The sequence below is a fragment of the Nuphar pumila genome, chromosome 4 (assembly GCF_984573655.1).
Source record: "Nuphar pumila chromosome 4, dmNupPumi1.hap1.1, whole genome shotgun sequence".
Taxonomy (NCBI): domain Eukaryota; kingdom Viridiplantae; phylum Streptophyta; class Magnoliopsida; order Nymphaeales; family Nymphaeaceae; genus Nuphar; species Nuphar pumila.
This window is the reverse complement of record NC_143252.1, coordinates 111,800,460-111,944,638: the sequence shown is the minus strand read 5'-3', so window position 1 is coordinate 111,944,638 and position 144,179 is coordinate 111,800,460. Positions and strand designations below refer to the sequence as shown.

General features: G+C 36.9%; 5 protein-coding genes and 1 long non-coding RNA gene across 13 annotated transcripts in view; 3 read left to right on the top strand and 3 right to left on the bottom strand.

The window, feature by feature from the left end:
• LOC149840596 (uncharacterized) overlaps positions 1–4,078 on the bottom strand; it is a 5,781-nt gene extending 1,703 nt beyond the window's left edge. Inside the window, exon 1 of the mRNA XM_090004487.1 lies at positions 3,790–4,078. Coding sequence (XP_089860613.1) covers positions 3,790–4,078 — 289 coding nt within the window. The remainder of the gene's footprint in view (positions 1–3,789) is intronic.
• Positions 4,079–9,213: 5,135 nt separating this feature from the next.
• On the bottom strand, positions 9,214–10,449 carry LOC149840595 (uncharacterized). Its single transcript, XM_090005096.1, has 2 exons — positions 10,228–10,449; positions 9,214–9,405 (listed from the first exon to the last, which is right to left on the bottom strand). Exons 1-2 carry the CDS (start codon positions 10,447–10,449, stop codon positions 9,319–9,321), a joined length of 309 nt encoding a protein of 102 aa, XP_089861222.1. The 3' UTR covers positions 9,214–9,318.
• Positions 10,450–10,995: 546 nt separating this feature from the next.
• On the bottom strand, positions 10,996–11,515 carry LOC149840594 (uncharacterized). Its single transcript, XR_016431572.1, has 3 exons — positions 11,487–11,515; positions 11,278–11,407; positions 10,996–11,193 (listed from the first exon to the last, which is right to left on the bottom strand). It is a non-coding gene; the product is annotated as an uncharacterized LOC149840594 (long non-coding RNA).
• A 22,132-nt stretch (positions 11,516–33,647) lies between these two features.
• Positions 33,648–53,019, top strand: LOC149840593 (S-adenosyl-L-methionine-dependent methyltransferases superfamily protein). 4 transcript variants are annotated; one of them, XR_016431571.1, is made up of 18 exons: positions 33,648–34,062; positions 36,794–36,895; positions 37,041–37,107; positions 37,214–37,389; positions 37,528–37,791; positions 38,252–38,335; positions 38,444–38,491; positions 38,642–38,706; positions 39,151–39,199; positions 41,695–41,941; positions 47,533–47,654; positions 48,241–48,321; positions 48,411–48,485; positions 50,263–50,474; positions 50,658–50,808; positions 50,883–51,133; positions 52,587–52,687; positions 52,807–53,019. XR_016431571.1 is itself a non-coding variant. In XM_090004486.1 (16 exons), exons 1-16 carry the CDS (start codon positions 33,694–33,696, stop codon positions 51,072–51,074), a joined length of 2,304 nt encoding a protein of 767 aa, XP_089860612.1. In that variant the 5' UTR covers positions 33,648–33,693; the 3' UTR covers positions 51,075–51,558. The 4 variants fall into 4 exon arrangements, 1 of the variants encoding a protein (XP_089860612.1); XR_016431569.1 differs by having other exon boundaries at positions 52,587–53,019; XR_016431570.1 differs by lacking the exons at positions 52,587–52,687; positions 52,807–53,019 and adding an exon at positions 51,215–51,558.
• A 24,528-nt stretch (positions 53,020–77,547) lies between these two features.
• Positions 77,548–118,690, top strand: LOC149840592 (RPM1-interacting protein 4-like). Its single transcript, XM_090003220.1, has 4 exons — positions 77,548–77,920; positions 117,385–118,005; positions 118,101–118,292; positions 118,377–118,690. The coding sequence occupies exons 1-4, from the start codon at positions 77,915–77,917 to the stop codon at positions 118,401–118,403; spliced, it is 846 nt and encodes a 281-aa protein (XP_089859346.1). The 5' UTR covers positions 77,548–77,914; the 3' UTR covers positions 118,404–118,690.
• Positions 118,691–120,520: 1,830 nt separating this feature from the next.
• On the top strand, positions 120,521–143,276 carry LOC149840591 (uncharacterized). 5 transcript variants are annotated; one of them, XM_090004484.1, is made up of 6 exons: positions 120,521–120,663; positions 121,908–122,174; positions 122,854–122,932; positions 135,834–135,946; positions 136,264–136,505; positions 143,049–143,276. In XM_090004484.1, the coding sequence occupies exons 2-6, from the start codon at positions 121,941–121,943 to the stop codon at positions 143,113–143,115; spliced, it is 735 nt and encodes a 244-aa protein (XP_089860610.1). In that variant the 5' UTR covers positions 120,521–120,663; positions 121,908–121,940; the 3' UTR covers positions 143,116–143,276. The 5 variants fall into 5 exon arrangements, with proteins under 5 accessions (XP_089860610.1, XP_089860607.1, XP_089860608.1 ...); XM_090004481.1 differs by lacking the exon at positions 143,049–143,276 and adding an exon at positions 137,410–137,899; XM_090004482.1 differs by lacking the exon at positions 143,049–143,276 and adding an exon at positions 137,410–137,899 and having other exon boundaries at positions 121,896–122,174.
• Positions 143,277–144,179: the final 903 nt, after the last annotated feature.

Here is a 144,179-nt window from a genome sequence, read left to right as displayed (position 1 = left end):
ACTGATAAGCTTCCCCCATCTAAGAACCTAATTTCCCTAACTTAAGATTAATTTTTCTCCTAAATTGTTAAGGAAAGATGTTTCACTCATTACTCAGCCCTTGCAGTACATTTTTCACTCATCCAACCATTGTCAAGCATCCGTGTCTAAGCTCTTACCTGATGGTTCTATTATAGTTCTAAAGACTATTTTGAGATATCAATAAGCTTCCCCCGTCTAAGAACTGCATTTTCTCTGGTTTATGAGCAATATGAATAAAACAGGGAGAAATTTTGCTTCAGAACAGCTCAAAAAAAAGTCAGGTAACTATTTGTTCATCTGCCTGCAACTCAGGATAAACGTTTCACTGACTACTCGGTGCTTTAAATATTTCTTTCAGGTAAATGGTTCAAAGGGAGAATACAGAACAATTTCTACGGGATCCTCCTCCGACAATTGATTATTGATTACCTTCAGGTAAATGGTTCAGCCAGTTCACATTCAATATCAGTAAAGTACTAAAAACTTGTCCCTGTGATTGAGCTTGTATGCATTTTATGTGTTCGATGTAAATTTGTGAAGCCAACATGATGGTTTTTCAAAATTTAAATAAGATTGTTCTGATCAAATCCTTCACACACTGGCAATGTTTTTGGTGCAAGTGGTGTCCAACAGGATGCATGATTTGATTTCGTGGGTTGGGTAATGAGTAAAAAAAATAATGTAACTTAAAAAGGCCATTTCCATATTTAAGTTAAGCTATGACCACAGTCATGTTGCCAGAATAATATGTGAATAAAGACTGCCAGCAACATAAGATAAATGAGAACGGAAGCAAGGATTTTGAAATTTTGCAAACAGGTTGTATATATTTTACACAAAGAAATGTTGGTTCCAATGCAAAGCAAGGATTCTAATCATTTATATCAATGACACAACAGCACCACCAAAAGTGTAACTGTATGAGCCAATGTACTTTTGATTATTTGTTTGTTTGTTTGTTTATTTCACAAGTCAAATCCAGCATGCCTTGAGGAGTTGTGGGTAGTAATCTAGCCAAATGAGATATGTTTGGCTGGGTATCTAACAGAGAGGTCTGCCCTGATCAAATGTCAAATTAAAATGTAAAAATTATTTAATCTATTCTTATCTGTTCTTACTTTGGTTCAGGGTGACCACCCATCACCAAAAGCTTCCTTTGTATCTTCTCATTTTTCTCAATAAAATTTTATTTTCTTTGGCTCTCAATGATTAAATGATAAGAAACTCAAGTTAGTGGCCAGCCGCCAAACTATGACTTGGTGTACATTATATGTTTAAATCAATGTAACCGATATCGCCGATATGTTGAAAATATCGTGATAATATTGGCTATTTAAGGTCAGCCAATATTATCAGCAATATATTGCAATAGTATCGCGATAATTTTGAGGAAAACTCATTTTCTTAAGTTTTAAGCTTACATTTTATATTTTTTATATTTTAAAACATTTTCAAACATGTTTCTTTATATTTTTGCAAGAAAAATAATGCAATAATATTATTTTCTTATCTTTTTTTATTATTATTTATATTTTTTTCAATTTTTTAAAATCCTAAGATTTTCCCGAGAGAAAACAACTTTTGAAAATCTCTCCAAGAAAATACCTTGAACGATATAGGTGACTATGGTTTAAATGAGTGTATTTGTTCATGCTTTCTTTGATCCGTGTCTGCATGTCAAAACTTTCATCCACTAACAATGTGATTGACTTAAATGCTTATGCATGTGCATAAAAACTACGAGAAGAACTACTTGAAACATCCACCAAATTTGCACTGTTGTTGACAGGACAGACATACAATAAGCATGAAAAGAATATTGCAGCGTTCATGTGACATAGTTGCACTATAAGCAGTCGTCTGCCTAATAGCACCCTCACAGAATGGTACAACACCTGCTCAATGTGTAACCCAAAGCCAACAAATTTTTTGTATTCATGAACATTAACAAATTTCGAAAAGAAAAAGAAAAATACTTGCTCTTATACAGATTTGAAAAATAAAAAGAAAATACTTGGACTCAAATAGATCAATGAAGCCTCAAATCAGGAAAATAAAACAAAAGATATTCAACTGACATGGTTTCTTGCTTCATAAGCCTTTATTGTTCTTCATAGTAACAATTTAAATAATCTCAATCTGATTCATGTGCCCTCTTGATCTATCCACTCAGTTGGCTTTGGTGAACTATGCCTTCTCCTAAGGATGCATAAACCTGAAACAGGTCATTACGGCAATTAATTCTTTAGCATTATTGTCCTCTCACATATATTTTGGACTCAAAATTTGCCACTATCCCTTCTTAACATAACTGGAAACTTTTGTTAGTTACACAAATTTAGAGTGATTTTTTAGAACATCGCGAAGTCATTGTCACACTTATTTGCCACCGCCATATCATCCATACAGTCCACTCTTAACATTCTGAATTTTGAACACAAAAATGCAAACATTGACGGTCATTAAATAGAAAATTTGCTTGGAAAACATGTTGAGTCTGACATTTGAAAGTTCAAATCAAAGTTTTAGATTTGGAATTGAAGTCAAAATTAAGTTTGAACTTTTAAATCAGAATTGAATTTGAAATGTGAAATTGGACTTTGAAATTCAAACTTAGAATTTGAATTTTCAATCAAGATTGAAATCTTGAATTTAAAAATTATAATTGAATTGTCAATTGGAATTAGAATTAAAGTTTGAAAAATTGAATTTGAAATTTAGAATTGAAGTTGGAATTTAATGTTGAACTGAAATAAATCAATGAAACACAATGTATTTGGCAGTCTATCAATGTTTGAAAATTTAAGAAATTAATGAATAACTCTTGACTTTGATTTTGAAACAAGGTTAAAGTGTTCAACTTAAGATGCAGGATTCAATTTCATACAAACGGTTAGGGAGGAAAGAAGACACAAGAAGGTAAAGTCCTATGTGAAAAATCCTTTCTAGGACCTGACTAAAATGGACCTCTAGCCTCCAACACCCCCACCAGAAGATGCTGCCGCTTCCTCGCTTCTCCTCTAATCAGCTACATTCTTCAAAACAGAAGAGCACATTCCTCCAACTCAGCGTCGCCCTCTACCACAAAATCTGACTCCCTACTTGACTGCTTGCTCCATGAAACTACCAAAATCACTTGCAATCTCTCACACGCGTGATATAACTGTTAAATTATGTCCAAGTGAGCTGGTTACCAACTCACTGCTTGATAACTGAAACAATTTACCAATGCACCTAACAGCTACACCCACCATGTCTACACTAAATCCATTCACCAAGCGCTTATGACGGAATTGATGGATACACACGACACCACTCTACGTTCCGCCGAATCAATCCCAGTCCGAAAAACAATCCTAGGAGACCATATACCAGAACAATTTCAATGTGAAGCCTTAGTGATATAGATCCCATCAATGCCAATATTCCCCATCTCCTGACTCCTAAGGGTTGAGCTTTGTGTTTACATCATTTTCACTGGGCAAAATTTCATTTCCACCATATCCAATTATGTGTTCTTGTAATTTCTACCTCATACATAAATGAAAACAAACATCCCAACGGATGGGGGAAAAACACCAACCCATCAAAGAAAAAGACCATGACAATGCAATAATGTTTTTTTTACTAAGACAAAACTACCAAAAATGATGCAACCACAAACCAAAACAACCCCACATGGTAAAAGCATATCAAAACTTAAGCAAGATGAAGAATGGTAAATCAAAAAGAAGATGAGTAAGGAGAAGGGGTGGAAAGGTGAATTACCCATGAGAGAAGCTTCTAGAAGGTGGGTGCTCCAGAGGACCTGATCCATTGGGGTTGTGGTGCCAACCTTGATGCCCTTTTTCCCAATCTTGGCCATGCTCATGAGGCTGGACAGCAGGATGAGAGACATGGTGATGGCCAGGGTTTTGATGATGGTGGTAGCTCCCCTGCCCGTCTGGAGCTGATCCAGACTCCTCATTGCCAACTCCCTCAGTGGCCCTGCATTGAACATAAGCAGCAATGCCACCACCACCTCGACAAATAGTACCAGAACCAGCAGAGGGATCATCCTCAATAGAGAGAGAGAGAGAGAGAAGACTTTGAGTGAGAACTTAGAAGGGAGGGCGTTCTCTGGACTCGAGCACTTTCCCATTTGAGGATTTGAGGGCTTGTTTGGGAGAAGGGAAACGTACAAGTCACGAAATCGAATCCGAAGTTAAACTCGAGCTTGGATCAAAATTCGGATCCGGTTAAAGCCTTTATAATACATTGGTCTGGATCATGATTCGTTTTGAACTTTAGGCTGGGAAACCAGATGAGCTGCTTATGGTTCAGCCAGTAAAGAGCTTGTTTAAACTCATAAAATTGGCTCAATGTGTCAAACATGAAAAATAGGGGCTCGAGGAAATATCAGGTGCAATCTGATTGCATACTTTTGGTATGCTGCTGAACCTGATCACATTCCATCCATTCTTGGGCCCCACAGCTAACAGGCTGTATCACAAGAATGAAAGTAGGGGTGGCAATTTCTGACACGAAACGCCAACCCGCCTCTTAGGCGGGTTCGGGTTGGGCTTAAGCCAACCCGTTTAATAAACCGGTCGACCCGGGTAACCCGTTTATTAAACAGGTTGGGTTCGGGTTGGGGGTATGCCAACCCGCCAACCCGGCTGACCCGTTTAATAAACGGGTTAGGCGGGTGGGTCAACCCGCCAACCCGACCCGTCAACCCGACCCGCCAACCTGCCTACCTGCCAACCCGATCCGTCAACCCGCCAACCTGACCCGCGAACCTGAAAACCCGTTTACCCGACCCAACCCATTTATTAAATGGGTTGGTGGGTCGTGTCGGGTTACCCATTTATTAAACGGGTCGGGTTCTTGTTTGCCACAGCCGACCCGTTTAATAAACGGGTCGGGTTCGGGTTGAGGTATGCTGACCCGCCAACCCGACCCGCCAACCCGACCTGATTGCCACCCCTAAATGGAAGGTGATCAGATGCAGCAACATGCTAAAAGTATACAATCACATTGCACCTGATCCTTCCTGGTTGGCACAGCTCATATGAACTCCTTAAGTAGTAAATAAATATATTTTTAATATATTTTAGCTTATATTGTATAAAATAAGTGGTTCAAATGTTTGGACTGCAAGTAGCAGTTTAAATCTTCTTGGTCAATAACAAGTGATCAAAGCATAACTTTTGACAAATTGCAAGCAAAATTTTAATAACTCCAAAGGGGTTTGGCACAACTAGATGGGGCCGAGGCTGCTGGACCGGTGGTCGAGGTTTTATTCTCATTTTCACCACCCTTTAATAATCCAAAGCAAGATGACTCTTAGGGAGCGAGGGGTGTGAAACGGTTTTACACCATTGAAGAAGCGACAGTAAGTTGACAGACATTGACCAGTGCAACCAAGTCTCTTACTTTGAAGGTGGTTTCAAGAATGTACAAATGTATTAAGGTTATTCAATAATTTGGAGAACATTATATATGCTCTAGTAAGATGACACTATGGATCTTTACTATCTTTAGCTTAAGATGTGTTTGGCGTAGTGAGTTGGGGCCTAGATTGTTAGATAGGTTCATATCCCATGAGGTGTCATCTCCATGTGTAAGCTGAAGCTTGGTGACTCTCGGGGTTCGAGGGGTAAGTCCTCGAAGTTTTTACGCCAACATGGATAGAGACCGTAGTACAGCTGAGCCAGTGCAACTAGGTCTTTGTGCCTAAGGTGGTTTCTTGGAGTTAAAAAAAAAAAGAGATGTGTTTAGACACCAGCCAGTGGAGACAACTTTCACAAGAAGTTGCATATAGGCAGGAAATTCATTCTCCAAGGCGGGTGGTGTGACCCTATTCTCATATGAAAATGGATGAGCCTGTTGAGTGTGTGAATAAACAGAGTATGGAGGTGTACCTGAAGAAGCCATTGAGAACCGACAACGGTTGATGGTGTTTTGCAGAAAAGAAGTAGGGGAAAACTTTCTCTCCTCAGTCGGATTGCAGCCCTTCAATTAGCACAACTACCTTCAACAATCGGAGCAGGATTCTTCTTCCCTCTCTTTATGACAAATGCTCAGAAAAGATAATTTCTACCTTAACCCTTTTTTTGTGTTTTTCTCTTGATCTCACTTGATTGGGTTTCTCATTAACACCCGTTTTATAGTCTTTAGTTAGGGAACAGTTATCTTAATTATTTTCACTAATCCCTTATGTTTATCGGAAGGGACACCTCTTAAAGAGTCCTAAAACATGGGTAACTACCACGTAAAAAGTAGGTTATTCCAACATTCCCCCACTTGTCCCAACGATAAACCCTTAACTAGAAAACTTTATGAGAATAACTTGATGAATAGATTGGTCTTTACAAATCTATTATATAGATCCTTAGTTGAATCTCTAATCCTTATGAGATTAACAACAAACAACCATAAAGAGAATAAATAAGTTGAATGTGATAACTTTATTCATATGCATATGTCAAAAAGAGTTTAACAAGCTCATCCTTAATATATGTTCAGAATACAATCTCGGTGTTAACCCTTTAATAAGAGGATCAACAATCATCTATTTAGTACCAATATTAACAACATGCACTAGATGATTCTCTGTCATTTCTTTAACAATAAAATACTTTAATTTCATATGCTTACATAACGTAATACTTTTATTGTTATTTGAAAAAGACACCACAACTTCATTATCACAGTAGACCTTCAGTGGTTTCTCGATGAAATCGATCACCTTTAATTGTGATATGAAGTTCTTCAACCATATGGCTCGCGAAGTAGACTCATACAATGCTATGAATTCTGTTTCCATGGTGTGAGCAGCAGTGGTCCTCTGCTTCCCACTCCTCCAAGAGATCGTGCCCCCAACAAGTAAGAAGACATACCCAGCAGTAGACTTTCTACTATCAAGGCATCATCCTAAGTCCGCATTTGAGTAGTCAGTGACCTCGAGGTGATCAATTTTATGATACGTCAATATATAGTCTTTTATCCCTTACAAATACCACAATATTTTTTTAGCAGCCTTCCAATAGGATATGTCTGGGTTAGACTTTAATCTACCAAGCATCCTTACTACGAAGAAAATATCTGGATGTGCACAACTATGCATGTATTGCAAGCTGCCTACAATTGATGCATATGGATAAACACTCATTTGTGCTTTGCCAATTTTGTTTTATGGAAAATTCTTTAGGCTCAAATTTTCACCTTTTGATATAGGTGTTGTACCAGGAGAACAATTCTTCATCCTATATCACTTTAATACCTTATTTATGTAGGATCTTTGGGAGAGACCTAGAAAGCTTTTTGCTATGTCTCGATGGATCTCTATGTCAAGTATATAAGCAGTCTCACACATATCTTTCATATCAAAATGTGATGCAAAAAACAATTTTGTCTATGTAAGTAACTTTATATCGTTGGTTGTCAGCAAAATGTCATCCACATACAACATTAATATAATGAACTTACTCCCACTTTCCTTAAGGTATATACATTGATCAATAATATTTTATGTAGACTCGAAAGTCATAATGACTTGGAAAAATTTAATATATCATTGTCGGAGAGGCATATTTAAGTTCATATATTGATTTTTTAAGCTTGCAAACCAAACGATCATCTTCAGATAAACCAAGAGGTTGTTCTATGTATACCTCTTTATTCATATCCCCGTTGAGGAATGTTGTTTTCACATCCATCTGATGTAGCTTTAAGTCATAATGAGCTACGAGGGCTAAAATTATCCTCATTAACTCTTTAGTTGAGACATGAGAAAATATCTCATTATAGTCAATACCCTTCATCTGGGTGAACCCTTTAACAACCAATCTTGTCTTATGTCTTTCTATATTACCTTTGGAGTCTTTTTTTGTCTTAAAAACCCATTTACACCTTACGGGTTTTACTCCCTTAGGTAACTCAACAAGATTTCATACTTTATTCTTAGCCATAGAACCCTTCTTTTATGGCTTTTATCTAGTGCGAAGATTGTTTCCTTTCAACAACTTCCATAAAAGTCAACAGATCATCATCTATATCTATGAAATCATGAGGCTCCTGAAGGTACACCACATAATCATGATATATAGCAGATTTTTTAACTCTTATGAATCTCCAAACAGGTCATTCTTCAGGCTCAGGTTAAACATGTCCATCATGTTCGTGCTCTTCTGCATTGTCCATAATAGGTTCACTTTGGATTTGTGCATCAACAACCGGGTAATCAACCACATCATCATTAGGGATAACAATGTGGTATCTTTCATTGTTTTCCTTAACAGGTGGCGAGACTGGATCATATATTTCCTCAAAACCAAGGTTTTGAAGTGCACTTAATCCTACTGAACCATCTTCAAGAAATTTTGCCTTATCCATTTCAACAATCTGTGGTGAATGAGATGGGCAATAAAACATGTATCCTTTTGATCTCTCTAGATAACCAATGAAATATCCATTGGTTGTTCTTGGATTAAAAGCTTTAATGTGGGGGTTATACAACTTAGCTTTTGTAGGACATCCTCATATGTGCATATAAGACAGTGATGATTTTCTACCTGTCCACAACTCGTAGGGAGTTTTATGCACAAATTTCGTAGAAACCTTATTCAAAATATGCACAACAATCCTCTAGGCTTCAGCCCACAACTTCACGAAAAGTATTGAATAATTCAACATGGCTCTGATCATTTCTTTAAGCGTACGATTTCTTCTTTCAGCTATACCTGTAAAACCCACAAACACTACAACAGAGCAGTAGATTAGCGACGACCACCTTCCGTCGCTAATCCGTCGCTAACCATGTTAGCGACGGATTAGCGACAACGCGGCGACAGTATGCTTACGTCGCGAATATTTCGACGCTAACTGGCGACGGAATAATTCCGTCGCCAAGTCCGTCGCTAATTGCGACGGAATAACGAGCGCTATATTCCGTCGCCAATCCGCCGGTACTAAACGGCGACCACGGCGTGGCGACGGATTTAATTCCGTCGCTAAGCCGTCGCTAGATTAATATGAATAGCGACAGAATCATCCGTCGCTAATCCGTCGCAAAAACGAAAAAAAATCAAAAAAAATTTATTTAAAAATTAATTACGGAGAACTGTACAATTTATATTTCCTGTACAATTTATATTTCCTGTAAATAAAAAACAAACCACACAAAAAAATTCATATAACAAGTATCTATAATAATTAATCGTTCCACCTTAAAACTAAGAAGTTTAATTATTTACAATTCAACAATTACAATTAGGAAAAATAAAAAAAATAGAACTTCTTCAACACAGTCCTCTAATCATCGCCAAGATTTTGTGCGTCTTCTTGTTCATTGTCTTTATCTGTCCCTTCAGCTCCACTACTCTGATTATCGCTAGCAGCCTACACAAGAAAAGAACAGTCAGTATTGATAAACAAAATATAATGAAATAAATTACACACTATATGTGATTCTATCATGTGCTCATGTGTGATCTAAGGCAATAAAAAAACTCTATATGTGATTCTATCATGCTCATATGTGTGCTAAGGCAGTCAAAAAATTGAATATGTGATTATAGCATGTTCATATGTGTTCTAAGGCATATAAAAAAACTCTATATGTGATTCTACCATGCTCAGATGTGCTTTAAGGCAAGCAAAAAACTATATATGTGATTCGATCATGCTCGTATGTGTGCTAAGGCAGTAAAAAAATTGAATATGTGAATATAGCATGCTCATATGTGCTCTAAGGCAGGCAAAGCCAAAAATTTTATATGTGATTCTATCATAAATGATATATAACATGTTCATATGTGTTCTAAGGCAGTTAAAAAACTCTATATGTTATTATAGCATGTTCATATGTGTGCTAAGGCAGTCAAAAAACAGAATATGTGATTATAATATGCTCATATGTGTTCTTAGGCAGTAAAAAAACTGAATATGTGATTATAGCATGCTTATGTGTTCTAATGCAATCAAAAAAACTTTATATGTGATTCTATCATGCTCATATGTGCTCTAAGACAGACAAAAAGTTAAATATATATATATGTGATTCTATCATGCTCATATGTGTGCTAAGGCAGTAAAAAAATTGAATATGTGATTATAGCATGTTCATATGTGTTCTAAGGCATCTAGAAAAACTCTATATGTGATTCTACCATGCTCAGATGTGCTTTAAGATAGTCAAAAAAACTATATATGTGATTATACCTGAGAGGGACCTGGAATCGAAGATCCCCTATCCTGAACAGCGGCCTTGATCTCATTTCGGAGAAAGGGGGCGACGGTGTATTGGAAGTAGTTATTCAGTGATTCATTAATGATCTCGCGTACATCATCACCGGAAAGAATAGTCGGCTGCTTGGAGCTTATGTCGGCGCAAGAAGTTGGTGAGCCGTAACTGGAAGAACCAATAACTGGTGAAGTGTTCATATTACTCCCAAACCCGAACACGCGACCTTTTTTGGGTTCACCTGCTGCAGTCACCCATGCTGTAGGATCAAATGATGGATGCTGAGTAGCGTCTTCACCATATCGCTCTACCATTTGTTGCTCATATGCCTCCTACAAAATAATGTTTAAAGTATTCATTAATAATTAATGATAACATTATGATGACTTGCATATATATTGCAATGATTATTAATAGAATTAATACATACCGTTGTCGTTCTCGCCTTCTCTGATACGAAGACTCCCGTGGTCTTCCGTTTATGTGTTTCTACAAACACATCCTTATATGGTACACTGCCTCCTTTTTCTGCTTCCTGCGAAGTTAACTGACAAAAGATTTAGTACACAAATTTGCAACTATACTTATAAAATTAATATTATATATTGATGAGTTACCATTTTCTTTAGGTGGCTCCCAAATGTCTTAGATCCACCTGTGTGTAGATGGGCTTCGGGCATCTTCGATCGATTTTGTGAAGCCTTCGCAGAGCGATTTTTAAATGCATCTCTCGCCCACATATCGCACATTTCATCCCAGTAATCTCTCCTGATAGTAATAGGACCATGGCCCTTCCACAGTAATGGATCATCTACTACGCCAGATGCTTTTTTTGCTGCAGTCTTCATAGTGTGCAGCATGTCTGCAAATCGATTGGCAGTCACCTTCTGCCACACCTTCCTTGCATCATTTTCTTCCACCGTAGTTGCAAAGCGATTCGAAGCCTACAAATATTTTCAGAAAGTTAGTAGACATTGCTTAAATAAATTAAATATGAAACACATTAACTATGAGGAACAACTGTATACCATGAATGAGGACCACAATCTGTCTAATACCTCCTTTGGGTACTCTTTCCATTGAGCAACTGGTTCTGGTAGATGTTGAAGAAGTGAATTCCTAATCTCCCGTACTACTTCTTGTGGCTCAAACCTCGTGCTGCACATGAATTGTTACACAGTAAATATCAATATAAAATATTTAAAAGATATGCAATAATTGAAAACAAAATACTTACGGTCGATTATCGATATACACTATTCGAATGAGTCTTCTTGTGCCAGCCTGTGAAGACCCTGTTTCCTGTGTTGGCTGTTGACTTGTGCGATCAACTGGTGTAGGTGGGTCGTATACAGGCGCAACATCATCTGTAAAAAAATACACACCAAGTTCTCAGAATGTGCATTTGAACTAATCAAGCATCTAATTAGTTATATGATATACCTATCACAGGAGCCCGTGAAGATGAAGGTTGAGCCTGGCTACTACTGGATGAGCGACCACTATAACCTCCACGAACCATATTCTAACAAATAACATATGTCATACAATACATTCAAATAATTCACATCAAGTATTACAATGCATTCAAGTCATTCACATCAAGCATTGCAATGCATTCAAATAATTCAAATCATTGACATCAAGTATTGCACTAATTCAAATCATTCGTTAATTGCATAAATTATAATACATTCAGATAAATTACAATGCATTCGAATCATTCGTATCAAGTATTACAATACATTGAAATAAAATTTTTAATCATTCACACCAAGTATTGCAATACAACTCACATCAAGTATTACAATGCATTTAAATAGAGGTTTGTAGTATAAGATTTTTTTCACTAGCTTGAGAATTCTTCCTCGTCACTAGTTTGACTTTCTTCTTCTTCTTCTTCTTCTTCTTCATTGTTTGCCCATCCACTTGGTACATCATTTGGATCACATTCCTCTATGAATGTTTCATCAGCTAATGGAGATATGACATGCATATCATGCGCAACATCGTGACCATAAGCGAGGTCACAGACATCATCTGATTGATAGTAATCACTGTCTTCAGCTAACTCATCTTCTTGTAACTGATCATACTCGGGGTATAGTTTGGATTTCACCTTGCAAACTGCCCACCATTCATTTCTATCTGACTTTTTTATACTCGGATATGAAGTATAATAAACTTGTTGAGCTTGCGAGGCTAATATGAATGGTTCATATGTTCCAAACCTGGATTTATGATTCACCTCCACAATGCCTGAAGCTTTGTCGAGTCTTGTTGCAGTTGGATCAAACCAATGACACTTGAATACCGTAACCCTGTTATTCATGCCTAAGTAAGTCAACTCCATTATTTTCTCTATAACACCGTAGTAATCATGTTCATTTTCACCGTAGTTGCTACCCTTGACACACACGCCACTATTTATCGTTGATTTGTTTATACCGTAGTCTTTTGTATGGAATCGATAACCATTTACGATATACCCGTTGTAGCATTGCACAACTTTGGTCGGACCATTTTCTAAATCACATATTCCTTAATCTTTAACATCACCATGGCGAACCTACGCACAGACATAAACAATTATTGTGATCACGATCAATTAAGTAACTTAGTGTTGTTTATAAGTACAAAATTTATGTTAGCTTCTTTACCAACTGTTTCAACCACTCCACAAACTTAGTTTCACGTTCTTTTTGTACTTCTGCATTAGTGAGATGTGAAACTTTGCTTTGCAACTCCAGATCAAATCGTCTGCAAACCACAAATACTTATATTACCGAGCCATGTATCCACATATAGAACATAAAAGGATTTATAATTGAGTTGCATATACATATACTTACTCGATGTATGGGTCGATCGCTGAACAATTAAAAAGAATATAGATGTGTGCTGCATCTTGCTCTCGATCTGTCAATAGCCTTGATCGGCAACTACCAAATGCATGCCCAAGTCGTTGAAATATCGACAGCTTGTCAGCTACAGTTACTTGTTCTCCATCATCGTTACGGGGCGGGCATGTGTAACGTGTTGAAATATGAGGTTCGAAGTACATAGATGAGAAATTTAAAATCTCTTCTAAAGTGTACGCCTCACAAATAGCGCCTTCTACTCTTGCTTTATTACGAACCTTTTTTTTTAGGTCGAACATGCATCTGACAAGAATATACATTTCAAATTTTAAATATCTGTCATTAAAGAGACAAATATAAAAAAACATATACCTTTCAAATGGGTACATCCATCGATATTGCACAGGGCCACCAACCCTTAGTTCATATGGCAAATGTATGATCAAATGTTCCATAACATCGAAAAATGCTGGCGTAAATATCTTTTCTAACAGACAAACAGTGGTGATGACAGAGTCCTCGAGATTCTTTACATCTGATACAATGACCTCCGATGCGCACAATGTTCTGAAAAATCCGCTCAACTCAGACAATACCCCCCATATAGGTTTGTCTAACATATCATGGAATGCTAGGGGTATCAATCGTTGCATAAAGATATGACAATCATGGCTCTTCAACCCATATAACTGTCCATCGTCAATCTTCACAGCCCGAGCAATGTTAGAGACATATCCATCTGGAAATCTCAGTTGTCTCAACCATTGACATACATGTTTTATTTGATCAGGTCCGAGCACGTACTTCGCCTTTGGTTTCAGTACTTTGCCATTATACTCTTTGAGTTCCAATTCTGGTCTTTTACATATTAATTTTAAATCCATACGGGCCTTCGGATTATCCTTCGTTTTTCCTTTAATATTCATTACTGTATTGAACACATTATCAAACACATTTTTCTCTACATGCATCACATCCAAATTATGTCGTATCAATAGGGTCGGCCAATACGGTAGTTCCCAAAAAATAGATTTTTTCGTCCAATTGTGTTCCTTCACAAATCCACGGAAGGGTGTAGGACTGCGGGCATCTGTTAATACATCTGGAAAGTATCGCAATCTTCTTAAAATCTCTATGCCAGACAATCTTGAGGATGGACCTTCCATTTCAGTTGTGCCTGCTGTAAATGCATTCTTTTGACGTCGGAACGGATGATCGCTGGGTAGAAATCGACGATGGCAATCAAACCAGCAAGGCTTCCTTCCATGCCTCAATCTAAAAGCTTTGGAATCCTCCATGCAGTACGGACAAGCCAACCTCCCATGTGTGCTCCAACCAGATAACATACCATATGCAGGGAAGTCACTGATTGTCCATAGAACAACGGCCTTCATGTTGAAATTTTGTTTTTTGTGGGCATCATACGTGGTAACACCGTCATCCCACAGTACTTTTAATTCATCAATCAATGGCCTTAGATATACATCAAGATTTTGGCCAGGTGAGGTCGGACCAGGGATCAACAGAGACAAGAAAAGATTTGGACGTTTCATACACAAGCTTGGTGGAAGGTTGTATGGAGTTACAAATACTGGCCAGCATGAGTATGGAGTTGATCTACCCCCAAATGGATTAAATCCATCTGTACATAGACCGAGTCTAACATTTCGCACTTCCATTGCGAAGTTCTGATGAGTACGATCAAAGTGCTTCCAAGCTTCAGCGTCAACAGGATGCGTGATCTTGTTTTCATCGTGTTGAACTTTATTTGCATGCCATCTCATGTGTTTAGCTGTCTTTGAAGACATATACAATCGCTGCAATCTAGGAGTGATAGGAAAGTAGCGGAGCGACTTGTATAAAACTTCCTTTGATCTCGTGCTACCATTGCCTCTTGTCTTTGGCTTGAACCGAGGATGCCCACATGACGGGCATGATATGTCATTTTCCTGCTCCTTGAAATACAACATGCAGTGATTTGGACAAGCATCAATCTTTTTGTAACCCATACCTAGAGCGTTGACCATAACTTTCGCACGATAGAAATTTTGTGGCAATTTCTCATCTTTAGGCAACATACTCTTCACAATCATGCACAAACGGTCAAAACATGATTGACTCAAATTATACTCGGACTTCAAATTCATTAGTTGAAGAACTGCAGACAAGATAGTGTGACTCTCACAACCGTTCCAAAGTGGCTCATCAGCATCTTTAACTAAATCATAAAATCTACTAGCTGCATCGTTTGGTGATTCTTCATCTACGGCAGTTCTTACATCACTAGAACTCATAGCAGAACCCAGTTCTGTTCCTGCAGCATCAAATATCAAATCCGTATATGGATTATCGTGCACCACATTCACCCGTGCATCAAAATCGTTTCTAAATTCTTCTCCATGAAACGTCCAGTTCTGATAATCACTCACAAAACCCTTCCTGTATAGGTGATGTCTAACGCCATGAGGTTCTACAAATCGATTATTCTTACAAATCTTGCAGGGACACCTAATCCGACCTGTGGGATCTACCGTACTGACACTTGCCGTTGCAAATTCAATAAAACTGTCGACACCATCCATATATTCATGCGATAACTCATTGTCCACTATCCTACGGTACATCCATTCACGGTTTGCAGTCATTCTGTCGTATGATGTTACGAATAGTATCCTAACCAGTTAAAAGAGAACCATCAAAATGCTATGATGAAGAAAATATCAAATTTATCATGCAATATATGATGTCATACAATCACAAGAATTATGATGCATGCATTGATAACTTAATATTTTCATGTGCAAACTATTCATGACACGATACATTCATTTGAAGCATGCTTTCAGTATACAATTTCACATGGAAGACATAATCAAATTGAAAGTAACTACATGTAAGCATGGATACAATCACATCAAACATTGCAATACATCGAAATAATTCATATCAAACAAATGTCAAACATGTACCTGCAGCAAACACACTTCAATACCCCACTAACTACTACCACGCATAGCATGGACTCTGTACTCCAAAAATAAGAACACTTGCATATTCATACATTAAAATTATGCTCAGCATGATCTCCGAACTCCAACAAAGCAGTCCTAGATATCAACAACTAAGTGAGTGTGTGAACAATAAAGTGTTACATTCAATAAATTAAATAACATGTGATGCGCTTGCCTCACTTACTCACCACGGGTATTTACCCGATTTGCATTGTTTTTGTCACTTACTTACCACGGGTGGCGGGGCACAAGCGAGTTCCGTTGAGAAATCTGCACAAAAAAACAATTTTTTAAAATGAAGTCACCACGGAAAAAAAACTGTTCTGACAAGGGGTCGACTCCCCTGCTGTTCCGACAGGGGGTCGACCCCCTGCCCGGGTCGACCCCCTACCGGAAAGGCAAGGGGCAAGGGTCCTCTGCCGAAAAATGCAGGGGGTTAACCCCCTTCCGGAAAACGCGGGGGTTAACCCTCTGTCGGAAAACGCGGGGGTTAACCCCCTCCGTTTTCCGGAAGGGGGTTAACCCCCTGCCGGAAACGGGAGGGGGTTAACCCCCTGTGAACCGGGAGGGGGTTAACCCCCTGCCGGAAATGGCAGGGGGTTAACCCCCTGCGTGAAAATGGGGGTTAACCCCCTGCGTGAACCGGAAGGGGGTTAACCCCCTGCCGAAAACGGCAGGGGGTTAACCCCTTACGTCAAAACGGGGGTTAACCCCCTGCCGGAAACGACAGGGGGTTAACCCCCTGTGTGAACCGGGAGGGGGTTAACCCCCTGCCGTTTCTGGCAGGGGGTTAACCCCCTGCGTGAAAATGGGGGTTAACCCCCTGCCGGAAACGGCAGGGGGTTAACCCCCTATGTGAACCGGGAGGGGGTTAACCCCCTGCCAGAAACGGTAGGGGGTTAACCCCCTGTGTGAAAACGGGGGTTAACCCCCTGCCGGAAACGGCAGGGGGTTAACCCCTGTGTGAACCGGGAGGGGGTTAACCCCCTGCGTGAACCGGGAGGGGGTTAACCCCCTGCCGTTTCCGGCAGGGGGTTAACCCCTTGCCGGAAACGGGAGGGGGAGGGCGTTACCTTTCTCCGGGCGGCGAACGGTGGGACCAGCGGACGGTGGGACCGGCGGACGGTAGGACCGGCGAACGGCGGGACCGGCGAACGGCGGGAGCGGGACCGGCGCAGGAGCAGCGAAAGAAGAAAAGGAAAACCTGGTTGGGATTAGGGTTATTCGAAAGTTAGCGACGGCTTAGCGACGGATTAATTCCGTCGCTAAGCCAACGTAAAATCAAATTCGCGAAAATAGCGACGGATTATATTCTGTCGCCACATCCGTCGCTAGTTAGCGACTGACTAGTTTCCGTCGCTAACGTCGTCGGTAAATGGTGCGATCGTACCGACAAAACAATCTGTCGCAACATCCGTCGCTAATTAGCAACGGACTAGGCGACGGACTATCTTCCGTCGCTACTTTCATAAGATTCAGTGATAATAGCGACGAATATTTGTCGCTCGCCAATCCGTCGCTAACTAGCGACGGAAAGATTCCGTCGCTAACGTCCGTCGCTAACAACCTATTTTCTTGTAGTGAAAATTTTCGACAATTTTCAAATTTAATAAAGGTTATAATTATTGGAATGGATACGATAAAAGGATGAAGAGTCGATCCAAATGGATCAAGCGGAACCAACAATCAGATTCAAATAGTATATAGGGATTTGGATCTTGGATGGAGTCGAAACCCACTTAAAAATCCAGTTTCAAATTTCAACTACGTTCGCAAAGCACATCTCGAAAGTATCATCTCTTGCGAATATCGCCATCGTCAGGACCATACCCGAATTATATATGCTTTCCAGTAATTCACATGAAATAACAAGGTTTTTTCCTCGTTAGGGTCCCAAATTCGAGGATTTACTAGTCATATGTATTTTGAATTTGATTTATAATTCTCGGGACTTGGTTCTTCATGAACAGTGCGCTCGCCACTTTGTATGTCATACTTACGCGATTTAAAACATCGCCCATCACTGAAGTAGTTTTTAATCACAAAGAAGTACAACCAAGTAAGAGTTAACGCACTGGGATGGTGGGTTGCCTCAACAAGAAGAGAGTATGGTTCGAAACTTCGTGGACACCCGATTTTTTTTTTTAGAAAGCGCCATTTTTTTAAAATGCGTCAAAAGGGGACAAAAGGGTTATTGTTGCAAGGTATTGCAACGAAACATAACCTGGTGCACTGGTGGGGCTCGTTACCCCTTGGGATGGAGACCTCAGTTCAAATCCCCAGGGCATAAATAATTAAGAGCATTTTTTAAAAGATTAACGATAAATTTTTTTCTAAATGGGCGTTTCACCTTCCCATTTAAGATGACTTAAATGGGGAAAGGGTGACGCCTAGAGGAAAGAACGGCTGGGCGTTTTTCCCAACTGGGAAGCCCAACCAAGTAACAAATAACAAAAGAAAAAAAAATCAAAGTGTCAATAAATGAGAATTTAATCAAGATGAAGGGGCGATTTTTTTTAAGAGGGACTGAACGTTGGGCCACCTTGGAAGCCCAATAGTCCAGCATTTGGGAAGGGGTTTCAAGAAAAGGAAAATAATGGCAGCCATTTTCGGAAGGCTGCAATGAAAGACAAAATTAATATTACATTTTTTTTTTTTTAAATCCTACAACAACTAACGAGGTGCCTTGGAACCCAAGCCCTCTTGCTCTCTCTCATGCCTCCCCCTTCAGCCCAACTGTATGGTCCTCCTTCTCTCTCTCCAGTTTTTCCCTTGTCCCTCTCAAGGCTCCAGCTAGCTAGACGATTTCCCACATTCATTACCTCCCACCATTGATTCCGGCAAGGAGTTGGTGCAAGGCTACCGAACGTCCACGAGGAAGGCGAGCATTTTTCTGGTGGATTCACGCTCTCACGAGGTAGGGGATACACAACTAAATACATATTTGTAATGTAATGTGTTCCTAAATCGTGAAATGGATTTGCTTATTCGGTAGTTCAAACCCTCCTCTGAAATTGAGTAACCATTAGACCTAAAAAAAAATCTAGAAAATAAAAAGGGGAATATTTCTCGTATAGTTTGGTTTAAACGGGTTACATGTATGATCTAAGCATGGATTTAAACATTAGTGTTGAATTTCTCATTTTCAAGTAATCTGAAATTAAAATGCGTCAAAGAAGGGCCATTTGCAATGTAGACGTCAGGGCATCCTCACTATTATCCGACAATGGAGCAGAGTTCAAACTTTAGAACCCAGTTGCGGATGGGGTTATGTGTGTCGCAACCCCGTTAGTGAGCAAACAGACCCTGAGTGACTAGTTCCAATTGTGGGACTTAATATGATTTACTGAAAAATCTGGTAGGCTTATTAGCCTTACTCTTTTTATTCCATATCTTGCTCACACTTCATTGAGAGCTGCAAGTAAATTAATGTTGTAAGAGGTCTAGAAACTCAATTTGGATGATGATATGAATTAATAGAAGAGATTTTTTTCTGGATCGGTTTATGGTGAAGTTTTTTTTTTAGTTCCAAGTGCAGCATAGTGTGTATCACTCAATGTATACAGAACACAATTCTCACTAATCGTGATATCCCTGTATTTGAGTTATACCATCAAACTACCAGATTGTATAAGGTTGGTTTATGTAGTTAGTAATGGAATTGGCCTTTGGACTTTTACCGTATAATGGATGGTGTTAAGTAAATCAGATTCCAACGTAAATATATATATATATAGAGAGAGAGAGAGAGAAAGAGAAAAAGAAAGAAAAAAAATATTCAGATCACCAACTGGTTGGTTTTAGTTGAGTGTCTAGTGTGTACATGGGGAATTGAACTAATCCATACACTTACTGAGTATATGAAATAGTGTTAAGAGGAAATTTTCAAGTGACCTTATGTCCAGACAGGGTGTCTCAACGATTACCTGTTCAAATGGTAATATTTAGTTACCATCCTAATGATAATAACACACGTAGGAGTTAGGTTGACTACATACAACAACCAGATGGATATACACACACGTTGGGCTTTTTTTTTTCTACTTTCTCTTCTTTCTGTTGGAACTTAAGACGCGGTTGTGGTTCGCTTAATGACATAACGGGATTTTAATTTGAAACCAGTTGCTATTGCAGCCAGCAATAGGTCAATTAGATGGCACGTTGTTGGGCCATGACAGTTGGAGTCCAGTTCGATTGGTCTGGACTGATAGTGGTGGCTGGTGTGTTTAGGTTCAGCAGAACCGAATTCTACTGTGGCCAATGTCTTGTGTTAACAAACTCACAGTGGTGAGTCAGCAGACCGAAACCACTGCTTTCCGTGGTACCACATCAATCTGGTTGCAGAGTCATACCGGGTACAGTGGCTTTAATAAAGTGGACGGGTAGAATGTTAGATAACCAGTAACTGCTGAAATAAATAAATAAATAAATATACATATATGGACCCTCTTTTCCATAGTATATCGCGTAAGTATATAATCATTATTGTATTATGCAGAAGGGCTGTTGTGGCCACTTCCTTAATGTGAACCATTCATGTGGGCGAACCATGGTGGTAGGCACATGGTTGTGAGAACCAAAGGAGTTGGAATGCTCGTTCATCCGAAAGGGGTCGTAGAGCATGACCTGAGGATGGTATAACTCGAGATAGAATTATATGTCAGGAGAGTCATGTGAATCCGGTAAGCTAACTGGCATAAGAAGACTTCATCAAATTAGACATACATAATAAATATTATAATACAAAGAAGACAAGTTACGAAAATTGGGTATACCGAAATAGGGTACATGTTACTGGTTTCTCTTTGGGTTTCTGGGTACACCATGACAGTGTATGTTACTGGATTCCCGAATTCTGGGTACATTGTATCACAGTGTATGTTACCGGATCCATGATCCACTTTAGAGAGAGTGGTTGGTACACACTCCGTGGGACATTCTTGTGTTGTGAGAGCGAGGCGTCTCACCCGGTCCCCAGTCCTCGAAGTTAGGGAACCAGGACCACCAGTGAGTCCTAGGTGGTGGGTCTGAGTCTTTTGCAGAAGAGTTATTGGTGCATTCAATGCTAGTTCTTGCCAATTGGGGATCTCTCTTGGTCAAGCATCGTGCCCCTTTTGGGTATCCGTACGACTAGTTATACGGGCCTCCCGTATAATCTCGGTCCGCTACGATGTCGAATGTTTGTGCGTACCCACATGGTAAGAATGAATTGAAGATTCAAACTAATAAATGTGGTAATAACTAATGAGACCGATAGGGGTTCCAGTGGAACAAAACCTGAAAAGTTGAAATCATAGAATTTCTTACTCAGAAATCACATTAGACATGATGGTCTAAACAAAAAAAGAAAAGTATGGTTGCATAAGTACTGAATTTCGGTTAAAACATAATTCATACATACTTGTTCACATGACACTGCACATATGTATTTTGAATTGTATCACTTACTCAGACAGTGGTAGTCTGATTCCTTTGTGGTTTACTGTTTTCAGGTGAAGAAATAAATGAACAGTCAGAGTGAGGGAAGGCGGTATCGTCAGGCGGTCATGGCACTACTACATTTCTATTTAATGTTTTTGGACAATTGAACTTGATGTAGTAATCTTTGTTATGATGGAATAAGATTGAAGTTCTTGGTGACTCCTCATTTGTTTAGTTGAATGTAAATAAAATAAAAAATAAAAAAAATTTGTTTGAATTTTCATTAAAAATAAATGGGGTGTTATAAATATAAATTTGAAACTGGGTTTTTAAGTGGGTTTCGACTCCATCCAAGATCCAAATCCCTATATACTATTCTAATCTGATTGTTGGTTCTGCTTGATCCATTTGGATCGACTCTTCATCCTTTTATCGTGTCCATTTCAATAATTATAACCTTTATTAAATTTGAAAATTGTCGAAAATTTTGCGGGTTTTACAATACCATTATGGTAGGCAGTATCAGGCATGGTATATTGAGGCACAATGCCTTTCTCTTTAAGAAATTGCGCTAATGGTCATTCTCTTTGCCCCAACTCAGTAAACCTACCATAATATTCATCACCTCTATCAAACCTGACTATCTTAATAATTTTATTGATTTGTTTCTCTACTTCTTTCTTAAATTTTTTAAACATCTGAAAAATATCAGATTTTTCATAAATCAAGTAGAGATGCATATACCGTGAATAGTCATCAATAAACGTGACAAAATATTTTTTGCCAGTATAACAGGGGGGTAAAAGGTTTACATACATCAATATGGACTATCTCCAATATATCACTACTATGTTTGACACCTTCTTTATATGTGTTTGTTTGCTTAGCCTTTATGCAATCAACACACAAGTCATTATCTGTAAATTCTAGAGATTTCAAGATCCCTTCATTTACAAGTCTTTTTATTCTCTTTTCAAAGATATAACCCAACCTTCGATGCCAAAGCATATAGGATTTATTATTAATCATGCTACATTTATTTCCAACCAATGCGTATTCAGAAGTCAAAGACTTCTAAATTTGGATCTTCAAGTTTAATTTGTACAAACCATCATAAACTAATGCAAAATCAATTTCAATGGAATTTTTGTAAATGAATAACTTGAAAATTTTAAATTTAAAGTAATATCCAAATTTATTCAATATTGAAATTGAAATTAAGTTTCTACTATATGATGGAATATAAAAGACATCATGAAGATCCAAATCTACGCCTGTATCTAAAGTGATCCTGCAGGTCCCAACACTCTTCACATGTGAACACATCTTGTTCCTCAAATAGATGCTCTTCTCATGCATTGTTGATTTTCTTTTGTTCATGAAGAACTGTAGACAGTTGAAAATATGAACAGTAGCACAAGAGTCAATCCACTAGCTATTTTCAGAAATTTGTAATAAATTTCATTCATGAGAAACAAATTTTAAATTACCTTTATTTTCTAACCATTTATTGTACTTTATGCAATCTGCTTTCTTGTGTCCTCTCTTCTTGCAAAAGAAGCACTTTATGGGAGCATAGTCGGATTGCTTGCTCTAAGAAGACTTGTCTTCTGTTGACTTTTTTCTAACATTTTCTTGAATGTATTCTTCTTTGGTCCTACCTTGAAGACATGAGAAGTCATATGTGTACTTTGTATCTTTTCTTCTTTCAATCTTTTTTCTTCTCCAACACACTTGGACATAAGTTCATTGAATGTTCATTCATCATTACGTGTGTTGTAAGAGATTTTGAAAGGTCCATACTCCAAAGGTAAGGACGTCAAAATCAAATGCACTAGGAATGAGTAAAAAATGGTCAGTTTCATGTCATTTACATGAGACACTATGTTTCTCGTTTTCAAAATATGCTGACGAATATTACCCCCTTCAGAATATTTCATAGATATAAGTTTTGACATTAGGGTACTGGCTCTGGCCTTATTTAAACTGATAAATTGTGCTTCAATAACACTCATAAATTCTCTCACTGTCCTGCATTGTAGGATAACTCTGCGAATATTCTTAGCCACTTTAGATGGTAAAAGCAACAATCTATGTCTATTCGAGTGCTCCCACTTCTCAAAAGTACTCTTTTGTTCAGCAGTGCTTTGATCAGCTAGGGCAGCAGACTCATACATCCTTAGGGTCAGATCTAAATCTATATACCCTAATATGAAAAGAACATTTTCTTTCTAGTCACTAAAATTAGATCTATCAAGAAAAAGAATAGAACTTGAGCTATCTAGAATCACATAACTAAAAACTGCATGACAAAAGATATGTATAAAAAAGAATTCATGTGAGACAAACTTGATGAAAAAAAGCAATAAATAAAAGGCCCTTGATATGCTCATATCCGGGCGAGTGCAGGGAGTCATTGAAGTCTTACTTTGGTAAGAACTCCAACACGCGTAATCACTTTGCCTACTGACCATAGTTGGTAAAACTAAGGCTTATGTGAAGATAGACCATCAACACATGGTACCTTGGGATACACATGTACGATATATCTTAACACATTTGCCTCATTTTACCCTACCTAAATTCCAAACACGACAAAACTACATTTGGGTCGTTTATCGTTTCATGAATCTAAGTACAACAGTAATATTGGCTAAAGCTATATGATAGAACAAAAATAAGACAACATACATGTATTCAGTCACTTTAGTGACATGAATTCACTAAGTCATCTAGTTATCCTTAATGTCAATATTATACATTCATTTATGCATGCATAATTATAAATAAAATGCATGAACATAACAAAATAAAGCTCTTAACATGCTATAACTTAATGTTTATGCTCATAATCCGAAGAAAAAGCAATAATATATATAATGAACCATTATATAAAGGCTTGAACCAGTCATTAATTAATTATATTAGTTCTTGATCCTTATAAAGCGGTTATAAAAAACCCTAAACCGGTTCTAAAACCTCACGACTAGGTGATAAAACCCCTTGAACCGGTTATAAAACCTTGAACCAGTCCTAAAACATATGAACCAGTTATAAAACCCCTAAACCGGTCCTAAAACTGTATGGACCAGTTATTAAACCTCTGAATAAGTTCAAAAACACACTATATCAGGGCTGTAACAGTTTAAACTGGTCCCTGTAGCAACTTACCCGAATCTGATCTAGAGACTCAGAGGAATTCAGATTCGGGTTTTGAGACCCACAACCCCATATTCGGATCCAACTCGGTAGACGTTATGGGTTGGTACGGGTCGACAGATTCATATCCAAACAATAACCCGATTAGGGATGGCAGTGGACCGGGGGAAAGCGGGGCCCCGCCTCGCCCCGTTTGGACCGATGAAGGGTATGAAACGGGGATGGAGGCGAGGACGAAGGTTAAATCCATCCCAGTTCGGGGATGGAGGCGGGGATGGACGTACCCTTTTCCCCGCCCCGTCCCCACATCATCCCGTCCTCGCCTCATCTCCGCCTGCCCCGCCTCATCCCCGTTTGAACTGGGGATGGAGGACATGAAACGGGGATGAAGGCTGGGGTGGAGGTTAAAATCCATCCCCGTCGGGGATGGAGGTTCTAATCTTGAGGGGGGGCGGGGGTGGAGACCTTGTCCTCCGCCCCGGCTCACTGCCATCCCTAAACCCGATCCAAAAGAACTCAGTGGATCGGATATGGATCCAGAATCCATAATAGGTTTCATAAACCCGATCCGAATCCAAAACCAAAACGGGTCAGGGTCGCAAGGGTCATGGGTCTCTTACCCGAGAACCGAATCTGATCCAAAGAATCTTTGTGGATTGGTACGGGTAAGGTGGATTCAGATCCAATTATGGATTCGATCTTGATTCGATGCTACATGGGTCTGGGTTTCTGAAAATACTGGATCCCTTACCCAAACATAGACTCGATCCAATTTAACCTTATGGATCAGTATGGGTGGGGCGGGTCCAGATCCAAATATAGATATGACTTGAAACTATAAAACCCTCTTTTACTAATTAGAGTTTCAGAAACCCTGAATCCCCCTTTCAATTTTCTCTCTCCCCTTTCTCAAAGAGCGTCGCTACCATCTTCGACGATTCAGCAACTGAAAGATCGCCGACGACTTCGTTGTCAAACGATGTAGTAGCCTCTGCCACCTTGACTATAGCCAACGACCATGACTGACGACGGTGGGGAGGCGATATCTTCGACAACCCAACACGCTGCAGAAGTGTCGACGACTGCCATGGCCGATGACACCATCAGCAAGACGGTGTGGCAAATCCACAGTGCTCGCAAGGGAGGAAAAAACACGAAAGGTCCAACGGACGACAACCTCGATCAACGCCCAACACAGGAGGTAATTTTTTTATTATTTGGGGCATTTTTGGGAAATAGCCAACTCAACTTCCAGCGCTCCCGAAACTTGCAAGGGATCGCCCGTCTGAGTCCCAGATGTGGCAATTGCATCTCCCTTCTTTAAGAAATCGGCCCTAATGAGGTCGAGAAATGGAGGGTGAGGTCGTCGCCACTCAGACGATGATCCCACCAAGAATACCTTAATCAGTAATGGCATAAACTCAGCATGTGTAGGTAAGTGAGGGCCCATAACCCATTGTTGAGCCTGCGAATAAACAGAGTATGGAGGTGTACCTGGAGAAGCCATTGAGAACCCGCAATGGCTGATGGTGTTTTGCAAAGCAGAAGAATCAGGATAAAACTTTCTCTCAATCAGATTGCAACCCTTCAATGAGCGTAGGCACCTTCAGCAATCCGTGAGCTGGATCTTCCTTCCTTCTCTTTACGAGAAACGCTCACAAAAGGTAATTTCTAACTTAACCCTTTTTCTGTATCTTTTCTCTTGATCTCACTTGATTTGGGTTTCTCATTAACACCGGTTTTATAATCTTTAGTTATGAAGCAGTTATCTTAACTATTCTCCCTAATCCCTTATATTTACCGGAAGAAACACCTCTTGAGGAGTCCTGAAACGTGGGTAACTACCACGTAAAAGTGGGTTACTCCAACAGAGCCACCTTTTTTTTTGGTATTTACACCAAACAAATGCCCTAAGGATCAGAGACCTTACCACAATGGATCTGCTTGCCGTACTTACCATCGCTGTCATTTCAACATAAAACTCCGTGTAGTTCCCGCACCAGTTTCCCGTGCGGGCATTCATTTCAACCCTCGTGAGAAACTGATCCCGTTTCATATGAAAGATGGGCTTTTTTTGTATGTAACGGGCTAGGGATGGCAGTGGGGCGGGGCGGGGGACAAGGTTTCCATCCCCGCCCCGCCTCAAAATTTTATCCTCCACCCCCGCCCCGCCTCCGCGGCGGGGATGAATTTTATCCTCCACCCCCGCCTCCATCCCCGTTTCATACCCTTCATCCCCGGTCCAAACGGGGATGAGGCAGAGCGGGGCGGGGATTAGGCGGGGAAAAGTGGTCGGGCGGGGTTGGGGCGGGGATTAGGCGGGGATCGTGGCGGGGACGGGGCAGGGCGGGGAAAAGTGCACGTCCACCCCCGCCCCGCCTACGCGGCGGGGATGGATTTTATCCTCCACCCCCGCCTCCATCCCCGTTTCATACCCTTCATCCCCGGTCCAAACGGGGCGGGGCCCCGCTTTCCCCCGGTCCACTGCCATCCCTATAACGGGCTATATAGATATGGCATTCTCGCTGACTTATGCTACTGGATCGAGTTACGTGGATCTGTTAAATTAACGCATACTTTTGAGGACACTTTGTGTAACCCAAGTTGGATTAACATTTTCGTATGGCCAGTTGTACGTACGAATAGTGACAAAAGTTTAAAACGACAAAATCTAAGTAGGCACATAACTCAGGAGATTTTGAAAATTTTCATAAATCTTGTGTTTTTTTGGGAAAAATCTTGTATTTTTTTTTGGAAAAATCTTGTATTTTTTTGGAAAAATCTCATGAATAAAAAATACATTAAAAATATAGAAAATAATTTATATAAGAAAATATAAATAAAATATATTTAAAAATAAAGATCTTGGAGATTTTCATGATAAATAACATTTAAAAATATAAATATCTAGATATTTGTCACAATTTGAAATTCTTGCAAGAAATTGCCTCTTTAAATTTTTTATAAATCTGGAAGTAGGCGATGGATGGAAAAGGGTTACGTAATGAACAACATGGTAAGTAAAAAGCAAAAATAAAAAAAGAGAAAAGGGGGAATCCATGACATAAAAAGAAAAAGAAAAAAGTATTGTAGATAAAATGGACCATTCCTCATAAAGTTTCTCCTAGTTTTTTACTTATTGTTTAGTGTAACTTGCAATACAACAGTGTAGGTAACTTCCAACTATATTTGTTTTTAAACTATATCACAAATAAACAGACGCTAACCAGAGCTTGATGTATTAAATTTCAAAATGAGAAGTTTTATAAAAAATTAAGATGTTAATATATATGTGTGTGTGAAAAGTATTTGGTACCCTAGTGTGTAAAGACCCCTAGTTGAAACTCATAGTGGAAAGATGATTTGAACAAATCTAACCCCATGGATGCATTAGCATAGTCAAAATAGCAGGAATCAACTCTTAGATCATATTCTTTTAATATAACAATATGATTTTACGAGAGTTGTAAAATTGTGGCCTATTGATTTTTCAATCCCCACAAAATCTTACATCCAATTGAAATAACATGATCTAAGCACTATTTTTTATTAATACACCTAAATCACATTTTGGGGGGTCACATGTGTAAAAAGTATTAAAGCACGTTTGAAAGCTAGAAAAGTTCTCATAGGAAAATAAAATTTTGCCTGAGAAGCTTTGAAATTATAGATTTTTTAAATTAAAAATTGTCACTTGTTTGGGTAGTATGAGATAAATGAAATGTAACAGGGCTCCGCTTGTTTGGTAGGAGCAGCCGGTGCACCTAACCTTGTATTTGGGATGTTGCAGGTTCAAAACCCAATGATATAATTGTATAGCTAGCAGGGGTCTGCCTAATCTCATCCATTGTGACAAAAGTTAAAAAATGCATTTTCTTCGGCAGTCAAAAAAACTCTCAAGATTTTTTTTAAGTCTTGCATTTTTTGGCAAAATCTCAGCAACAAAAATAAATTAAACATACACAAGATTATTATATATATATATATATATATATATATATATATATATATATATATATATATATATATATATAACATAAAAACCACATAGTTTAAATCATGATATTTATCTTTTGTCGAAAAATCATGATATTTTTAATATATGGGGAGAAATTACTGTTTACAATGCTCAAGTAATTTATCAAGATATTATCAGGAGATTTTCATAAATCTCAAGATATTATCACAAGATTTTCATAAATCTCATGATATTTGTCACAATGACCCCCAGCTTGCATTAAAAAAAAGAAAAGAATAAATGAAAAGAAAATTGTTAGAAAAATGAGATAGAGGGTGGTGTAGCAGTTTCGTCAAAGAATGAACCCTGGTTCCAAAACTAATGCACATCAATGAAGGCTTTCGATCTTCATAATGTTGCAAGCGTGCACCCTCAATTTGTCGGGCACGATGAGTAAAATTTGAAAACCCAATGCGAATTGAATAACAATTGCATCAAGATTGAAACTCAAAAACAATTCAAAAGAAGGGCACCAACAACCAAAATCACAAAGAATTTATTATTCTAAAGCCAGGTTTACGAACCATCAATCGACAATCATCAAAGTTATTGTAAATTCCCAGGGTTGCTCCCTTCATGATTACATAGAATGCCTCTTCCTCCTGGTCAATCGATGGCAGACAATCTTCATCTCACGGTTTCTTTCGATGAGTAGCCTTGCTCGTTGGCCTCGAATTATGCCATTATGTTGAATGCTGTCAGCATTGATTCGACCAATGTTATAAAAAACGTGCCTTGAGGCACAAAAAGGCATGCCTCGCCTTGAGGCGCGACCCTCTATGCTTCAAGACGCAAACCTGAGGCGCAATGTTTTTTTTTTACAACAAGACTTCTAAGACATAATAAAAAAGATTATTGTAGGTTAATCTCATATATTTTCCAATTGTTTCAGTTATGTAATAAGTTTCTTAGTATATTACTATATTTGAACTTTTGTTGGTTAATCTCATATATTTTTTAGTTATTTCAGTCATGTAATTAGTTTCTTAATATATTTGAACTTTTGTTGGTTAATCTCATATATTTTTCAGTTATGTAATTGTTTTTTTAGTTACTTTTACATGTTAATCTCATATTTTTTAGAATAATCTTATATATTTTAACTTTTGTAGGTTAATCTCATATATATTTTCAATTATTTCAGTTATGTAATCAGTTTCTTAGTATATTTTAACTTTTGTTGGTTAATCTCATATATTTTTCAGTTATATAATCAGTTTTTAGTTACTTTTATATGTTAAACTCATATTTTTTAGAATAATCCTATATATTTTAACTTTTGTAGGTTAATCTCATATATTTTCCAGTTATTTTGGTTATGTAATCAGTTTCTTAGTATATTTTAACTTTTGTTGGTTAATCTCTTATATTTTCTAGTTATGTAATTAGTTTTTTAGTTACTTTTATATGTTAATCTCATATTTTTTAGAATAATCTTATGTATTTTAACTTTTGTTGGATAATCTCAAATATTTTATAGTTATGTAAACGGTTTATTAGTATATTTTTTCTTTTATTGGTTAATCTCATATATTTTTCAGTTATGTAATCATTTTTTTAGTTACTTTTACATGTCAATCTCATGTTTTTTAGAATAATCTCATATATTTTAACTTTTGTAGGTTAATCTCATATATTTTCCAGTTATTTCAGTTATATAATAAGTTTTTTAGTACATTTTAACTTTTTTTTGTTAATCTCATATATTTTCCAATTATATAATCAATTTTTATATGTTAATCTCATATTTTTAGTACTTATTTGAGGATTTATATTTCTTATTTGGTTGTTACTTCATCAATAAAGTAAATTTTTTATATTTTTAGATATTTTTTTATAATTTTTTTTAAGTTTTCAATTTTTTTGAGGCTTACGCTTTACGCCTCGCTACGCCTCAACGCTTTTTCACAACACTGGATCCAATGATATTGAAGTCTAGCATGGATCATGACCCTAGTGATGTTTATCGACACCAACACATCACTCTTTAATGCTGAGAGGTAGAACCCCGATGAGAGCATCAGGCCATCGACGTCAAAGACAAAGGTGATGTACAACAAGGCGAATAAGAGCAAGACGATGGCATTGGATGGGGTGAAGGGCCCCGATGACCAAACAGTGATGTTTTTGGTGATCGGATAGTGGGTGAGGTCCATGGTTCCGCTGTATAACTGCGCGAATGATGGGTGGGTGAAAGGAAGAAGAAGAGAGAGACCCAAACACATTTTTTTTTGTTTGGGTAAGAAACATTCCTCCACTCCTACCTATGGGTGGTTTAGAGGAAGGAGAAGAAGAGAGAAAGACCCTAATGCAGTTTTTTTCTTTTGATATGAAACATTACTTCACCTCTAGATGGGGAGTAATGTTTTTATTAAAAATTTTACTTTCTAAAATATTTTTCTTGAGATTTTTTTTTTAAAAAGTATACTTTTTGATAAATTTTTTTTTTTCATGAGAGACGTGAAGAAATGTTTTCTACAAATAAAAAAGTTATTTTTACACTCACCACCACCCATCTCACCGTATCTCACTACCACCACCACCCACCATCTCACCACCACCCTCTTCCTCCACTTTGGTCTCATTTTTTCATATTTTTTTACTATGTTTTATTCATGCTACAAAATGAGCAAAAAATTATCTTTTGAAAAACTTCTCGTATAAAAACTCTCGTAGGCAAAACTTTGTTTTTTTTGAGACAGTTTTTATCTCTTTCAAACCAGCTTTTTAAAAAATATATATTTTATTTGAAACGGCTAAAAAATTTGTATGTTTTTTTCCCTTTCTCCACTTTTTCTACCTTTTTGTCACTTCCAAACATGCCCTTCTAGTATTTTTAATAAGGGGTTCTTGCCCACAAACATTAACAGTAAATACCAGTATTTTTTTTGTCATTTTGGTGGAGCTGATTAGACCTATCAAGGAAAGAATGTCTCAAAAGAAGGTGTAAGTGGGCAACAACTGTTTTTTTGAGAACATTCTCAGTGTCAGTTCAGTTGTTGTCATCATGAAAATAATAAAAGGGCACAATTTTTTTTTAAAATCCTGCCAGCTCAACCTTTGGTGAGAAAGATTTCATGTGAAGAAAGGATTCATACATAAAAAGTACTAAATGGTGGGAAAAAATGAGATCCACTTGTACCATCATGACACTTTCTCACCACGATAATTTGCCGTTTCATTCATTCAAAGTGGGAAAGGAAAAGTAAAATATTGCTAGCTCAACACTTTCTTATGAAAGTTACATGTCCTAAGTTGTATGGAAAACATAAAAGTTTGGTATGTCCACAGATTTTTTGATTTCATGTGAGGAAAGGATTCATACATAAAAAGTACTAAATGGTGGGAAAAAATGAGATCCACTTGTACCATCATGACACTTTCTCACCATGATAATTTGCCGTTTCATTCATTCAAAGTGGGAAAGGAAAAGTAAAAGATTGCTAGCTCAACACTTTCTTATGAAAGTTACATATCCTAAGTTGTATGGAAAACATAAAAGTTTGGTATGTCACCGAGGTGGTATCACATGTGGTCCTGTGCCAAGCTGAAGGCTGAGGTTTGAATCCTCTACCTAATGGGGGTTTAAGAGACATATGGTAGGGTTATGCCTAACAATTTTTTTTTTGTTTGGTATGTATAAAATATATCATTTCTAATATAGTAGAAATCCAATATGATTCATTTTCATTTATTATTTTTCAAAATTTTATTGCCTTTTCACACACACATCACTTTTAGAGATGCATTAGGTTACACTATTAGATAGGGACCGATTTGATAAATACTGATAACTATGTTTAATATTAGATATGGAAGGATTTGATAAATACTGATAACTCTGCTTAATATAATATAGTATTTGGCCACGTCCAATTTAAATATGAACTATATAGTATGAAAATCAATGGCCAGAATATTTCATATTTTCATAAAATGGATCACCCGATTGGGTAGGTTTATATAGTATGAAAATCAATGGCCAGAATATTTCATAAATATTTAAGTCCCTAAAAAATCATATTTTCTCGTGGCAGGACATGATATATTTTTTTACTTACATGGACTAACCACCCCTAGGATAAAAAACCTAAGTATTTTTTTTTGTTAAATTTTTATATTTCTTACGTTAAAATTTGAGACCTATGAAGTGATTTTTTTTATGACATCGAAAAATTTCTTACGCTCTGCGTGTTTGGTAGGAACTGTCAGTGCACGTTTCCTTGTGGTCGGACATTACAGGTTCAAAACCCAATGGTACTTTGGATAACTGGCGGGGTTCTGCATAAGCCCAACTTGCCTTTAAAAAAAAAATGCTGACGAAAGGAGAGTCGAACTTGGGCATGGCATGAAATTTAGCATACCATACCGGTATATCCATATACTGCTCGAATTCCACTGGTCAGATCCGGATATTTAATCGGATCTGTTTCACTAAAACCAAATCCTAATTCTATCATGCCTGATCTGGGTAACAATCATGACATGCATAGGGATGTAAACGATTTGGATTGGATGTGACCAATACCATAATCAATGACTCGGATTAAATTTCAAATTCAGAATTGGATGGTGAAAAGCTCATACCAGATCCATTTTCTTACCTGGAAAAGGGTTTGAATATCTATCAAATTTGGATAATTTTCGGATTCAAAAACGAAAAATCAAAACCATATTTGCATCCAATTATATTCGGATATACTTGTGGCTTACCAAATGCAACAAAACCGAATCCAATTCGGCCGGATATTGGATATAATCTGATTCATCGATGTCCTTGGTCACGCCTCGACGGAGCCTTCCAAGCAAGTGGTTCCTTTCATTCACCACCCAAGTCCCTTCAAACATCGGGTCCGGATCCGATCCAATTGGTGCATAATAAAACCCCAGCAAAACCCCGCGAGCAGGTTTCCCCCCCACAAAATTAGGGTTTCCAACGGTAGAGAAGAAGGAGAAGAAGAAGAAGGCAGAGAGATGGACGAGGAGTTGCTGAAGACGCTGGGGGATTTCACGAGCAGAGAGAATTGGGACAAGTTCTTCACCATAAAGGGTATGCACGACCCCTTCGAGTGGTACTCCGATTGGTCCGACCTCCGCGAACCTCTCCTCCGCGAGCTCCGCTCCCTCGCGCCCCCCTCCCCCGATGAAGGCGCCACCGCCGCCTGCCGGATCTTGGTGCCCGGGTGCGGGAACTCCCGTCTGTCGGAGGCACTCTATGACGCTGGCTTCCCCGACATCACCAACATTGACTTCTCGAGGATCGTCATTTCGGACATGCTCCGCCTGCACATCCGCTCGCGGCCGGCCATGCGCTGGCGCGTCATGGACATGACCGATCTTCAGGTATTCTCGCCGCCTCTCCTCGATCGTTTTCCGATTGGAATTAGAGCTCTGTTGAATCTTTCTCTTGCCACATCGAGATTGATCGGCACAATGGATGCACAATGTTTTATGTTTTGAATGAATTTGTTTGTTTTTTTTTTTCTTGGACTCCTTTTGTGAATTTGAGTGATAAATTTGGTTACAGGCACGCTTTTTTATCGCCTCCTCTTCTGAGTTAGAGTTTGGTTTCTGTTATTTTTTTTATCCTGTATTGAGATCGAATTGTGTGCCACCGGTGCAAAGTGTGTTCAATGATTCTTCGTCTTCTAAATTGTATTTGTGCGATTCTTTTTGCTGGAGTCGTGTTAGTGAATTTGAGTGATTTCGTTACAGCCCTTAAGCCCTAATCCATTGGCGTATTTGTAGGGATTTATCATGACACATGGCTCCAAGATTAAAATTTTGTTTTCTGGCATTTCTTGTTTGGTGCTCTAAGTGTGCTTGATTGGCCCCGAATGCTCTGGCATTGGTTTACTTATTGGTTCAATTTCATGAAACATGCTATTGACTTTGATGGTCATCAAAAGGGAAGAAAGAAGAAATATTGTAAAAAATAAAAGGGACAATGAAATCTGAATGCAACCATTAAACCCGGAGCATAAATCTGAGACCTTTAAATTTTAAGTAGTTATGTTTTTGTTTTGGTATGTATTTTCTTTTGAGATTGATGTACGGCCTATTTTTTATTCACCTGTATGTTAAAGACTCAATGGAAATGCTAGTGAATTTGAGGGATGGAATGGAATGCTATCCTCAAATCCTTAACTCACTGTAACTCGTTGTGGTTTAGACCAGAGTTACCAAAAGCTTCTTAGGTAGGTGGGAAGCTCGCTTCGGAAGCGTGATACTCTTCGCTTCCGAAACTTCATGGGAAGCTCGATTCCCCCACGCTTCTTCTATGCTTCTCATACACATGGTCTATGCATACTATATACTTTTCTCACGTTTCTTTTCATCTTTTTCATGTATTTTCTCTCACGCTTTCACTCACTTTCCATGTACTTTCTTTAAATTGGTAACCATCATTATTAAATTTTAACAAAATTTTAACTCTTTTACAGAAAAACCATGAAATATAAGAATGATCAATTTTATTTTAGTTTTTATTTGTTTCTTGCTTGATTCCATATTGCTTCATTTTTTATTCATATTTCACTTTTAAATTGAAACTTCGCTTCCCGCTTTGGATAAATTTTAAAATGCCTCGCTTCTCGCTTCCGCTTCCCGTATCGTTTCCCGCTTCCGCTTCCTAGTTTGGCAATCTTGGTTTAGACATGTCTCCCCTTTTTTGTTTAATCCCCTTTTCTGTATGATTGTTATTTTTATTTGTTTCAAATTGTTTGTGTAATAATTGACATGAAATCATCGTTCTTACCATGGTGACCACTACCACTACTAGTAGGCCTGTCAATCGGTCGGGTTTGTACCTGGGTACCTGACCCAAACCCGAATTCTTAGGTGTGAGCATGAAAAGTGCTGACACAAATAATATTCTGGTTGATCTGAACGCGACCCGAGCAGTACGTGGGCCAGGTATAGGTTATGATTTTTGCCGGGTACCCAATCTGACCTGAACTTTTTTGCTGGGTGCTCGACCTGACCCGAGTATTTTATATGTATTTCTCAGTAAAAATAAATTTCTGAAATTATGTGGGTCTGGATTTGGGATTCTATTTTCGTAACCCGGCAAAACCCGAAACCGAACCCAGTCATTAATTATATGGGTTTGTTTGCGTCGACCTTGACCCAGCCCTGACCCAACCTGTTGGCAGCCGTAACTACTTGTACCATTTAGCTTTAGAGCATGTGGAAGCCGTGATCGTTGAACTGCTGTTGTTCCTGTTTGATTCGTTGGTTAAAGATTATTTTTCGTTGTCAAGGGTCAGAATGAAATTCTCGAAGTTGAATACATAAAATGTGCTTTGGCCTGTTTTTTTTTTCTGTTTTATTCCTTGGTGAATGAGAAGGGTCTCACTTTATTTGAAATGTCATCAATTAACCACCATTATTATGAGTTCTTGATGTATGGGCCATGTATGACATTTGCATCGATCAAAGCTGATTGATGGTTTAACCTTTTCTTTGTTGTGGTTCGTTGTAGTTCCTATCGAGGTAAATTCTCATTTATATGAAAAATATGTTGCAGTTGCCATGCTCACTTACCTGCATATGTTGTGCGTCTCTCTCTCTCTCTCACACACACACACACTATATATATATATATATATATATATATATATATATATATATATATATATATATATATATGGGTTAAGATTTGCTATAGTCGTTTGTATGTGCAAACAGCCTAGCAAATGGGGTGGAACCCCCTTTTTTGTTTTTTTCTCTCACATCTAACATTACAGATGTGATCTACAGGTTTTGTTTAGTGGGAACTGACTTTTGGATCGCCAAAATTCGACCTGTATATAGCTTTTTCTGGCGATCCAAAAATCAATGGCTATGAAGACATCAACTTTTCTAGATTCATAAAAATATGTTTTTTGTCGAAAAAACATGACCCGAGAGTTGATTCCTACTAAATCGATCATGCTGAACACATCTATGAGGTTAGATTGTGTCAAAACAACTCTCATTGTGAGGTTCAAACTAGATTGTAGGTACAATTGGTTGTACCAAATATAAACCCTATATATATTCCACTTTATTTTACCCAATCTTTGGATACTAGTTTGCAGATGGATCTTTCAATGCTGTTGTTGACAAAGGGGGGCTTGATGCGCTGATGGAACCCGAACATGGTCCAGAGCTTGGGAATCAATATCTCTCAGAGGTCTTTGGGACTCCAATTTGAGCCTTGGAATTTGAGTAATGAGTTTCATTCATTTCATGTATGCTTTCACACTTGGTGCTTAAAATGTGGTTACATTCGAAGGCATTAACATTGGATTTTCGTGGGATGGGTTGCATGATCTCAGGTGAAGAGAGTGCTCAGCTCTGGAGGGAAATTTATTTGCCTCACACTCGCTGAGTCTCATGTTATAGGTATGATGTCACTATTCTATGGTCATTGCCGTGCCATATCAATGGTGAGAAGAACAATCTTATTGCTGGCATTCCTTGACTGACAAATTTAAACCTGATTTTGCAGAATTGCTTTTCTCCAAGTTCAGGTTTGGATGGAAGATTGATATACATGCAATAACTCAGAAAGCCAACCATGGATTTCAAACCTTTCTTTTGGTTGCAACAAGAGAAAATTCCAGTACATTGGAATTGATTGTGCCATCTTTGGATAGTTTTATTCTTGATCATGGAGGAAGTCAGGCAAGTTATGGCCATGCCTCTGGTTATTCACTTTTTATTCATCATTACTGGTTTCATCCATCCTTGTCCTGGATGGAGTTGAATCTCAGACTCAGATTTTGGAGTCTTAACACAAGATAAGTTAATGCATTTCCACAGGTTCGTGGTCTGTTGGAAATAATTGAGACAGAGAACAAAATAAGGAGTGGAAGCTTGTCAGGTGGCAGTGATATTATTTATTCGTTGGAAGATCTTAAGCTGGGGCCGAAAGGAGATCTGGAACAACTTATTCCTGGTCGCCGATTCCATCTCACGTTGGGCGGCAAAAGGGTGTCTCGTTTTAGTTACATGGCTGTAGTAATGGACTCCAAGGAGGCATCTGATCCTCGATTGTATCATTGTGGAGTCTTTTTGGTTCCAAAGGTGAGGCATGCTTTTCATCACAAAAGCATGACTTTGTGTTTGGACTTTGGTGATGTTGTTTATATTCTTCCATATAGGTGCTCATTGTAATTTGCATTCCTTTCATGGCTGTAACTCATACTAGTTAGCAGAATTTGGTGGTGAAGAAAGTATATGAGAACTGTTCTGTTCTAAAGTTTTTGAGTGATCACATCATGTGTGCAAATTCATACAACAAGATAATGGCACTCTATGTCATTGGGGCCCTAATGCTAACTTGCAAAGAAAGAGAAAATTAGCCCTTCTGAGTATGTGAAAGAGGAAATATTGAATGATATCCTTGTTCTTGGAGTCAAAACTGGAAATATGTCATCTGTACTGTGTTTAAATTGCCTGTATTCTTTTGTTTGTTACTGCACTGTGTTGAAATTGCTTGTGGCTTGCTTTTGTTGAGATGTACAGCTGACATAATTTCCCTCAGATGAGGGCACATGAATGGCTCTTTTCTTCAGAAGAAGGCCAATGGTTAATAGTTGAAAATGCCAAAGCGGATCGCCTGATCATGGTGAGTTTGATTCATCATTCAACTTTGACATTTAGGTGATTCTTCAGTTCTCTTCATGGATGGTAGTATCTAACTAGGTTTTATTGGCGTGAACTCTTTATAATTCAGGTCTTCTTAGACTCTGAACATAACATTGTGGGTATGGATGATATCCAGGTATTGCCTTATACTGGATTGCCATTATAGTCAATGTACTTGCTGCTTTCTCTCCCCCAACCACTCTAAAAGAAAGTCAACCCCAAAAAAGAGTGCATGATATTGCTGTTTTTTATGTGCTGAATTAGTTTTATGTTTTTAATTGTCCAGAAAGATCTTTCTCCGCTAGTTAAAAATTTGGCTCCTGGGAAACTTGACAACGACACTCAAATACCGTATGTCATGTCTCTCCTTTTTCCTTTTGACTTTTTTTGTTCCTTTGGGTATGGTGTCTGTTTGTGGTGTTATGCAACAATATGTTTATTCATGCTCTTAGGCTTGTGCTTTTCTGAACACTATACATAGGGTGGAAATTCTGTATTCTCTTGATCTCAAGTGCAAGATGGACTCAATCACAAAGAACTAGTATTAACTTGTCTACATAAACATGCACTTTGGATCATTTTTTGACTATTTAGACTCATATAGGACACATGAACCATTAAAATGAACATGTATGAATTCTAAAGAATTGATTTTTCTCTATTGATGTTTTCTGATGTAGTTTACATATCGCTTGTTCTGTGTTTATATATATTTTTGTCACATTTTATTTACGTGTTACACTGATTATAAATGTTTTTGCACTTGTATACTTACTTGATTATGGTATGCTTCAGTTTCATGATGGCCGATGATGGTGTCAAGCATCGAAATATTGTTCATCAGGTTTGTTTCCTTGTTACTGTGTGTTGCTAGAAATTTGACATCTTTATTTCTCTTTGTTTTTGCATTTATTGTTTTGTTCTTGATCCAATTTTTTCTTGGATATAAGTTTTTGATATATTCAATGCTATGTAACATTGGTACTTCAAAGTTCAAAATGCCCAGCAAACTCACGTCCAATCTAGTACTTTTGGGTGCTGCTACATATCAACATGCTAAATTTTTTATCTCTCCACTTGCTCTGCATGTGTATGTGTGCAAACATACATACATATATTTTGCATGTGTGTGTGGTGGTGGTGGGGGAGGTGCACATTTCTGTGATTGTGTGGTGTGCTTGTCTGCACATGTTTTCATGCATGTGTGGGACACAACTGTTAGGGATTTGCAATTATTGATAGATAAAAATCCAAAATAAATTCGTGTCGATGCTGGCATTTAGGGTGATTGCTTGTCTTGTCTGTATGTCTGTTCACTTGTTTATAGTTGTCATCTATATACCTAAAACATTTGGCTTTGAAAGACATATAGCTACAGTTTATTTCTTAATGTGACCTATATCTATGGTACTCTTTTTTATATTGTAATGTTACAACTATAGTGTTGTGATAAATTTGTATTTTGCATTTGTTTTTCAAGATATCACAATGTCATGTGTTTTTTTCTTATGAAAAATCTTTTAGTATGTGTCTGATTGGATTTTAGATTTGAGGACTAAGGATGCATGTATCTCTGGCACAACCCCCTTTCCATCTTTGAGCCAATCATATGCGAATCTCAAATGAAATATGAATCTCAAATGCCTTTCTTTTTTGGGACGTGTCTGAGGTCTGAGATTCAGTGTTTATTCACCTTTATTCTTGGTGTGGGATGCCAAAGTCATTTCACATATCTAAGATCCGTGGCCTTCAAACACAATAAAGTAAAAGTTGTAATGAAGTGCCAAATGAAAATGGAAAAGTCTCCAAGCGAAAGCACGGAAGCACGCACATACACAAGAGGCCACAAAAGGGCAAAATAAACCACAAAAGTGGTCAAGCACAAAAAAGAGGTAAAAATTATATTTCACTTCATAGAATGCTTCACAAGAAGCTTAAGAAATACATGGGGCAGTGCCCCTTATTTATACACAGCAAGGGACCCAAGGAGGGGCTCCCATAGAGTCATTGGAGCCCCTCCAACGGTCATATTTATGACCGTTGGAGGGGTCCAACGACTCTATGTGGACCCCTCTCAAATGAATAAAAAAGAAAAACTAAAAAAACAAAAAAGGAAAAAGAATAAAGGAAAAAGAAAGAAAAGAAAGCATATCAAAGATATGCGTGAACAGGTGAAATGACAGAAATACCCCTATCGGGTTTTACAATATATATATATATATATATATTTATATATATAAATAGACACATAGACATATATATTATATATATATGTATGTGTCGTAATCTATATATATAGATATATATATATATATACATCATATTTTAACAAAAGTAACAGCAGGTATTTGTGGCTGCAATATATGGTAACAGTTCATTGTGTATAGTGAAATGTACATTTAACATAAAGAAAATAATACTCTATTTGGACTCAATGTGGTATTTAAGAGTCCAAGGCTATAATATTTGTCAGAAAATAATGCTCTGTGAACTCAATTTGGTATTTAAAAGTATAAGGTTATAATACTTGTCTGTCGTGTTTGCACATACCAAACAGAAACCATTTTTGTTTTGGCTCAAATGTTTTGAGGGTTTCCACATGTTTCCCAGGTGGGGGAATCTGCACCTTTCATTGCTGGAATATTGATTTTCCGATTAAATTCAGTGAGGTACAAGTGGATGAACTTGATTGCCAAACTTTTTCATGGTTTCTGGGTCCCTCTGGTAGGGAAGGACTTTGCTGGAAGTCTGATAAATCGGATTTGGTTTGCCTGAAAGCTCATGCAGCTTGCTGGAAAACTTTATGGGTGGTTGCGGCCTCCCCCTCTACCATGAGGCCCTTCCTTTTAGTCATTTTAATCTTTTCAGCATTGGCTTTTGATGTCTAAAATTAATAAATGATTCAATGAGGCTGTTATCCTTGTTGACTATGGTTTTACAAGCAATGTATGACTTTTATGAGGCATGCCACAAGTTCAGAAGTGTGCGTTAACTGGATCAGGTGTTTGCTTTTCTCCAACATGCTTTTTCATGTGCCTTAAGGCACAAAGACAGTTTCATATGCAAGCATGACTTTTGCACCTTGAGGGTTGGGTTCAGCAATGTTGCTTGCAGTCTCACTTTTGCTGTTTTCTTATTGTTTTTGGTCATTCATCCGTTGTTTTCTTTGATGGCCCTGTTATTATGTGTGTATGTTTTCTCATATTGCTTTGTTGTGTGGCCTCTTTTTTTTGTTTCAGGCTCATGGATGCTTTGCTCAAATAAGATGTTTAAGCTTTAAACATGCAATCTTCCTCGTTATGATTTTTGAAATTTTCTTGACTTTTTTAAGTATCTTAGGTCACATCTGCCATGACTGGTGAAATAATTGTTGAAGATGTTGTCTATGAAGAAAATAAATCTCATAGTGCTGATCACATTGCATCAAATGATTCAACATTTCGGCGTCTTAGCTTTAAAAGAAGCTTAGGTTTGGTGCAGTCAGAAGCTTTGCTCATAAGGAAGGATACTGCTGGAAACATTTATGAAGCAGGGCGAAAGAAGAAAAGTTTTGGTTCTAGAATCACAAAAAAATCTCCACGAAAAGGTCAGCTGGGTGTTCCATTAACTGATGATGGCTGTTTGCTCATTACCATCTTTATACACCCACAGAATGCACATACATGCACACACTGTCATTTCATTGTATGGCAATGGATCAGGCTTTCAGAGAAAGATGGCAAGAAGAAGTAGTATATCATTGTTGGATGACTTAAAGAAGATTTAAAAAACATAACTGCCAAAAGTTCTCGTTTTCTTGTGGATTCTAGAAAATGTTTTCAAACATTTTATCACCTTGGAACGTAGACTACTGTTTCCCAGGCGAGGAAGTGTTTTTTAGATTTAGCAAATCTGCATATCATTTTCCCAGGGGAAATTGCTTGAACTTACACTTTTCCTGTCAAATTTTTTCTTTTGGCTCCTGTGGTGTAAATGTTTCTCAGGCTGCTTTCCCAGGTGAGTGAGTGATTCAAAGGTTTGCAAACGTCCCTGAGAGATGATGATGGTCTTCCATATTTCCGTGAGAATTTTTTTTAGTAAGACAGGTAAGAAAGAAAAAATCAAGATAAAAAGATTATGGAAACTTGGAAAAGAACATTTTTATAATACTGTGTGTTGCTTGATTTGTTTGGTGGGGGAATGCAATCTATCATATTTTCAAACTCTACAAGGCACTTGCAAGTGGATGTATCTTTTAACCAAAATAATAAGTGAAAAAAAAGAACAAATGAAAAATTCATATTAGACAAAAGAGCGATACAAACTTGCTTTTATATCTATTTATGATCCAATCTTTTCTCTGTTACCTATTGAATCTTTTGAATGTTCACCTTCTTAATAATTCATCTGCTATCAGTTTATAGCAAGGCTGTACACTCAGGCGTATATTTGTAACATTCTTCATGATAAATATCAATGTGCAAATTGGGTTCCTCATCTTTCATAGTGTAACTGCATCTTTATGTTAAAAGGAGGATGCTGTCTATGATTATCACTAGTAGTCTTAAAATATGCCATTTTACCTGCAATAAATGTTAGAAGAAAGAAGGGAACTAATTCTATCAATAAAAGAGCTTCAAGGTCTTATGAAATTCTTTATTCTGATGTTTGGGGACCTGCTCCCATTTGCTCTATTTTTGGCAACCGATACTATGTTATTTTCATTGATAGTTATTCTCGTTATACTTGGATATTTTTTATGAAACACAATTCTGAAGTTTTCCGCCTATTTCACAATTTTCATGCTTTTGTTCAAAACCACTTTTCTACCAATATCTTGCATTTTCAATGTGATGGCGGTGGTGAGTTCGTTTCAAAGGACTTTATTGATTTTCTCCAAAGTAATGGAATACAACGTAGAGTGTCTTATCCATATACGCCTCAACAAAATGGGATTACTGAGAGAAAACATTGACATATTGTTGAAATTGCCATGAGTATGATGCATGACAACAATCTTCCTATTAGCTTGTGGATAGAAGCGTTTCATTCGGTGGTTTACATTATAAATCGTCTACCCATAACAGTTTTACAAAATAATTCTCCATATTTCTTACTTTTTGGAATTCATCCTGATTATAATGCTCTGCCTGTTTTTTGATGCACTTGTTACGTCCATATTGATTAATCCTTTAGAAATAAATTGCAGTCAAAAGCTTCTAAGTGCAGGTTTGTAGGAGGGTATGCCGATGATTATAAAGGGTATCAATGTTATGACCCTGTGACTAGGCATGTTAAAATTTCAAAAAACGTTGTTTTTGATGAGAATGATTTTGGTGATATATTTTTCAATCTCCGCTAACGAATTCCCAGAGCAAAAGTTTATCATCCATGGCTGGATGTAGATTTACTTGCGAGTATCAATGTGATTGCTCATCCTAGTGTATTCAGGAGGCACTGTCTCTTGATAAGGATAATATCAACCCAGGTCAAGTAGGCCTATCTTCGTCTGGCGTTCAAGAGGATGAAGCTTCACGTGTTAAAGAAGGTGCAGCCCCACAACCTTCTCATATTGATAAATTCAAAGTGTATATCTATGTGAGAAGAGGAAAAGGTTCTCCTCCTGTTCAGAATGTAGAACAAGATAATCATGTGACTGAAAGCAACGTGAGAAGGTCAACCAGATTCAGACATCCTATTGAGAGGTGGGTTAGCTATGGAAAAGTTTTCTATGAATTTTCAGCTATTTTTATCTCAGATTGAGAAGCATGATGACCCCGTGGCATTTTATCAAGCTATGCAATCACATAAATGGATTGAAGACATGAATGAAGAAATGAGAAAGCCCTACGTGAATGTCAAACATGAGAAATTGTTCCCAGACCCACTGATAAAAATGTTGTTGGTTCGAAATGGGTCTACAAAATTAAGTACAAACTTGATGGCACCATAGAACAATACAAAGCCAAACTTGTTGCAAAGGGTTTCACTCAAGAATATGGTCAGGACAGGATTATGATGAAACCTTCAGTCCTGTTGTTAAGATGGGGACAATAAGAATTATATTATCTTTAGCTGTTGATCATGGGTGGAGATTGAATCAATTGGATGTGAAGAATGCATTCCTTCATGGAGATTTGAAGGAAGAAGTCTACATGGAGAAACCCCCAGGGTATGTTGAAAGAGATTCAGGAACACATGTCTAAGAAGAGACATCTACGGTTTGAAACAGGCTTCACGCTCGTGGTTTGAAAGTTTCTTCTTGGAAATACAAAAGCATGGGTTTTCTCGATCTCCCTTGGATGATTCACTATTTATTTTAAAAGGTGAAGGTACAATTACCTTGTTGTTGATATATATCGATGATATCATTGCTACATGAAACTCAAAGAATCACATTGAAGAAATAAGGAGACTCTTGAGTCAGAGGTTTAAGATGAAAGATCTTGAGAATTTGCGATATTTTCTTGGAGTTGAAGTGGACAGAAAGGATGATTACTTGACCCTAATGCATCACAAGTATACATTAGATTTGTTGAGAAAGTCTGGCATGAAGGATTGCAAGCCTTTATCTACTCCAAGCGTTTTATACCTAAAACTTAGTTCACAGGATAGAGAGTTCTATATGGATCCTACAAGATATCGAAGTATAGTCGACATGCTTCAATATCTTACTTTTACTTGTCCTGACATCGTTTATTTAGTCAACCAAGTGTCATAGTTCATGCATAAACCATGAACATGGCACATGGATGCAGTCAAGAGAATATTGAGGTATTTGAAGGGTACAGTTGGAGATGGGCTTCTCTATAAGAACTGGAAAAATAAAAGTATGCATGACATTACTGTTTACAGTGATGCGGATTGCGGAGGCGGCCCTGATGAAAGGTCTGTATCGGGATATTGCATTTTTCTTGAAAAAAATTTGGTGTCTTGGAGTAGCGGAAAACTAAAAGAAGTGGCTAGATCAAGTATCGAGGCTGAATATCGATCGATGGCTGCGGCAACTGCTGAAGTTACTTAGACAAGGCACTTGTTGAATGAGTTGTGGGAACCGATCTCAAAATCTACTTTACTATGTGATAATCAGAGTGTCATCAAAATATCGTTTAATCCTATTTATCACAGTAGGACAAAACATATCGAGATAGATCAACACTTCATTCGGCAAGAGGTTGAAGACAAAGAGATTGAACCTCACTTTATTTCTACACAAAATCAAGTGGCAGATTTATTTACAAAAGGACTGACTATGAATAGATTTTGGTTTTTAAAGGACAAATTGTCCATGGTACAGAACCATGCACAAATTGAGGGAGGCTATTAAAGTCCATGTGAGTTGGATCAGTTTGGATCTGGACAAGATCCAAACTGTATATTGTATGCACGTGTTTATTGGGGCATACTTATAATATTGTTTATGTTGTAGGTTTATCACATCCATTAAAATTATTGTATCATCTATATAAATGAAAGAGAAATAGGTCACGATTCTTAATGAAAAAGTCGTGACTGGTTCAGCCCCAAATTCCGCGTTCTCTTCTTCTCCTCTGCTTATCTGTTTGGTGATATCTCAAAATCTGACACAGCTCTTCCCATAATATTCAATTTTACATGCTCAAATTCACCATCTAGGCCACTCAAGAACTCCATTACCTTTTTTTCTTCTTCTTGATGCTCCTTCACACATTGCACACACTTGTGGCATCCTGTACGTAGAATCTTTGCTTGGTTTTTTTACTTGTGTAAATGCTTTGATCTAGTATTAGTTTGCAATAGTGTGCCTTTGTTGTTATAACCTTATTGTTGCAAGCTAGCAAGCAATTAGATTGGGAAAAATAAAACCATTGGGGACTTGAATCTTTTCTAAACAAGCCACGATTTGGAAACCAAGTATTTTTTGCAACTTGAAGGACCATACCATTTTTAGGAGGATCATATTCTTGGGGGACAAATTCAAGGTTAATATATGAGCATCAGCAGAAGGAACACATGGAGAGTGAATTGCTTTGATGTCCTTGTAAATAATGGAGAACGAATTACTTCTTGTCCTTGTAAATTGCTATAACTTGCCCATGACAAGGAAAATTGAATATTATTAACATTTGCCACCAAGGCAATGAGGGCTTGCTATGTTATGAAGCTGATGGTCTGGAAATAGTGGAAACAGCATGTTCCCTGTGCCTTCTACCAGGGTTATGTGGGTAAATTTTGATGTTTTAAGTTTATGAGAACAAGATCTGAGTACTGTTCTCACACTACCATAATGCACCTAAATGACCTTGTTTTAACTAGGAATTCCAAAGGGCGTGCGATCCTTTGTTGATGTATCCATTGTTTGAATCTAGACAGAGATTGTGTTATTTCAGAATCTCCACATTGTTAGTAGTAATTATTGTTATGCTGGCGCCAATTGATTAATGTATTGGATGGTTATATTGGAACATTATATATTTAGAATATGTTATTCCTTATATTGGAATATTATATATTTAGAATATATCATTCCATTTAAGTATGATATTTATGATTTTTCATATTTCTAGAACACATAAATTATATATTTTTATAATTAAAGAAATAATAATATGTTTTATGATTTCTGTCCTGCTTTGGGTTCAACTCCGTTTTGCTTCTGGTTTGCTTTCGATTTCGTTTTTGGTTTGCCTTCCACTCTAGCACCTTTAACCTAAACCCATGGTGTGGTAACATCTAAGGCTTTGGGATTCAACCTAAGGTCTCCTTTGGCAGTATAATTTCCATATTATTTGTTCTGGAATGTGTCTTTTAGTGGATATCTATGTGATTTGGTCAAATCAGTTTCTTGTTTTGGCAGGAATGACCTTTAGGTGCTTATCTTGCATTTATGATTATATATTTTTGAAAGATTATTATAATGATTATTGTTATAAATTGGATTTTGAAAGGATCTTATTATAAATTGTTATTCTGATTACTTTTACACGTGTACCTTGTGGTGATCCTTCTGGTTATGACTTTTATGTGGTCTTTGCTTGTGGATAGCTGCATAAAGTTTATCTAGGTTGTCTTCTCTTTTTCTTTTTTTACTATTATATTATGGCTAGAGAAAGATTTATATATCAGTAACTTTTCATTTGAAGTTACAAACTCAAAAGGAGAACAAAAAAAAGAATAGGAAATTCAAGTTATCAATTCCCATTTCATTTGTTTTGGCAGGGTTGAGGGATTATTTGGAAGTTGACCATAGCTACCTGGCCAGTTCCTATCATACTGCAATAATCGCGGGGCTGTCATTGATTGCACCTAATATGGAAGACTTGGTGGCATCTGGAGAAAAAGTAACCATTCTGCTTCATGTATTGGAAAAATAAGATTGCAGTCAAAATGTTTTCCAAAACACTTACATCAAAAGCTTTATGGTTTTATGAAATTAACAGTTGCAAATATTTCAATGGGACTTTTCAATCATTACTTACTCATAGTTCATTGATTACATGTTTTCCGTTTTGTGCTAGTTTTTGCTAGTACAATGTTGTTAAAGCCCATGGCCTTTAATGAATGTTGATGTGTACACCAAATCCTTTTGCCTTTAACATATTTAAAATTACCAAGGCGGTTTTGTGCATTGATTGTCACCTGAAGGAGTATTTAAATAGTGGGAAAAAGCACATTTCTTAGTTGTATACTTGTTTGTAAGTGCAAAGCATCCTTTATCATATGTACTCTACAAATTTAATGCCATTGGTGTGGTGGCATTGTGGCAATTGATGCATGAAACTACCATGGTAGTTTTAAGTGTGTTAGAAGTAACAAATGTGGTGAGCTTGTTAATGACTTCTGGGTGTTGTGGATGTTAACAATGCCCTTGTTAGTGTGCTTATTTTGTAACATAAGATGATAGACTTGCAAGCTTACTGGTTGCAGATCAATATAATTATTGTTGGCCTAGGAGGTGGTCTTCTTCCAATGTTTCTTCGCCGATACATTCCAATTTTGGACATTGAGGTGCATTACAAATTTTTTAGTCATGTAAACTTCTATTATTCAGAAATCTAATCACACTGGTTGTTCTAAGTTCTCTGATGTTCATGCAGGTCGTAGAGCTGGACCCTGTTGTTGTTGATCTGGCTAGAGATTGTTTTGGCTTTATAGAGGATAGCCAGATGAAGGTCACTTATATTCTTAAACCAAATATATAAACTAATATAGGTTTGTTGTTATTATATTTGGGGTGAAGATTTGTACTTGTGTGTATGTTAGGACCTGTAGGTGGTTTTTTCCTGGAGTGGGGAGGTAAGAAAGGGGTGAGTATTGTTAATATTGTATTATCCCTTTTCCTTCACTGATATTAACATAAGGCAGCATAATACGTGTTTACGGGGAAACAACTGTTATCTGAATAGGTCAATGTAGTGCTTGTAGGATCACTTATTCACATTGTCATCTTTTTTCCCTACTCCCTTTTCTTAACAAAGATGGCACAGGAGCAGCTTTTGTTAGCATGTATTTTTGGAAGCAGGTTTGAAGGCTCACTTTATCCATTTTCCTTTTTCTCTTTTCGAAATCTTCCAAATCTTACTGATTTTCTGTTGTTTTAACTGGAGGCATTATGCTTTCAAGCTTTATTCCTTGCACTGGTAGTTTTTAATAATGGTCTTGACCTCGTTATTCTCGTTCAGGCTAAAGGGTATGCATAGTTTCATCTAACTGAATGTTGTAGCCAACTTAATATGACTACGCTTCAAAACCCAGTTTGAAATAGAAGGGATGGGGTAAATCTTAACTTTATATGATTGGTGCCATCAACATAATGCAGTTCTATTTGAGATTCGCTGGTTCAATTATCTAAGTTGGAAATATCTGGTCACCAGCTCCATGAATTGGATCGTAAGTACATGATCATGTTGAGGGGTCCTCTTCTCCTAAATTTGTCTGTAAGGAAGTGCTTGCTTCGTAGCACTTACCAATGCAGTTGTACAATCTATGGAACAGATCCTGTTCAAATAAGGTCGTAAGAAAGCATTTGCTGAAAAAGTGTATGATAGAATATATTTCAGCCTCCTACATTGAAAAATTGGATCTTGAAGGATCAATGCTATATGTTGAATATGTTTCATTCTTTCAACTAAAATTTTTTACTCGCTATTGGTTTGCCTTCTATAGATGATTTTTGAAAAATGCTTCTCCAGTCATATTTATGGGAGTTAGTGACCTAATGGCACTCATTATGCTTAGTCACATTGAACTGTGAGTAAACTTTATGTAAGTGTTTTAATTGTGCATGCGTTATCACTGGCATTAGTGAAAACATGTGCAACAAAGATACTAGGGCATTCCCCAACACCCCCTCTTTTTTAATACTACGTCGAGTTGCTTTGCAGAAATTCACTAAACAAATTTCATCGTTTTCACTGGATTTTCTTTCAGCGGGCAGTGCAACTGGTGCTAGGGCAAGATGTGCAGCTAACATTTCATTTAAAATTTTGCTGAATAATTGTTCTTGTCTGCACACAAAGGCACATGCTCTAGAGAAGTTTGAAACATATTACCTGTGCTTATCTACTAAGTGCTAAAATTTGTTTAAACCGGTGTTGTTTAAATGGATATGAATCTGCTGATTCATCGAAATTGGCCCTTTGTCAAAATGATTTGGAGGTCAATTTGCCCCCCCTTAAAAAATTGGCTGATTTTTGGTCGAACACCCTGAATCAAGGCACTTACATATTTTAAAAAACAAAAATTATAAAAAATAAGATTTGAAATGGGCCAATTAAATAATGATCAGATTTAAAACAAATTCAGAATGATTTATTGTTTTTCTGAAAAACCTATTCACTTAGACGATTTTACCAACTGTGGTCAAAATATGTCAGTTTCTATTGTAGTAGATAAAAAATCAAGCAGCCACTTGTGATTTGTAATTGTTAAAGGTTGTGTGTTCTTTAGGTGCGGATTGGTGATGGCATCCAGTATGTGAGTAAATTAGCACATGCTCCTAAACCTGAACAAATAGATGGTGTACCTGGAACACAGACTGATCCTAAAGAAATGAAAGTTGTGTCCAGCAAGGATAGCTCATTCTCTAGCCATGCTGCTGCAAGATGGAACAGTTTCAGGACTCGTGTACTGGTTATTGATGCAGATTCTGCTGATTTAAGGTTAGTGCGGTAGTTGTGCTTTAAATATTTTTGTTGTTAAATAGCAAATTATGCATATCTGGGTTGAACAAGATTGCTGGACTGGGAGAGTTGGACTATCCCGAAGGGTCTTGGTTAAACTACCAGCTTCACTAAAAAAGATGGATATGCATATTTATTTGTCTGGGTTATTTTTGTGAGCAGCACAGGGTTAACCTGTCCTCCTGAATATTTTGTGGAGGAATCCTTTCTCGTGACTGTGAAGGAATCACTTGGAGACTTTGGACTTTTTATCATTAATATGGTGTCACGATCCCCTAGCATCCGTGAGAAGATTGTTCGACGAATGCAAGAGGTGAGACCAAGCAAGACTTGAACCTGTATCATGATATATAGCAGCTTGAACTGATCATGGTGTAATATCTACAGGCTTTTCCTCATATATTCTGTCTTAAGATTGAGGAAGATGTCAATGAGGTTCTTTTTGCACTTCCTACTGGTCAGTGTGTTGAGGATAATTTTCTAGAGTCAACAGTACAATTTCAGAAGCTCTTCACCTTGAGTCAACCAAGGATATCAACTTTCATAGAGACTGCAAAGATGATCAAACGCTTGAAATAGGATGCTGCTTTGGAGTATTCTTTTCACTATGTTGCTGTGAGCTGCAAAGCATTTGCGAGGTACTCCTTGTGACTTTTCACAAATTTGCTCTATAAATTTTGGTATGGATCTGTTACAGCTCCCTTCAACCAAATGGTTAGGTTGGGGGATTCTGCTTTCCCTTTCCAATAGAATGTTTGCACGCTAGTGGATGCTTATAAAGCTGGACGAAAGTATTGAACAAAAGCTGCTACTGCAGAACCATTGGAATTTGTTTTAGTAAACCCGTGCAAGTTGTATCTATAGGTTAAATGCTATATGCCATTGTTAACATGACAGTTGTTGATCCATTGGTTTTCTCTGTCAGGACACTGGATTGTGTTTGTTTCTTAATTCTGCTATTATTCTTAGTTCTGCTCCATTTAATGCAATGAGAATAAACATTTGATGTTTTCCCTTCTTCGAAATGGAGTTTGAGAAATGAATTTGATAAGATTGGCAAAAACTGTGGTATTTGATATTGATGACAGCTGTTTCATGTTCTGCTGGAGGTTCTCAGATCAAACTTTTATGTCAACATCTCTTATCTTGAGAGGTCGATTTGTATTGTTTTGTGAGGCATTTGAGAAATTAGCTTTAGAAATTAAAATCTTTCTCAAATTTACTGGTTTCAATTTGTATTTTAAACTTAAGAGCGTGTGTGGAGTGCAACCACATGCATCTCCCATATCATCTCAAGGTTACTGTACTTTTGTTTGGGTCTGTAACTGTGGTTTTACGTTATCAAACCCATTAGCGAGCAGCTCCTGTGCTATGGTATCTGGATACTAGATTTTGCCCTTCGTACCCGTGTCAACAAGCTTGTACCCTTGTGAGGATGTAGTTGAAAATAACCCATCTCCACTCTCAACACCATTCTCATCTTACCAAAAGAAGTTCCCAAACACCCTTTGGTTAAATACCACCTCCCCTCTCATCTGCTCCCAAACAGAGCCTAAATTTCTCTGATGTAGCCTGGTGCTGGTCCCTCAATAAGGCAGGTCATGGTCTCTTAGTATAAAGTCAAAGAATTGGGGGACGTCTCTCTCAAATTTAAAAGTTAAAAATGAACAAAATTCCATGGTGTTACATTCTACTCTCTTAAAGAAATTGTGTGTGAAATTTAGTATTTACTCGAATAAGTGAGAGTTTTCATATACATTCCTCAATACCGCGTTATAGAATTTGGGTTGATCCTACTTACAAAATTCTTTACTAATTTATAATTTTTTTTACCTATTTTTATGTTTTTGTCTAGTGAATAGGTTACCAATATCTAGATATAACTTAAGAGGGTTATAAATGAATTAGAGGGTTATGAATGAATGTGTTAAAACACGTTTAAAGGTTTTTAGAGTATGTATGATGGTTAGTCTGTCAGCTTCAAATTTAATGAATTCTGAAAATGACAGATACCTGATGTCACAAAATGACGTGATAATTTTTCAAGTTAGTTAATGCCAGATTAAAAAAGCCAAATGTTTTTTTTTATAGGCCAAGAGAAAAGCCCCATCAACCACGGCGGGCAGTCAAGGTTCGATTCTTATGGGCGTCGCCCTTCTGCGCAAGCCGAACAATGTGATCTTCGGAACGAGGTTAGTCAATTTTGGAAAGACACTGGGACTATTGCTTTCTTTAGGCTTTATGAGAGGTCTTGTGAAACTCATCCAGCCACTGATATATCCCTCTGTGTTTCCTGGCTCATCTGACAAAGCCATGTGGTGGTCCTCTAGTAGGTGCCCTTTCAGTTGTGGTGGTGTCACTAATTGTGAAGCTGACATTTGTAATGAGACTGTGATGGTTGGTTCCTCATTTATACTCGTTAAAAGGTCAGTTTCCAATTATAGAAAACCGTTGCTCTTCAAGAAAATTTTCATCTTTTTCAACACTTTGATTCTTTCTTTTAAGGCACATTTGAAAGCAACAAAATGACAGGAAAAATGTAAGTTGGGAAGAAAAAAAACTTTTTCAACCATTTCAAACCAGAAAAAAAAAATTAAAAAGAAAGTTTTCTAAAAAGTTTACTTTTTCAATTAGAAAAGTTTTCATATCAAAACTTCTCATAAGCAATTTTTTTTTGCTGTGAGATTTTTTCTTGCTTCCAAACATGCCCTTCCACACTGTTTGGCAGATGGTAACTGGGATAGGAAATAAGCAATCCGCGGATTTGTAAAGACTGCAGTTGAACTTTCTGCAATTAGTAATTCCACTTGCTTGTTTGGGAGTGCTCTCAATAACCCAGCAACACGATTGCCATTTCTTATACTAAGTTGTTTGGGTGCACACATTTGAAAAGTCACAAGGACACCTAGCTTAGACTTTGTGACAAGGGATAGGTACCTGCTGATTTCAAACTTGTCCATTCAGCTTGGTGATGTTCAAGAACTGACCCTACCGGATGAGCTGAGTCCTTGTGGGCAATGTTGTCAGTATTGGTATCGGCCCTGAATCATTTGGCCAACGAATTAGTTGTATCAGCCAATACCGATACTCAAGTGAATCGTTTTGTATCAGCAAAAAAAAAGTGTCAATCAGAATGTGACACATGTTAAAACTATTAAAATAATATTAAAAAATAAATTTTAATATTTTTTACATTTATTAAAAAATAGCTGATTCAGGGGTGATGCACATTGATTTTCTGCCAATACGATATGTCGGCCGATACAGGCCGAGATGCACTGATACAGGCCGAGACACACCAATACTGACATCATTCAAATGCCTACTAGGGATAGTTTCATATGGAGTGAGATAAGAAAGCCTAAAAAGACCAAGAGCCCGTTTTGTTGCACTGGATTTCTCTGGACACTTTTGATTTGTAACTTTCATATGCACACTAGCAGTGCATAAATTCTCATTATGTTATCGTCAGTGAGTTTCTAAGTATATAATACCAAACATGTTCTTTACTAAATCAGTTATGTTGATCATATTTGTATTTGTAGGGCTTGATTCATAAATGATTAAAAAATGGTAACAAACTAATGGGGGTATACTAGCAAGTACAGTAGTATACTACCAATGGGGGATCCGCTTTGTCTGGTAGGAGCAGCTAGTGCACGTCACCTTGTGTTGGGACGTTGCAGGTTCAAAACCCAATGGTATAGTTATATAACTGGTAGGGGTCTGCTTAATCTCAGCTTGCCTTTCGAAAAAACAGTACAGTACTTACGATACTGGCCAATATGCTTTCAGTTTTTCTATGCTAACTTGGTGACATTCACTAGTCACCCTCCTAGCTGACTAGCCCTTGTGAGCACTTAAATTGCATGTGTTTTGCTAACAAAGTGAAACTTTATGTTAGTAACCATCTAAACGGCTAGCCCATAAGGGCTGCACTCATCTGATAGGGGCGACTTGTGAATGTCACCAAAGTTGACGGGATGGCACAAGTTCGAAATCCACGAGTGGCGTCTCTTGCTACAAGGTCGAAGCTGGGTGTACTTGCCGGTGGGCAGGAGGGACCTTAAGGTTTTTACCAACCAGAGGCCAGCCAAGGTGGGGTCAGTGATGGGTTTTTTTCCCTTGGATTATCCAAAAAAAGAAACATAAGAAACCCCTTAGTGATTTTTATCTAACCCTCCAAATGTGATAATGTTTGATTTGGCAGAAACTGACTTTTTATCATGTTTTTCTGACATGTATGTTTGATTTACCGGAGGTTGAAAAAACCATTAGCCTACAATGTATCAAATTTTCAATCCTCAAAAAGATTAGAATTTTAAGTAAAAAAAATCAAGAGTTGATTCTTATTATTTTTTACCATGTTGAACACATCCATGGGTTAGATTTGGTAAAATACCCTTCTGTTATGAGTTTTAACTAGAGGGCTTCTTACTATGAGGTAGCAAATATTATTTCCATCTAAAGTAGAAACTAGTTCAAACACTAGTTGAAAAAACCTCCCATGGGTTTCGAATTCGTGACATCCCATCAACTTGACGACGCTCACAAGTTGCCCGTAGGAGCTGAGCAATGCGTTTATGACCGGTTTGGCAAGGTCTTAATTTATCATTACTAGATGAAGCCAATGGATTTTGTTATCTACAGGAATTTGGTGTACCAGTGTCAATCCGAAATCCAATCCTGGCATCCACATTCTCTGTTGTTTGTACATTGATCATAAACATCTAGATGCATTCAGTGCTAGGATCAACATATGATGTGTATCATAATATATCATAGGGCACTATCCTTTCTCCCCTATTTTTCCTTTGAAACTGAGAAAGTGCCATGAGGTTGGTACACTTTGGGCATGTTTGCATGTCACGGAAGGATGAGCCCAACAAATTGGGCTATGTGGAGATAGACTCATTAAATCTGCCAAGCACCAATGTGACATGTTTCTTTACCCTATCAAACTGTTCATTTCATATCACCAACATTAAACCAAAGGCCCAATTGATGACCACGTTTGTAATGGGTTGGATCCTCACATGTGACCGACAATCTTTAGTGGGTCCAGTATCCTATTTTGCTTGTGTGGGCCCTGTAGCATGCTTGGGATAAACATTGATTAGGGTATTTAATACCTTGGTCTACATCCAACCGAGGACTTACATGGTCAATAATGTGAAAAAGAAAAAAAGCATGCAACCCAGGCGTGAAAAATTGATTGGATTTGGACAAGCCTTTTATCCATATTCACTAATTTATTCTTGGATAGCAAACTTAGAATAATATTACAAATTGCATTGAAATTGGATCCAGACTTGTATGACCAGGTCTTCGGATGGGGTTTGATCTTTGGCTTTTTAATGTCAGGCGAACTCTCATATCTCAAGCAAATGTTTGAGGCGAAACTGTCTCTTCTATCCACTCTCCACAATCGGGACCTTCTCTTTTTGTTGAGGATTATCAATATCATTCACCATCTCAACATCTCTACCTCACAACTTCTTTCAAATCTTTTTCACCTCAGTCACGACTTTCTCCCCTTGTTGTTCCAATATCTTCTTCATTGACACCTTTTAAAGGTGAAAACAAACCCTAAAATGTGAATCACTGTTTTTTTAATATCGAAGCATCATTTTAAATATCGAAGTGTCACAATTAATGTGGTTCGGAGAAATTAGCATGCCCAAAATTGCGCCATTGCCATGTATTTGCGGGTCTTCTTGGAGAAAATTCGCATATTTGGGAGGACCTTCGCATATTGGTGAGAATTTTTCTATATTTGTGAGGAACTTCACTTATTTAGGAGGATATATATGCAAACTTAGTCTAAGTAATTGTGAAGTTTTGAGTATATAATTATGCAAACTTCACGATGTCCAAAAAAAAAATGTGTGAACTTTCTTTGTGATACCTGATGAGCGAAGCAATATATCACACAAACTTTATGGGTTAAACACAACCCATTGACACCCGTAGTGATAATGGTGATGGTGGCAATAATTTGTTAAGTTATGAGGTGGTTATAATGGTGATCTTAGTGGTAGTGGGGATAGTTGCAGTCAAAGGGCCGGATTTGGTTCGGTCTCAGGTAGAACTAGATCCTTGATCCATATTTTTGGGTATGGTATCAGGTTTGAACCCGGGTCTAATCGGGTCCACTATAAGAAAAACCATACCCAGACCCAATAAGAACTACATGAACCAATTCTGGACCATTTACAGTTGGCTATTTATGATTTTGGACATCGACGAATTTTTGCAAATTTTAGGGCATTTGGGCAAACACATCATTTTTGTCGTAAAGTATGATCATTTTTCGTTTATTAAAATCCAAATCCGAGTATGGATCTACCAGGAGCTAACTTGTTCTAATCAAATTCAAGCAATTATGTAAGTGTGGGGCATGCTTTGTTGGATTTGGACAGGGTCAGTGGGAATTGGGCAGAAACCAGTCTAAGTTGGACCCATTCCAGCTCTCATCACATCCATGCTCCACTGAGCCCTAACTCACAACACATCTCTATTTTCTAGTTGATGGTATGATAAGGAATCCCTTTTTAATATGAAAAAGATAATGATTTGACTGCTGATTCTTTAAAATAATGCAACAAATCCATTCTCCCAAAAGAGAGAAACCACCTCTAGGGAGTAGGGCTGGTAAACCAGAGCTGCCAAATGAGCAGAGCTTAAACTATTCAAGTTTGGCTCATTCTTGTGGCAAGTCAAGCTGAGTTTGAGTTCATAATGAGCCTGAGTTAAATGAGTTCGAGTTGGCTTATATATATACATAGTTTTATAGCTGAAAGAAATAGAATTAAAAAAAGTGTACTTCAAAGGTAAAAGTAATAAGATTTAGAAAAGATTGTACCACTAAACTTATTTTTGCAAACCAATAGTTCAATGATATATATTCTACATATATTATATGATGTGAAATATATCTAAAATATATTTGTTACTATTTAACGAGTTCATACAAGTTGAGCCAAGTTGAGTATCTATTATCTAGGTCTAGCTTGCCAAGTCTATTTTATGAGTTTGATTGAGTTTTTTATGAGCCTAACATGAGCTACACCACGAGTGGCTGAGCTTGTTTCCCAGCCCTACTACGAAGTCAAAATACCAAGAGGTTTCTAAAATGTAGCCTTTAAGTTCAAACACCAATATGAGTGTTCAAAATTTGTTTCTCAATCTTAGAAAAAAAATTTATTTTGTATTTATTTGCTGCTTATTGATTATTATGATATTACTTGACAATGATTTTTGTTGACGACATCTATATCAATTTTTGTTTTATATCTTTATATCTACTACACGTAAGAAATTCATTTTCTAATCGTGTAATTGAAAATTTGTTTTAATTTACATGTGTTTTTAAAGGCAAATAATTAGTCAGACTTTGATATGCCTTTTCACACACATATACATACACACACTTGCAGACATACACGTACGTGTGTGCATACGTGCAAATATATACATGTAGGCATGCGAACATATATATATATTGTATCATAATTGGATGATTCAAGAGTCGATTTCTACAAAATCAAGCATGTAAAAAATTTGTATGGTCAGTTTCAAGAAAAAACGTGAAAAAAACCTTCAAAAGCCTGGTTAGATAAAAAAAGTGGTTAAAAGCTATTACCTCTTTATATATATATATATATATATATATATATATATATATATATATATATATATATATATATATATATATATGTTCCAAAGCATTTATCTCTCATACCATCGTCCTTTTGAAAACATGTGTTTAATGGTTAACCCAAACTTGTAGATGCATTTATCATTGCTTATTTACTAAGAACCGTGCTTTGAATTGAATCAATTTAACACAAATACTTGTTTTTTAGTTAATCAAGTTTTGATATAATATGAACTATTGATTTTTTTTGTTGAGTTAAAAACACATCTAAACATAAAAAAATGTTTAAACAAATACATCTTTTCCTCTAAATAAAACATAGAGATGAGATCTATACATGTAGATTAAATAAATAATACATATAAATATGTTTTTTAAAGGAGCCTGAGACAGTTTGGAAGATAAATAGTTTGAGACTTACAAATTACTCTCTCTCTCTCTCTCTCTCTCTCACACACACACACACACACACACACACACATATATATATATATATGTGTGTGTGTGTGTGTGTGTGTGTGTGTGTGCTTTTATAGTGGTTTCGTACTACTTTAGCTTATGGTGGTCCACACTTGATTTACATATATCAAAGTTTTTTCTTAATATTTACATGAAGAAATCGTCCCCAGAATCATAGACCTAGCCGCGTTGACTCTGCCTATAGTATTTACAATCACTGCAGACAACGTAAAACTCCATGAGTTTACCCTTTGCCCTCAAAGAATTGGCATGCTTCAGCTTGTGCAGAAGGTGACACCCATGAGCTTTGAACCTAGACCACCTAGCTGCCTAGGTCTCATCCCACTGTGCCAAACCCCTTTGTTGCTACATAGATCAAAGCTTCAAAAGCAAAATGTAACCGTTGGATCGTGTTTAGCATATTTTGTTTATTATGTGTTAAAGTTTGACTCAAATATGAAGTTTTATACCATTTTTAAGCTACCCTTGTTTTTCATGAATTGTAAGTTGTTCTTTTACACCTCTCAAAAATGAAATCTTATGGTGTATTAAACATGATAAAACCTTCCAATATACTGCATAAACCATGTTAAATCCAACTTTATAGTTAGTTTTGCCATTTGGAAGCAAACAAGAGCGTGTACAATGGTATGGTATCACAGTATGAAACCACAACATATTTTTCATATATATATGGGAAAATATTTGCTACTAATGAGCTAAAAATCATAGGTGCTAGACCCAACCTAAACACATAGATGTGTTCAGCAAGGTTTGTTTGCTACGGATCAAACCCTTGGATGGTGCTTTTTTTGATGTAAAAATGTGATATTTTGAGTTATGAGATTTTGGCACATTGTGGGCCATTGATTTTTTTGTTTGTTTAAAAACCTAATTACTTGTCATAATCACATGATTTAAAACAAGTTTCCTACTAAGCCAATATTTACTCTCTCTCTCTCTCTCTCTCTCTATATATATATATATATATATATATATATATATATATATATATATACTGGCTACCAATTAGTAAAAATCATTTTTTCTTTAATTCTTTTTTATTTTTTGTAAAACAAATGTTATGGATGTTATCTACATGGTTTGTTTAGTAGGAAACTTGTTTTGAATCATGTGATTATGATCAATAATTAGGTTTTTAAAGAAGTTAAAAAATCAACGGCCTACAATGTGCCAAGATTCCATAACTCAAAAGATTACATTTTTATATAAAGAGGGAGCACTATCTAAGGCCTGATTCTTAGCAAACAAAACATGCTGAGTTAAATTTAGTCTATACAACTTGCACCTATGATTTTTAGCTCATTAGTTTTTACCTTCGTTAGTAGCAATTCTTATTATTTTGATCATGATGAACACATGGATGGGGTTAGATTAGGTCAAAACAACTAACTACTATGAGTGTAGCCAATACTATCCTTTTATATATATATATATATATATATATCTATATATATATCTATATATATATATATATATATATAGAGAGAGAGAGAGAGAGAGAGAGAGAGAGAGAGAGAGAGAGGCGCACACGGAAAAGTAAGGCTCGATTGAATCCAACCTATTCTTTTAGACATCATTGCCATCCTATCAAGTTGTGAACCAGAACCCAGGCCATGTACTTGGATGCACCATTACCATCCATTCATTCTAATCGAGGCCAAGGCAGGAACCAATCCAACTGGCCGTTAAGAATTAGAAGCTGGAACCCATTCAATTTTTTAAAAATTAAAATTAAAAGTTGGTATCAGGCTTTTCTGGATCTAAGCCTAAATGCAACCTCTATCAAGCGAAAAAACTTTTTTTTGAAAGGCAAGCTGGGGTTAAGCGGACCCTACCGGAACAACAGGCGCTTCATGTGGCAGAGGGATTCGATCCTGGGCCTTGAGCTTGATACAGGACCCCTTACCGCATGGGATCCCACAAGCTTGTGCTTCTTATGCCGTAGTTCCGGCAGGAGGTCACTGGAGTTTCTCTGCTGGTCTCATCAAAAGCTAGATCCTGCCAACAGGGCTTGCATCACACGCTCAGTACGAGCACTTTACTAGAGCAAGGATACAAGGATAGCTTAAGTGCCGGCCTATGTGATACATGGGAATGACATGACAGCATTCACATGACTGTGTCGTGATTGCCCTGTGTTGCATAAGCAATCACTTAAGCAAGATCGGGATCTCGTTCAACTTTGCCACGGCACCAAACGACACCTCGACCTGTATAGACCAAAACAAATCCAAATTTATTTGGAATGTTAGGTCGAATTTAGTCAGTGTCAACTTCACGATCTAGTTCTACCATATTTTGACTACGGATACAGGCATAGGTTATCCTGTGATACATTGGAGTGTCAGGTCTTCTTCGTCCATAGGTTATCCTGTGATACTCCCACCAACAGGGCTCTGCTTGTCTGGTAGGAGCAGCTAGTGCACGCCAACATGTGTTGGGATGTTGCAGGTTCAAAACCCAATTGTATAGTTGCATGACTGGTAGAGGTCTGCCTAACTCGAGCTTGCCATTAAAAAAAAAAGGACACTCTATTTTGGTCTTAAGGCAAAAGGCTCACATCATAGGTTTTGAGCTTGTGATGTCCCATCACTTTGACAACTTTTACTAGCCATTTTCTATCCAGCTGTGTAATGCTCTAGAATTTTGAACTTGTGTAGGAAAAATTTAAATTTTATAGTTAATCATTTTCAAAGTTAATAGTAGTTTGAAAAGACCAAGTTAGTGAACCCTAGACAGGTTACATGTGAAATTTTCAGCAAATGGATTAGGTCTTCAAATGTCTTGAATTTGGGCTTGCATTTTGGCTTGCATTTTCACATAATTATTTAAAAACATGAAGATTCAAACCAATGATTTATATATAAATAGTTCTATACAAAAGTCCTTATACTAAATATTAAGGATATACAATTCGAGACTCTCAACGATAGTTCAATAAAACAGGATGGATAATTGATCACTCAAACCTGAAAGACAAAGATTTGACAGCTTGAGAAAAGGTTTTGAGCAACATTTCAGTCAATCAGTGCATTATGATCGATGCTTCCCAGAAGGACCAAGGAAATCAAATTAATAATCCTCTATTAGACGGTTTAGTATCTCATCTTTTCTACTTTTCAAGAGTTGTTAGATTTGTTTCCAGAGACTTGAATGGGTTAGCTCAGTTTCTCGCTAGAATCGCCACCACTTAAAATGATCAACAGTGGTTATTGGATTCCCCCATGTAAATATGTTCCTTTTGGTTTTCAATTAATAAACAGGTAGGGGTCAACCAAACTCCAGTTTTCTTGGTTGAAAAAAAAAAACACTTCGAGTCACACATCAATGTTTCCTACTCTCTTCTTTAAGATTTGTGAAGAGAAACAAGCAATGGCATCAAATGAACCAAATTTTAATTCACAATTTGTGAAATTAAAAAAGCAAGGAGACCCCTAAAAAAAGCAAGAAGAACATTTTGATAATGCAATCACGAACTTAACTTCTCTGATGTGGGATTTATCATCTTAATCAAAGTAGAAGTATGCAAAATTATGAACTTTAAATAAATGTTCACATAATTTAAAGTAAGCACAAATACGCAAAATTGTGTACTTTAAGTAAATCGTACGTATATATGTATATATATTTTACACATATAATAAAATAGTGTTTGCCTAAAGGCTATCGTAAATAATGCAGAAATATACAAAACTATGTATTTTAAATAAATACATGTATAATTTAAATAAAACATGAGTATTGCAAATTTGCATACTTTAAATAAATCATATGTATATATGTTTACACATATAACGAAGCAGCATCCATCAAAAGGTCATCATAAATCAAACAAAAGTTCACAAAACTTCATACTTTAAATAAGTGCATGTGAATATTTAAATAAAGCATGAGTATCACAAAATTGTGTACTCTAAATAAGTCATATACATGTATATATACATATAATAATAATATATATATTTTGACATAAATATAAATACATATATTAGAAGTGCACAACCACCATCATTGCATATATTTTTCTCTATCTCAAAGATAGTCTGAAGTTTTGACGATTCCGAGCGTAGGTGCTAGCTTGCTCGTGCCTCGGTATTCATGCCTGATGTACAAAATCTTGTAAGTCACACGGATTTGATGTGTTCAAAAGATTTTATCGATTTGTGGAAAAAATGAAGATTAAAACTTATTTTTGGTGAAAGATTGAACCAAGACAGGCTTATCAAGGCTTAACTCGAGTTGGCTCGGTTGTGTTATTCGAGTTGAGATCGGCTAGGTTAAGTCGAGCTAGAATGGGCTTATGCTAGCAAGCAAAAAAGGGTGAGTGGCTTGGCTTGGGCTCAACCGAGCTTGGATCAGATGAGCTTTAGCCGAGCCCGACACTCATGGTTCTGAGAGGAGCCTTAGCCAGAGCAAGGAGAAAAAGATGAAGGCTTTGACCAAGTTGGGCTCATTGTGAAGGAAATGAGTTGGGCTATGTTTTAGTTGAGCTCAGCCTGACTGAGCCATAATCAAGTTGGCTCAGTCAACTGAGCCAACTCGATTTAAAAGGGTCCTAGCTAGGCTTAGTTTTAGTCGAGCTCATCTCGGTTATGCCATGCAAGAGGCAATAGGGTATAAGGTCTACTGACTGAGCCAAGCTTGGTTTTAAAAGAGGCTAAGATGGGCTCAATTTTAGCCGAGCTCAGCTAGGCTATGCCATGCCAAAGGCAACAACAACATGCATTGTTGTTGTTGCCAAGAATATCTGAGAGCAACGATGGTGCAAATGGCGCCACCCTTTTGGAGCAGGGCCCCTACCCAATGTAGGTGGTGCTATAGGGAGCTAGGCCACTAAGTTGTTGCTGCCATGGGCAGTCGATCAAATAGAAGAAGGAGGAGGGGGTGATGGCTATGTAGGCAGCGTCACTATGCCCTCAAGAGGTGTTGGCTCTGGTGAGGGAGGGAAGAAGAGCCCATATCGTACTTGCAGGTGGCATGGCAGGGGACCCGAGCCCTGCTCGGGTCAGTAGCCAATGATAGTAGCCATGGTTGTTGCTGTGTGGCTACTAGAAAAATCAAAGAGTGAAGGAAGAAGAAGAAATGGGGGCAGCGGAGGAGGCAAGCGCAGGTGGCGCTTGCCCTATGGCTGATTAGAGGGGGAAAAGAAGAGGAGTATGATAAGAGGAATGTTACAGCTAAGTATCTAGCCTTGGTGGCCTCAATAAAGGATCACAATAGTCTGAACGAGGATCACGGTATGGACGATAAGAGAAGGCATATATAAGGATAATGTAAGGTAACAATATCACGATAAGAATAAAAAGCGTTTAGATATGGTAAAACTCTTGACACTTGATTGTAACAAAAATCCTAACAAAATTTATCCTATCAATAAGGAAAACTATCTGTTAAGGAAACCTCCTAAGAAGGAGTATATAAAAAACATTGATAATGGAACCTACTCATATTGTATGAGTGAGTAGTGAGTTTGACCTATGGATGTAGGTGATCCCAACACTGAACCACGTATTATCGTATATGAATTTTTTTATTTTCTATCAAGTTCTATTTATTTTCATGGTATCAGAGTTGATTTTTTGGTGAGGGTGTTTTGATCAAAATTGCTCACGACCTCTTCATCATGGTTGTTGTCTCAACTAAATCGACTTCCTTAGTTAAATACCTCTACCCCTTTAACCTTAATATCACAATTTTTTTGACAGTTAAACTTAACCATAAAAACATTTTGTTGTGGCAAACTCAATTCTTTGGTCTGGTAGAAAGTAAAGATATGATAGACTTTCTTGATGGAGAATACCCTATGCCATCTCACTTTACATAGACTCTAGCGAGTGCAACTATGAATCTAGAGTACATGGCATGAAGGAAATCATATTGTTTACTGCGAGGGTGGATAACTAAGATTCTTGCTGAAGAAGTCCTTAGAATTGTTGTTGGATTTCAAACTTCCCGAGAGGTATAAAATGCTTTGATAACCTCTTTTGCTCACGTATCTAAAGAATGTAAATTTTTATTAGTTCAAAAGTTTCAATTACATCGGGAAAATGAGATGTCTATAGTCAACTATATAAAGAGCTTTAAGAATATATGTAATGAATTTGCAGCCATAGGCAAGCCAATGGATGATGATACTAAGGTGTTTTGGTTATTGAATGATCTTAGAGTTAGTTAGGAATCATTTGTTACAACAATACTAAAACCACCAAACCCATCATATAAACAAGCCGTTGGTTTGTTACAAAGCCATCAAACCAGATGCGACCTTTATGAAGGTGTGAACAACCACTCAACGTTATTAAGCCAAAGAACTGGAAACCAAAAATATTGATATTCTAACAAAAAACAGCAAATTTCTTCAAAAAAGCATGAGTTTACTCAAGTAGGATAAACCACAAATCGAGAAAATAGTTCAGCCCTAAAGAAGCAGTTCAATGGTCAAGCAAGAAATCAAAACCAAACAAAAAATAAAGAGAAAGGCATGATCTATCAAATTTGCTTCAAGGCAAATCATAGCGCTATCAATTGTTGGCATCGTTGTAATCAGACATTTCAATCAAAAGATGTCCCTCAAGCGCTTGCAGCACTAAAGCTCTCGAATGGTCAAGACAATGCTTGGTTTCAAGATACAAGAGTGATTGATCATGTGATTTCAGATGTAAGTAAATTGGACAATCTTAATAAGTATTATGGTATGAAAAAAATCATTATTGGTGATGGATCTAAACTTCCTATTACCCACAATGGGATGACAAATTTAAAAGTTGGAAGTAAAAATTTGATATTAGAGAATGCTCTTGTTGTCCCTGAGATTAAGAAAAATTTGATTTTAGTTATAGCCAGTTAACATCTGACATGCCTTGTTTCTCTGTGTTTTCTAATGGTTTTTTGGTGAAGGATCAAGCCAACAACAAGGTGGTGGTGATGGGCAATAAAATCAATAGCCTATATAGAGTAATGTCAAAGAATAAGCAAGTCTAATATTCTCCACGATTCATATATGTTCTCAACGATGTCTGGCATGCCAGACTGGGTCATCCCAACATGCAACTGGTTCATTTTCTAGTTAGAAATAATTCTATTGAGGTAACTGTCAGTTTGCCTAAGTTGTCAAATACGCAAAATATGTAGGTTACCATTTCTTTATGTTGATTAACATTGTTTAAGACTGTTTGATAAGATTCATTGTGATTTATGGGGGTCGACACCCACATCTTCTTTTTAAAAAATTAGGCTTTATGCTATATTTATTGATGAATATTCAAGATTCACATGGTTTTATCCATTAAAAACCAAATTTGAGTTCACAAAAATATTTATTGAATTTTACAATATGGCGATCACTCAGTTTGAGAAAAGAATCAAGGTTTTTCAAATTGATGAAGGAAGAGAATTCAATAGCCACACATTGAATTTTTTTTTGAAAGAAAGAGGCGTTAAACATGTTAAAGCTTGCCCGAAAATGCTCGAGCAAAATGGCATGGTAGATTATAAACATTGCTCTATTACTGAATTGGGATTAACTATGATTTTTCATAGTAATATTCAAACACATTTTTTAGTGGAAGCCTTCTCCATCACTCTGTGGTTGATTAATAGACTTTCTTCTCCAAACTTTCATATGAAATCGCCTTTTGAGTTGTTATAAAAGAAACAATTAAACTATTATTGCCTTAGATCCTTTGGCTGCAAATGTTTTTCATATATTTGAGATTACAATAAAAGTAAGTTTAAACCATGATCCTTACCATATATTTTTGGGGTATAGTGAGTTTCACAAGAGATACAGATGCCTTTATCCATCTACCGATCGTGTATTCATATCGAGACATGTGTTTGATGAGCATGTTTTTTCATTTAGAGCTCCTGGTAAATTGTTTTCCTCTATAACAGATAATGAAGAGTTAGTGAGTTTTATTGATTCGAGTTATTGTCATCAAGTTAACAATGTTATACAGAGAAGTTGCATTAATGATGGCTGCAAAAATAGTGCTTTTCAAAACAATTCTTCCAGTTTTCCTAATGAGATTCAAAATGATCATCAAAGCCTTGATGATCAAGGGAATCATGAAAATCTTATCTCTCTTGAACTAGAAGCTCAAAATGAAGAAAATGTTCTTCAATCTGAAAATTCAGATGTTGTTGAGTCAGATGCCCAAAACATTCATCATATAGTCACACGGTCAAAAGAAGGCATATTAAAACCAAACCCAAAATATTTTTTAGCTCTAACTGTGCCACTGGAACAAAAAACCGTTAATGAAGCATTGAAAAATTCTATCTGGCATCAGGCAATGAAGGAAATATTGTTAGCATTAGAACAACATAGTACATGGGTTTTGGTTCCTTGAACGCCTAATATGAATGTCATTAGGAGTAGATGGGTTTTTAAGACAAAAGTTAAAAGTGATGGGAACTTAGAATGCCTTAAAGCTTGCTTGTTGGCTAAAGAGTTCAACCAAATACCTAGAGTTGATTTTGCAAAAACCTTCTCTCTTGTTATAAAACCTGCATCAATTAGAATTGTTTTAATAGTTGCTCTTACCTACAATTGGGATATCAGACAATTACATGTAAAAATTACTTTTTTAGATGGGATCATAAATCAAGATGTCTATATTGATCAACCATTTGGGTACAGAGATAAGTATAAACCAAAATTTTGTGTGCAAATTGAATAGAACCCTATATGGTTTAAAACAGGCTCCACAAGCCTAGTATGACAGATTTGATACATTTTTATTCTATGTGGGATTTTATTCTAGTGTTGTTGATTTATCTTTGTATTTTTGCCAAAGTAATCAAGGGATAATGATTCTTTTGCTTTATATAGATGATATAATTCTCATAGGGAATAATCACTCTATGATAAATAATTTTATTACCGAAGTTTGTAATGAGTTTGCTATGAAAGATTTGAGCTATCTGCACTATTTTCTGGGAATAGAGGTTCATCGCTTCTCCTAAGGCTTATTTTTTTACCAAAAACGGTATGCTTATGCCTTACTGGATTGGGCTCAGATGCTAGGAGCCAAACCGGTCTCCACTCCTATGGCATCCAATTTGCGCCTCACAGAAGAAAGTGAAAATTTGTTTTATGATTGCACTTTGAATTGAAGTCTGGTAGGCGGATTACAATAGTTGACATTCACTAGACCAGACATCTCATACAGTGTAAAATATATTAGTCAATTCATTCAAAGTTCCACTAAGTTCCATTTTTTAAATGGTCAAAGCAATTTTACGATATGTTCATGAAACTATCGAGTATGAAAATCGGTTAATGGCTAACACTCCACTTCAATTATAAACTTTTTTATGCGAACTGGGCATGATGCCTTCTTACTAGAAGATCTACCACAGGTTTTTGAATATTCTTAGGCGCCAACTGCATATCATGGAGTGCTATAAAGCAACATACAGTGGATCGTTCAAGTGTTGAAGCCGAATACAAAGCAATGGCATCAACAACAACTTAACTTACATAGTTGTCATTTATTCTTCGAGATATTGGGATATATTTATCTGAACCACCTATCATATTTTGTGATAAATCGACATTTCACTCTCGCATGAAGCATGTTGAAATCGACTTCTACTTTGTTTGAAAAAAGGTAGCTCATGAAAGTCTCATCACCAAATTTGTCCCTTCTTCCCAACCGATAGCTGAGATATTAAACAAAGTGCTTCCTCATATTGATTTTGATAAGTTACAAAGCAAACTCAGGTTATGGATTTACCCCAACTTGAGTTTGAGGGGGCATGATAAGATGAATGTTACCGCTAAACCTCCAACCTTGGTGGCCTCAACAAAGGATCACGATAGTCTGAATGAGGATCACAATTTGGACGATAAGAGAAGGCAGAAAGATAATGCAAGGCAACAATCTCATAATAAGAATAAAAAATGTTTGGATATGGTAAAACTCTTGACACTTGATTGTAATGAAAATCTTAATAGAATTTATCCTATCAATAAGGAAACCTCTAAAGGTGGAGTGTATAAAAATGTTGATAATGAAACCTACTTATATTGTGTAAGTGAATAGTGAGCTTGACCCATGGATATAGGTGATCCCAACACCTAACCACGTAATATCGTGCATGATTTTTTTATTTCCTGTTAAGTTCTATTTGTTTTTAGAGTAAGTGATGAAAGGCCTTACTGAGGTGGCTGGGTGCCCAGCCGAGAGACACCAGAGGCGGCTAAGTACCCAATCAGAAGACATCAGAGGGAGAGAGAGTGCAGGGTGACCAATGGCATGGACACTATCGGTGGTGGTGGCATACGCAAAAAGAATTGAGAGGGTAAGAAAGGCAGTGAGGGAGGAGGTGTCAGGGTTTTGAAAAAACAATGTGTGTGGTTCATTAAAAACCATAGGGGAGGGATTAAATAGGTTGTGTAAGGCGGTGGGGTGCAAGAATATGGATTTGAGTTGGATCTAGTTGGTTCCAACCTCAATCCAAAACACTTTAAGAAAGTGGACTGTTATGTGTTGTTGGATTGGGTTGGGTCCATTTTGACCAAACTCAATCCACTACTTACCCAATATACATATATATTATATATAATATATATTAATTTTAGATCTTGTTTCATATTGAGTTGAGTTCATTTAGATCGAACTCGATCCATTATATATATATATATTGTGTGATTTGAATTTGGATTTTAAAAAATTCAAATCCAATGCAAACCTTATTCTAAAGCATATGGATTTGGATTGGGATTAGATTGGATCCAATTCAAATTCAATGCAATAGTGGTGTATTCTTTGTTGGGTTGGGTTCGAATGGACCCAAACCCTAGTTCATTTTATGTGAGACCCACTTTGGGCCTTGTTTGGATCTCTGATCCAAACATAACCATTCATATATATACACTACAAGAAAAACAATATTTAGCGACGGAAATTTGTGACAAAAATAATCCATCGTAAAGTTGTGACGGATTAGCAAGAGAAAACTATCCGTCCAAAAAATTGCAATTAGTTGTGAAATTTGCGACGAAACAATTCCGTCGCAAACGCCATCACAAATTTATGACGGATTAGCGACGAAAAAATTATGTCTCACACTCCTTCACGACACCATTTTTCCGTCGCTTCTCAGTCCCAAATTTGAGACGATGTTTGCGATGGATTTTTTTTTCCGTCGCTAAATTTCCCGTAAAACCCTAATGCGAGCCTCTTTCTTTTTCCTTTCTGTTTCATCCTGTCGCTCGTCGCCCGCCGCCCGTTGTTTGTCGCCCGTCACCCTCTCCTTTACCTCCTCCTTCTTCCCTCACTCCATCTCTCTCATCGTCGTGTGTCACCGCCGATGACCACCGAGCACTCTCCCTCTCATCGCCTTTTCCGACCCACCGTCGTTGACGAGCACCACATTGATACAATGGGGCTCTCACCCTCACTGTCGTAGACTGCATTCCCAAATAACCTGACTCATTGACAGCGCCTCATGGTGCGACAGGGTCCGGACATGACAGGGCTTTCACACTCTCTGGTGCCCCCTTCCAGGTGACTTGGGTCTAGTCCCCCGCTGAAGACGCTTCTACAAACTACAATTTGGAAGGTGAAGCCTACCAATTCTCAAGCTGGGCTATTCCCAGTTCGCTCGCCGTTACTAGGGGAATCCATATAAGTTTCTTTTCCTCCGCTTATTGATATGCTTAAACTCAGCGGGTGGCCTCATCTGACCTGGGGTCGCTAAGCTGAGACGAGAAATTGCCTTTAGAGTTCTAGCAAACTTCTGACGCTTCATGCGAGCTGCGGAAATCCACCGCACATCGAGTGCACGGCTATGGTAATCCACTGTTTGCCTCACGGTATCATGCTGTGAGCCAACATTTTAGCCGACAACACACCCATAAAAAAGGCACCGCAGGCCAATCCTCTATTTGTGCATTTGTGCTTTGCAGGTGCGTAGCTGAGCTAATTGCACGATACTTAGTGCTAAACATCGCATGTGGCTAAAAATGTCATGCAAAAAGAAATAAGAAAAATGCAAAGGCAAAAGCATGCAAATCGGATAAATACCTGTGGTGAGTAAGTGATGCAGGCGCATCACAGGTTATTTAATTTCTTGGATGCAACACTTCTCTGTTCACACACTCACTTAGTTGTGAATATTTATGATTGCTTTGCTGGAGTTTGGAGATCATGGTGAGCATGATTTGAATGTATAAAAATAGAAGTGCTCTTATTTTTGGAGTTTGAATATAAAAGTCAAACAAGTGATGAGGAAGCATACTCGAGCTAGTGCAATACATCTTGTAATACATACCACATCACTTTCTCATATGCTCTTATGTTTGTATTTCGGAGACCATGCTAGTCATGGTTGTAGTTAGCGGGATACTAGAGTGTGTTTGTTGCAGTTACATGTTTGACATTGTTGTGATATGAATAATTTGAATGTATTGCAATGTTTGATGTGATTATATGCATGCTTGCATGAAGTTAGTTTCAATTTGATTATGTATCCACGTTCATGGAATTGCATATCATGTTACATTCCATGCATACTTATCATGTACATGCACAGTTCATTTATAGTTATAAAACTGATTCATGTAGGACCTTTAAATCTTTATATTTCATGCATATGTCATATCCATGATAAGATCAAGAGTTATGTAACTGATCCAAATAATATTTTTATTTGTCAAAATATGGTTCGTGGAGGTCACAGTAGTCGAGGATCAAGTGGAGGCCGTGATAGCCAGTCTCAGGCTTCGCCTTCACGTAATGCTTTGATAGGTATATCAATTAAATAATTGTATACTTGATTAGTTTAAATGTGCATTGTGTGAATTTCTAACTCATTTTTCAATAGATGATGTTTCGCCTGCACATGACCCACCTGCACCAGCTATTCATACACATCATAAGACAACGTCGAATGCAGGGTCTTTTCTGTCTGACACACGATGATTCATTCAAATAGTGTATATCGATAGTCGATCGTAAGTATTTCATTTTCACTTATCCAATACTTATCTTATAAATAGTGTATATCGATAGTCGATTGATAATGTGTACCAATTCATGTGCAACGCGAGGTTCGAGCCACAAGAAGTAATATGAGAAATTAAACAGTCACTAGTTCAACATCTTCCAGGACCGGTCACTCAATGAAAAGAATACCCGAAGGAGGTGTTGGACAGATTGTGGTCCTCATTCACGGTATACAATCATTTATCATAGCTAATGTGTTTCATAATTAATTTTTTGTTATAGTCATGTGTACTAACTTTCTGAAATTATTTATAGGCTTCGAATCGCTTCACGACTGCGAAGAAGGAGTAGGATACAAGATGGGTGTGGCAGAAGGTAGCCGGCTGCCAGTCGATTTGCCGATATGCTATATAATATGAAGACTACAATAATAAAAACATATGGTGGGATAGATGATCAACTGCAGTGGAAGGGTCATGACCTTCCTACTGTCAGGTCAGATTATTGGGATGCAATGTGCGACAAGTAGGTGGGCCATAAATTTCAAAACTGCTCAGCAAAGGCTGCACAAAACCGAGTGAAGATGCCTGATGCCCATCTACACATAGGTGGATCTAGGACTTTTGGGAGCCACCAGAAGAAAATGGTAACTCATCAATATATATTGTCAAATTTATAAGTATTGTTGCATACCTTTTAATTGATTTTTGTATCATTTAACCTCATAGGAAGCAAAAAAAGGAGGCATTGTGCCTTGCAAGGATGTGTTTGTTGAAACACATAAATGTAAGAGCACAGGAGAGTTCGTATCAGAGAAGGTGAGAGCGACAATGGTATATATTTATTGTATTAATAAACATAGTATTAGACAAGTTATCATAAATATTATAATTCTTAATTATTAATTCATACTGTAATCATTACTTTGTAGGAATTATACGAGCAACAGATGGTAGAGCGATATGGCGATGACTCTACTCAACATTCGCCTTTTGATCCTGTAGCATGAGTGACTGCAACCGATGAACCAAAAAAGGGTTGTGTATTCAGGTTTGGGAGTAATATGAACACCACACTAATCGTTGCTTTCTCCAGCCAGAGCTCTCAGAGTTCTCCCGCCAACATCAACTCTCAACATTCGATTGACCCTGCTAATTCTTGGGATGGTGTCTGCCAGCTTGTTAAAGACACAGTGCATGACTTTTTACATAAAGTCATTTTCAACGTTGTCCGTAAAGAGTTGTGCAGTTTTTTTGGGGACAAGGGAACTTCGTCTGCAGTTGCCCGTCAGGTATGAAAGTTTCATGTCATTTATTTCATGTCATTAGATTTCAAGTTAGTATATGCATGATTTCATCACATATGAGCATGATTTCATCACTATGAAAGTTTTTTGACTGCCTTGTAACACATATATGCATGATTGAATCACTATGAAAGTTTTTTGACAAACTTAGAATACATATATAAGCATGATTTCATAAATATGAAATTGTTTGACTGCTTTATAACACATATATGCATGATTGAATCACTATGAAAGTTTTTTGACAACTTTAGAACACATATAAGCATGATTTTATCACTATGAAAGTTTTTTGACTGCCTTATAACACATATATGCATGATTGAATCACTATGAAAGTTTTTTGACAACCTTAGAACACATATATGCATGATTTAATCACTATGAAAGTTTTTTTACAACCTTAGAACACATATATAAACATGATTTCATCACTATGAAATTGTTTGACTGCCTTATAACATATATATGCATGCTTAAATCACTATGAAAGTTTTTTGACAACTTCGGAACACATATAAGATGCACGATTGAATCACTATAAAAGCTTTTTGACAACCTTAGAACACATATATAAGCATGATTTTATCACTATGAAATTGTTTGACTGCCTTATAACACATATATGCATGATTAAATCACTATGAAAGTTTTTTGACAACCTTAGAACACATATAAGCATGATTTCATCACTATGAAAGTTTCTTGACTGCCTTATAACACATATATGCATGATTGTGATACATAGCATATTTATTTGACAGCCTTATAAACCATATATGCATGCTTGAATCACTATGACATTTTTTTGACAACCTTAGAACACATATTTGCATGATTGAATAATTATGAATTTTTTTTGTCAACCTTAGAACACATATCTGAATTCTGTTAATGTCCTTTACTTTATTGCTAGTCTATGTGTCATTCATCTATGCTATTTTGATTGCCTTATATTAGGTGCATTGTATATAATTTATTTCATTATATTTTGTTTATCAATACTAACCTTTCGGTTCTCTTGTAGAATGCTGGAGATAATCAACGTATAGGAGCTGATGGAGGCATGGATGAAAAGGGGTTGATCGAGACAATGAAGATGATGATGCTACAAATCTTGGCGATGATTAGATTCATGTATTGAATTTGTTGCACCTTCTTGTTGTTTCAAACGAAACTCTTTGTATATGTTCACTTTTAAATAATTAGAACTTGGCGAGGATTATAGTGGATCGATAATTGTTTTTCCTTGTAACTTGTGTTAAATTTGTTTCACCTGCTTTGTATATGTATTTTTTTTGTGTACTTTGTTTTTTATACACAAGATATATAAATTGTATAATAAGAATTTTTTTCTCGATATTTATATTTTATTTTTTTTAAAAAAATTATGCGACGGATTAACGATGGATAATATCCGCCGCTAATTAGTATCAAACTTCAATTTAGCTATGAATATTTATTCATCGCAAAACTGAATCGACCGGTGTTTTGCGACGGATTGTAATCCATCAAAAATCTGTCGCTACAATAGCGACGGAATTAGCGAAGGATGTGTATCTTTCGCAAAACCAAATCTCTACGGATTAGCGATGACCTCACGATGGATAATGACATTCACTAATCTGTCATAAATTAGCGACATATATGTTCCGTCGCTAATTAGTGACTAAGAAATTACAATAAAAGTTATCCGTCGCTAGTCCGTCGTAAACTGTTCAGCGATGGATTAGCGACGGATTACGTCCATCGCTAATCTGCATATTTCTTGTATATATATATATATATAGAGTCTTTGTATGTTTGAAAATTGGTCTATATTTCTACATCCATATCTATACTCAAAGTTTTTATCAATGTGAATCTCATTTGGATTCAACTTGTTTTGAGATTGGATCTATCAAATAGATCCAATCCATGTGTCTTAAGGTTTTGAATAATCCAGATCTCTTTTGAGATCCAACTCTAAATTATTCTAAACTCGGTCTGGGTCCATCGAATGGATCTGAGTTCTTGTTATGGTGTTTTACAAATTTTGATCATATATTGGATCTGAGTAAATTTAGTTTGAAGATCCAGTGGATCCTAGGCATCTCCTATGTATAACTCGAACCGGGTTTCATGGGAGGGGAGTCAATCCTTGTGAATCTTTCATCGAGATCTAGATCTAAAGACATTTAACAAACTTATAAAAGTTTAAATAACTTGATAAACATCCAAAAGTTCATCGATTATTGACTGCTGATGGGTTACTCATAAAAGTATCTAGATAATCCCTTATTGTTTTTTGAAAATTTATAAAAATTTGTAGACTTTACAATATGAATGGATTCCTCGTAGATTGATTAGCCTTTTTTACAAGAAAGCTGTGGGAAAACCCCCACCAAATACAAACATGAGACCCCTCGATCATTATAGCACTCATTAGATTCAAACATGCGACCCCTTGGTTATAATAGCAAGGCTTAACCATCCAGCTATCTCATTCTCCTAATTTGTAAATAACTTAAGAAGAGGAGGATATGATTTCTTCTTGGGTCTGAATCATGTAGTTCTTCTTGGGTCTGTACATGATTTCTCTTATAGTGGATCCGAATAGACCTGAGTCCGTACCGATACTTACCTGAAAATTGGGGTCAGGTCTGGTTCTACCTGAGTCCAAACCAAACCCGAACACCCCTACTCTTTGGCCTCGTTCTTTGGTGCTTTACTGCTAACAAATAGTACTAAAAATAATATTTTAATACCAATGGGAGATCAGCTTGTCTGGTAGGAGCAGCTAGTGCACGTCACCTTGGGTTGGGACGTTCCAAGTTCAAATCTCAATGGTATCGTTGTATAATTGGTAGGGGTCCGCCCAACCCCAACTTGCCTTTAAAAAAAAAAAGAAGACAGTACTTTAATGTTGCAAGACACAGTCGCCCCAATTAAGGGGAGATTAGTGAAGAATAATTTAATCTCTCATTTGCATTTTTTTTGTGATTAACTGTTAAACAAATCTTAAAAAACCATGCAAAACACAGTTTTCACAAACGTACGTGCGGCACACAAACCTTCCCAGCTGGCCTGAAAGACTTGACTTATCAGAAAGAGATTAGTTGCATAATTAAATTATTAATTACCTCTTACACACACAGAAAAAAAACACTAATTTAATCCCTCCAATAGCAGCCATTCTGCAATCACTCTTCTGGGCCCACCATATTTATGCGATATTATATGTATGAAATACATAATACTTGTAAAATACACCATACCAACATTCTTTTAACTAGGGGTGTCAACGGGTCGGGTTTTGTTCAGACCCAGGTAAAACCAGTCTTGGATCAAATTTTTGAGTATGGTAATGGGTCTGAACCTAGGTCTAATCGGGTCTACTATAAGAGAAACCATACTCAGATTTGATAAGAACTACATGAATCAGACTCAGACGTAAAATAATATTTTTATATTAAAAAATTATGGGTCATAATCGGAACTCGGGCCAGGCTGGGTCTGGAATAAAATTTTATAAACTATACCTGGATCCATCTATTAATAGGACCTTTGAATCCGGACCCCAGTCTTAATCAGGTATTCTTATTTATCACCGCACCCCCGGAACCCTGTTGGTTTGGTCCTAGTCGAGTGCTGTCCCTTTCATAGAAAAGTGATATCCCAAGGATTAGCAAAACTTCTGTTCAACCCTCAAAGTACATTTTTTTTAATAAAATTTTGAAAAAAAAAGTATTTTAAAATGTCGCATAAAAAATCGGTTAGTTTGAAAGAAACTTTTGGAACGCAGAAATTTAAAATACTCGGATATGAATACTAATTTATCATAGATCTCCTGTTCGAATCACATTGAGTCTTGAATTTGATTTTGTTTGTAGTAGTTTTGAAATCTTAATATGATTTTCACATGTCCATTTTTTTTAAACATATCATAAGATAAAAAAAGAATTGAACTCGTATATACTATTTGTTGTTTTTCAGTTTATTTTTGCGGATTTTTTTATCGAGCATTAAAATGCAAAAACCCTTTTAATAATGTACTCATTTTTTAACGATTGTTTGCCTCAAATGTAGAAAAATCGCATTATTTTGGAATAAAATCTAGCCACAAATGGAAAATCCTGCACCCTTAATCAGGATTAGGTTATGCAAATATGTGGACATCATAGTGACAGGCCACTTATAGCCTGTCGACAACCCATGACAAGTATGGACATTCTATTAATGTTTTAAATATTGTAATATTTTAATACATTTAAAATATTCTAGTAACATTTTAAATAAAATATTTGTATACATTAAAATATTAAAAATTATTATTTTTTATTAAAATAAAAGCATTGTTTAAAAAAATCAATCTCGAGTCATGGGTGGGACCGTATACACATATTTGTGATAATATTAGCCGACCTTCAGGTGGTCAAAGTAAAATCCCTAGATACCCTTCCAGATGATTGGGGAGTACACCCAGTTTCGACCTCGGGACAAGGGACACACCCTTATGTTTCATGTTTCAAACTTGTGACGTCCTGTCAACTTGATGCATTTATAATATACTCTACCAAGATAGTTTTTTTTTATTTAATAGTAGTGTTGTAGAAAAGCCAATGTCAGATGATGTTTTGGACGTCTACACGTATTTTCATACGATTTGAGGAATACGATTGGGTTCTTCTGCAGTAGGGGAGCCTGCTGGGTCAAAGTTAACCGGAGACGCCGGTCAGTGCGAGAATTGGGTTTTTTCTTCCTTGTTCTTGAGAGTTGAGAGGGTTTCCGATTCGGTTCTGGTGGGGATTTGGGGACTTTCTTCGTTCCTCCCTCTCCTTCTTCCTCCCATTTTCCTCCATTCGTGTTTCTCCCTTTTTCGTTTGTTTGATCCCAGCAGGAAAAGATAAAATCCGTGATTGGATTCGTTTCATTTCTCTCTCTCTCTCTGTCGTCGTCTTCTTCTTTTGGGGGGTTGTGCGATCGGAAAGCGTGAAGAAAGGCGCGGTCTCTTCTTCTTGTCGGTGCTTCTGTAATGGCGGTGAGCTTGTGTTTGTGGTTTGGAAAGATGGTTAATCTTGGATTTTGTCAATTGGCAATTGTGTGGTTTTTTAGGGGGGTGGGGGAGTTTTGGTACTTGTGAGGTTTTTTTGAGAATTTTTTGCGAAGGTGGTGGTTTTTTGGGATTGTTGGTTGAAAATTGTGTGGCTTCTTGGGTGGTTTTGAAGTTTTTCGAGAAGTTAGTATGGGGTTTATGCCTTTATGGTTTGTGGGTGATTCTTCTTTTCTGTGGATTTGATGTCTTCAGTGTGGGAAAAGGGCTAAATTCCGAGTATTTCGCTTTAAGTTTGTAGTAGTTTGAGATAAAAGCGGGTTTTAATGCCTTTTCCTATTTTGGGTAGTCTTAGTTCGTGAGTTCTGACCACTGAGATGAGGATGACCTTTCTGTTCTCTTATTTAATTGTCGGCTAAATTGGGTATCCGATCCCGAATTGGTTGCTACGAAATGTGAAAATATGTTTTTGATTAATCATTGGAAATTCGCTTCTGTCCTGATGACAATTATCTAATTTTGGAGACGTTGGTTGATGTGTTCAATTGATTGTCCAAAGGATTTGCTATTGTGTGATATTGGTCCGTGTGTCCTACTTATTGTATGGCCTAATTCAGCTGAAAGCATGTGTTGGATTATGCTTTGACTCTTTCCTTTTTTGGTTCATGACCAAAACGCTGAATTCCAGATTGCCAGAAATGACCATGAACGTTTGTTGATATCTTATGAAATGGTGTTGCTTGTGGAGGTTATGTCACTTTACTTTGATGTTCCCTCTTTTGTCATAAAAGATGTCGACTATTAGTGTTCTCTAACTTCTTTGGATGTGAATGCAATGTCTAGAACTCTCACCTACCCATTCGTGTTGCTAAACATTTCTGAAATAGTTTCCGTTTTTTCAATTTATTGATCTATGAGGCTAGTTCTTTAGACTTAGTCACATCGAGCTGCAGCATTATTTGTTTACCATGTAGGCCTGTATGCAAAGACAGGCTTGTGTGTCATGACTCATGAATCAGACCTTCATGTTTTTACTGATTCACATGCTCTTCCAAGGAGCTCTCACGTATTTTCTTTACACTTATCTATCTTTTACGTGGTGAGGTTCTCTTTTGCTACTTAGATCTCCATCATATTGAATAACTTGGTTTGCCGATCTGCGTTTCATTGATGCACTTACCTCAGCTGCTTAAATCAATGTGTAGGCTTATGGTTTCTAAAATTCCCAATCATAAGGAAGGTGCTTTGTCGCTGGAATAGGGACTGCTATTTATCCTAGAAAACCTCTGGTCTAATAGTTTAGTTTAGATGAACCAGTTGTTGAGCTCTCTCTGCCAGCTGCCAAACATTATGGCATTTTAAGATAACTTAATGAATATATCAGTTTGAGTTGAATGTGTTTTTAGCTTATGTTTGGTGAGCAGTTTTGCTAGTTGACCGGAAGGGACTTGTCAAGGTGGTGACAGCTGTTGCCCTCACAGAACTTTGAGGATGTGCTTTTTGAGATGTACCAGTTTGAGGCACATACTATTTGATCTTGTATATGTACAAATTCAGTTCCTGACCAAGCTAAAAATCATGCGTCTGACTGGAGGAAGGCAGATGTTGTCCCTATACAATTGGAATATGAGTTGTGTCTGTGCAAGGTGGCTATCATAATTTATTTGCACGAGCTGTAGTCATAACCAATTATATGGGCCAGCATCATTAGGGAGGGATTTGTAGATTACAATCAGCAATTGACGAAATACCTTTATGTGTGCTAGCTGCTTGTGTGTGATATGGAAGTTAAGATAGTATAATGTGCTGAAGGTATGCAGCCATTTCTCATGCATCCTTCTTATTAGTTATTACTGATTGGAGTGAAGGGAGAGGGTTGGCTATTTGTGTTATCTCCAACAACATTGTAGTGAGTTCAGTTTTATCTTCTGATAAAGAGTGATATGGGTTCACATTTGCGGAGAGATACAAGTTAGCTTGAATACCTAAATGTAAAATGAATGGATAGGCCCTATTTCCAGCATGTCAGGCCTGCAGATCAGGCTGTCTAGGTTTCTATTATGTGCAAAATGCAATGAAATAAGCGGAAGGTAAATACAAGCCAACTAAGGGCATACAAAAAGCACAATGCAACATGCACAACCACAAGTCCACTGGGAACAACATAGGAAGCCAACTAGAGCTTACAACAAATATAAAAAATAGAGGATTTTTATTAATGAAATGCTCAGCAAAAAGCATAAAATAAATAGGGACAATGTGTTCCTATTTATGCACAACAACCCAAACAAGAGGGAGCCTTAGGAGCTCCCATAGAGACGTTGGGAGCTCCCAACGTCTCTATGGGTAATTCCCATAGAGATCCTAATGGCTAAAGTAATTACATTTATTAAAAAAGTATAAAAACCATCTAACCCATTTCTATTGAACTAACCTAGTTACATAATGTGAAAAGGCCAAAACGCCCATGTTGGGCATTATATATAGATATATATTTAAGAATGATGAACTAACCTAGGGATGTTCTCTGGTGGACAATGATGAAGAAAGGTGTTTCTCTCAAGTACATTAGTATAATTAAAGATATGTACGAAGGAGTAGTAACCAATGTCCACACTTGTGGAGGGGTGACAACCAATTTTCCTATAACGGTTGGGTTACATCAAGGATCTGCTTTAAGCCCTTTCCTATTTGCTATAGTGATGGATGAGCTTCGAGATCAATTCAAGAAAATGTGTCGTGGTGTATGTTGTTTGCTGATGATATTGTTTTGATTGATGAGTCTAGAGCTGGGGTTAATGCTAAGTTAGAATTATGGAGACAGACATTGGAAGCAAGAGGTTTTAAGTTGAGTAAGAGTAAGACAGAATATATGGAATTACGTTTAGTAAGCAACGAAGTAGTGATGGGAGTGTAGTGAAGCTTGGTGAGCAAGAAATACCGGTGGATGATTGTTTCAAATATTTGAGATCTATCATTCAAAAGTATGGAGAAATTGATGGAGATGTAAATCATAGGATAAAGGTTGGGTGGATGAAATGGAAAAGTGCAACTGGAGTGTTGTGCGATCGTAGAATGCCATTGCGGTTGAAGGAAAAGTTTTATAGGACGACTATTAGGACTGCTTTACTATATGGTACGGAATGTTGGGCTGCCAAGAGACATCATATTCAAAAAATGAGTGTAGCTGAGATGCGTATGCTTAGATGGATGTGTGGAAATACAATAAAAGATAAGATTCGAAACGAGGAGATACGTAAGAAGGTAGGCGTTGCACCCATTGAAAATAAGATGAGAGAGAATCGTTTACAGTGGTTTGGACATATTCGACGAAGGCCTAATGATGCTCCAGTTAGAAGGATGGAGAAATGGGAAAATATATTAGTTAAAAGAGGTCGGGGTAGGCCTAGGAAGACTTGGATGGAGATGATAGGTAAGGATATGAATGCTTTGAACCTCACCGAGGACATGGCATTGGATAGAAATGATTGGAGAAGGATTCTTGTGGAAGACCCAAAATGATTTTCTTTTTTGGTTCATATCGCTGACCCCAATTGTTTTGGGATGAAGGCGTAGTTGTTGTTGTTGTTGTCGTTGTCGTATTTAAGAATATATATAAATACATACTTTAAGACCCCTCTTCAAACTTAAGGTGTATACACTGAAAGTTTGTTAAGTAAGAATTTGAAGCGAGGTGCAACAAGAGCTTTGGTGAAGAAGTCAGCAAGTTGATATTCATAAGTAACTTATGGTAGCTCGATAACTCTTTTTAAATATTCATGTAGTATATAATGGCAATCCATTTCAATATGTTTGTTGCGCTCATGGAAGGTGCAATTACTGGCAATGTAGATGCACTTTTGTTGTTGCAACACATCTTTGAGCTTGGAGATGTCTATTCCCATATCTCTGAGAAGATTCCTTAGCTATACAAGTTTTATAGTTGTCGTAATTGTAGCCTTATATTCAGTAGATGATAGTGAAACCTTCTGTTGCTTTTTGCACCTCCACGAAATCAATAAGTCACCTAGAAAAACACAAAACCAGTGGTTGAAACCCTGCCATTTTGATTTTCTCCCCAATCAACATCAGGATAAGCAAGTAAATCTAAAGAAGATAATGAGGCTAAAAAAACCCCTTTATTTATGGAATTCTTTATATATCTCACAATTCGCAACCAATGGATGATAGTGAAATCTTCTGCTACTTCTTGCACCTTCACGAAATCAAGGAGTCTCCTAGAAAAACATAAAAACCAATGGTTGAAACTCTATTATTTGGATTTCCTCTCCAATCAACATCAGTATAAGCAAGTAAATCTAAAGAAGAGGATGAGAATAAGAAAAACCCTTTATTTATATAATTCTTTATATATTTTACAATCTGCAATGCAACACTCATGTGTACGGTGGCTGGAGCATGCTGAAACTGACTAGCAGAGTGAACATGAACTATGTTTGGTCAGGTGATTGCCAAATAAGTAAGTGTCCCAATTAACTGTCTATATGGAGTAAGATCGTCAAGAAGTGTCTCATTTTCATGTTTTAGCTTTGCATTGACAATTTCAGGAGTCTCCACTTTCTTGTCATCTGTAATCTCAGACTTAACACAAATATCGACAAAAAGTTTCATTTGAAAATGAATATAGCCCCTGGGGAGTGGGTAACTTCAATACCTAAAAAGTATCTTAAAAATCCCAAGTCAGACATATCAAAATTTTCTTTTAAAACATATTTGATTTTATTTACTCCTTATTCATCATTCCCTATTATTATCATGTACATCTTAAGAATAACAATATTGATACTTGTACTTTTAACAGAAAAAAAACAGTGTCGGTATAACAATAATGAAAACTCAAATGAATCATAACACTATTAAATTTATCATACCAGGCTTTAGGAGTTTGTTTGTGTAACTTCCCAAAATTTTAACCCAAAAATACGTAAAAAAAAATTTATTGGTTTTAATATGTAATAATTTAACGACTTTACCAATGGATAAGTTCCAACTGTACCAAGAACTAGACGGCCGCCTGAGCACAATCGCGAGTGTGTTTTAGTCTCCTAATACTATATCCAATACGAAATCACCGTTATCCAACCAATTGAATACAATACATAAAAGAATATTAAATTGTCCCATCAATGGCATTGCCTTAACCGAATCAAGCTTTAAGGAGTCAACATGCCCAAGCATCGGTGTTTACTAGCTCGTTAGAATGACATTCAAGATAAGATGAGCAATTGATAAAACCCGTTTGTTTCAAAATCACAACCAAAATATTATTTTGAAACCGGTTAAACATTTTGAGCGAGTTACATGTTTGTAAAAACGTCACCACCAAACCATAATAAATTCAATCCATTTATTTTATGAAACAATTATTTATGAGTCTAAATTAAATGAATTAAACAAATATAAAAATCCAAAGAGTCTCCCAGGGGTCAATAGTTGGTTCACATGACAACCCCGTAGCATTTCGCAACTGCTCCAGCTCAACTAATCTGTATCTATTGGTTTTAAAATGTAAGAGGTTAGACTTCCACAATCTCAATAGGAAAACACAACAACAAGGCATATATTCATAATACAAAGCATGCATGCACATGCGGTTAATAATCATAAGCATTCAATCAAACAATCAAATTCAGGAACATGATATCCAAATAAATATCAACATACTTAAGAGCATGCTTTACACACAAATGCATTTATGAAAATGTATACAATATTTGTAAAGTGTTCCTACTCAACTAATGCATTGTTTTCACTTGATTATAAAAACCCATCGCGTGCGCGTGGGTATAACATGAAACAATCAAGATCATTTGACTGTTTATTATGCTTTGTGTTTTATTTATTTTTTTCGAATAACTTACCAAGTTGAATCCACCAAGAGTGGTCCTAGACGGAGAGAAGCTCTTCTGGTTAGCTACAACAAAAAAAAGGATTGATCCTATACTTCTACAAAAGGCCAGGACATACCTACCTAGGTCTAAAAATTTTGTTAAGTCCTGGTTCCCTACCACCTGTGGACTGGAGACCTGGTGAGCCGCGATTCAGCAATACTTTCACCGAACATAAAACTGGGTCACATAGGGGTTATACCACCTATCCTCTTCAAGGTAGACCTGGGTCTTTTGGTTTCAACGTACCTTTATAAGGTATACCCAGAATTCTCGAAAGGGTTATCTTTATTAGTCCATGGGTCAACGTAGCTATCACACAGGAATAGCCCATTGTATCAATTAAAGTCTTGGTTCTCATTCGGAACCCCAGACCGCACATGCAATATAATATGCATTCATAACCCTATATGCATCTCATGGGCACACTGCATGTTATTTAATTATATGTATCATGGCATTACATGCACATCATAAAGGTGGTATTCATCATAATCACATGCAGTAAAACATCAATATATGTTGAACATTAAATGAGCATTTATAAATAATCACATACAATATAACATTGTCACCTGGTAAACAATATATCATAAAAGCATATTTAATTTTTTGTATTACAGAATTTACTAGTGTGTCCATTTGGTTCAGTTCTGGAACCAAACCATGTCCCATGGGTCCACTTTCGGAATCAGAACACCGAAATCACGAGTTCCAACTTGGAACTGCAGGAACTGGATTTTATCTGTTGGTATAATTTTTGTCCCTGTCAAATTACAATGATAAAAAATCTGAAAATTTAACAGTAGATGCATAAATGTGTTAGCTAAAATTAGCCACAAACCTTGCCTCAATCCGAGTTCGGAGCAGGGAGAACTAATTATTTTATTAAAACTGGTTTTTTTGCTCTTAGATTTGCCTGTTCGATTTAGCCGCTCTGAAGAAGCATTGATTCAATATTTTTACATAACCAGGAAAATTCTGTAAAAATTACGGTAAATAGATGGACATGTCTAAAATAATCTCTCATAGAGAGTAGGTCCAAACTCCATCAGAGTTGTGAATTAAAATTCATGGACCAAAGCCTATTCAAGTTCTTAGATAGGTAGGACTGCAGAAATTTTCAAGTTTCTGAGCCAACTTTCGTGATTTTTAACTCAGACTATAATAAACCTGTGCACCAAAATTTTTATTGGAATTTGGAACTTTCTCAATATGTAATCTAACACAAAATTTTCAGATATAACCGTAGAACAGATTAAGAGAAATAAAATCAGTAACACAGTACATTTGAAATACAAGATATCTGTTAGGACAAAAATCCTGTTTCGACTTTCGGAGACCGTAACTTCTCATTCGAAACCTTAACGAAGCCAAAATTTCTCTTGGGACTTTCTCTATGAGTCTAAAACATCTCTTTCAAATTTGAGAATTTTTGACCAAGTCACTTGAGCGTACGATAAAGTTATTGAAAAGTGTTTGTGCTCGTGAAAAACAAGACAATGTGCCTTTGTATGAAAAATCATGTATAATTCATATTTTCATAAAATAAACCATATAAACATGATTTTTCACGATTCGATCCATCATAATATGATCAATAACAACTTACACAGGTATCAACATGATTTTATACTTTAAACAAATTAATCTAATGCATTGATTCGAATCCGGAACATACAAGAAATCGTTTATTTAAAAAACAAGCTCTCGTACACTGAATATATTCTCAGATAAATAAAATTAAATTTTGAATCGAATATGAATCATGCACATGTATATCAAATCTAACATAATGAATGAAACATAGGCTGATTATGAATTAAATCAAGTATATATCATAAATAAAATCATATAACTCGTATTTTTCCAAGAAAGGCTCTCATAAACCCTAATCGGTACAAACTGTATAATTTTATTTATGATATTTAATTTCAGTCATTTATAAAATCATGAATCATACATGGATATTGTTCAGATCATTCAATACATGCATATCAACATGAATCATAACAACAAATAATATTTAAACCTGACTTTTCATAAAGAAACTTGAAATCTCCAAAATTGATTTTTTATATTTAGGGTTTTATTTTTTTTTGATAAGGAGATTAAGGAGAGATTGAAAGATTATTTTGATAAGCTATTTAATGATAGTCATGCTCAAGATCTTGGAGACTTCTCCATTCCTTTTCATGATATAAATCGTGACTTCATGCGCAAGATTCAAAAGAAAGAAATTGCAGAGGCTTTGAAGAAAATGAAATCAAGAAGGGCAGTTGGCCCAGATGGTATACCTATCGAGGCTTGAAAATGCTTGGGAGAGAAAGGTTTAGAATGGTTGACAAATCTTTTTAACTTGATTTGGCGAACAAATAAGATGCCTAATGAGTGGAGGAAGAGTACTTTGGTGCCTTTATATAAGAATAAGGGTGATATACAAGATTGCACAAACTATCGTGGTATAAAACTCATGAGTCATACTATGAAACTTTGGGAGAGGGTGATTGAGTCTAGGTTGAGTAAGGTTGTCATGATATCGTATAATCAATTTGGTTTTATGCCTGGAAGATCAACTATGGAAGCTATACATCTTCTTAGACAACTTATTGAAAGATATAGAGAGAGGAACAAAGATTTGCATATGGTTTTTATTGATTTAGAGAAGGCATACGATAGAGTACCTAGGGACGTTCTCTGGTGGACAATGATGAAGAAAGGTGTTTCTCTCAAGTACATTAGTATAATTAAAGATATGTATGAAGGAGTAGTAACCAATGTCCGCACTTGTGGAGGGGTGACAACCAATTTTCCGATAACGGTTGGGTTACATCAAGGATCTGCTTTAAGCCCTTTTCTATTTGCGATAGTGATGGATGAGCTTACGAGATAAATTCAAGAAAATGTACCGTGGTGTATGTTGTTCGCTGATGATATTGTTTTGATTGATGAGTCTAGAGCTGGGGTTAATGCTAAGTTAGAATTATGGAGACAGACATTGGAAGCTAGAGGTTTTAAGTTGAGTAAGAGTAAGACTGAATATATGGAATGTCGGTTTAGTAAGCAACGGAGTAGTGATGGGAGTGTAGTGAAGCTTGGTAAGCAAGAAATACTGGTGAATGATTATTTCAAATATTTGGGATCCATCATTCAAATATATGGAGAAATTGATGGAGATGTAATTCATAGGATAAAGGTGGGGTGGATGAAATGGAAAAGTGCAACTGGAGTGTTGTGCGATCGTAGAATGCCATTGCGGTTGAAGGGAAAGTTTTATAGGACGACTATTAGGCCCGCTTTACTATATGGTACAGAATGTTGGGCTGTCAAGAGACACCATATTCAAAAAATGAGTGTAGCTGAGATGCGGATGCTTAGATGGATGTGTGGAAATACAATAAAAGATAAAATTCGGAACGAGGAGATACGTAAGAAGGTAGGTGTTGCACCCATTGAAAATAAGATGCGAGAGAATCGTTTACGGTGGTTTGGACATATTCGGCGAAGGCCTAATGATGCTTCAGTTAGAAGGTTGGAGAAATGGGAAAATATATTAGTTAAAAGAGGTCGGGGTAGGCCTAGGAAGACTTGGATGGAGATGATAGGAAAGGATATGAATGCTTTGAACCTCACCGAGGACATGGCATTGGATAGAAATGATTGGAGGAAAAGGATTCATGTGGAAGACCCAAAATGAATTTCTTTTTTTGGTTCATATCGCTGACCCCAATTGTTTTGGGATGAAGGCGTAGTTGTTGTTGTTGTTGTTGTTGTTGTAGGGTTTTATGTTTTTTTTGGATTTTATTTGATTAAATACCATAATATCAATTTTAATTTGATCTAAACATGCTGATCACATTAAATACATATTTAACATAATCTAGAAATATAAATCATGTTTTTTACGAACTACGAACAAGAAATAGGGTTTTCCAGCAATCGTTTTTGGTAAAAACACCTTTCGAGGTCCCGTAGTGTAATGACCCCAACTCACACCTCTTAAAAATGCAGATATTTTTTTTAAATCAATTGCGGAAATATTCTCAGACTCGGGGCCTTTACAGTTCCACTTCCAATTGGATAGACAAACACATAACAAGAGATCTTACATTTATCACCCCAAACCAATAGCAACTCATTGTTTATTAATTATGAAAGAAAGAGTATTTAACAATAATTGCAAAAGACATATCAGAGTTATTTAAATGTCACAAAAGTAAATAAAAGAAAATTGAGCCATGTTGTTCTTCTGTGAACGGTCTAACAAAAGTGTGACACTCGTAGCTCTCCTAGAAGCTAGTCGCTTCACCGATCCCCTGCAACTGCGAAAACCACAAAAGTAAGGGTGTCAGAAATTTGAGAAATTCTGCGTACATGTACCTCTAATGAAATAAATGAACATAAAGAATACAAATAAGAATTCTTGCAATAGAGCACAATTATTAAGCATGAGAGAACATTTAATAAATAACAGTGATCACTATTTAAGCAATACAACCATTTAACATGTTTTAGGGAACAACATTATGCATTCACCAACATTTAATAGTTAAGAGAATATGTAAACATGCATGATCTAATGCATAATTGGAATATGCATGACTTCAGTGCAATGCATGAGTAAATTATTATCTTTCATTATAGTTTTTCTTTCATATGTATGTCCCTATTAAATGCACACAATTTAAGTTCCTCTTTTTAATTACCGTTGCCCGCGGATACACCAAACATGTACAATTTTTCGAGGTTAAGTAGGGTTCCCAGGGTAACTTAGCATACAAATTATATTTTATTACTGGGTTTCAAACTTAACTCTCGATCGAATTACCTTTGGAACATTAGACCTCCACATCTAATGTCGGGACACTAAGGACCTCCACATTTAATAGTGTCGCTTTCTTGGTATACCAAAACAACAGTTGTATCTAACACACTACCCCTAGGTAAGGTGGTAGATTCTCCTTGAAACCGTGGCCAGGAAGGACCTCCACATTTAATAGTGTCGCTTTCTTGGTATACCAAAACAACAGTTGTATCTAACACACTACCCCCAGGTAAAGTGGTAGATTCTCTTTGAAACCGTGGCCAGGAGAAAGAACCTTAATATCGGGTTCAGGGGTAATCATTAGTGCACAAAGTTTTGTATCATCGTGGTCCCTCAAAACCGAATCTCTAAGATGCTAATTCTTTCGATGAGAGATCTCAGATCGTATATTACATTGTTTTTATTCATTATCTTTTTATTAAAAGCAATTATTAAGTTTTGTAATTTAGCATGCAAAAGCAAGGCAAAAGCTCGCATCTACCCCTGCGAGAGTCATCACTGGACCATCGTCCGCGGAAAAGCATAGAACAATGTAAACACAATGCAATAAAAATAAATGTGATTGTTTTGCGATACATTTAAAGGTAAATAAAGAAGGAGCATCTAGTGCTCGAGGCTCTTCAGGCCTGCGATGATTCACTTGGATCATCGGTGCACCATATGCAAAAGCCATAACAATATGTCATGTAAGACACAATTCACATCTTTCAAATGCACATTAATATATGCGAACCTTCATCATGTGTATGGAGCAAAACATTCATAAGCATGTATTTACTAGATCAGCTGGGTCGGGTTCGACCAACCCTACCAAGCATGTCCCAGTCCTGCCCAAGGGCCAGACTGGGCCAGGCAGGTCCCTGCCAAGCCGGGCTGGCCGAGCCAGCCCAGCCGACCCTATCGGCTGGGCTTGACAGCCCATGCACAGGCCCAGTCCGGGCCTCTGTGTGCTGTCAGGGCTGAACAGACCACCCAGCTGCACTGAAATTTTTTATATATATATGTTTTTGAAATAGGAACCTCTTTTTTTTTTTTTTTAACCTGAGCCGGCTCAGTCGAGTGGCTCGGCAGGCCCTGCCAGGCCAGCTGGACCTGGCAGGCCTGTTCAGGCACTGCTAGACCTGGCCAGCCGAGCCGAACTCGGTTGGCCGGTCAGCCAGACCGTGCACCCAAAAAAAAAACTTTATACTACCAGATTTTTTTTTTCTTTAAAGCTATGCATGAAACACATACAGTTACAGGGGTGAAATATGTTGTAAAACTATTCCAATTTGTACAGTCATACACAACCAACATTCATGGCTCAAACATGCAACATGCAGGTTTAACCTATGTTCATATTTACATATCACTGTAAATAAAATAAAAAATCCAATGTAAACCTTAAACCCATTTACACATACTTATTCCACAGTGCAATTCATTCAATGTTTACAATAAGCTACATTTTCTGAAAAATATATGCAAAAATCCACCATTGGAATTTGATATTAGCACAGCCTCATGGGACCACTCCTTTTCATGAATAAAAATTCTGTTATACATTGACAGAATTTTCAATACACAAAAATTCAGCTGGATCATCTTCCATGGGTTCAAAGGAAAGTGTGCACCTACATGTTTTCCCATAGATTTTTCAACCAAAATATTGCATCGAATCCAACCGGCCTTCGATTTCTCACTTAGGATCAAAAGAGGAGACCCGTACCTTTGCGTGGATCAAAAGAAACGAAAAAAACGATGATGAAAAAGGGGTTGGGCTTCTTCTTCTTCCTCTCTTTCCTCCCCTTTCTCTCTCTTTCCCTTTCCCTCTTTCTTTCTCTTTTCCTTCTTTCTTTGTTTTTTTTTTTCTTTATATAATGAGTGGGAGAGGGGGTGATGCCCCCCCCCTTTCTCCGGCCCTTTCTAAAAGGGCTGGAGAAGAGAGTTTCCATAAAAAATGGAACTCTTCTCTCCTTGTTTCCAAAATTTTTGAAACTCTTTCCAAGTTGACTTTTCTAAAAAAAAAACTTCCAATCCTTTTAAAACTCTTTCTTAACCTCTCTTAAGCTAGAATAAGGACTCTTTTAAGAAGTCCCACTCAGCCTAAAAATATAAATTCGGAATTAATATTAATTAATTAATTAAAATTATTTAAAAACTTTCAAAAATAACCCAATTAATCCAGAAGGCTCCCTAACCTTATTAAACCCCAAATTAAAACTTTATATTCAATTTAAAACTGGAAAAACGTGGGGCTTGGATTTAGATTCGGATCCGAATCTAGAAATCCAAACCCATGCCCAAAATGAAAATGGATCAAGATCTGGATTAAATCTGGATTTAAGTGGGTCCTACATAAGATCCAAATCCATAATAATTCGGATCTTATGCATTGGATCCAATCTGATCCCACTCTGGATCTGTTTCGACAAACTGCTCAATTTTTAGAAAAATGCGATTTTTGGGTCAACCAGAACCCGAATTCAGGAAAGTAAAACACTGTTGCGCTTAGAATTTCGAGACGCATCCAACGGCATATTACACGAATATCAAAATTTGAATTTTGCTCAAAAATAACTTGAATTTCGCTTGAATTTAAAAGTAAAAAATAAAACTCTCACACTTCGTTTGGCTCGCCTCGACCTTGTTGATGAGACCTGGGTCAAGCCCAGACTCAAAGACTTCAGTCTAAAAATCGAGTCTCAGACGATTTTTTTCTCCCAGACTTTTTTTTTCTTTAAAGCTATGCATGAAACACATACAGTTACAGGGGTGAAATATGTTGTAAAACTATTCCAATTTGTACAGTTACAGGGGTGAAATATGTTGTAAAACTATTCCAATTTGTACAGTCATACACAACCAACATTCATGGCTCAAACATGCAGGTTTAACCTATGTTCATATTTACATATCACTGTAAATAAAAAAAAAATCCAATGTAAACCTTAAACCCATTTGTACATACTTATTCCACAGCGCAATTCATTCAATGTTTACAATAAGCTACATTTTCTGAAAAATATATGCATATAACATTGTTTCCACACCTATATGCATGCCTATGCACAACCCATATCGAAATCCACCATTGGAATTCGATATTTAGCACAGCCTCACAGGACCACTCCTTTCATGAATAAAATTTCTGTTATACATTGACAAAATTTTCACTTTATGGAAAGGGTTAAAATACACAAAAAATCAGCTGGATCATCTTCCATGGGTTCAAAGGAAAGCATGCACCTACATGTTTTCCCATAGATTTTCCAACCAAAATATTGCATCGAATCCAACCGGCATTCGATTTCTCACTTAGGATCAAAAGAGGAGACCCGTACTTTTGCGTGGATCAAAAGAAACGAAAAAAAACGATGATGGAAAAGGGGTTGGGCTTCTTCTTCCTCCTCTCTTTCCTCCCCTTTCTCTCTTTCTTTCTCTTTTCCTTCTTTCGTTGTTTTTTTTTTCTTTATATAATGAGTGGGAGAGGGGGTGATGCCCCCCCCCCTTTCTCCGGCCCTTTCTAAAAGGGCTGGAGAAGAGAGTTTTTATAAAAAATGGAACTCTTCTCTTCTTGTTTCCAAATTTTTTGAAACTCTTTCCAAGTTGACTTTTCTAAAAAAAAACTTCAAATCCTTTTAAAACTCTTTCTTAACCTTTCTTAAGCTAGAATAAGGACTCTTTTAAGAAGTCCCACTCAGCCTAAAAATATAAATTCGGAATTAATATTAATTAATTAATTAAAATTATTTAAAAACTTTCAAAAATAACCCAATTAATCCAGAAGGCTCCCTAACCTTATTAAACCCCAAATTAAAGCTTTATATTCAATTTAAAACTGGAAAAACGTGGGGCTTGGATTTAGATCCGGATCCGAATCTAGAAATCCAAACCCATGCCCAAAACGAAAATGGATCAAGATCTGGATTAAATCTGGATTTAAGTGGGTCCTACATAAGATCCAAATCCATAATAATTCGGATCTTATGCATTGGATCCAATCTGATCTCACTCCGGATCTGTTTCGACAAACTACTCAATTTTTAGAAAAATGCGATTTTTGGGTCAACCAGAACCCGAATTCAGGAAAGTAAAACACTGTTGCGCTTAGAATTTCGAGACGCATCCAACGACATATTACACGAATATCCAATTTTGCTAAAAAATAACCCGAATTTTGCTTGAATTTAAAAGTAAAAAATATAACTCTTTCTCACACTTCGTTTGGCTCGCCTCGACCTTGTCGATGAGACCTGGGTCAAGCCCAGACTCAAAGACTTCAGTCTAAAAATCGAGTCTCAAACATTTTTTTTCTCCCAGACTTAGCCAAATTTTTGTCAAAATTATAAAATGACTAAGTACCAAAATATATGATATTACACGTAGACCTCAAAAAATGCTAGATATCGATCTAAGCTCATGGTTGGGATTAATATCACCTCTAATACACATCTGAAACTTTATCACAACATATTGATGCTCCCTTGATGCTACGTACACACACAAGTGGATGGTTTCCTACTTGAAATCGCGTAGAATGAAAAATCGTCAAATGTTCGGTATTTATGCGTAGCTTCATCACCTTCTTATTGCAGCTTTAATGATTGTCACACCTGCTACGGACCTCCAAGCTCCTTTAACGAAGGAGGTCTGGACTTATTGGAACTTAAGGTAAGAAAAGGAAAGATAAAGAGAGATTGTCAATTTCATTGTGGGAGGGGCCTCCTCCTTTATATTTATAATGTTTTTAAAAGAATCTTTTTGTATATAGGTCTCCTTCCTCACCCCAAACTCTATCCTTCCAGTGTCATGGGTTTCTTAATTAGATATATAAAACTTCTTATAATTAAGTATTTAATTAATGAAATAAAAGGAGATTGTCACTTGGCATTCTCACATGAAATCCTATATGTGGTTTGATGCCAGGGTGACCTTTCAAGAGGCCTACAAACATGAAGACTCAACCAAATTTGATGTTTAAATAGTCGATTCGATAGCCCTCGAAATGTAGATCATCATGGTGGTCTTAGATTTAATCATACGTGCACAAATGAGCCTAAAAAATAAGTTATTGCCGAAAAACATTGATTTTCAACCTGCAATAAGGCATTAAGTTCGGCTGACGATAAAACACTCAAATCAAATACCAAATTGGATGTATAGACATTTTATATCGATGCTTTTGAAATAAGGAACGTTAAGGTCGATTCCGATCTAATCTGCGAGCTACTGATCGGCTAAAATTTCTGCTGGAACAATAATGACGTTATTTGTGGCATCCCACACTTGGGCCCTTATTAGGTCCAAATACCATATTTGACCCAATTAAGTTTTAAATGTGTATTTAAACATAAATTAAATATCTAATACAATTTCAAACCACCATTAAAACCAATTTATTTATTTATTTATCATTCATGAAAATTATTTAGAAAATTCTTAGGTATTACAGTTTGAGACCATAAAATGCCTTTCTAGGTTTAAGGCTTTTCCCTTTGTCAATACCAAATTGTGGTGGAGGATCTATATAAACTTTCTCATTCAGTTCTCTATAGAGAAAAGCATTTTTAACATCAAGTTGATAGATATGCCATTTTTGTATGGAAACTACTATTAGGGTTCTAACACTAGTCATCCTAGCTATGGGTGCAAACGTTTCTTTATAGTCAATTCCGTATGCTTGGTAATAGCCTTTGGCAACCAACCATGCTTTATATGTCTCTAGACTTTCATCACTCTTGGTTTTAACCTTGAACACCATCTACAACCTATAGTTTTATTTTCTAATAATAAAATAGTTATTTTTCATGTTTTGACTTTCCTAAGGGCATCTAATTCCACTTTCATAGCCTTGTTCCAATGAGTTAAGTTTTTAGCTTCATTATAATTAGATGGTTTATGATAAGAGTTTAATGTTATTAAACACGCTCTATAGTTTGGGGACAAGGAGTCATAAGACACAAACCTATTGGGTGAAATGGAAATACGACTGGATCTTCTAAGGCCAAATTCTTCTATAGAAGAATTATGATCAATTTCTAAATTTTGATCTAAGAGTTCTTCTTCGGGAAACGGGTTACTTTCCTCACGTCGTGTATAAACACATATGTCTGTAGTAAGTCTCTCGTCTACTCTATCACTATGATTATTATTACTCTCATTACTAGGATGATCATCATCAACATTTTCATAATTCAATAACTTTCAATTATCATTTCTTGGAGCGAGATCAAATAAAAAAGTATAGTCTACTTCGTCTTTTTTATTTCTTTTATCAAAAGATTCAAAACCATTCTCATTTTCTAAGAAAGTAACATCTTTAAAAACATAAAGTTTGTTGTTTTTGAAGTCAAAACATCTATATCCCTTTTGACTTTTCTCATATACAATGAAAACACATTCAATGGCTTTTGAGGATAATTTATCTCTTTTGTGTAGGAGAACAAAACATTTACAACCAAAAATCCATAATCTTTTGAAGTCACGTGTCATTTTAAACAACTTTTCACAAGGAGAAATATTTTGCAAGGATGATGATGACATCCAATTTATTAAATATGTTGAAGTTAAAACAACTTTTACCCAAAAAGATTTTGGAATATCTTTAAAAATAAGGGTCCTAGCGGCTGCCATCATATGTCTATGTTTTCTTTCTGCTAGCCCATTTTGTTGGAGAGTTCTAGGACAAGTCCTTTGATGATAAATTCTATTTTGTTTTAAATACTTTTGAAATTCATTTGATAAATATTCTCTATCCGAATCGAATCTAAGTATGAAAATGTTGCTTTGAAATTGATTTTTGACCATCATATGAAATTCTTTAACGTTTTGGGATGAAGGCGTAGTTGTTGTTGTATATGAAATTCTTTAAAGAAAGAAAATACATCGGATTTTATATTGAGAAAGTAGACTTATACATATCTAGTAAAATAATTTATAAATTTCACATAATATGAATAACCTCCTTTCGATACAACCAGAGAAAGACTCCAAACATCCGAATGTACTAACTTAAAATGTTATGAAGGTTCTCTTTGAAAACAAAATAGATTTCATTTTGTCAAGTATACAATCTTTGCACATATCTTTTTTATTACATAATTTTTTTTTTAAAAGAAAAAAATACATTTTTTAATAGCTTGGATGTCCAAGTCTTTTATGCCAAGTTTCAATATCATTATCTTGGACATAGTTACAAAAAGATTTTGGTGGAAGAGATAAAAAGTTCATGAAATAGAGATCTCCCCTCCTATGGCCTTGCCCAATCCGTTTCCCGAACCAGAGATCCTATACAAAGCAACCTTTAGATGAAAAGAAGATTTCACATCTACGGTCGAAAATTTAAGATACAGAACAAATATTTATATTTAACTTAGGAACAATTCTAATTTTTGGAACAAAATTTTTTTTGAGAACTTTTAGAATCTAAATTTACAATACTTTTAGTTTTTAAAGATGCTCCAACGGTAGAAACACAAGGCAAATTTGGGTTAGTGCATACGTCAGACAAAGCAATCTCATGTGGGGTCATATGAAAGGAAGTTCCCGAGTCAAGAATCTATGAGCACTCACCAGGATAAGAAGATGAGGCAATGGCGGCACCCGATGTAGAAGATGAAGATTTGAGCATTTCTTGAAGTGCCATAGTTAGTTGACAAAAAGTGTCTTTTAGTTCACCTTCATTTTTGCCTTTTTTCTCTTTCTTTGGTGTTACGGAAGCCACCTTGTTTTTAAGCTTTAGACAAAGTGGTCTAATATGACTCAGCGTATTGCAAAAATTACATGACATATCTTATAAAAAAAAGCTTTGGATAAAAAGTTTTTAGCCTTGTTTTTAAGCTTTTGACATATCTTATTGCAAAAAAGTTTCTAAGCTTTTGTTAAAAAAGCAATTACAAAAAATAAAAATAAAAAATCAAGTAAAGAAAAATATATTATTTAATGAAAATAGTTGTTTCTAAAACAACTATGTGAAATGATTAAAATACCCCTATCGGGTATTTCACACACACACACACACACACACATATATATATATATATATATATATATATATATATATATATATATATATATATATGAGTACATATATTCTAACACAATCAAGTTTCATTTGCCTTTATAAATTTGACAATATTAGCACAAATTTTTATTTCAACATTATTCATGAACCTTGCAAGAATCTTAGTATGGTTATTCTCCCAATCTTCTAGTTTTTATTGATGATCTTCAATAACTTTGAATCGAGCATCTCCTTCAAGAGTTTTTTTTTAACTCCTTCGATTTTGGTGAGCTTGAGTTGAGGTTCGAGAATTGTGACTATCACGTTTTCCCAAAGTTTCTTTCCTTTGAGGTTGTTCTCCATAGTGGAGGCCCACGTCATGTAGTTGGTACCATTAAGTTTGAAGTAAAAGTTAATTTGGTGGTCATGCTACATTTGAATGATATAAGGAGAGACTGAGAGGAAAAAAAATGTAGAAGAGTATATCCACTTGCAAGCCCCACGTACACACTAAAACGTTAGGACATAGTTGTCTAACTCGTGACTTGGGCTCTGATCGGACCCTTATTGGGTAACCAAGTCAGTGGGTTGACTCAGTGACTCGGACAAGTTAGGACTCTATATTTTATAGTGTAAGCACATGAATAAGACATGAAAATAACTAAAATTCAAGCTAATATGTCAATAACTAAGTTACAAGAACATATAATTATACATGATTATTAATTTTTTTCATTGAACAACTATGTCACAGGGACTCGCCAACTAGGTGCCGCACCCGCGTCTCACCTGCACCCGCACCCGATGCGGTCAACCTGACCCTGGGTGCAGTCAACACACCCAGGGTCATTTATGTCCAACTTTTGAACTTTATATATATATATATATATATATATATATATATATATATATATATATATTTTGCCACACCCCCGCACCCAAGTTTTTTGAAAGTGCCGCACCCCGCACCCGCACCCGCACCCATGTGACATAGTTGAACAATATTAGATTCTTCATAACAAGTGACTTTATATAAGAATTATACATTAAAATAATAAAATACATGATAAAAAAATTATATCATGGGTTGGATCGGCAATCCTGAATCATGACCCGATTGGGGTCCGATCCAAGTCGACTCGGGCAATTCTCGAGTCGACTCATTGGGTTTGCCAACTATGCTTTAGGATGCTTCACTAACACAAACACTTTCTACAAGATCAAGAGCACCATGACTCTGTTACCATGTAATGAAATGAGCGGAAGATAAATACAAGCCAACTAAGGTCATACAAAAAGCACAATGCAATGTGCACAACCACAAGTCCACTAGGGACAACACAAGAAGCCAACTAGGGCTTACAACAAATATAAAAAATAGAGGATTTTTATTAATGAAATGCTTAGCAAAAAGCATAAAATAAATGGGAACAATGTGTCCCTATTTATACACAACAACACAATCAAGAGGGAGCCTTGGGAGCTCCCAACTGCTATATTTATAGCCAGTGAGAGCAGTCTCAACATCTCTATGGGTAATTCCCATAGAATCCCTAATGGCTAAAGTAATTACATATATTAAAATAATATAAAAACTATCTAGCCCATTCCTATTGAACTAACCTAGTTACATAATGTGAAATGACCAAAATGCCCTTGTTGGGCATTATATGTATTCATTTATATTTAATAATATATATAAATACATACTTTAACACAAAGCTGTGAATGATTCATGTCACCTACTCTCATGCGATTGCCACAGGCACCTAATTTGTTTTGTGATGAGAATGTCATTTGAAATTCATCTGAGATTTGCATTGGATGGTGAGAAGAATGGAAGAAGGATGAACCCTAAAACTTGTAAAAATCAAGTTCATGGCCATTAGACTATCTTAGACATCTCTAGATCACTTAATTTATAAGAACAACATGATCATATACATGCAAGAATATCTTCAAATTACATTCAAGAAGATTATTTTTGGACACCAAGGTTTTATCAACAACTGACACATGTTCTATAGCATCTATTGTACATCTAAATAAATTTTATTAGACCTATGTTATAATGTCTATTATTCCCAAGAATCAAGATTTATGTACTGAGGGACCAGGATTCCTGTGTCTTGGGAATTCTGGTTTCTTACTGTTTGTTGTTGGTCTCAGAAGTGTTAAAATATGTAATCTCATATAATATCTCATATGTAATCTCATAGACATGCAATGTTTTATCTCCTTTCTAGTTAGGATTTTTCGTTTAATTAATTCTAGTTAAAATACAACTAGAATTAGCCAAACCAGTCCATCATTGGACTGATTTGGCCTTTACCTTTTTGACTAGTCAAAAAGGTACCTTTTTGACCAAGTCAAAAAGGTAAATCCAAAAAGAGCTGTTGGACTCCCCAATAGCTCTGTTAGAGCCGTTGGAGAGTCCAACAGCTCTCTTAAGGCTTCTCTCTACCTCTCTATAAATATGGGGCTATTCCCCTTGTAAATACTTACTCTTGTTTTGGGGTTTTTATCTCAAATCAATAAAATTGTTTATTTTTCATTTTTATACCCGTTTCGGGTTGTGTGTATTCTTAAGTTCTCTTTGTGAACCTTTGTGGTTCTTATGATGTATTTGTGAGAACTTGTTGAGAGACATTTGTTGTAGCGTATTTTTCACTTTCTTACATGGTATCAAAACAAGGTCGGTGGACGTGTATTGGGAAGCGTGCCATGCAACTACTCTTCAAGAAAGTGAAGTCTTTTTGAAGGAGTGCTCGTGTGTAGCCTTGAAGGGCGTGGAAGGCTACTTATTTTCGATCTTTGTGGTTAAAATATTCCTCTTCCCACTTGTTTTTCTTCTTCCCCTCTTATTCCCAAGCTTGTAAAATGGATGACAATGATAATGTCACCATTAAGTCCATAAAACTCAACGATTCAAACTATGTAACATGGACTTCAATCATGAAGCATCTTATTTGGGGAAAGGGTCTATGGGGCTTAGTTGATGGAACCGATAAGGAACCTAAACTAACGCTCACTAAAGAAGAAGGTGGAAGAGAAGTACATCTTTCAGAGGTGGAAAAAACTAAGGTCATCTCCACATATGAAAAGGAATGGAAAGAATGGAGAATGGGTCACACCAAGATCATGTCTTGGCTAATTTCTAGTGTAGACATAAAGAAGTGTTCAAGTCTCGCAAAATTTGAACATGCTAATGATGCGTGGGAATATCTTAAGAGAATGTATTCTCTTAAAGATATTGCTCATATATGTAACTTACAAGAAAAGGTTCGGAATATGGTTCAAGGAGAGAGAAGTATTAGAGAATACTACAATAGCTTATCCGAACTATGGGAAGAGTTGGCTCTTCTTGAACCAAAGTGGCATTGTCCACAAGACATTGAGCTTCGCCAAAATCAATTAAATGCGGAGCATTTTTTTCAATTTATAAATGGGTTGAGACCCGAATTTGAATCAACCAAGTCCGCTCTTCTACATCGAGGAAATGTTCCCTCTATTGAAGATACCATTGAAGAGCTAAGTATGGAAGAAAATAGACTCAAGAAACGAGTCGACAAAAGCGATGATGATACAGTTTTAGCTGTATCTAGACCAGGTAATCACATTCGCACATACAAACCTCCACATATTGGAAGAATAAACAATGAAAGGCAAGGAGGCGATTTTGAAAGGAGAAAAGTTATTTGTTATTACTGTCATGAACCCGGGCATGTTAAAACTTACTGTCCAAAGTTGAAAAAATCTTATGAGAAGAAGATAGCTGTTGTTGAATCAAAAGAATCAAATGAGACATCCATTGGAAACATGTCCCTGTCTCAGCTGGTGGAGGCTCTATAACCTCTTCTTAAAGGAACTTCTCCCTCAGCTGGAGTTGCGATCTCTTCTGTTGGCACCTCTGATCCAGGTAAACCCCTATGGCTTCTTGACTTTGGTGCTTCTTTTCACATGACACCAAATTTAAAATTACTGTCGCATTGTTATGACTCAAGTGGATCGAGTGTTTTTACTGCGGATGGAACATCCCTTGAGATAAAAGGAATAGGAAATTTCGAAAATAACTCTCAAAACTCAAAAGGATTTTGTGTTCCAAAGATTAGATATATCCCCAAACTTAATCTAAATCTCTTATCTGTTTCTCAATTAACTGATCATGGGTGTAATGTTTCCTTCTCTTCTCATGATTGTCAAGTACAGGATCACCAGTCAGGGAAGCTGATTGGGGAAGGCCATAGAGAAGGAGGCTTATATTACATGGATTTTTTGGAATTACCCAAGAAAACATTATGTTGCAATGTTCAAAAAGTAGGCTTTGATCTTTTACACCAAAGATTTGGTCACCCTTGTATATCCAAGCTTCAGTACTTTCCAAACATGGAAAAATTTTGTAATTTTGAAACTTTCACTTGTGAAAAATGTATTCTTGGAAAAATGAAACGACTAGCATTTCAAGAAAGAACTTTTGTCTCCACTCGACCACTTGAATTAATTCACTCTGATGTTTGGGGTCCTACACCAGTTACGTCAAAAGGTGGGTTTTTATACTATGTAATTTTCGTGGATGACTTTACACGATATACCTGGATTTAGTTTCTCAAACACAAATTTGAAGTGTTCTTTTTTTTTCAAATATTTCATAATATGGTCAAAAATCAATTTAAGAATGATATTTCAATATTTCGCACTGATTCAGGGGGGAGAATTTTTATCAACTGAATTTAAAGAATATTTGAACTCACATGGAATTTCACACCAAAAATCTTGTCCCTATACCCCTCAATAAAATGGGTTAGCTGAGAGAAAACACAGACACATTATAGAAACAACTAGAACACTACTTATCACACATCAAGTTCCTAAAGTTTTTTGGGCCGAAGCTATTTTAACTGCTGTGTATCTTATTAATAGGATGCCCTCATCCTCAATAAAGAATATTTCTCCTACTGAAAAGCTTTATAAACAAAAACCTGATTATTCTAGACTGAGGGTGTTTGGGTGCAAGTGCTTTGTTTTTACAGATAAGAATGATAAATTCTCTCCCCGTGCTATACCCTGCACTTTTTTAGGATATGCAAATAATAAAAAAGGATACAGATGTTTTGACCCTAAAAACAACAAGTTATACGTTTCAAGGAATGTATCCTTTCTAGAAAATGAAAGTTTTTTTTAAAACAAAAATTCTACTGAAATAGATGAGTATTCCTTCTTGTTGGATCTAGTTCCAAAGGATAGTGAAAGAGAAATTGATCTAGATGACCAGATGGATGTGATTGATTCTGATCCTCATAGAAATAGTCAAGATTGTATTCAATACTCTAGACGAGGAAATTTAGAAAGACAGTGTGCCCTGGATAAATACACAAGGGAATATGAATCGGCCTCTTCATCTAGAAAATCCACTAGGATCTCGAGGGTTCCTGCAAAGTTTGTGTCATATCAGTCTTTTTCACCAAAACATCAAGCCTTTATTGCTCTAATTCATTCCTATGAAGAACCTCCCAGTTATGATATAACCAAGGATCAACCAGAATGGGTCAAGGCTATGAAAGTCGAATTAGAAGCCTTAGAAAAAGCAAATACTTGGACCATTCAAGACCATCCTCCAAACAACAAGAAACCTATTGGTTGTCGCTGGGTGTACAAGGTGAAAACCAAGAGTGATGGCACTCTTGAAAGATTCAAGGCCCGGTTGGTGGCAAAAGGCTATTCTCAAGAATATGGAATAGACTATGAAGAGACCTTTGCCCCAGTAGCTAGAATGACCACTGTTAGAATCCTAATAGCTCTTGCATCAATAAAGGGATGGCATATCTTTCAAATGGATGTTAAAAATGCTTTTCTAAATGGAACTTTAGCTGAAGAAGTATACATGGACCCACCACCAGGAATGAATATACCTAAAGGGAAAACACTTCGCTTAAACAAGGCTTTATATGGTCTCAAGCAAGCTCCAAAAGCTTGGTATGATAAGTTTAGTAAGGTTATGCTTGATTTTGGTTTTCGATTTTGTCTTACTGACACAGCTTTGTTTGTTAAGAATTCTGATGCAGGTATTATCATCCTTCTACTCTATGTTGACGACATGATCATCACTGGAAGTGATAAACAGGGAGTTTATGATATTAAAAAATTTCTCAAAACACATTTTGAAATGAGTGATTTGGGTTTTTTGAAATATTTTCTTGGTATAGAAGTTGCCTACTCACCTAGAGGTTACTTGCTAACTCAATCTAAGTTTGCATTAGATATTGTTGTCAGGTCAGGTATTTCAGATGAAAGACATGTTGATACTCCTGAGATTGTGAATGTCAAAATGAAGATTGATGATGGAGAGCCACTCGAGAATCCGACTCCGTATAGGCAACTTGTTGGGGCTCTATCGTATCTATCTATCACAAGACCTGACATTACACATACGGTCCATACAGCCAGTCAATTTCAACATGCTCCAACTTCTGTTCATATGGGAGCAGTTTTGCGTATTATTAGATATATCAAAAATTCTATTTCTCGAGGATTATTTTTATCCGCTTCCTCTAACTTAGAATTGCTTGCTTATACTGATGCAGATTGGGGTGGTGATCCAAATGACCGCCACTCAACTACAGGTTTTTGTGTCTTTTTAGGAGAATCCTTGGTGTCTTGGCGATGTAAGAAGCAACAAAAGGTCTCTCTCTCATCAACTGAAGCTGAATATAGGGCAATGGCCACAACTACTATGGAATTAGTCTGGCTTCGACGTCTACTTTTCGATATGGGAGTTGAAAGTCCAAAAACATCAAATTTGTGTTGTGACAACAAGAGCTCTATCTATATTGCAAGCAATCGGACATTTCATGAACGCACCAAGCATATAGAAATGGATTGTCATTATGTTCGAGAGGAATTTTTGCGTGGCACCATCAATCTTCCCTATGTTGCTTCAGAATATCAGCTGGCCGATTTCTTCACCAAGCCTCTCGCTGCTCCTAGGTTTCACTTTCTCTTAGGCAAACTTTCGGTTATCCAACCGTAAGTTTGAGGGGGAGTGTTAAAATATGTAATCTCATATAATATCTCATATGTAATCTCATAGACGTGTAATGTTTTATCTCCTTTCTAGTTAGGATTTTTCGTTTAATTAATTCTAGTTAAAATACAACTAGAATTAGCCAAACCAGTCCATCATTGGACTGATTTGGCCTTTACCTTTTTTGTAATAACCGTGAATTTTATCAGATAAATAAACATGAATTTCATATTCAGAAGCTGCTACATGGATACTTTTATTGTTTGATTTTTATATCTAATTGGATCTTGGATGCCCTGCTTGGAGCTTCGATGTCGGATCCTTTTATATTATTTGGATCTTCGGTAATTGGATCCAGACAAATACCTAATAATAGATCTTTATTTTTGGTTCAGATCCTTGATATTGGAATCTCGATATCATGGTTAGATTTGGTAATGGATCCAACACTTATTATGTGGATCTGCGAATTTATAATCAGATCTTAAAGGAGAAAACTTTATACAAGATCCATAATAGTTTATTTTGGAGCCATATTCATCTACTGAAGGTTTGGATCCAAATTATATCATTTAGATTCATAGTTTCAATAGTGTAATAGAGAGAAAAGTTTTAGATTCAGGATCCATAAAGGGTCCATATTTATGTATAATATCATAAAAATAAAATAAAATAATAATAAACATAACTTATATATATACCCAAGTTAATAAATGGATCCACAGTTGGATCCATATTTCGGGCAAGCTGTGGAGCCGCACCATAGGAGAGTCGCAGATCCGTTGGATCTCAGGTCATGGACTCGGACCCAAGCCCTGCCCCGCATACGAAAAATAAAGGGGAGAGGGTCCCTACCCGATAAATCAGTCGTTAGGGTTCATTTTTGAACCCTAACTCATCGTGGGGAGTGGCTGGGGAACGAAATGTGCAGCTGTCGATGGCAGGGGGGAGATCCCGAACCCCTCTTCCATCTCTCTCTCGCTCCTCTCTACCTCCCACACCTCTCTTCCTTCCACTCGCCTCTTCTTTCTACTCCCGCACTCACTGTCTCACTGTCCCTCTCGACCCGAGCTCGCCAGCAGGAGCAACCGATGCCGGCGATCTCCCTGACTGCGACAGCCACCTCCTCGTCGTCGGAACAGGTAGGTTTTCCTGTTTTCTTCTTCTTTTGGGTATTATGTGGGTCGAGTATGGGGTGCGGGGGCAGTGAATAGGGATTTACGAGTGCAGTGAATCCCAAATCCGACAAGAAATTTTGGGGATTTAGGGTTTAAGCTACCGAAATTCCAGAATCTCCGATTTGGGGATTTTGGAGTTTCAATAGTAAAGAGATAGAGTGTCTAGCATGGATTTAAATATGGGGAAATCGAGTTGCTATTCGGGATTTCACGGTGAACCCCAAACCGAAACCCCAAATCGTTGATTTGGGGGTTTTGTAAGTCTGTCAAAGAAAAAAAAAAAGGGGGTTTTCTATTCCTGCTTTAGGATTTCTGAAATTTTTCTTTTGGGTATTGACTGTGTTCGGTCATGTAGGGGTGGTCGGCAACACCTCCATCCATGGCATCTTCGAGGAGAAACGCTGGAACAGGTAGGATCAGTAACTTTTCTTGTGGGTTATTGATTGGGTCTGGGTGTGCTTGTGTTGGTCAAAAAAAAAATACTTGAATGCTGAAGGCTACTGCTAACCTAAACCGAGAACCCAATTTCTTGGATTTGGGGGTTTCTTGTTTTAGATTCATAGGATTGTTTCTTGAACGCAGAATGGGGGTAAGGAAAAAGGGGTCTCTTGGTGTTTTTGATTTCTTTCGTTGGTTATAGTTAAGGTATTTATGAAATGAGTTGGTTGGCGTTCTTGATTTTCTTCATTTCAGCACTTTTGGAGTTTTTCTCTCCATTTGGGTGTATTGTATTTTGCGTAAATTTTGTTGGATAGTCTGGATGTGGGGTTTAGTGATCTTGGAACAAAAAGATTCTCGGGAGCCTTGCTGCAATAAATGTACAACCTTTGATTGAGGCTGTGAAATTTTATGTCTGTTACGCTACCTGAAAGGGATGTTTCAAATATACCATATGTGGCTAATTGAAAAAGGTAGAATCATGGTCACATTACACAATTCGTTTGGATCTTGTCTGCTTTAGGAAAACATAGGCATAATTTCCTACAAATGATGCTTGTTCGTGGAGACCCTCGTCCACCTTGTCACTCCCCAATCCATATCCTCATCAGCCATTATATTTTTCATTCAACTCTTTGGCTGTATGCATACAACCGTATCTATAGGTGGCATGTTGTAATTTATGGTTTAAATATCCGGTGTGATAAGGGGTTGATCTGATGACTTATCTTTGACCCTCCTACCAGAACAATTTCTTTTTAGGTTGTAGTTATACATGATTAACATCAAAATCCATGACGATAGGAATGGACTTTGTTTGTTTTACCTGTGCATGAACCCATTCCTCATGTTAATTTTCTTTACAATAGAGCATGTTATCCGTTCCAATTACTAATATTTGCTAATTTAGGTTCTGATGTTGCTTTTACATTGAATCTCTACTTTATCAATGCCCCAGTTTCACAGTTAAGCTCTCTTTATGACAGTGAAATTTATACACCACACTAAATAGTTAATAATAGAAAAATCCTGAAGGAGGATGCATATCTGACTTGGAGGTTCAGATATGGCAAATGCCACGAACATAAAAACAATGTAAACATATGGGTTATATGATGTTTTGTTGACAGTTTAAATACTTGAGTAATATGTTAATTGGTGGATTGTATCACAACTGATTTCCTATTAGTTTGTTGACGGTGATTAGAGTTGATTATATGATATCTTGTTGGGTTCCATCACCAAATCGGATTTTTTTTTTTATATATTATTATATTGATTGATATCCAAGATAACTATATGTCATTTTACTGACTATATCAAATCTGTTTCAATGTTGGTTTAATAACTGATATCAAGTCTGAATACATATGTTTTCGTTACCCATTATCATGTTAAATTTTGAATTCTTTTATTATCTATTATCAAACTTGAGTTCCAAGTTATTTTATTTCCCATAATCGGTATTGTCTTCAAGTAGTTATGTTGGCTGTGATCAGATCTGAGTACATGTGATTATGTATAATCTTATACAAGTTGTATGCATGATATTGTGGGAAATTGAATATGCTGTAGTCTAATAAGCTTCTTCCTCATAATTTCTTAAACTGCATATTGCTTGACGATAAATGCATATTGAGCTGCATAGTTATTTGGGTCCAAGTGCATATTAAACTGCATAAATTATGATATTCGAAGTGCCTACTTTTTTGAAAGTTCTGATTAAGCTGCACCCTTGCTAACGTTAAAATGTCTATGGATTTGCTTATCCTCTAAGGTTTAACTTTATGTTAAAGTGTATAAACTTTCTAACGATCACTGTCCTAGCACACTACATACTTTCTGAAATTATCAAATGATAATAAAGACACCAGAGCACTATGGGAGGGTGTTTGGGAACTCCTGCCTAATGGGCAATATGGGTTGAATACCCGATACGGGTATTTGGACTGTTAGCTTGTGTGCTATGGCAATGCAATCAATGAAAAACTTAATCTTAAGTGTTGTGTGCCCGACTGATTTAAAAGGTACCGGGGCATCGGTGCTTACCGGTTTAAAGGTACCGAAGCACTCTGGGTAATAACCATAAGACTGATGAAAGACTTAAATTTAAATTATGTGGCCTGACTGGTTTAAAGGTACCGGGGCTTGTGTGCTTGACTGGTTTAAAGGCACCAGAGCACTTTGAGTGGGTTTATGCAATCAATGTGACAAAGGGTTGGGACTGTTTTGTACACCTTGGTAAAATGACTAAGGTTGGGGATTCTACTGCTATGATAGTAGAAGGAAGTCAGGGAAATGCCCTATACTTCGGGAATATAATTAAATGAAAAGTTTAACCCACTCAGATTCGGGCTTACCTTGGAGAGGGTAGGTGGTACAAAACTCTGGGGACATGTGTTTGTTTTCGAGCGTAAAGCGACTCGTTGGTCCCAATCCTCAGAGTTGGGGGACCCGGACTACCAAATGTGTCCTAGGTGGTAGCTCCATGTTCTTCTGCAGAAGTTAGGGATGCATCCTGTTTTGGTTTTGGCCTTTGGGAGATTCTCTCGGTCACTGGCCGCTCTCTTAGGATTTTCAGTCTTAGTTAAAATGTTCGGGTTAATAAAATACCCTTGAATAATATACCCCCGAACGTTTTCTTCTGAGATGGTTGCCTTGGCCCACGTGTACCCGTGGGATAAGAAAAGATAAACATTAATTAGAACAGTTAGGTATCACTGTGATGGAGTCATTAAAGAGACATTTGCATATTTTTCAGTATGCTTTATATTGTGAAATTGTAATGATCTGAAATCCTGAAATGGGTAAATACGAGATGATTGAACTATTACATGAAAGTTATGCATGTTATTGTTATTGCTGTTGCATCGCCTACCTCACTTGCTTATTAATGTTACATACTATGCCTTACCTGCTCAGTTATTGTTATTGCATAATTGTTTACCTGCTCCTGTCTATGACTGTTGATTTCTGTTGTTGCTTACTTGCTTATGTATATTTTGAAAATCACCTATGACACCCACATCTCATACTGGACTCATGATATACCTGCATTAAGAGTTACTGTTTTCCTACTTAGACGTGGTAGTCTAATTCCAATTAATTTACTATTTTTCAGGTAAAGAATAGGGTTTATGAGTGGTTGCGGGATGAGGTATCGGATCGAGATTTTTGGATTTATTGTTCCAGGGATCGCTTGGGTTTTCTTTTATGATTTTAACTCTGATGATTTTCATTGATATTGAAATGAAATAAATGTGTTGGGTTTTCTCTCCGCCGTAATGTCTCGAAATGTTTAGCCCTATTTTATTTCTTGTTTCTGCTGTTATAAAAAAAAAAAAATCTTCAAATTTTGGGTTAAAAATTTCGGGGCGTTACATTTTTGACTAGTCAAAAAGGTAAATCCAAAAAGAGCTGTTGGACTCCCCAACAGCTCTATTAGAGCCGTTGGAGAGTCCAACAGCTCTCTTAAGGCTTCTCTCTACCTCTCTATAAATATGGGGCTATTCCCCTTGTAAATACTTACTCTTGTTTTGGGGTTTTTATCTCAAAGCAATAAAATTGTTTATTTTTCATTTTTATACCCGTTTCGGGTTGTGTGTATTCTTAAGTTCTCTTTGTGAACCTTTGTGGTTCTTATGATGTATTTGTGAGAACTTGTTGAGAGACATTTGTTGTAGCGTATTTTTCACTTTCTTACAGGAAGCAGGCCACTTCCCACTTCTTATGTGTGGTTCATATCATAGCTAGGCCTTTGCAGTACCTATAGGTTGAATGTCTTATTTTGTGATGGTGGATCATAAAACCGTAGATGCTTTGATGGTTTCTTCTGGCATGTTAATAACCAAAGATGCATTGGCGTTGTTTAATAGTCATGATCCGTTTTCTCTTTTGGAAGTAGATATCAAATAGGTTGATGAAATGGTGATTTGGGTGTGTCACTTCTAAGGTTTGTGGATTTCATTCTCATGAGAGATCCCTCATCTGCTTGATCATCATTGATGACCTTTATAAGTCTTCTAAATTTTCCAGAGCATCATACAAAATGGCCAGTTACTTTCCTTTTTCTCATTGATAATTAAGTCTTTTAAGTTAGCAAAAGAAAGGCAAGTGAGACTTCTTGCCTATGTTTCTCTTTTGAACTTGGTCTTCAATATGCTTCTGGGTTTTAGTAATTCATCTTTTGAGCACTCTTGGAGGGTTGAGTTTTCTTTCGAGATCTCTCATGCACTATACTAGTCAAAGGATCAACATTACTAGAATTCTTTGTTGTGGGTGTTGAATCATGCTTGAATAACTGGTAGTGAATGCATTTTAGGTGTAATAATGTGCTGTCCTAATGAGATGCGTTTTCATATTTTTCTTGGGCACTCCAATAGGCAAGTCTGGTGAAGGTGTGACTGCATCTTTATGGCCTATGTTCCTTGACCATTTGCAGATTTAGTGGGGTCCCTGGTTTCTATTGTGCATGTCAATCTAGCTTCAAGAAATGGTTTGGTTTAGATCTAACCAGGACCTGTTTTGGACCTATCTAACTGAAGATCAGTTCAGGACTTGAGTTTAGTTTGACCTCACATGCACCTCAGGTCCATCTAGGCCTAATTTCTGTTTAAGGGATGGATTTGACTTGACATTCACCATGGGTACATGGTCTAGTCTGTAATACAATTGGATTAAACCTATGTCAAACCTATTTTTGTGACGAACCAATTACTTTTCCTTGATTCACCAGTAGAAATGTCATGGTGTACCAAGTGTATCTGCATCGTGTCTCGTTCCTGCATCCATATCCATGTGACTTAGCTTATGACATATTGAAGATGATTAGACCTACTAATATGGTAAATAAATCATGTTAAACACATCTGTAAGGCAAATTTATGTCATACGTGTGTGTGTGTGTGTGTGTGTGTGTGTGTGTGTGTGTGTGTGTGTGTGTGTGTGTGTGCACATGTTTGTATTAGTGATGATAGGATGCACATACCCCCCATTAGACTGTTGGATGTTTTTCAGTCGAACAATTCTGCTAATGCAGGAAAAAGATCATGGGACTGCATTTTCTACCTGATTGATAGCCATAATAAAAGCAGAAGCATAGCAATCCTCATAGATGCAATGCATATTTTAATTCTTAGTTAGCATAATTATTGGATTGAAAAAGTTCCAATGGTCTATGTTATTGAGGAGGTATATGGGCATATATTTGCTACTGTCGCCATTACCTAAAAATTCCTTATTTCTTAGTTTTTTGTTTTTAAATTTTTTGGTTGTTTTTCATTAAACTAACCTTACAAATGTGATCTACATGTTTAGTTTAGTGGGAATCGGCTTTTGAATAATCCGATTACAACATGTAGGAAGATTTTTATAAGACTTCAAAAATCAATGGCCTACAATGTGCGACACTTTCCCAGGTCATAAAATCATGTTTTTCCATCGAAAAACATTATCCAAAAGCCGGTCCCCACTATTTTGAATATGCTGATTCCGTTCATGAAGTTGGATTGGATCAAAACAACATGCGCCTAGTAAGGAACCCCTTAGTTGGAACTCATATGGGGAGGTTGTTTTGACCAAATCTGACCTCATGGATGTGTTGGGCATTGTCAAAACAGTAGGAATCGACCCTTGAATCATGGTTTTTCAACTTAAACATATGTTTCTTTGAGGTTTGAAAATTTGGTACTTGTAGGTAGTTGATTTTCCAACCATCATAAAATCTGACATATACATTAGAAAAGCATGATCCAAAGGTCGGTTTCTACTAAACTTAATATGTAGATCACATTTGAAGTGTCACGTGCAAAAAAACTGAAAAAAATAAAAATATTACAATTTTTCACTGGGGGTTCCTTACCTGCGAGCATAACAAACATTATTCCTATATATATATATAATTTGCTGCAGTTGTTTGTACATGCAATCTTGTAGAAATCATTAATTTTTCACATTTTCTTCACATTTTTTGTAGATCATCTAATCCGTTAGATGTGATCTATATAGTTCCTTTAGTAGAAAACAGTTTTTTATCATGTTTTTGCAACATGCAAGTTGGTTTTCTATGGGCTTCAAAAATCAACAGTCCACAATGTACCAAAATTTCATTACTCAATTTCATATTTTTTTCATTGAAAAAAAAGAATCCAAAGTGTGATCCCTAACAAACAAACCATGTTGAACACATCTTTGTGATTAGATTGAGTGGATGCAACTTGCACATATATATATATATAGAGAGAGAGAGAGAGAAGAGAGAGAGTGGTAGTTGCACAGGGCATGATGGACAGCTACCTACGGGATCATGCTGGCCGTCCATCACAGGGCGTGATGGACAGCTAGTGCAAAAAATGCAGAAAAAATGCTTAAAAAGCAAGTTTTTCCACTTTTTTGGAATTAGCGGTGCTTGAAACTGCCGCTAAATCCTATAAAGGATGTGCCCGACATTTTTTAAAAAGAAATTTAGCGTTTCAAGTACTGCTAAATGTCACAACGGAACTGAGACCTTTAGTGGCGCTTGAAAAGCGCCGCTAAAGCCAGATTTTACCGTTCTTGATGTTGTTTCAGCATTTTTTTCACAAAAAAAATGATGCCCTTGATGGATGCCCCACATCATTCCGTAGGTAGCTGCACACCTAAAGGTTGCATAGCTACCACTCACCATATATATATATATATATATATATATATATATATATATATATATATATATATAATATTTGGTGCTATTGAAGGCATGAAACTTATGTAACCGGGGCACATCAAAATGGTCCGAGGGCAGGTACCGGACGTAGTGCTGGTACGCCGTGGGTCGGGTTCCGCACTGCTCTGGGTCAAATCCAACCCTGACCAAACCATTCTTTTCTTGTTTGATGTTAGTGAAAGGCAGAGAAGAAGAAAAAGGGGGAGGAATAGGAGGAAGAAGAAAAAGAAAGAGGAGAAGGAAGATGAAGAAGAAGAATAAAAGAAAAAGGAAGATAAGGAAGAAGAAGACGGAAGAAGAAGAGCAGGAAGAAATATAAGTAGAAGAGGAGAGAGAGAGAGAGAGAGCATACCGGAATCTTCTTTTAATCTGCTCGAGAGAGAGAGAGAGAGAGAGAGAGAGAGAGAGAGAGAGAGAGAGAGATGCAGTGGGGCTGGGTCCTCACTTGGCCCATCCTTCATCGTTTTCGTCTTCTCATTCTCCTTCGTGGAGAGAGAGGGGTTACGAAATACTCCTCTTTTATATTAAAAATTTCATTCTCCCTTCCCCTTTTTTTTCAAAAATTATATTTAAAGACTTTATTTTTATTTCCTTGCGACTTACATTGTACAATTGCGCTTAGAGTCTGTTTTGCTTTTGTTGAGTCTGATGTAAGCTGCTCGATTTAGGTGAATCAATACCCCGAAGGGGCATCCCGTATACTTGAATTGTAATGGACTACGGGCAAAATTGTGAATGAAGTAAATGCGTTGAGCTTTCTTTTGTTCACCCTCGTTGTGATTGCTTCTTGTGATTGCAATTTCTCTCCCTCTATTCTCTCTTGTTCTCTTGCACTCTGCTTACAAGCTTTCACGACCGGCAAACGAGCTGACAAGTAAGCTTGCGGCGGTGAGGAGGGACCGTCGCGCCGCGCTGACACATTGAAGGAAATAGGCCCGTGACAAGTGGTATCAGAGCCCGTTTTCGTGCTGGGAAAGGGACTCCGGAGTCAGTGTCGATAGACACGCCGATAGGCTGCGATTTGTGAGCAAAACATCGTGGCACCTTATCAAAACTTGCGCAACACCAAAGGCAAGGCAGTTGCCGAAGCTGAGGAGATGGGTTCACCTCGGGGCCAAGAAGAGTTGGATGCAACTGTTAACAATGCTCTTTGTTAGTGCCTTGACGCAGGGTCAGATACTCCTTGTAGGCTCTCTCGGCGTGATCTGAAGGCACAAATTTTGACTGCATCAATCTTTGTATCTCCTCCCACGACTGTACATGCTCTAGTCCCTATCGCTCTCTCGACCTCTGCAGCTCAACCCACCATGTTTGTGCTAGGCCTCTCAGCCGAGTAGATGCTAGAGAAACACGACGGACCCTGATTTTCAGCAACCCTGGGAAGGGTGCATCTCCTCAGATCGCACCGTCGACCACCGTTTTAGTATTCATAATGGTTACCTCTTTCGTGGGAACAAGTTATGTGTGCCTGATTTCTCTCTTAGGCTTCAGTTGATTTTCGAATTACATGAGGGAGGGTTAGCTGGGCATTTTGGACATGATAAGACGTTCGCTCTGTTAGATGAACAATACTTTTTGGGCCAAAATGCGCAAGGATGTTGTCAAGTTCGTTCAAGGTTGTCATGTGTGTCAAGTGTCAAGGGGTCATCGTCAGAATAGTGGTCTTTATACTCCGTTACCCATCCCTGAGCGACCGTGGGAGCACGTGTTCATGGATTTTATCGTGGGTCTTCCCAAAATCCCACGTCGTTTTGATTCAATTTTAGTCGTTGTTGATCGGTTCTCAAAAATGGCTATTTTTGTCCTATGTAAGCGAACCACCGACACCTCATTAGTAGCTTCTTATTACTTCAAGGACGTCGCCCACTTCTATGGTTTACCCTATACGATTACCTCCGATCGTGACACACGTTTTATGAGTTATTTTTGAAAATCATTATGGGCCTTATTAAAGACCAAGCTTCAGTTCAGTAGTACGTACCACCCCCAAACCGAACTTGTGAACCACACCTTAGGAAACTTGTTACGGAGACTAGTAGGGGAAAATGTCAAAACCTGGGACCTAGTCTTGCCTCAAGCCGAGTTTGCATATAATAGTTCCATCAACAGGTCCACGGGCAAGTCTCATTTTCAAGTGGTTTATGGTCAGTCGCTCACTCATGTCGTCGATCTAGCTCCAGTCTCCGGTCTCCCCGACCCAGCCCCAGACGCCTTTGATGTTGTTGAGTATATGCGTGATATACATAGGCAGGTCCGAGCCAAACTCGTTGAGAGTTACGAAGCGTACAAAGCTTTCGTTGACCAAGGTCGTCGCGACACCCAGTTTCAAGTTGGTCAGTTAGTTTGGGTTTACCTACGCCCTGAGTGTTTCCCCGTGGGTACGTATAGTAAATTGAGCCCTAAGAAATATGGCCCATTCAAGGTCCTCCGGCGATTGGGTCCGAATGCCTACCTCCTAGAACTGCCCGACGATTGGAACATTTCTCCGATTTTTAATGTGTCTGATCTATATGCTTACTATGGGGACAACAAGTCGTCAGAACCGACTTCTTCCCAAGCGGGGGAGAATGATGCAGAGCAGTCGGTACCACGTGACCTTGGCACGACCAGGGAACCCCGACCCACCACTTGGAATGGGCGATGGGATCCAGCAGTAGGATCCGACCACAGGTGAGTTGACCCAATGCAGGAAGGTAATGCGCACCTACTCCAGAAGAGGGAAGGCCCGACTCGACACTGATCCGGTTCCAAATTGAAGTTGTGTTGGGTCCGGATCCGGACCCGAGACTCGGATCCAATGGCCATCTTTAAAAGCACTGTCTAGGGTTGTGTGAAGACACTTTTGAAGAATACGACAACCTTTCTTTTTTTCGTTTCAGCATTTGTTCCTTTTTTCTTTCAGTCGTTCTTTCAGTTGCTTATTACTGTTCAGAGTTTGTCTTTATTCTTCATTCATATTCAGTATATTGTTCATTTGACATTCTATTGAAAATAAATTCAAGCCTCACTATCGTGGTGGGCATTGCTATTCCTTGGGTCTTGTATACGACTGTGTGGGTCGTGCCTTTCACAACTACCATCAAGAACCGTGAAGGTTGTATCAAAGAATCGTGCCTTCACCACCATCAGCAGGAACACTTGACGGCTGCATCAAGTATAAACCTTAATATGGATCTACATATGATCCAGACCCAAACTCTCTCTCTCTCTCTCTCTCTCTCTCTCTCTCTATATATATATATATATATATATATATATATATATAGCCATGTCCCCATGCCCTCATTTTTTAAAATTTCCATGTCGTACCCTCCGTACCTGCACCCGTACCCAGGTGACATAGCACGAGACTATTGACCTGGCAATCATAGGTTAAAGCTTTATCGACTCATTCTGACCGCATAAATGTATTGAACATAGTTTGTTCGCTAAAGATCAACCCTTGGATCATGTTGTTTCTGATTTTTTGAGTCATGGAATTTTAGTGCACTGTGGATCATTGATTTTTGAACCCCTTAAAAATCCTGCATACATGTCAAACTCACATGATTGAAAACTCATTTTCTCCTAAACAAACCATGTAGATCACATCCATAAGGTCCAATCTACTAAAAAGCCTAAAAATATGAAATAAGGTTATTTATACTCGATATAGTTATGTGCCTTCGATAACACCAAATATTAACTCTCTCTCTCTCTATATATATATATATTGATGGATTGGGACCTAAGTTGTGATGTGTATGACTTGTTTAGTAGAAAACAAGTTTGGAATTATGTGTTTGTGGCATGTAAGTAGGGTAGTAAGATCTTCAGAAGCTCACAATCTACCAATTATGTTCATGACTCATAAAAGTTTGGTTTCTCCGTTATAAAAGTGTGATCCCTAGCAAACACACCATGTTGAAAACATCTTTGGGCCAGATTGGGAGAATACACCTGCACTTATAATTTCCAGCTCTGGGACCAAATTATTCACACATGTTGTAACCAAGATTACCTTGTTTTATGCTAAAGAATACTGCAGTTTGATTATCTAGACTTCTTCCCCAAAGAGGAATAAAAAGGTCAGATCTATTTATTATAAGAAAGTGTACTTCATATGGCACGCTTGAGTAGCTTCCCCTTACTGGTCCATATAAACCTTGATATGGCATATGATGTCATCAATGCCAATATAGATAATCATGTTAAGGAGCCTTTCAATGGAATAAGGAGGATACATTGAGATGGGCAGCCTATGTGGGTTTAGCGATAGACTGTAGTTGTACCATTATCCCACTATCGAGTAGTTTTGCATTGCAGTTAGATTAATTTAGTGTGACATATTTTGGTATCATAAGCTTCTAAGTCAATGGTGCAAAAGATGGTGGTCGATTTGTCTGTTTTAGGTGTGGTAGGAGCATATTTCAAGCATGATTGTTAAAGGGGCTTCCTTGGTTGTATACCGTGCCACTTGGTGGTTTTATGATGTATTTCCTCTAGCTTTTTAATTATTTTTTCACTGTGGTTCTCTTCTATTGCTTTCTTTGCTATCTTGCATGTTCACTAATATTTTTTTCATGTACTTTGCATTCAGAGAGAAATATATGTATGTTCCCTAACTTTGCTGTGGAACAAGGCATTTCTACTCTTAAAATTAGAGACAACTAACAAATCTTGATTTGCAGTAAAGACAAGTGGTAGTTATTTTGATGAAAAGCACTATTTGTAATGTTAGATTGTATTCTTGAACATAAACACTTGCCCACAAGTGAAAGGACCTATTGTTGAAGTAGCAGAAGCAAGAAAGAATTGATTTCCGAGAGATGGGAAATTAACACTAGCAATAGAAAGGTGCACATAAATGTGGTTCATGACTGTATGATGGTTGCCTTGGATTATGGATGGTTTGCTAGTTAGATAAGCATATCCAACCAGTGCGGCAGAGTGTCTAGTTGGATAAACCTTTAGATTATTCTTAGATATCATGGTAGTTGTAACCTTTAGATTGCTTGTTTGATAGTCTTATGTTTTCAGTGTCTGGTCCATTGAAAGAAATTTGTTGCTATGTTCTAGTATGGAAATTGAGTATCTCAATATCCTTTTTCTTTTGGTGCCTCTCTTAAACTTTTAGGATCTGAATGTATCCACACTTATAACTTGATCACGAACATCTGTACACTTGCATTTTGTTACTTGGTCACATCTCATTTTTACTTATTGTCTGGTTAGTGCACCTCTAGAAAATTTTATCCTTAGCTCATGGTTCTAAAGGTAATTATCTTGTGATTACTTGATAAAAGATGTTCACTAACTTCTCTAGCTTTCTCAGCATCATACTGTACTGCTTGTGATTCTGCAATGAGATGAATTTCTTGAAAATACATGGTTTCAATGCTTTTAATTTGGCAGCATGTCCCTAAATTTGGCAACTGGGAGAGTGGGGACCATGTACCTTACACTGCATATTTTGAAAAAGCTCGGAAAGACAAAACCACAGGAGGAAAAATGATAAATCCAAATGATCCTCAAGAAAATCCTGATGTATTTGGGGAAGCTCCTCCAGCAACACATGATCCTAAACATGACAAAAATACGAGAGAAAAAATGATAACTCCAAATGATCCTCAAGAAAATCCTGATGTATTTGGGGAAGCTCCTCCAGCAACACATGTTCGTAAACGTGAGCGTGCCCTAAGTGAGGGAGAAAGTGAACTCAGTAGGCAAACAGATTCTCCTGTGCAGCTTGATGCCAGTGGAAGGAAAATTACAGAGTCACCTCCTCATCCTAAGCATGCTGGCCGCGGAGGGCCCAATTCTGGGGATTCAGTAAAGAAAACACAGAATGGAGGCAGTGAGCAGGGTGTTGAGCGTTCACCTCTGCACCCACATTATCAAGCAAGGATCTCCAATAGAGGTGGTGTTTCATCACCTTCGTGGGACAGGAAGAATTCTTCTGAAGGCAGCCATGGATTTGCACCCTTAACACCAGGACGCTCAAAAGCTAAATCCTCAACTCGAAGTGATGACAATGTAAGAATTTGCATAATCATGCTGGCTGTTATTAAGGATCTTAATGTAACAGAGGGATGATGTGTTTTCTTTGGTGGAATTTGAATTGTACCTAGTTTGAGAAAGGTGCAGCTGTTCCGAAATTCGGCGAGTGGGATGAGACAAACCCATCATCAGCTGATGGATACACTCATATCTTTAACAAGGTGAGGGAAGAAAGACATGTAGGAACAGCAAAGGCTCCAATGATCTCAACGGAGACACCAGCTTCATATGGCCACAGGGAGCCAGCTGGTAGTAGATCTTCGGTATGTTGGATATCTGTAACTCTTCTTGCTTTATTCAAAGTTTGTAATGGCGTCCTTCCACTGAATTTTGTTTTCAACTTGCAGATATGGTGCTGCTTTGGTGGTAAGTGATAAAATTGCAGTACATGAAGAGAGGTGTTGTGTGAGACTGTAAATAGCTTCCAAAGGCTGTTTATATGAATTATGAAAGACTGCTGGGCGATGCATTATTTCTCTACTTTGTGTTCAAATAATGTTGTTGGTTTAGGATAGAGAACTACTTTGGCATATTTTGTGTATTTTAGGCTTTCATGGGACATTGATAGTAATTGATCTTTTACTATATAGTAGACAGAAACTTTTGTAATCTGTGTTGAAGGGCTTGTTGGAAAGAGAGAATTTGCATATGGTTCTTATGATATTTTTGTAGTGGAAACTACCAGTTTGGATTTTGCATTATTTGTGTAGTTCGGGACAACAGACAAGTGTGTGTGCAACGTTCCTTTGAAATTTTTGGGGCAGTAATACTTAATTTCTTGGATTATATATATATATATATAAAATCAGGTTGCCGTGATGTCCGAAACAGTGTGTTTATTTTTTCGGGAAGGGGCGTTCAACCAAAGGTCCAAAATCTACAACTGATGATGATTGACATTCCTTCTCTAACAATCTGAGTTTTCATCAACCCGACTTTACATATTAAAATTGTCATTCAATTAATAAGTGACATATTTTAAATGATGATTTTTTTGATATTTAAATACATTTTTGAAAGCGAGCAGTCAATTTTTTATGTTTCACAAAACATGTCTAAATTCGTATAAAACATATTTTTTACTAAATGAATTATAAAGACCAAATATATAAGGTCCGATTGATGAAATGTTCAAACATTAGAGAAAGAGAGGCATCCGATCTTCATTGGTTGTGGATTTGGATCTTCCTTCGGTTGGATGGGTCTTACAAATTCAGGCACACAAATTCATGAAAACTGGTGGGCTTGGGTCCTCTCATTTTGAATCAAATCAATTTGAGCAATCCACACTTCCGTCTAAGTATCCTTCATCTGAACTAAAAAAATTTCTGGTTAAAGAATCTTGTTCGTTTTGGAACAATTAAGAGATCTAAGAAATGAGGATGTTTGTTCCACTTGTGGGGTTAAGTCAATATGTTTTATGAAAAAAAAATACTTGAATATCAGTGTCATCGATAGCATCTATTTCATACTAAATACCAATGTTATCAGTACCGGAATCGTACGTGTATCATTTAGCCAATGATTCAGGTGAATATACCGATCTTCAAGTGAATCATTTTGGTTAAAGTATTATGTGTCAATCAGAACATGACACGTGTTAAATCCATTGAAATAATATTAAGAAATTGATTTTAAGCTATTTTTCATTTATTAAAAATTCACCAATTCCAGTCGGTATCGTATCGATTTTCTGGCTGATACTGACAACACTGCTAAATACCATCAATCCATTTTATTTTTGAGAAATATGAGACATCTAAGTCGTACTTCGTTGATAAGAAAAAAAAAAACATGAACAGTTATTAGGTTGATAATCAAATAGAGTCCTCTCTGATACTGACAACACTGCTAAATACCATCAATCCATTTTATTTTTGAGAAATATGAGACATATAATCAAATATTTATTAGGTTGATAATCTAATAGAGTCCTAGGTCGCAAACAGTTATTGATTGATTTCACACCTAGAGGGGCAAATGAATTGGATATGGTTAATTTTTTTATACAAACCCAATATATCATTTTCATATATGGATCTTAAAAGTTGACAGGTTAGATCCGAGATTTACACAGTCAGACCTTTCGGATTTGGATTGACAATTTCTATCAAATTTGTGTCCAAATCCTCTTCAATTTTTATTAATCTCACACCTTTATAATTTATACATGTAACATACGTGGTTCCAACATATTTTACAAAACCATATTACCATATAAAATTCATAATCCAAATTCAAATGTCTTTTTTTTGTTATATTTCAGATTAAGATTTGGACTTGCAGCTTAAAATTGAATTCGTATTCAGACCAACCACGATTTAGCCTCCAACGGAAAAAAATCGGGATATTCAAAGCCAAATGGACGGTGGCGATGCACCGGGACCTCGATCGTGGACGGCCGCAGAGACACGTGGCAATTTTACAATAGACGAGGGTACGAAGCGGTTATGTATAAATAGAGGGAGGTGGAAGGAGCTGCTTCATTTCCTCCTTCGGAAGATTCTCTCTCTCTATCTGTGATCGAGAGGAGCGACTCTGGGGAGTGGTTAGCCTAACGATCCAAACGCGGATTAAGAGTCTTTGCTTCGATCGCGGATTCAGAGTTTTCGCTTCTCTGCGATTTTTGTTAAGGTGAGGTTTCTATCGGGATTTAGATTCCCTCTCTCTCCTGATTCGTTTTTCGTGAACAAGTTTTTTTTTTCATCTACTTTATGTGCACCTGAATCGGATTTTAGGGGTTTCAGCGTTTCTGATGCTTTTTCGGTATTCTTCTCATTGGAAATTTCGTTAAGTGTATGGTTTTTGTGTTTTCGTCTTCTTAAGAAAAATGAGAGGAGAAGTGGTTTAGTTGGTTGATTGTTTTTTAACAGTACCGATTAATTTACGGGTTTTCGTTCTTAAATTTTGTCAATAATTAGAGGGATTTTCTTTTAGATTCTATGAGTGATGGTATGCGTCACGCACTTTTTTGGCAATGGTATTGGTTACGATTATAAATGTTTGTCTTCTAGCATGTTTCATTTGTGGGATTTGTAGTAGGTTCCATGGAATTAAATTGTTTTCTCGCACCATCCCACAACGACGCTTTTCCCCCTCTCTCTCTCTCTCTCCGAATATGCCTTTCTGTATCTCAGGCAACTCTGACGGTATGGGCTCCATGGAAATTTCCTTCCATTTCCACATGAGAAAATAGAGTTTTGGTTTGTTGACATAGATTCCGCGATGACATGTTGTCTTATTTCGTTTAATATAATGATTTTTTGCTCTTGAAATTGATAATTGATTTCCAATTTCCCACAGGTTGAGCCCTTTGTAGCAGTCATAGCTACATCTCTGAATTATTTCCTAATATTTTCTCTACCTCACAAGTCTTGTTAATTTGTTGACCTGCTGTATCTCGACCTTTAAATACCATGTAGTTGTAAATATTAGGCATCCTAACCTTGGGAAAAGCTTTTTAGTTGGACTTGGGAATATATTCTACAAGCAATAAGGAAAAAGCATTCTTGACTAATGTCTCTCCTTTTCAATTCCATATAATCGAGAGTGGTTAGTTAAGAATGACATAAAACTCTCTGATTTTGTCCATTGGTTTTCCCCTTAGTATATATACTTCACCAGAAATTTGGGAAGCCATTTCCATGGGAATCAAGAATCTGGATTTCTGTGGCTTAAAATTTGTGGTGCACAATCTTCTATTCCAGGGAATTGGATTTCAGTTTTGAAAGCCAATAAACTGATTGTTTATTGAGAAAGATTTTGAGACATGACCCTAGGTAATTCGGTGTGTCTTGCTTTCGGAATAAATAAAAAATTGTCAAGTCAGTTGATTGTGATGTTTGGATTTCAATGTGTTTGTGGAGTGCTTGAGGCAGGAAGACAGTGCTGAGTCCTGGAATTATAGGAGCATGAGTGGGATGCGAAGGCATTCGAGGGGGTCTAGCTGGAATGTGCAGGGCAGAAAAATAGTGCTGGATGTTGACCACAATCAACCTGCCTCAGTAGAAATCAGAGAGGATGGGACAACCGCCACAGTTGGGCGGGCATTGCCATCATTGAGTTTCAGAAGGCAAGTTGCTCCAATTGATGTTGAGGCAATTGAGGACGATGTGGTGATCTCCTCCCCTAGGAGCTTCACTGAAGTAAGTATGGTGAACATCCCTTTTCCAGTATGCTATGGAATTTAAATTGGTTATGTTGATTTATATAGTTTCTCAACTATAGCAATGCCATTTATGTTAATTAACTCCATTATCATGTGGATATGTGAAGATCAGAATCAGTTCCTTTATACCCTTGAGAATTTGGAAGATTCTTCTTAGGGTCGGAAACTTTGTAACTGTTTCTATCTTTCCTTCTGACCGCTCTTATAACTTTAATGCAAAGAAAACTCCCAAACCGCTGTTTGGCTTATTTTATTTTTATGCACTATATGTGTTGTAGAATGGGAAGAATTCTCGATAGGTTTTACTTTATTAACCTCGTCCAACATGTGGTGTTCTGGTTTGTATGTGCATCAGGTGCATAAAGGGCAACCCAAATTTCAAATCAATTTCACTATGGTTGGAATATTAGTTAATTTAGATTTAATGTCAAGGTGTTTTCATTGAAAGAACTGGTTCGTACATTTTTATGTATGTACGCATGTGCATGTCTCTAGTGATTTGATACTATGGCTATTGACATGGACAGTCACATTTGATAATTTATCCTATCATTTCAGCTGTGTTACCCATGTTGCACCTCATTCCCTTTCTCATAATAGATTTAAGGTTTTCTGTGGTTGCATTGAGCTTTTTCTTCTTCTTTGGTTTGTGGTAGGCAAGGAATCTGTCCAGACGCAGTCGTAGTGCCACAGTCATGCTTGATGGAGACCCAGGCATTCAGCCAAGTTGTCCAGGTGTATGTTTGAATTATCTATTGTTAAAATATGTTATTGCATTTTCCTTATGGTTTTAGTGGTGTTGGTCAGCAAAAAATCCTCACAACCACCACTTCAACCACTTGTTCTAGAGTTTTTCTTAATTGAGCGACAAAGATGCTAATAACAACCATTTCAATGTGCGGTGCAGTTTTTAATTATATTCAATCTGGAAGCCACAACATTTTTAAGGTTTTATTTTTCTATTACAAACAACTGCTTTTGGTTTTTGACCATTGGTTTGGCAACCTTATGCATTGTAAACTTTAGAAAAGAATTTGACTTCTTTCCTCAAGAACCACTTCCATACTAGTTTTTTGCTACATGTCATGCAAACGTATTTAACAAAGAAGCAATGTTGCTCATATGTATCAATCTTCTTAATTTCTATGCTCATTAACCATCATCCTTTTCACCCAAAAAATTATTAATGCTGTTTTTTTCATTTTTAACCTTTGAATTTAAAGATCTTTCCCTTCTTTTAGTAAAAAGAAGTATTCAATATTTTGAAAATTTACGGTAGATGATTATAAGATAAATGAATTTATGGTTTCGAGATTGAATAGCATAAACCTCCCAAAATTATGCACTTCTATAGTAATATGAAAAAAAGACAAATATCATGTAATCCATGATATAGACAAACAAAAGGTCACATTGATGCTGCTATGTATGTCCCATAGTTGCCTGAGCAGGAATCGGGATGAGAACTAGTTATTTCAACTTTTTAGAAGATTGGAAAGCATGAAGCGAGTAGAAAGCAGTGTGAGGAATTGTTTAGGAAGCAATATGTGAAATTGTATGAACCTAAGAAACTAGATTCTTGAAAAAATCAATATTCTTGTTAAAAAGTGTATACATACATGTATAATTATATATAATATATTTATATTTTATTTTTCTTTATTTATTTAATTTTGTCTTTTTAGGCTGTCTAGTTTGAACTAGACTCAAACTAGTCAACTTTTTTACTAGTTTGAATAATTGTTGGAGCTAGTCCAATGACTACAAATAGAGCCATTGGACGAGCTCCAACGACTCTTTTGGAGCCTTCCCTCTCTCTTACGTATATAAATAGAGGTAACTCCCCTCTCATTGTGACAATGCTTGTTAAGCATTTTATGTAAATGAAATAAGTTTGTTATTTTTCTTTTTGAGTTCTCTCATTTGTGCCCTTTTGTGGGTTTTGATTAAGGTGTCTTTAATAGACACTTGTTGCAAGCATTTGTGCTTTTGTGGAAGATCTTCATTTCATTATCGGAGCTTGAAAGCTTCTAGATGTTGGAAAGTTGTTGCCTCGTTTTCTGTGTCATTTTAGTAGATGTTGAGTTGTTGTCTCCTTGTTCATGATTCAAGTACTCTTGTACCTACATAGTTGAAGAAAGAAGTGGTTCGAAAGATCGTTGACTACTCAAAGATCGTGGAATCGTGATTGTGCTCTTGCTCCTTCTTACTCTCATATTTTCATCTTCTTTTTCTTCTCATCTCCTTTTTTTTCTTCTCATCTCCTTTCTCTCTTCTTTACCCTTGTAAGAATGGATGACAATGTTAAAGATACCAATTAAATGATTTGGGCTTATGAAGCACCACGTGTGGGGGTTAGTAGATGGTGCCGATTCGGAACCAAAATTAATTCTCACAAAAATTGAACATGAGAAAGATATACTTCTCAAAGAAGGATAGAAAACTAAGGTATTAGCTACGTATGAGAAAAAGTGAAAAGAATAGATGATGGGGCATGCCAAGATCATGTCTTGGCTAATTAATGGCGTAGATATCAAGAAATGATTTAGTCTTGCAAAGTTTGAGTATGTCAATAAGGCTTGAAAATATCTCAAAAATATGTATTCCCTTGAAGACATTGCACATGTGTGCAATTTACAAGATAATGTGTGAACTATGACCTAAAGAGACAAAAGTATTAGAGAATACTATAATAAATTGTCCGAACTTTGGAAAGAGTTGGCTCTTCTTGAACCAAAGTGGCATTGTCTTGAAGATATCGAGCTTCACAAAAAATAACTCGATATGAAATATTTTTATCAATTTATAAATGGTTTGAGGCCGAAATTTGAAACAATCAAATCGGTCCTTCTATATAGAGGAAAAGTTTCCTCTATTGTTGAATTGAAAAATTATGGAGAAAAATAGGTTAAGAAGAATACTCCAAAGAACGAAGAGGATTTCGTTCTAGTCGTATCTAAACTAGGGAACTATATGTTAAGATATGTAAGATATGCATATACATATGTGTATGTATATGTATGTTAAGATACAGAATTACATATACATATATGTATATGTATATGTATATTTAAAGTGTTGTAAACCGAAATACCCATCAAGGGTATTTCGGTACTTTCTCTGTAATAGGCATCAACCCAATAGGGGCTGACAGTCCTTATTTCTTTTTTTTGTTTATTTCTTTTTATTTTCAGCTTTTGCAGCTTTTTCAATTTCTGTAACATTGGGAGCAACTCCAAGTGACTGTTCGAGCTGACCGTTGGGAGCAGCCCAAGAGTCACCTTGGACTGCCCCCAATGGTGCCTTGCTCTATAAATTGGCCTAAAAGGCTTTGTAATCTCTAACACTCTTATGAGTGAATTTATTCAATATCAATTATTGTAAGACCCTTGTGTGGGTATTTCAGTGATTCAATCAAGCATTCAACTTGATTGAAAGTTTGTTATTACATGTTCTTGCATGTGTATCGGATTCCATCCATTTCATTGCATGGTATCAAAGCTTTGGTGTTGTTCCAAAGAACGTTTGTTAGAAAGAAGATCGTGATCAAAAGGAGGATCGTGGACTTGGGGAAATTTTGGTTGTTGCATCGGGAAGCGGGCCATCTCCAAAAAAAAATCTTGTATCACATTTTTTTTGTTTCTCTCCTTTCCCACCTTCTCTTGCTTTTGCTTTCCGTTCATTGTAAATGGAGAATGAGAGGGAAGTGATTGTCTCCATTCCCATACGCTTAAATGACACCAATTATGTGATGTGGGCCTCCATAGTAAAACATAAAATATGGGAAAAGCGGCTTTGGGGTTGGTTGACGGCTCCGACAAAGAGCCAAAACTCATCCTTATAAAGTTGGAGAATGGAAAAGAAGTTGCACTTCAAGGAGAGGAAATGGCTAAAGCCGTTTTCGAATAGAAAAGGTGGAAGGAATGGAGGATGGGTCACTCTAAAATTATTGGATGGCTCATCAATAGTGTGGACATCCATAAATGTTCTAGTTTGGCGAAGTTTGACATCGCTAGTGATGCTTGGAAGTACCTTAAAGACATGTATAGTCTTAAGGATATTGCGCATATATGTAATGTCCAAAATAAAGTGAGGACTATGACTCAAGGAGAGATGAGCATAAGAGAGTACTACAACGCCCTATCTCATCCTTTGGGATGAATTGACTCTTCTTGAGCCAAAGTGGCATTGCCCACAAGATGTTGAACTCCGCGAAAATCAAATCAAAGCGGAATATTTTTATCAATTCATAAATGGGCTTAGGTCCGAATTTGAAGGAACTAAGTTCGCTCTTCTTCGTAGAGGATGAGTTCCTTCCAAAGTTGAGACACTTGAAGAATTAACTATGGAAGAGAATAGGTTGAAAAAGTCATCCACTTCTAAGGATGAAGAATCCGTGCTTGCTATGTCAAAGCCCGAAAATCATACGAAGAGTTATAAACCACCTCATTTTGTAAGAAATGAGAATGGTAGAAACCCCAACAACTATGAAAAGATGGGTGATCATGAGACAAAAAAGGTGGAAAAATTATTTGCTATCATTTTTATGAACCGGGACACATCAAACCTTTTTGTCCCAAAAGAAAGAAGGATGATTATAAAGAAGAAAAAAGGGTGGCTTCGATTGAAAGAAGTGAAGTGGACGACTCCAAATGCATCGGTTCACTCTCCTTAGCTCAATTGATGGAGGCATTGCAACCTATGTTTAAAGCTCAATCTCCTTCTTATTCGGGAGCGGCCGTATCAACAAGTTACAATCATGGTAAGACCTCTTGGATCTTAGATTCTAGTGCTTCATTTCATATGACCCCTAATAAGTCAATACTGTCCGAATACAAATCTAACTCAAATGATTCTTGTGTTTCCACTGCCGATGTCACCTCTTTGAAAATCAAAAGTTTTGGTATTTATCAAAAAACACCTATATTTCACATACCAAATATTAGAGTAGTGCCAAAATTAAATTTAAATCTCCTATCATTTTCTCAAATTGCAGACTATGGTTGTAAAATAGTTTTCTCATCTAATGATTGTCTAATACAGGATCTCCGGTCCGAGAAGCCGATTGGGCAAGGCAATAGAAGAGGAGACCTCTATGTTATAGGCAATCTTGAATTGCCAAAATAACTTTTTTGTAATTTTGTGAAAAAAAAGATGTAGAAATTTGGCACAAAAGACTAGGACACCCTAGTGTGACCAAACTACAATTATTTCTTTCTCTCAAATTGTAAAAGGGAAAATTTTGTATGTGAAGATTGCATTCTTGGTAAAATGAAGTTTTTATCTTTTGGAACAAGACATCTTATAACTAAGAATTCATTTGAACTAGTGCATTCGGATGTATGGGGTCCCGCACCAATCGTATATAAAGGTGGTGTTTCTTATTATGTTGTGTTTGTGGAAGAGTATAGTAGACTCTTGGATATTCTTTTTAAAGCACAAATCGGAAGTATTTGATTGTTTTAAAAAATTTCATAGTTATATACAAAATCAATTTAAAACCAATATTCAAATTTTTTAGAACTGATTCTAGGGGAGAAGTTGTGTCAAAAGGATTTAAAAGTTATCTTGATTTAAATGGGATTGTACACCAAAAATCGTGTCCATATACCCTTCAACAAAATGGTCTTGCCGAAAGAAAGCATAGACACATTATTGAAACCACTAGAACTCTTCTAGTATCTAGAAATGTTTTAAAGGGATTGTACACTAGTAGCTCTTACGGCGGTTTACTTGATAAATAGAATGCTGTAAAAAATATTAAAAACATTTCTCCTATTGAAAAACTTTGTAAAATGCCCCCCGATTACAAAATGTTGAGGATTTTTGGGAGCAAATGTTTTGTCCTTACCAATAAAAATGATAAACTCTCCCCTAAAGCCATTCCTTGTGTGTTTTTGGGATATGCCGAAAACCAAAAAGGATATAGGTGTTATGACATTGAAAGAAACAAATTATATGTTTCTAGAAATGTTTCATTTCTTGAAAATGAAAGTGGTTTTACCAAGGATAATATCCAAGAGAGTTGTGATTATTCGTTCCTCTTTGACCTAGTCAATGACAAGAGTGAAAATATTCATGAGAGTCAAAACATCCACGTAACCAATGGAAATGAGAATAGGGGTCTTGACAATGTGGACCTATCTCATGATAATTTACAAACTTATACTCGTCGTAGGAAAGATCACCCACAAAGTGCTTTTGAAAGATATTCTCAATGCCAAGAAGAAGACGCTTCTAACCTTAGAAAATCCATAAGAATTTTGAAAGCTCCTAGTAGATTTGTATCGTATGATTCCTTTGAACCTAGGTTTAGATCTTGCCTAATGGTCATTCACTCGTATTCCGAACCTCAATCATATCATGAGGCTAAACACCGACATGAATGGATTAGGGCCATGAATGACGAGTTGGAAACATTAGAAAAGGCAAAAACTTGGGAAATCCAAACCTTACCTAAAGGAAGAAAAACTATAGGGTGCAGATGGGTTTACAAAGTAAAAACTAAGTACAACGGAACATTAGAAAGATATAAGGCTAGGTTAGTAGCCAAATGATATAGTCAAAAATATAGGATTGACTATGATGAGACATTTGCCCCAGTTGCTCGCATGACTACTGTGAGAACTCTCATTGCTATAGCATCAATTAGAAAGCGGCCCATATTTCAAATGGACGTAAAGAATACATTTTTAAACGGCAACCTAGATGAAGAAGTATACATGGATCCTCCTCCTGGTTTGTCTTTAGCACACGGAAAAACTCTCTGATTACGTATGGCCTTGTATGGACTAAAGCAAGCTCCAAAAGCTTGGTATGATAGGTTCAGTGATGTGATGACGAAACTTCATTTTAAATCTTGTTTTACTGATAATACATTGTTTGTTAAGTCTTCTAATGTAGGAATGGTGATTCTACTGCTATACATAGATGATATGATAATCACAGGAGATGATAAGTAGGGAGTTAATCATATTAAAGATGTGCTTAAAGTCAACTTTGATATGACAGATCTTGGGTTTTTACGATATTTTCTCGGAATAGAAGTTGCTTACTCAAATCGTGGTTATTTTTTGTCACAGACTAAATATGCAGCGAAGATCATTGAAAGAAATGAAAAGTTAGTCGATACTCCGGAAGTCATAAATGCAAAAATGAAGATAGATGATGGAGAGCTTTTGCAAGATCCAACGCCCTACAGACAAATGATTGGGGCTTTGTCTTACCTCTCTATTACCCGACCTGATATATCTCATGCTATTCATTCTGCTAGTCAATTTCAGCATACTCCCACTATAGTGCATATGAGTGTTGTAATGAGAATTGTTAGATATATTAAAAAATCTATTAACCTTGGTTTGTTCTTATCATCTTCTTCTTCACTAGAAGTCATTGCATATTCTGACTTTGATTGGGGAGGGGATGTCAATGATAGATGCTCAACCACTGGTTTATGTGTTTTTGTAGGTGACTCTCTAATCTCATGGCGATGCAAAAGCAGTAGAAGGTGTCACTCTCCTCAACTGAAGTTGAGTATCGGGCCATGGCAACCACTACGCCTGAGTTAGTTTGGTTGAGACAACTTCTCGAAGACTTGGGGGTTCATACTGCAGAACCTTCAAAATTATGTTGCGACAACAAGAGCGTTGTTTACATTGCATGCAATCATACATTTCATGAATGAACAAAACACATTGAGATGGATTGCCACTACGTTCGTGAAGAATTCCTGTGAAAGACTATCACACTACCTTATGTTCCATCAGAATACCAACTCGTGGATTTCTTCACCAAAGCGCTACCATCACCCAGATTCCACTTCCTACTTGGCAAACTCTCGGTAGTTGTACCATGAGTTTGAGGGGGGGGTGTTAAGATATGTAAGATATGCATATACATATGTGTATGTATATGTATGTTAAGATACATAATTACATATATGTATATTTAAAGTGTTGTAAACCGAAATACCCATCAAGGGTATTTCAGTACTTTCACTGTAATAGGCATCAACCCAATAGGGGTTGACAGTCCTTATTTCTTTTTTCTGTTTATTTCTTTTTATTTTCAACTTTTGCAGCTTTTTCAATTTCTGTAACATTGGGAGCAACTCCAAGTGACCGTTGGAGCTGCTCCCAATGATCATAATTCTGACCGTTGGGAGCAGCCCAACAATCACCTTGGACTGCTCTAATGGTGCCTTGCTATATAAATTCGCCTAAAAGGCCTTGTAATCTCTAATACTCTTATGAGTGAATTTATTCAATATCAATTATTGTAAGACCCTTGTGTGGGTATTTCAGTGATTCAATCAAGCATTCAACTTGATTGAAAGTTTGTTATTACATATTCTTGCATGTGTATCGGATTCCATCCATTTCATTACACTATACACGCACTTATAGGTTGCCTCATTTCGGTAGACAAGGCAATGATTATGACAAAAAGAAAGTGATTTGTCACCATTGTCATGAACTGAGACATTATAAGCCTCAATGTTTTAAATTAAAGAGAAGAGATGAAAAGAAAGTTGTATTAGTTCATTTATCACAAGAATCAAAGGACCAAGGTAGTCAAGATGCACCTGTGTCTATGGCACAACTAATAAAAATTCTTTAGCCTCTTTTCAAAGGAGCATCTTCCTGAAGCCTCAATCGGAGCCATTGTTTCATCCTTTTTTTATCCCAATAACTTTTCTTGGCTTATTGACTCTAGTGTTTTTTTTCATATGACCCCAAATAATAATAGTTTGTCCGAATGTTATAATAACTCAAGTGTGTCAAATGTTTTCATAGCCATGGTACATCTCTTGAAATAAAGGGAATAAAAAAAATTTAAAATTTTTCAAAACTCCAAAAATTTTTATCTTTAAAGTTAGATATATTCTCAAATTGAATTTAAATATTTTATCTGTCTCTCAAATATCTGATTATAGGTGTAACATCTCCTTCTCTTCTCATGGATGTTAGGTACAAGATCACCACTCAAGAAAGTTGATTGGGGATCGTCAGTCAAGGAAGACTCTACTATATGGATTTTTTGGAATTACCCAAGAATATTTTTTGTTATAATGTTCAGAAATTGGATTTAGATTTATGGCACAAAAGACATGGTCATCCTCGTATATCTAAAATCCAACACTTTTCAAGTTTAGAAAAAATTTATAATTCAACACTTTTCTTTCATCTAGGCTACTTGAGTTAATATATTCGGATGTTTGGGGTCCCGCACCAGTCATATCAAAAGGCGAATATACATTTGTTGATGATTTCTCTAGACATACTTGGATTTACTTCTTTAAACATAAATCAGAGGTCTTTTTGTATTTTCAAACATTTCACAAAATAATTAAAAATAAATTTCAAAATGATATTTTCATTTTTTGCATCGACTCAAGGAGAGAATTTTTGTCAAAAAAATTTAAAGATTATCTCAATTTACATGGTATCACACATCAAAGATCTTGCCCTTACACACCACAACAAAATGGTTTGGCCAAACGAAAACATAGATAAATCCTAAACTACTAGGACCTTATTGATAACAAACCAAATACCAAAAGAGTTTTGGGCTGAAGCAACCCTAACTGCTACCTATCTCATTAACCGAATGTCATCTTCCTCTTTGAAAAATATAACCCCAATTGCAAAACTTGTTAAATTATCTTTCGATTACTCTAGATTAAGAGTTTTTTTATGCAAATGTTTTGTCTTCACTAACAAGAATGATAAACTCTTTCCCTACGCCATTCTTTGTGCTTTCTTAGGTCATGTAGATAACCAAAAAGGCTATGGGTGTTTTGATATTAAAAATGAAAAATTGTATGTATCAAGAAATGTATCATTCTTGAAAAAAAGTTTTTTTATTTATTTTGAAAAGGCCAAGGAAGTAACCGAATATTTTTTTTGATAGATTTGACTTCGAAGTCTGATAGATGTGACTATGAATGTGACCTTGATGATGATCAAGATATTATAGATGCAGAACATAATGCTATTAAAGAATAGCAAACCCATAGGGCACCAATTATTTACAATACTCAAGACGTAGGGAATCCAATCTTTCATGTGCATTGAAAAAATATTCAGAAGTACAAACAAGGTCATTCAAAGTCTCTAAAGCTCATGGTAAATTTGTATCCTACGAATCTTTTTCTCTCACATGTAAGGCATTCATTGCATTAATACACTCATATATAGAACCTTCATCCTATACTCAAGCCAAAGAACATATAGAATGGGTAGAAGCCATGAGGGCAAAATTAGAAGCTTTAGAAAAAGTTAATACTTGGACTATTCAAGATATTTCACAAGAAAAGAAACCTATAGGTTATAGGTGGTTTTATAAGATTAAAACCAAGAGTGATGGAACTCTTGAAAGATATAAGGTCGAATTAGTGGTCAAGGGCTATTCCCAAGAGTATGACATAGATTATGAAGAAAATTTTGCTCTAGTTGCCAGGATGACCACAGTTAGAACCTTAATAACCTTAACTTACGTTAGAAAATTGTGTATATTTCAAATGGATGCCAAAAATATTTTTCTCAGTGAAAACCTAATTGAAAAAGTATATATGGAGGCACCACCTGATATAAGTATTCTTAAGGGTAAGACTCTTCATTTAAAAAAAACTCTTTATGGTCTGAAATAGGCACCAAAAGCTTGGTATGACAGGTTTAGCCATGTTATGCCCGATATTGGATTCAAAACTTAACTGACTGACACTGCTTTGTTTTTTAAGATTTCTAATGTAGGGATTATTATTTTTCTTCTTTATATAGATGACGTGATCATCACCAAAGGAGTTGAAAGCATTAAAAGGCTTCTTAAAAATCATTTTGAAATGACTGATTTAGGTTTATTGAGTTATTTTTTAAGAATTGAAGTTGCTTATTCCTCTCGAGGTTATTTATTATCTCAATTTAAGTTTACTTTTAATGTTGTTTTTAGGTTCAGAATCAGAGATGATAAGAAGGTGGATACTCCAAAAGTTGTCAACACCAAAATGAGAATTGATGACGAAGAACATCTTGAAGATCTCACTCCTTACAGACAACTTATTGGAGCGTTTTACTATCTTTCTATTACTAGACCTTATATAGCACATGTTGTACACACAAGTAGTCAATTTCAGCACGCTCCCACTTCATAGAAGTAGTTTTGTATATTATTAGATACATTAAATCTTCCCATTCACGAGGCATATTCTTGTCTTCATCATTTTCATTAGAATTAATTGCTTACACTGATGGTAATTGGAGAGGTGATCCCAATAACAAACAGTCACTCACTGGTTTTTGGGTTTTCTTAGGTGAATCCTTGATTTTGTGGCAGTACAAGAAGCGGCAAAAGGTCTCTCTTTCGTCAACCGAAACTAAATATCGCGCCATGGGCACCACAACGAGAGAGGTAGTTTGGCTCAGAAGACTGGTGGCTGGCATGGGAGTTGAAGTGACAAAAGCTTCACGCATGTGCTATGACAACAAGAGTGTGATATACATTGCCACTAACCAAACATTTCATGAACGCTCCAAACATATCGAAATGGATTGTCACTATCTCAGAGAGGAGTATCTATGTGGAACAATTGATCTGCCTTATGTAACATCGGAATACTAATTTGTAGATTTCTTCACCAAACCTCCCGCTGCTCCTAGATTTCATTTTCTCTTAAACAAACTTTCGCTCGTTGAACTGTAAGTTTGAGAGAAAATGTTAAAAAGTGTATATATATACATGTATAATTATATATAATATGTTTATATATTATTTATATTTTCTATTTCTTTTTCTTTTATTTATTTCTTTGTCTTTTTAGGCTGTAGACTCAACTAGTTTGAATAGCCGTTGGAGCTAGTCCAATTGGCTCCAACAACTCTTTTGGAGCCTTCTAAGGGTTCCTCTCTCCCTCTCTTTTATGTATATAAATAGGGGTAACTCATCTCTCATTGTAACAATGCTTTTTAAGCATTTTATGTGAATGAAATAAGTTTGTTATTTTTATTTTTGAGTCCTCTCATTTGTGCCCTTTTGTAAGTTATGATTAAGGTGTCTTGAATAGGCACTTGTTGCCAGCCTTTGTGCTTTCGTGGAAGATCTTCATTTCATTACTATTCTTAAGGGAATCACAGTTTTTTAATGCAGGAATCAGATTCCTGAGGGAATCAAGATTCTCAGTCATGGGTTCGGGATTCCATTTAAAGATTCAGGATTCCTGAAAGAATCAATATTTCTAATTGTGGGAATTGGGATTCATGTGTCTAGGAATTGGAATTTCCATGTCACGAGAATCATGATTCCTAGCCATGGAAATTACGTTTATTGACAGATTCTAGTTCCTGCTTCATGGGAACTGCAATTCCCATGCTGTGTAAGTGATTCCGGTAGCTATGGTATGTCCTAACACCATCCTTGGATTCAGAAGTGAATCCTAAGTTTATCAAGGAGGAATACAATTCTTGTTATTGATATATTGAATGTATAACTTCTAGTTAACACGACCGCAGTGCTTTAGAGAAAATGGGTATGAAGAGTTAAAATAGTTGAAGCCACAAGCCACACCAATTCATCAAATGACCTTCAGTCAGAATTAATCCTACCAAAAAGTTGCCCGTAGTAGCAAGTAATTTAATGTGTGCCATGTGTGAACACCGAAATCTAGAAGGAATTCCTGAATTGGTTAATGTGTTAGGAGGATTTGGAAGCTTGAAAGTAAAGATATTTGGCCTAGGGGATCAAGAAAATAATATAGTACTGCAGAATTACAATTAGCCAAACTTGCGTAAATCATGGGACGACACTATGTAGATCATGTAAATCTGGATGCCTTTTTTCTGTGTAATTTGCACATTAAACATTGAATTGCTCAAGCAACTACTCCGAATGAAAAAGTGATTGTGGATCTACAACTAAAGGATGACAAATTATGTATTTTCCAACAAATTTTAGATTGTTTGCAATGATGTCAGTAACTCATACAACTCTACATGTGTGAGTAGAAGAAGAAATGAAAAAGGGGGAAAATATAGAGTTGTCCTAGACTCCTGTTTTTAACAATATGAAAATTTGAATAAATAGACCATTTGAATGGATATGTAAACCCTAGGCTCAAAACAATTATGATTTGATACCATGTTTGAATAAAAAGTAGGTGGCTGGGGAGTGAGAATGGATTTCTCATTAACATTATGAATTGATTGAAACTACTAACAAATTTCATAAGAATTAAATGGCCATAAATGCCTCTAGGAACAAAACTAAATATAAGACAGAAATTCATCCATAGTGAAAGGTCATTTAATGTCAAAGTATCTTGTGTTTTATATGCAGTGCTCAACATGCGTTCATGATAGATCAAGGTATCTTTCTGTTGCTCTGTATGTATATGTTATTAAGGGTGAGCCAGCAATAAATGCTTCATGTGGTTTTTTATGGGCGTTCACTGGATGTTGATGTGTCAAGATCTCAGTGCAATGTTACCTTTGCCCATAGATTAATAGGCTTATTCTTTTTGTCTTAACAAATGTTTGATTTTTATTTGGATGAAGTGGGAAGTTTTGTTTTGTTTTTTTAAGTATATTGAGGCATGGTTTTTTGTTTTCTGATTTCTGACAAGGTGGGTCCTTTTTTTTTACAGAGGTGAGGGGAACTAGACCTTCTAAAAGGGATTGCAACCGGAAAAAGATTTCTTCTGGCCAGGTGGTTATCAATTGTGACGATGACAATGATGGTTTTACCGGCAACACAAAGGTGTGAATTTGCATTCTGCCTACTTGACCTGTTCTCTTTTCATGTGCTTTCTGCAATTGTGTTTGCGTACGGTGTGGCATGAGCTCTATGTTTAGGAAGATTTTATTTGATATGCAATTTGTCTTGTATTATATGGTTTTTGGGTGTGACATACAATATTACAGGACTGCAAAGCCATGTGAGAATATTTCAGAGTATGATAATTGGAAAAGCTTCTGGAATCATTTACAGCATATTCTGTACCATATATTAGTAGTTTTTTGAGTTATGTAAAGTGTATTCCATATCATATTCTCACTTATGTGTTCTCGTTTCAGAGGAGGAAGTTGGGAGAACGCAAAAGTACCGGACCTGTGGATGCTGCACCAAAGGAAGTGACTTTCACATGCGCAGTCTGCATGGGCACATTGGTGGAGCCAATGTCTACCATCTGTGGCCATATTTTCTGTAAGACTTGCATCACGACCAGCATCAATTTTCAGAAGAAATGCCCTACTTGCAGGCGAAAATTGACACATTGTAACATCCACCGTGTCTACCTTCCTAACACCAGCGTTAGGTGAGCATGATGTAGATTTTCCTTTTCCATTCTTGGCCGTCTCATGATTTCTTAGCCGAAAACTTTCCAAGTTCATCAATGTCTATACATCTGAATATCATCAAGTGTAGTTTGCAGAATGGGATACCGTTTATGCTTGCATGTCATTGTATGTGCAGAAGCATGCATACCTCAGAAGATACTTGCATTTGAGCATTTTAATGTCAGCAAAAGATTTATTTATTTTGTGGAATTCCGGCTGGGTTCTGCAAGTAGAGGAGTTGACATAAAAATGCAAATATATGAAAGAGCAATGCTGCTAAAATAAGAATCGATATGATGTTCCTTCAGTTTTGACAAAAATGGCTGTAAATTAGATGCAACCAGCATCAGTTTAGCCATGGAAATGTTTATTCATTTTACTTACAAAAGAAATGTAAGCAATATGAAGAAAATGATCATAAAACAAGAAAATTGCCTTAAAAAGCCAATCAGTGCCTGTTTGTTCTCTTCTCTTTTCTTTTTTTTGTTTTCTGCGTTCCTTTTAGGTACATGATTGTCTTGTACATTCATTGTTCGTGAATGGTGTTCATGTGCATACGCATGAAGGCATGTCTTTATTTGTCTGCTTCATCGATGAGACCAGTGAATTTCACGAAGGTAGTAGGAACACCAAATCTGTTCCACTCATCCCGAAAGTCATCCGTCTTCATACACCTTGGGATTTCATTGATGCAAGCTGTTGTGATCAAATCGAACTCCATAGATGTGGTAATTCATTTAGTGAATATCGACATTTAGTGTGAATCACACCTCCTTGGGATTTAATTGATGCAAGTTGTAATCAAATCCCACCTCATATATATGAATTACATCATTCATTTAATGAAGAACAACATTTAAATCCCTGAAATCCGACTTGCAGGGGACCCAAACTCCTCTGTTTCCAGACACCTTTATGTGAATGGTTTTATACATTTGTCTCTGGTAATCTGTTGGATATGGAGCTGGTAATGCTGGGGTGGGCTCATAAGCCTCGCATAGAATACTTAAAGGCTGTATTGGAGATCTGGTGGTTAGGGAGAGGATGGGTAGCCTGTATTGGAGAGCTGGTGGTTAGGGAGAGGATGGGTACATGGCTAACTGGAATATGTAAATCAGCAAAATTATAAATTTGTATGCACCAAGATTTTTATAGGTTCTTTTTTTTTTTTTTGCTGTATGGATGCGATCTAGATGATTGGTTTTATAGAAATGGATTCTTGAATCATCCGATTATGATATATAAGAAGGATCTTTTAATGCTTAAAATCAACGGCTTAGAATTTTTGTAAATATTTAAGCATAAAAAATTATATTTCTTGATTCGATTACAATATTAAATATTCATTCATATGGACTATGCTTAAAATATTCATTAAATATTCTTGAATCATTCGATTATGATATATCCCCTCGCTTACCTCGACCCACCGGCACGGCAGGACCCTCGTCGGAGCCCACCCAGCGTCGGCCACCTTCCAGGTAACTCCTGCGTCGGTGTCTCCCCCTGCGACATCTTTCAGCAACACCCCGTTTGGCACTCGCCGACGACCCTCGCCGGAGAACCCACGACATTGTCTCCCACAGGTGCATCTGGTCAGGGATTGACTCAATATGCAGAGTGGCGTCTCAAGAAGTAGGCCTCTCTCATTCTAGAGTTTGCTTGAGCCCTCTCTTTCAGCAGATCATTCTTTTTGGTTTTTTCATCTATACTGGGGCCTGGGGCCTGGCAGATCAGAAAGAGGCCTCTTCCCTCACGATTGGGGCTTTTCCTGCACGGTGGGTTCCGACCTCTTCCCCCACAATTTGGAGCTTTCCCTGCATGGTGGTTTCCGGCCTATTCCCTCACGATTGGAGGGTTAGAAAGAGGTCTCTTCCTTCCCTCAAGATTGGGGCTTTTCCTGCACGGTGGTTTCCGGCCTCTTCCCTCACGATTGGGGCATTTTCCTGCACGGTGGTTTCTTTCTATATTGTTTTGTTTTGTTTTTTTGTTTTTTTAGGCGACACTGACCACTGTTTGTCGGAGAACCCTACATGATCTTCGGTTTCTAGGCATTGATGAGGCCTCCAGGTATGCTTTCCTCACACAAATAGGATTTATCTGATTTGATCATTGTGCTGCATTTCTATTTGGTTATGATTCATCATCAAGGTTTTTTTTTGTGTGTAAATCTTTTTTCTCTTTCTGTTCGGTCCCAAGCCCTAATATAGGGGGAGGGTTGCGGTAGGTCAGTGACATCCAACTTAAAAACTTAGTCACACCCTTTGAATATGAACCAATATGAGAATTTTGTTGGGGTGTTCCCTACTGAGCGATGCGGTGTACTCTATAGGTCGGGAGGCAGTGATAAATGGCCAAGGGTTGCTAGGTCATCGCCTAGGAGCGTCGGGTCACACCGGTGCCCGAGTGTGGTGTCAAATAGGCAAGGGTTCCCTCACTTTGTTGGACGGGTGAAGGTAAAGACGATAGTTCAAGACCATAAAATTAGGTTAGCCACTTGAAACATAGGGTCTTTAACTGGTAAGTTGGTAGAGTTAGTAGATGTTATGTGTAGGAGAAAGATTAATATTTTATGTTTACAAGAGACCAAATGGGTAGGTGAGAAGGCAAAAGTGCTAGACCCTTGGGGATATAAGATTTGGTATACAGGAATAAATATGAATAGGAATGGAGTAGGGATTGTTATTAGTTGTGAGTTTATATATAATGTAGTTGAGGTCTGTAGGAAGGGTGATAGGATTTTACTTATTAAATTAGTATTAGGTACAGATATCATTAATATTATTAGTGTTTATGCACCTCAAGTAGGTTTAGATGATTCCATTAAGCATCAATTTTGAGAAGATTTAGACGGAGTAGTACAAGGGATATCTCATGGAGATAAGATTTTCATCGGTGGTGACCTTAATGGACATGTATGCATTAGTAGGGATGGATTTGAGAGTATCCATGGAGGCTATGGTATAGAAGAAAGAAACGAAAGTGGAAAAAGGATTTTAGATTTTGGTTTGTCTTATGATATGATCTTAGCCAACACTTGGTTTAGGAAGAGGGACTCTCACCTAGTAACATTTAAAAGTGGGGTTAATACGAGTCAGATAGATTTTTTTCTACTTAAAAAGAGAGATAGGGGTTGTTGCATCGATTGTAAGGTTATACCAGGAGAAAGTGTAGCTACACAACATAGAGTCTTAATTTTAGATCTTAAAATTAGAAAATGCCGCAAAAGGGATAAACATAAGATAGATCCTAAAATTAAGTGGTGGGCACTGAAAGGAGCTAAACAAATAATGTTTGTAGAGCAGGTAGTTAAGAAAGTTGATTGGTATCTCGAGGAGGATTCATAATCAATGTGAAATAAGATAGCGGGTTGCATGAGAAAGGTGGCTAAGGAGGTATTGGGTGAGTCTAAAGGCGGTGCACTGGTAAGGATACATCATGGTGGAACGAGAATGTAAAATTAGCTATTAAGGTTAAAAGAGAGTGTTATAGAAATCTAAGTAAAAGTCATGATAATGAGAATTTGGAAAAGTATATAATAGCAAAGAAGGAAGCTAAGAAAGTAGTTTGAAACGTGAGGGATAAGGTATATAAGGAGGTTTATGACAAGTTGAATATCAAAGAGGAAAAGAAAGATATTTATAGGCTTGCAAAGATGAGAGATAGTAAATCGAGGGATTTGGGTATGGTTAGATGCATCAAAGATGAAACTCAAAGGGTTTTAGTCAAATATGAGGAGATTAAGGAGAGATGAAAATATTATTTTGATAAGTTTTTTAAAGGAAGTCATGCTCAGGATCTTGGAGACTTCTCCATTCCTTCTCATGAGATGAATCGTGACTTCATGCACAAGATTCAAAAGAAAGAAATTGCAGAGGCTTTAAAGAAAATAAAATCAAGAAAGTCAGTTGGACCAGATGGTATACCTATCGAGACTTGAAAATGCTTGGATGAGAATGGTTTAGAATGGTTGACAAATCTTTTTAACAAGATTTGGCGGACAAATAAAATGCCTAAGGAGTGGAGGTAGAGTACTTTGGTGCCTCTATATAAGAATAAGGGTGACATACAAGATTGCACAAACTATCGTGGTATATCGAGGCTTGGAAATGCTTGGGTGAGAATGATTTAGAATGGTTGACAAATCTTTTTAACAAGATTTGGCGGACAAATAAAATGTCTAAGGAGTGGAGGAAGAGTACTTTGGTGCCTCTATATAAGAATAAGGGTGACATACAAGATTGCACAAACTATCGTGGTATAAAACTCATGAGTCATACTATGAAACTTTTGGGAGAGGGTGATTGAGCATAGGTTGAGGAATGTTGTCATGATATCGGAGAATCAATTTGGTTTTATGCCTGGAAGATCAACTATGGAAGCTATACATCTTCTTAGACAAATTATTGAGAGATATAGAGAGAGGAACAAAGATTTGCATATGGTTTTGATTGATTTAGAGAAGGCATACGATAGAGTACCTAGGGATGTTATTTGGTGGACAATGATGAAGAAATGTGTTTCTCTCAAGTACATTAGTATAATTAAAGATATGTACGAAGGAGTGGTAACCAATGTCCGCACTTGTGGAGGAGTGACAAACAATTTTTCTATAACAGTTGGGTTACATCAAGGATCTACATTAAGCCCTTTCCTATTTGCTATAGTGATGGATGAGCTTACGAAATCAATTCAAGAAAATGTGTCATGGTGTATGTTGTTTGCTGATAATATTGTTTTAATTGATGAGTCTAGAGCCGGGGTTAATGCTAAGTTAAAATTATGGAGACAGACATTGGAAGCAAGAGGTTTTACGTTGAGTAAGAGTAAGACAGAATATATGGACTGCCAGTTTAGTAAGCAACGCAGTAGTGATGAGAGTGTAGTGAAGCTTGACGAGCAAGAAATATCGGTGGATGACTGTTTCAAATATTTGGGATCTATCATTCAAAATGATGGAGAATGAAGAAATTGATGGAGATGTAAACCATAGGATAAAGGTTGGGTAGATGAAATGGAAAAGTGCAACGGGAGTGTTGTGCGATCGTAGAATGCCATTGCGGTTGAAGGAAAAGTTTTATAGGACAATAATTAGGCCCGCTTTATTATATGGTACAGAATGCTGGGCTGCCAAGAGACATCATATTCAAAAAATGAGTGTAGGTGAGATGCATATGCTTCGATGGATGTGTGAAAATACAATAAAAGATAAGATTCAAAACGAAGAGATACGTAAGAAGGTAGGCGTTGCATCCATTGAAAATAAGATGAGAGAAAATCGTTTACGGTGGTTTGGACATATTCGGCGAAGGCCTAATGATGCTCCAGTTAGAAGGATGGACAAATGGAAAAATATATTAGTCAAAAGAGGGTGAGGTAGGCCTAAGAAGACTTGGATGGAGATGATAGGAAAGGATATGAAGGCTTTGAACCTCACCGAGGACATGGCATTGGATAGAAATGATTGGAGGAGGATTCATGTGGAGGACCCAGAATGATTTTCTTTTTTGGTTCGTATCGCCGACCCCAATTGTTTTGGGATGAAGGCGTAGTTGTTGTTGTTTGTTGTTGTATGGACTATGCTGAATGCATGGGTTAGATTTGCAGAAAAAACGTATTAAAATATTGGTCCATACCAGTTATATTACAGGTGTGGTCAAACTATTATGGTTATGATTGGTTGGGAGAAAAGTGTCAGAAGAACTAGTTTACTCTACTGAAAATGATAAGGGTGTTGAGTTATCCTCTTCTTTTGTATTTGCAATCAAAGTCATATTTAATATAGATGATGGCTTTCAATATTCCAGATTTGTATGCTCCCTCCAACTACTGTCTCTGAAACAAAACCTAAGGCCTTGTTTGGAATCTAACAGTCCATGGTAGTTGGGGAAGGGATGTATGAAATTCACAAATTTTGTGAATTTGGTACTTCTCATGCTTGTTTGAGATCACAATCATAAATCTGTTTTTAAAACTGTTTGGATGACATGGATTTCATAGTTCCTTCTCTAGGAACATGTTTCCAAACGTATAGGTGCTAAATACCACACACGCACACACACAATATTGCAAGAAATAAAGACATCTTTTGGTGACACACACATGCCCGTCGAGGAACGTGCCAGTGTTTGTGTTGTCATTGTGGGCCGCAGGCCTGCAAAAACCAACCCACTTTCAGTGACACACACACGCTCCCTAAATGGTGTCGGTCATCATCAAATGTATACTATCTTTCTCAAAACTCTCTCCTAAGTTTCCCTGTTTTTCGATTAATCACGACATTAAATTTGAATTTTATATATAATTATGGTCACTTCCATTTTAAACATTAGCAACTCTCTCACGTTTAGCACTGTAAAAAATTAAAAGGTTATGATTAACTTTAAATACTGTAATGAAATCTTACCAGCCAAACGAATAGAAATCACCCCCACCCCACCCACCCACCCACCCTCCCTCCCTCTCTCTCCCCCTACACAGACACCCCACATTGCCAACTAACTTTTCTCAGTTTGGTGCAGATCGCCAGCTTGCCCATTTGATGGGCGCTTGGGAAGGATAAATAATTGGTGGCCTGTACCAAGATGAGTAAAAACAGTCCCTCTCTCTCTCTCAGCATTCTTTGGAAGGACCTACTAACTTTTTCTCTCTCCCACATTGCCAACTAACTTTTCTCAGTTTGGTGCCCGTGCGAGTAAAAACATTCTCTCTCTCCCCTAGCATTCTTTGGAAGGCCCTCCCACCATTCCTCTCAACTGCATTAGGTCATCTAAAGATACTACCATAGTGCTTGTTTGCTTGTTGACATTATTCAAAGTGTGTGAATACCTGATTTGGTGGTCATATTTGCACAAACACTGCCTGTGGGACTATGAGCGCACGCTTCATGCCCGAATTGTAGATATGCAAAAGCAAGCAATTGATACTCAAAAGTTTGGATCATGCATATCAGGTTCGTTAGTGTTTCTGTTAATTCATTCTCACACTTCCATACTATGCATTCCTTCTAAGACTACAACTGTTGCTGAACCGTAAAAAAGTGTACATTTGATTGTCTTGTAACTTTTACATAATCATACAAGCACCAGCTGACAGAAGAACCCCAGACACACCTTGCTGTGTGTGTGTGTGAGAGAGAGAGAGCACTTTCTGGTCTCCTCCATTCTGTCCTTCCTCTGTTAATTTCAAGCCCTTCACCAGACAATCTCAATAGATGCAAGAACTAAAAACCCTTCTTGTCTGAGGAGTCCACATTTTGCTTGTGGTTGCAGACCCATTTGTGGAAGCACTTGAATCTACTTCTTGATCATCAAACTCTAAGCTAGTCAAGGAATCAACCTTGTCACCATGTTGACATTCCCTTCGGTAGCCAAGCGAGATTGTTTGAAGCTCATGAGTGTCCAGCACTTCTTGTGGCATGCTCAGTTGCAGAAAAGAAAGGATGCATTTTGCTGGATAGCTAGGTTTCATGATTGTCCAAAGATTTACTAAAATTGAGGCTTCATATATAGAGCATGGTACCAACTCGAAAAACACCATCAGTAGATTAAAAGCACATACCTCAAGAATCCAACCAATGTAAGTGACATTGTTGTCGAAATCCCAGCATTCAAGAATAGAAGTGAAATCAGAAAAGAACTTGGATATTGTGT

Excerpts from the sequence above, each read along its gene's own strand:
- LOC149840595 (XM_090005096.1), bottom strand. The coding sequence starts at position 10,449 with ATGAACACTTCACCAGTTATTGGTTCTTCCAGTTACGGCTCACCAACT. Across the intron at positions 9,406-10,227 it reads CGATTCCAGGTCCCTCTCAG|GCTGCTAGCGATAATCAGAG; the intron begins GTATAATCACAT and ends TTTCTTGTGTAG.
- LOC149840593 (XM_090004486.1), top strand. The coding sequence starts at position 33,694 with ATGGACGAGGAGTTGCTGAAGACGCTGGGGGATTTCACGAGCAGAGAG. Across the intron at positions 37,108-37,213 it reads CGCTGAGTCTCATGTTATAG|AATTGCTTTTCTCCAAGTTC; the intron begins GTATGATGTCAC and ends CTGATTTTGCAG. Across the intron at positions 50,809-50,882 it reads TTGTTCGACGAATGCAAGAG|GCTTTTCCTCATATATTCTG; the intron begins GTGAGACCAAGC and ends TAATATCTACAG.
- LOC149840592 (XM_090003220.1), top strand. Across the intron at positions 118,006-118,100 it reads CAACTCGAAGTGATGACAAT|TTTGAGAAAGGTGCAGCTGT; the intron begins GTAAGAATTTGC and ends AATTGTACCTAG. Across the intron at positions 118,293-118,376 it reads CAGCTGGTAGTAGATCTTCG|ATATGGTGCTGCTTTGGTGG; the intron begins GTATGTTGGATA and ends TTCAACTTGCAG.
- LOC149840591 (XM_090004481.1), top strand. The coding sequence starts at position 121,941 with ATGAGTGGGATGCGAAGGCATTCGAGGGGGTCTAGCTGGAATGTGCAG. Across the intron at positions 122,175-122,853 it reads CCCCTAGGAGCTTCACTGAA|GCAAGGAATCTGTCCAGACG; the intron begins GTAAGTATGGTG and ends GGTTTGTGGTAG. Across the intron at positions 136,506-137,409 it reads CTTCCTAACACCAGCGTTAG|GGGACCCAAACTCCTCTGTT; the intron begins GTGAGCATGATG and ends TCCGACTTGCAG.